We start from the raw sequence: 142,797 nt of genomic DNA, 5'->3' as shown, positions 1-142,797 counted from the left end.
GCTTGTGATTGATAAATGTGCAAAATGTGTTTGTTTACTCTAAGCTGTGTTTAAGACTGAGCTGGGCCGCTGCAGCAGTGCAGCAGCTGGACAGAGATCAAAGATCTCCCTTTTCAGATGCGTCAGATCTCACCCACCATCTGTTCAAAGGAGGCATTGTGAGTTGCTCCTCTGAGAAAACAGTGAGGTCGAGCACACGAGGCGAAAGAGAGAGATAATCTTTTGAGGAGACGTCAGAATTTAATCAATCTGTCATTCCAGTGTAGTTCAACAGCCCCTACGAAACCTTTCAGTCTGCCTCAGTTTGCACCTCTCTGTTCTGATATGTGTTAGTCGGACTGAGGAGTCAGCAAGGCCAATCATTTAATGATTCTGGGTCAAATTGGCTGCTTTTCATGCTCTTACATCATAGTAAATTGAATATTTTGGGTTTTGGACAAACAAGATATCACCTTGTGCTCAGGGTTAATGTGAGGGGCATTTCTCATTGCTTTCTGATGCTTTATAGACTAAACGATCAATAGAAATCAGCATGGCGAATTAATCATTAGATGCAGTCCTGGAGTCAACTTGTTAATCATTGCAATATTGGAATGGGAGTTTGGAGATGGAGTATATTCTGTTGTACTCATTGTTAAATCCCGGGAAGACAAGGGGGAAATGCTTGTGACCCCTCAAAACGAGGCAGCAGCTGGGTTTCCATCCAGATGTGTCGCACATTTTGAGAACTTCTGCAAAAGAAAATGCAAATGAATGCTTATTTTTGACCCCCCCATCAGAGGTTAAGGCCCTGGATTGAGAGCAGTTCAACCAAAAAGAGGTTTTGATTGTTTCACATGAGGCCTGAAGAGGTGAAAGTTGTCAAAAGGCAGAACAATTAAACAGTTTTGTGCAACGGAAATATGTCTTTGCCCCCGTAATCAGCTTGTGACCCCTCAGATTTATCTTGAGACCCCTTGAGGGATCTCGTCTCCCAGGTTGGGAACCTCCAGGTTAAGCCCTTCTGGTTTGAATAAGAGAACGTGGCCCTGGGAAGTACTGCATGATGTCACTCCACAACAGCTGCCCAGTAGTAATATGGGTGTATTCCCTCCTCCAGGCAACACATAGTTTCTCTATTGTATTTCTGTCAGTCGCTACATGAGAGCATTACAAAGTACACCACAGAGCTCTTAAAAGACTCGCTTTGGGAGACTGAGCTGTGACCTTACGCTTGCTTTATGAGTCTCCAAAGGGGGGAAAGCGTAAAGATCTGTGTGTTTTCTGTCTGCGCTTCATCTTGTAGAAATAGCAAAAAAAAGGCAGCAGACTGCCAGAACGCATTTGTTTTAATCACACAATCACTGACTTACTTAACATCGGCCACATGTGGGGACAGCATGTGGACAGATGTGATTTTAACATGATAACTCGTATCGAATTAAGCCGCGACTTCTCTTTTTTTCAGGCCGAAATATGGCAACCTAATTTGTTGACCTGCTCGGGGAAAGCAGGGTGGAGCCCAGAAGAGATTAACTCCCCGCGCTATGTGGCCTGATTTAACTCAAGTGAAAGCAAACATCTCCAGCTCTGCCTTAAAGTCTGTTTCAGTCCACTTTGTTTTATCCGAATGTATGACGGGGAAAAGCAAATATTAGCTTTTCAGAGGAAAGCGATAGGGCTGCCCACCGGCTGACAGCATGGTTTACATCGCTTTCTCTGACAGCCAGGAAGGAAGAGATTCTGCTGTTGTGGATTTCCTTGAAGGCTGTTTGTTTGAATCTGAGACGCAGTCTTTTTATATGCTCACAAGACCCCCCCCCGCACACTCCTCGATAGCTTGATGTTTTGATAATGTATAATATCTGTGGAGTTAAAAGATGATGCAAATAGGGTGAAACTGAGGCTGCACGTGGACATGAAACTACCAATGCTTCTTCATAAGCTTCCCATTTATTGTCATTCAACGCCCCTCTAAGAGACTCCTCTCAATCAGCGTTGAACTTCAGTGTTGTTGCTCAGATGCAAACACGTCAAGCAGCTCATAATTGACTCCAAAAGCAGCGGGCGTGTGGCTGCGCCTCACGTGGTGATGGTGCATATAGAAGCTGTGATTATCTCCCCTCATTCCTGCAGCTCTGGGAACTGAAGCCTGGCTGGAGATGCATCAAGGTCTCAGCCGGGCTTGTGACTTACGGTGTCAGTCTCTGCATGTAATGCCAGCGTTGATTTTATTTTTTTAATGCAATGCATCAGCACCTCTGGCGGTTTTTCTCCTGCACCTCATAAAGTGCCGCGACGATGAGCTGCAGCTCCGCTCTCTGCTGAAATGTGGGATCATGTTCTTTTAACATCAAACACGGCCGGATTATAAAGTGTTTTGTTGGATGTTTAAAGAGTTCACATGCTCTTAAGAACTTGGCCGCTGATCATGATGAGATGAAAGCTGAGTGTGACTGGATGAGAGAGGAGGAGTGAAGTAAAAAAGGTGAGAGAAAGAGAAAATAATGGCCTGGCTGTGTCACTACAAAGGTTGTTGACATGGAGGAGTACAGTGCTTAATGAATAATGGATGCTGACTAAAGCAGCCCATTTCCCATTCATTCTTTCAAGGCTGCAGCAGGGAGTTGTGTGTGTGATCATCATGTCAGCCCTTCAGTATTTTCATTGTGTTTCCAGTAATATGATGCACTGGAATAGCTCCAATAAACATTTTCACACAGATACAATAGGGTGATTCAGAAGGACGGCGCATTTTATTTGATCGCTGTGTCAAATAAATACAGAACACTCTGCGTACAGAAGGCAGTCAATTCTGTTTTATTCTTTCTTATCCACTCCGAGGTTCCTTTCAACATCAGTATTCCTGAGACTTGTAATTATGAAAAGTGTGCTGATCACATCACAAATGCCTGCAGTGACAGCGACAAGCATCAGTCCACCGTCACTTACAGGTTCAGCTGCAGGATGTGGTGCGGCAAGTGGGCTCAGATCTGTTTGGTTAAAACCACCTTTTAACATCTGACTCTTTGGGAAGCGTTTCAGTGTTGAGGCCTTTTTTTTGCGACTGAGATGAATCTGTCTAAACGAGTGCAGTTAGATGCGGCAGTGAGCCCACAATCAGGGGTTAGCTGACACGGCCTGCATGCTGATAGGCATGCGAGGCTCAGGCGAGCACCAGAAAGCGTGAATGTATGGGATGATAATCACAGCTGTCCTGGATGATATAAGTGGCCAAGGTTAAAGGCGGTCTGGATCATGCAGTATGTTGGAAATAAGATGAGGGCATGAACCTCGAACGTGCTTTATCTTATTGGATTCCTGTCAGTGCTTAAGGATGTAATTTCAGCTGCCGCTATGCGACGGTTCTGCACAACTATCTGTGTGAAAAAAGAGAGGATATAGTTTAGATAAAACAAAATCCAAACGCTTAGACTGGTAGGGATTGAAGGATAAGCAGGAAAATCACAGGTTTGTGGCTGTTAGTCCACAGCTTTATGTACAGTGTTCAGAGTCTCAGATGTCTGACAGGCTGCTGATTGGAAAGAACCAACAGTGATGAAGCACAACAGAAAAAAATACAGGATTAAGTAGAGAACAACAGGTCTGTAGATGATTTTGAGGTATTCCTGAGAAATCTGATCCCGAATCTCCAGCGCAACCATGAGGATTACATTTGGTATTTCATCTCCACAACTTTTGAAGGAATTGTCAAGAAATTTGGTACAAACAAATCCCTTTACTTTTAGTCTAGCGCCATCATTAGGTCAAATTTGAACTTGTCACTTCTCACTTTGATGTGGACTCTGAGCACCCAAATATCCCATCTTTATCTACGCAGACTTGTCTGTAATTGCCTGCCATTGCCCCCATCCATCCATATTTGTTTCAGAGGGCGTTTTTTTTATGGCAGCTGTAACGACGCCGCTTGATTAACGGGTCGTTCCATTTTCATCACGCTGCTCACCACTGAAATCCTCATATCTCATCACTCAAGTCCTGGACGTGTGATTAACATGATTATGCTCTTCAAACAAGTTATATGGCTGCTTCTGCCCCGTTTATAGTGTCATCACGTAAGAAATTTTCCATAAGAAAACAAATCAACCGTAGCCATCAATAATCATTTAGAGTAGATAATATAACAGGCCTGGTCCTGTTGGGTAGATTGGATTGATTCATCCATGTAAGAAAATATATGCTGACTTTCAGCTGATCTATAAGTACTGTGAAACATTTTGCAGCAGTGTGTGGTGTCTGAAATAACTGCTCAAAGGTCATTTTGCCTCTTTCTGTGTCTGTGTGTAAGGTTTTCATGCTGCTTAACAAAACTAAAGTGTGCTGCATGTTGCTAATCGTTGCAGCATTTGGTCACACAATATGGTTTCCCTCTGCGAAAGCACACTGTTGACAATAACAAGCTTCTAAACACTGCCAAAGCCTTTTTTGTGCTCAGCCAGAGACAAAGCCAGATCCTCACCATTCTTGCACATGATGGGATATTTGTTTAGCATAATTAAGAGTCTGCTTTGATGCCAGCAGAGATTCCTCCATGAAGAGCTGTTTGGTGTTTTTTACACAAGCGAGAAGTAAATGGAGAACAATGCCGTTTATGTGGAGCTCATTATTTTCAGTTTTCTTTGTGAATATTGGTAAAAATCTGCAACTAATATTAGTAATACCAAAAACCCATTGTGAAATTGCTGTGTGGTTTTTTAGAGGGTGCATAATCAGCAGCTCATTTGCATTTTCCTTCAGTTTTTCTCTTCATTGTCTTTCACTCAAAGGTTTTTGAGGACTTCTAACTAAGGAGCCACTGTTTACTGTAAATCATGGGGGTCAGTGTCTTTCTGCAGCAGAAAATACAGCAAATTTTGGCTGCGTAGGGGCATAAAGTTTTAGGAGAAAAATGGTTTAAACAGACGACTTTTTATTGTTTTCTGAATTTATGGCCTACTTGTCTATAGAAATTCAGAAATTAACTAAAAATGCCAAAGTGTGTAAGGAGGCGTCTTCTTGTTTTGTCCAACCGGCAGATATTCAGTTTACAGTGATATAAAACCGAGAAAAGCAGCAAATCTTCAAACTCAAGAAGCACGAACAAACAAATATTTGCCATTGTTGAAATAAGACTCAAAGGATTCATTGATTCTTTAATCGCTGATTAATTTTCTATCGTTTGACTTGAGCTCGAGTGTAAACCATTTCTCCATTTAAAAAATCCAGGTTTTTACAGTAGAAATCACCCAGTGGTCTTTGGAGGTCTGAAGCTACAAGTTTAAAAGAAACGCTTTCTGTTTGTTGCACATTTTACTCTATTCTGATGAAATTCTGTTGGCTTGGAGCATCACATCATTAGAAAGAGATATCCACTTCTAAATCCACAAACTTGGATGTAAAGGAAGTGGTTGTGATTTACTCTGGAGCTGTTAAAAAGCCCCTTTCATTAATGCACCGCAAGTCTTGGAGATATGGTGCTGGCTACATATGGTGATGGTAATTGAGCAACATGTGCTAACAGCCTAGTTCCTTGTACATCCGCCCACTCGTCCTCTGGGTCTGTTTCAGGGCACCTCGCACACTGAGACAGTTGTGCATCGGATAAGAAAGCAGCGATCGCAGGCCGCCATTGGGAAAAAAAGCCTGAGTGTTTTCTCTGCTGCTGCTAGAGAACCAAGACATGGAGGCAGATGAAGTTAGAGATCACGATAATCATAATAATGATGTGTCCCAGGGTTGAATATCACAGTGTTCGTCTTTGTGGGCCCAGCCTAGTCAGTGGGTGGCTCTTCACACAAACGTCTATTTCACTGCTGGTGAACTGCGAATTGTTTGAATCCTCTTCCTCCCAGCTTTCGCTCTCCCTGCATCTGGAGCTTAAACAGAAGACAAATACACATGATGGGGGATGTATTTTTAACGCTGGGAATCTGCGTCCCCTGTGGGGCTCGTCCATGTGGTGTGTCTTTGCACACTGGAAATTACACGAGCACGCACAGGATGGCCTCTCTTGTGAATCCATGTTGTTTTTATTTATAAGTCAAACCGCTTCCTGCTCTGCTGTCATGTCTTTCTGGTTTAAAGAATAGATTCAAAGAGGTGAAAGGCACCACTGCCTTTCGATTGGTTTTACTGCACAGAATTAGGTTTCCTAAAACGCGTGATTGGGATTTTACATATGGGATTTGTCAATAATTAGCTCCACATTTCCTTGTTTACCTTTTTTGCAATATCTCTCTCCGAGCTGCACATATGTGGGCTTTTTCTGAGAAGTGGTGGGCAGCAGACTGTGACACATGGCTGACATGAGAGACTGAAAAATACCCCCTCTGTTTGCTGCAGAGAGGGGCTCAACACGCAGACAGGAAAGGATCTGATCATCAGATCTGTCCTCCCTGGAGAGGGAAAACGCCTTGCTCTCTGAACATTCGAAGACACTCCCTCATTTGTAGTCTTTTATGACTGCCTGGGATGAACTAGTGTAAGATGAGGAGGCAGACAGTTAATGCAAGGACTGCTGGCTTTGTTAGAAACGCAACATGCTGGGATTTTGACTCCAAACTGGGGCCTTTATTTGCTGTGTTGCATTTGATTTGAAACAAATGTTGAGTCTGCTGTGTCCTAGGCAGCATTTTAAACCAAATCCGACACGTGGACACAGAGCGCTGAGCCAACGGTGATGCCTGTCCGACTTGGCTGGACTACAACAGGAAATAAATAGCTCTGGTAGTGCTCACAATTCATTACTGTGCTATCACATCCAGCAGCTGGGCCACAGCAGGGGACTAGTTAGCCGCTTAGTTAGCCAGAGAGATGCCTTCAGTCGCAAGGCAAAAACTCATTAGTGAGGACTAGTTGGAGTCCATTTTCATCATGTTCAGCTCGAGGTGCACGCTGTTTCTCCTGTGTGACTGCACCGGCGAGCAGTTGGTCCTTCAGCGCCGTGCACTTTTGTCCCGAAAACAGCCAGAACTCCCGCGGCTCTGCTTGATTGTTTTCATTAGTCTGCCGGCGGTAGCTTGATACCACTAGCCTCCACGATGGCTGTCATTTTCCACGAGTTCCAAAAATATGGAAAGGTGAAACAGAGGGTTGTTTTTATAGCATCCCCACCCATGTTGTTACTATCAAATCAGTGTGGAGTGTGATATAAAAACCTATATGCTCCAGGCCACACATTTCACTCCTGCATTCCTGTGCCTGTAATTGGTTATTGTGGAAATATGCAGCGGGGGTTGGGTGTAAGCTGTGGAGGGGAAATGAAGAGAAAGACGGAAGAGGGAGAGAAAATAGGGGGTGGGTGTGTGTTTCACTTCAAACTACAACCACAACTGGGAGAGATGAAGCACGGGGAGCTAACAGTGGCTGGTGCCAAAGTACTGTACAACCCCCTCACGACGAAGAGGGATTTTTAACACATCTTTCATTTGCATATGTTCAATTAGGTCTCCATCGGATCCTGTTGGGGTGATGGTGGCAGGCGTCTCCTCTCTCAAAGCACACAGCGGTTGGAGATTGCATGGGTGGGCCGGCATGGTTACATTTGGGTTCTGAATTAATTTGTTTGGGTTTATGTTGTGGGGAGTGACGTACGCTGTGACGTAAAGGAGGAGAAAACCTGCATAAGCTCTGTTCCAATCTCTTATTTGTAACATTTACCCTTCAGCTGATTAATCACACTGTGGTTGGAATAATTAGTTGGTTGTCTTGTATGTCATTTATCAACCAAAATGCTGCTTCTTGCTGCTCCAGTGTGAAGAATTACTGCTTTTAAATTGTGTCTGTCTCTGTATTAGTCAGACAAAACCAACAGTGTGGAGACACCATGTTGGCCTCTGGGACATTTATTGGAAAAATAAGCACCTAACAAGTATGACAGCAGTATGTTGGTTGTTAGCTGTGGTTGAGAAGAGGTCCATTCAGTAAAGTCGGCCTAAATATTTCAATCAAATGAACATTTGATTGAAGTGAATTTACCTGTGTTTTTCCTTTTAATGTAGTGCAGGATCAATAATATGTATTACCTTACACTAAAACTAAAGTCAGATGATGTATATTTAATTCTAGTGGAGGACTTTTGGTAATGAATCAGAGAAAAGCATCTATCAGCCTCCTTCAGTGCCTCAGCATTGGTTCAATATCTCTTAAGGCCCCTGCCTGTGCTTTATCATTAAAATCAGTATCTGCCTACTTTGAGACAAAGGAGCATTGCGTTAAACAAGGCGTTCAAATGGTCGTTCTGGAACAGTAGATGGGTTTATTAGCAGGAGCACACACTGCTTTTGACCTTTGGATGCTCACCAGGTTTGAAATGATTTTCTGTCAACACTCTGCAGTGTATGATTCCCTGAGATGAAGTGCCTCTCCTGCTTTTAGAGCCAAAACAAAACTTGTTTAGCCATCTGCAGTGTATTCACATACACATTATAACTTTCAGTACACACATTTGTGGGTTATTATGGTTAGATATATAACAAATTCACAGGTTTGAGATTTAATCGCGGCATTAAGTTATTCCATCTGCTGATTTCAGGCAGGAAGGCACAGAATGAATCTAAATGGACCGTTAGCCATTTGCTAAGTAAATGTTGGTATGTCTGTCCAGCTTTTTGTTCTTTTTATAATAATTCATTGCACATTTTTTAAAATCCTGGGTCCCAAGGTGAAAGTAAACCAAGAAGGCTTCTCATTTCTTCTTTATGACTTCTTTGTGTTATTTTGGTTGAAATGAGTCATCAATTATAGATTTTATTAGCTATAGCTAGCTAGCTAATTTAGCTAACGTTAGCTGAGTTGTAGTGAGTCTGGAAATCCTGTCTCCAGATGACTTTTTCATGTTTTAATGCTTTTTAATGTTTTAATGTTCTTGATTATGCAGTGTAAACTTAAAATCTGATTTAGTAGCACTTGTATGTTTGTAACTTCACAAAATGGCTTTGCTAGCTAAGGATGTGCTGAACTCTTGGCCTAGGAAGTAATGGCAGTAAGCTAGTTAGCTGGACATGCTAACATTTGCAGCTTACTTTATGTTAGAGCAGATTTAAAGGATTTTTAACTCACACTTGTGTGCCTAGAAAGCCTAAAAAATACAAAAATACATTTAAAAAAACACCCTCCAGATGTTTTATATATAAATCCATTACGGCTGCTAAACTATGATTGAACAATTGCTTTTAGGGTGATTAGCGAGCGGTCAACTGGAATCCAATTTCTCATTTCAATTTACACAAATGCAGCTTAGATTCACACGTTGTTTGCTCTGATGATAAGCAGCGATTCCACTCAATAAAGACATGATGAGATTGTTGGCTCTGAAGTGGCAGTCAGCGTTATCGCCTGTCGCACCGCCGTCGGTAATCGTTTATGCCTTGTCATCAAAGATGCATCTAATTAAGTTCATTAAAGCCAGCCGTATCAAGCGTAGTGATTGCCTTTAAATTTGTCCCTCTGAATTGATTCCCTCTAATATGTCTGGAATTGAATTAGACTGAGGTGTCTTGTAGGATCACTTTACATGAGGAGGCTTCATCAGCCGTCAGTGGAGGTTACAATGCAGGATGTGTCGTCTGTGTTAAAACACTGAGTGAGATTTCACTGATGCCTGGTGCGATTGCAGCCAGCAGTTCTTCTCCTTTTGATAGTGAGAAAAAAACGCTGGGCTGAATTCAAACAGCCTCTCTCGGAGTCACGTCAGCTGATTGGCAGTTACTCTGATGTCATTTGTTTTTGTGGGGCAAGGACAGGTCACGCTGGCTGATCTGTATTCCCTCTCTTTCTTTCTCCCTCTCTCGACCCGCCGCCCCCTCACTCTTCAGATTTTCCTGTCTTCACGTCTTGTTTATAGTAACTCCCACTGATCCTCTCTCTCTACTTTGTGTCTTTCTTTGGAGTTTCTGCTTCTTCTTCCTTTGAAATCACAATAAGATGTTTAATCGTGAATGAAGGAGTGCAGGAATGAAGAATATCTGTTTGTTTAATCTCATAAAATGAATGCCACTGCTTGAAATAATACTGTTCTCTGCTTTTAAGCTATCTGTTTGAAGGCTTAAGAAAGGAAAATTGGTATTGTTTGTGTCAGATTAACATAATAGTGCAAGTTTTTACAAGTCACTGCATTAGACTTCCCTAAGCACTTGCTCAGACAGCAGGAGATCATAGCACTTAGTACATTTCTGAGCTTTGGCTTTAAAATGTCACAAAATAAGCCTTGAATGAAGCATTTTTCTTAAAAAAGACAATGATACCAACTCTAATCTGCTTTATATGGTCTCTTTTCTGTGGTCTGTAAGACTCAGTGTAAAATCTTGGACTTTTTTTGTGGGATGCTGGTAAATAATGCATCAACAGCACAACAGCGCTCACAACAGCCATAATGGATAAGCAGCCATCACAAGTCATATGAAGATGTGTAGACAGTTAGGTGCCATTTGTTTAAAGTGCTTCCCATAACTCTTTGCATCCTGCAGAGATATATTCTGTTAATCCTCAGTTTGTTTCCTCCACAGCGCCATATCATAATTGAATATCTTCAAAAGTCGTAGCCCAGAGACTGTGTCGCCATTTTAACTTGTTTTACAACATTTAACCACACTAATAGGCTAATTGGAGCTGGTGAGGTCATAATCTGACAAATCCAGTGTGATTCTGGGGGATTCTGGGGGATCTTGGGCCTCTCAATGGGCTTGCAGGCCTGCCGCTTGTCTAATCACTCCTGACCCTATTAGAAATGAGTCCTTCTTTGTTACTGTGCGGTACTGTCAGTTCTGGGCCAACAAAAAGTGCCATTGTCTTCCTTTGGTGTGGCTGGGATAGAAGTAATCTGTAGCTGTAGAGCTGCCTCAGGATTGCTATAATCCAGATTCAGTATTAATGACAGTCTAATCCGCACATTTTTGACCCTCTGGAGAGGCTGACATGGCATCTCTGTTTGTGTAATGTCACTGATTCTAAAAATGAGGGGGTTGCTTACGGCTTATGTCACGAGGGATGCAATATCCTGTTCAGATTTTGTCTGCCGTGTATGCCAAGATGCTGCACTTGTCTGATACCAGCGCAGACAATGCAGGACTGTCATGTCGCTGGATTTGCCAGATATGGATTCACATTGAATTCAACCAGCTTTCCTGGCAAATTGTTTTTCTTTTAGCACATTTGTTTTCCCGAACATATTCATGCCTGAGACCAGCATGGCTGACAAACACCATAATTGCATGCCAGTGTCGAGCACGCGGAAGGACTGTGGGATGTGTTTGCTCACCCATGCGCGACATGCGGCGGGGGCAAATGACATGAATGGCAAAATGGTGATCCTCTGCTGCGCGCACTTGGAAAAGAGGCTCTTTTGCTCTTTGTTAGACACAAAAGGATGCAGAGGTAGACCAGTAGATGTGTGTGAAATCCATCACACAGCTGCTAGCTTGGCACAATGATCAGCAAACCCCCCTCCTCCTCCAGCAGAACCCCTCCTACATCCTCTTATCTCTTCTCCTCAGAGCTGTGCATGAGGGCCTTTTGTTTACAGCTCTTTCCAATGATCCGCACTGGTAATCACCATGACAGGTAGCACGACTCTCTGACAAGCCGCCCAACCTCTCACCCTTTTAGTGATGGCCAGGACTGATACTAGCTGGACTACAGTGACCACCAAGGCTACGTCTATGCTAAGCCAATTGGATGTGAAAACACCATGTCTACGGTGGCGCTTTAGCAAAGATATACATCTGCACGTAACCACCTAAATGACTGGAACATTACTAAATCTCTTCTTCTTCCTCTTTTACTCAACAGACAACATAACAGTTGATCAGTGCCAACATCTGTTATGGAGTGGAACAGCTCACTCTGTCGCTTGTTAGCTGCTTAAACCTATGTTCTCATGTTTATGTTTCTGTTGTCAGACAGCTGAATGAGAAGGAAGTACTGATATTATCCTGACATGTAAGTGGTTAAGATAGTCAAAGTGCACCAGTTGTTGCACGTCAGGCCAGGCTACAGCTACTTCTCACTTTTCTTGTGCACAATTTGCACAAAACAATTTTATTTTATTATTTAGCAGACGTACGCCGACGTTTTCTCCATCTGCACTAAAATGTTGGGCCGCACTCTTAAAAGAAATGAGCTTTTGTGAAAAGGTCGTGTTTGGGTGTGAAAATGCGGACAGTAAAGAGATAAAAGGTTACAGAATATCACATGACTTGAACATGGTGATATTTACTGTAGCTCCAGGCTGATTTACAGACCAGCGTAAGAAGAGCATTGATGCTTCGGATCAATGGAGGCTAACAACAAATCCCAAAGCGCCTCAGTTTGTACTGTGATACGGTAAATATTGCAAAATGTCATTAAATGACACTGTGGTTCACTGGATGTACAGTATTTGACAGTTATATGTTTATTACAACAAGAGCATCGTTTAGTTTCCCAAACAGGCAAACCAGCGTCGCACGACTTTTGCAGCCTTCTCGGTGCTGTATGTGTCTAAAAGCCCGATACTGCACCAGAAATGAAAGTACACATTTAACAATGAACTATAAATAATGTACATCATCCAGACGAATAAATCAATGCTGTGGGAATAAATCTCACCTGTCAATGTTGCCTGAGCTCATCTATCAGTTTAACAGGCTGAATTTATGACTGCGGTATCACAGCAAAGCCTTTTAAAAATGTAACATTATCTTGAATCAGCAGTCTTGGGTTGTATATGTAGAAAATCAATGGTGTCGCAGCTCGAGTGTGACTCGCCATCCATCAGTCTGTCAGCTGACTGGAGCAGCTACTGTAGATGATGTGCTGAATGGCCAATTTCCTGTTACCTGTTAAAGATAGAGTAGCATAGAGGGGCTTCTCTCCGGTCATGATTTCCCTCTGGGTCGCTGTTGGGAAATAGATTGAAGTAATACACCTCGGTATTTATTTACATTTGCAATCTGCCCCTGGATCGCGTGCATTCCGAGAAGACATCCTGGTTTGTGAAATGTACAGCGTGTCTGCAGCCAGAGATGTAATGGCATCTTTCTTTTTTAGAAATATCGAAATTTGTGGCCGCCAGCCCTGCTCATCTGACCCTTTTGCCCTCCAAAGCTGCAGCCAGTGGCCTCCAGCATGTTTCACGTTACATGTCAGATAATACAGCAGAGTATTTACGCCACTACTTCCTGGAAGGAGGTCAGGGTGGGGGATGCAAGTTCCCCTCTATCTGATGACTAGATTACAGTATTTACTCTCATGCACTCGCTGCCTGCAGATCAGATGAAGTAATGCCTTTTGAAGAGAAAGATGCAAAGAGGTTGGAGAACTTTACTTCAGGCGTGGCCGGGCACTGCTCCACGAGTGCAGTGGATGCTGCCCTGTAAATCATCCGTATCCTGTTGATTTAAGTTTACAGGGCGTTCTTCCTATGAGCTCTTGCTTCCTGTCGCAGGCAGACTTTCTTCAGAGCAGTATGGAGCGTGTCCGGCTGTAGAAGTGACATCAGTTCATTTTACTTTTGAGATGTGATGACTTCAAGATTAATTCAAATTATTACAGCTTTCAGTGTCTTATTTGTGTTAAACGTCTGTCAAGTACACAACGCAGGACAGAGCAAGCAGAGCAGGCCAGGCCAGAGCAATCAATCTCCAGTCTGAAAGAAGACATCATCAATATTTTAATATTGATAGTGGAACACATGACCGCTTGTAGCCTGCGCGATAAGGGTCACTCATATCAACACACTGATATTTCAGCATCTGGCAGTGAAGCTCCCCTCTATCGCTGGTGAACACAGTGCAGCATTTAGCAGCTAAAAAGCCAGATATTTCCCTCAGGAGCCAGTGGAGAGCAAAACAGAGCTAAAGGGAGGCTCAATATTCAGCTCACATTACATCAGCCGGACATCAACACAGCTCCAAATATTGCTATTGGTGCTCCATATCGGCTGTCTGCAAATGAATTCACGGTGTTAACTTATAAGGTGATGATATGTCAGTGTTACACTCACATTCATTTGCAAAGAAAGGAGAAATTCTTATCAGCCATAAGACTAACTTGTTCTGAAACTGATCTGCAGTCATTTATCAGCAGTCATCTGCAACACTAATACGCAGTGATATCCTCACAGCAGCCTGTGGGGTGATGCATTCTGGGCTCCTTTGGTTCAAAACAAGATTTTGGCTCATTTCTCAAATGGAAGTTATCAGGATGTGTTTTTTTTCTTCTTCGCTAAGCTTGCAGGACGGCTCAAGGGACGGCAGTGTCAGATGGTCCATCTGTCCGTCTGTCTGTCTGGCCAAGCGTTCGGTCCACGGTGGAATATCTCAGCAGCTCCTTGAGTTTATACTTCCAGAGCATGAATTAGAAAGATTTATGGCTCCAAATTTTCCACTCGCCCAACACTTCGTGGCACCTCCAAGACACAGCTGAATACTGGTCAGCTGTGAATTGAGATTAATGCTAACAAAGTTTGCCAACGTGCTAACGCAGGTGCCTCGCACAAGCCAAGTTTTACATTTACCCCTATTAGCCTTAAGGAGCTATGAAAAGCTGTCTACGTTTCATCCATCCAACAGTTTGCTGCTGTGTGATGGCTTAAAATCTTTTTTTTTTCCCCACTAAGCCACTGGTCTAAATCAACTGCGCTCTGTCTTTTTTCAATATTTATTGCAGAATGAGTCATTTTGGAAAACTAATACTTGGCTTATGGGTGTGAGACACACCCACGGTAAATGTTCTAGGTCATAGCTCACAAATATGCAGTTTTAGTGTGCCGTTTCCTTCTCTAATCTGGCTTAATATGCCACTCATCTGAGCCAGCGTTGAGCAAACCATGACATCTGTGTTTGTGCAGCCCGAACTGTCACTCATGACAGGAAGACGGTGCACCCAGAGCTCGTTCCACTTACAGCTCCAGCTCTTTCCCTCTCCTGAATCCTTTTTTGTCTTTCTTTTTTATGTGCGTGGGGGGGTTGAGTCTGTCCTTTCGCTGTCCCTCTCTGCACTCTCTCTAGTTCTCACAGTCTGGCTAATTTTATACCCCCCGTGTTTGGCTGTAAACCACTGCTCACACACAGGATGTGATCTAAACTGTTTCTCTTCCTGCTTCTGAGTCACTTTCATACAATCACAAAGACGTGAAAGAGTTCCTCTGACCAGCAGCCAAAGATGCTGCCTTCACGGACAAGAGGGACAGTTTTGTGTTTAATTATTCATACACCCTACAGCGAGAGTGTGTCTTCCACTGCTCCAAACTTCTGTCATCCATGTCTTTTTGTTGCTGTACGAGTTAATCGTCCAAAAGACAGCCTGACCTTTCTGCCTCAGTGGTCTGAAGCGGATAAATAAACTGTTCCTGAAAAAGAGCTTCGGCACATATTGCTTCACAGCTACATTTGTGTTTTGATTTCTCACTCCGGTTTCTACTTTTGGCAGCTCTCTGTGAAAGAAGCGGAGGCGTCCATGGCTCCGTCTCCAACGTGTGAAACGTCTCCGTTCCCAGACGAGGTTGTGCAGACAGACAAGACATGTAGCCTTGGGCTGTAGCCAGATATACACACAGATAGCTTGAGAAATCCACAGGGTGTTTTTTTTCCCCTTTGTGTGGGTGTACATGTTTCTTGCATGCCCATTAATGTCAGGCTATATGTGCATTTGTGTTGCCCATGTGTTGTATTTGTCGTGGAATCCCACTATTTCTCTGTAATGAATATTTAGCAGGTGTGGTTCATGGAGTTTAAGTGTTGCAGGGAGTCTTCGGCAGTGGATTGGTTTAATCCTAACCCCGTTCTGTCTGAGCTGATCCCAGGTGCCTGAGAGCATAAACTTTGGGAAAGGATGTGAGAGGAGGAAGGGAAGAGAGACACCACTGCCGAAGTGTATCGGATTTTGGGATGGAGGGCGGAATAATGTCTGCTTTTACATGCTGCGGTTATGATGAACGGAGCCTTAAGTCACGTCTGGGTCTTCCGAGCAAGGACTGGATTGACAGGCTGTCCAGACTGGTCCTCTCTTTCTGTTGTTGTGAAACCAAAATATTATATAACCTAATGCAAACCCATAAGGTACTGCAGGTGCGTAGGAGAGTGGAATATAATTAAAAAAGTGGGGCCTCCCACACACTGTCAGAGCATTATTATTGATCAAAGAAGCTGCATTTCACAGACCTTCATCAGATATTAAGCATATATATTAAACCACAGGTTTATAGTGCAGCCACAGGGGGTATAATCACTGCTGGACATTCAATAATCACTCAGATGCGGCAAGAAAACATTGATTTAATGCTAATGTCAGCATGCAAACGTGCTAACAATGATGATGTGCTATGCATGCTGCATTGGTAATTAGCATCAATTCCCTAATTTCGACCTGATCATATCACTAAAAGTCAGGGCATCACTGAAGTTACTACATTTCATGCTAAGAGGGACACGAATGTCTGTAGCATATTTCATGGCAATCTGTCTTTAAGGTATTTCAGTGTGGAGAAAAGTGGTGCACTGACCAGCTAGACAATAAGAAGAAATGTTAGAAGGAAAGGAGAGCGCTCATTCTGCGTCTTCTGCCATAATAATACACAAGTAAAAGGAGATGTTAACATTAACTAAGAAGCTCATGAAAGCTTATAAATATGTAGATTTTAAAAGCACCTGGGAGTCGTTGCACCTGACTCTTATTCTTGATGGACTTGATGCTTGTTCCATCACTCTTCCTGGTCTGAGAGAGCCACAGGTGGGTATTAAATCAGGGTTCTCATTTAGCTTCCCGCTAAATGAATAACACTATCGATGTAGCCGATCACATATGCGGTCTGTAAATGATCTAGTCCTGCCTGGGCCCTTTAGGAAATTTCTAGATATTTGATTATAGCAGCCATTGCCAAGTTTAGAAGAGCTGCTATATGATATTATCACACTCACATCCTGCTTGCTTTGGCTTAGAGCCACTCAGCGGTGCTCAGCAGACCTGGATGCCAAGATACAACCGGTGTGTTTGTGAGCGAGGCGGACAGGCGAGGGAGTCTCGGCTAACCAAATCACGCTCCTCGTTGCCGTCTGTCCTCTCGCTCTGGAACATTAAGCCTGCGATGTGCGGACAGCTCATCGGGGACACGGCTCTGATCGCGGAGGCATGACGTCCACACGTATGCATTTCTGTCCTGCGGCGCCATTTATTATCGTTTCCGCCGCCGCAGTTTTCATCTTGGGGCTGATTTTGTCCCTTTCAGGTTTGCCTGTAAACACCATAAATCACCACAGAGCCTCTCTCACTTTCACATCTCTCCAACACCGACGTGGTGACGCAGGTGCTGCACTGCTGCTCTATTCTAATTAAAGCCTTATCATTAAAAATTTAACACCACCTTATTGCGGCGCATCTTATTATTTTCCATGACGCAGCATTTAGAAAACAGTCTCATGTTTTCTCTGTTGCCTCAGAAAGAATCTGCCTCTATGAGGGCTTCCCAACTGTTTTTGTCTCGTTATCCCTTAAAACTGTTTGACTGCAGCGCCTCAACGCAGGTTGCATTGTAACCCTCCCATCTACTTATCCAGGAATTCAAAAGACAAAATACAAAGGTTGAGCAAAGTCGCCTTATTTCCTGCCCTGCTAATCATCCATAACCTCTATAAAAGAACTGAGAACTTCATGTAGAAGCTTTGTGTTTTTGGGGAATGACACTGACACACTGGCACATGCGGCCATTGGCAACTTCTGTAAACACAGTGTTGGACTGATGCTGGAGCCTGATAGCGACTCGGTTGCTCCGCAGCGGGTGAACTGACATCTCTCTGTCTTTTATCTCTGGCTCTGTGTGTGTGTGTGTGTGTGTGTGTGTGTGTGTGTGGCAGTGGGTTGCCCTCGAAGCTTATCTCTATAAATGGATTTGAGTCGGTGCACTCGGAGATCTCGGTGTGATGCCCTAATCTGATTGACCACAACCCTGGAGAGGTGGCTGAGTCAAAGAGGCCAAGTGTGTGTGTCTCTGTGTGCATGCATATTGGTGTACGAGGTGTGTCTTTGAGCTGGTATTTGTCACCTGGGGTCCATGTAGTTTCAGCTGAGCTTAGGCGCTTGTCATGGGAGATACCAGGCGTGTGAGATTTTTGGTGAAACTGTGTTTTTGAGTCTGCAGCTGTTAGTCTTACACCTGCAGACGTCCACATGTTGGACCGTCTTGTACACCTTCAGATGAAGTGCAGTGGTTATATACAGAAAACCAGGGCCTGGGGGGGGGGGCCTGCAACGGTGGAACGGTGGCTAGAAGGTCCCGGTTCGATTCCCGCTGTGGGTGCTGGTGGCGTGTCCTCCACCACGCCTTCGGTGCCTGCTGCTCGAGGAAAGGGGCCTTTCTGTGTGGAGTTTGCATGTCCCCCCCGTGCTCACCTGGGGTATCCTCCATAAAAAGACCCCCACTAAAAACATGCAAGAAGATCACCACCTGACCAATGGTGACAGAAAGGAACTGGTCCCCGGGTCACGGTCTGTCCTGTGACATGGAGGTGCGCAAATAGTTTTTAATTAGTTTCAATTCTGAAAAGCTTTGCTCGCCCGATGCCACCGTTACCGGAAAAGTCAATAGGATCCTGAACGCAACCTCACAGTTCGGAAAAGTTCCTTCAATCCCTTTGAGGTATCGAAGTGTTTTAAGTGCTGCAGTTGTTCCCTTTGGGATTATCTCTCCAAGTATCCTCATCTCCGCGAAGAGGTCCGGTGCATCCTGAGATTCGGACGTCCTGAGGCCTAATGACATAGCGACAATGAAAACCCGCTTAATTTGTTGGATTTGTTTTTTATTTATTTGTTTGTTTTAATGTGACCTTGACAGAGACAAACAAAATCATATATAACAAGTGTATTTATTTAAACAAAAAAAAAAAGGAAGCATGATTGCAGGCGCGAGGCCCCCTAGTGGCGCGAGGCCCTGTGCGGTTGCACAGTTCGTACAGTCATGCGACGGCTCTGCAGAAAACACATGACTTCCGTGAAGTTGGTATTTCCGCTCTGATATCAGTAGCTGTTATGGGCTTAATGCATCTTCTAAACTACCCTAATATTCTTTTATCTTCCTCCAGTTGACTGTACGGTCATGGAGTCAGCTAACTTTAAAATAAACACAATAAATGCAGTCCAAATGTAACATGAACCTTGTATGAGTAACACCCTTATTTACGTGGTGTTTATCACATGCGCTGTGGTAATCGGTGTGTGACTGAGGAAGTGATACACTGACTGATGTGGACACTCACCATGGCCTGAGTGACGCTCCTGCTTCCCTCAAATAAACTTCATAAGAATTGTGTTGCTGTAGCTTAAAAAAGATAAGGAAGTTAGTTGCTTTTTTTTAAAGAAAATAAAGCTAAGAAAGCATTTAAGAGAGGCTGTTGAGGTGCGTCTTGTTGTTGAATGAGTCAGTCCACCTTTAGGGTGCAACCTGGGGAAGCTAAAAACCAGATAAAACAGCTTTTTCGCACTTCTTCTTCGCTCTCAGCTGCTTTTTCTTATCTTTCTCAGCTGTCCGGCGCTCGCTGGCTGGGTGGGACTGTGGCTGCAGCCGCTCTGCCCAGCCGGTGCTGTTCGAGGGCACGAATGGTGACCCTTTTTAAGATGGACTGCAGCTTCTCCTTCCGCTCGCGAGGTTTCATTCTTGCTTTCTGCATTCAGCGGCTTTCATGGCTTTCTGTGTTTCCCTCTGATGTTGTCGAGCGTGATGCTCTGCATCTGATTGCGTTACAGGGAGGTTCTTCTATTATTCAACAGTTTGCTTGATCTGATTCCACACTGTCAGACCTTGTATTATTTATTTATGAGCTTTGAGCTGATATGTGATTTGAAACACTTCCTCACAGTGCTTTCCAGGAACTTAGGTGTGAATTCAAGACTTGATATATCCTCTATTCCACTCTATGCTGCCTTCTGAGCACCGACTCTTTAGCTCGCGCTATTATTTGGCTGTCATGGAAATCCTCAAGCATGACACCTCATTTTCCAGGATGTCATAGAGCAAATGTTGACTGCCTGTTTTCATTGAGCTCCAGAGGGAAGCGGGGTGGAGATGGGAGGGAGCTGTCTGAGATGTGTCCATTCATTTATCGTTACAGCCTGGAAAGAGAGAAACAGGAGAGAGAACCCCCCCTTTACGCCTCCCCTCTGCTCGGTGAGACGAGAGAGTCGCCATAGCAACCGCTCGGCATGCTCCCCGCCGCTGGCAGGAGAAAACCTCGTATCTCCAAAACGTCAAAGTTGCAAGAGCGGAGAAAAGAGGGCTTTTGACGGAGCGGTTTTGGGAAAGGTGCCATATTTTCACAGGTGTAATTGGCCCATTTAAGTTCTCACCCAGAATCCTTCAGTTGAGGGTAAAGACGGTACTTACAAGGTTTCCGCACAGAAACGCTGCCTCCAGATTCTTTGGCTGCTCAGCGTTCCCAGGTAGATAAATTGTGCTCCTTGTCCTCTTTTTTTCTCACACCCTCCTCCCTCCCCCCATAGCCTCCTTTCAGGCCTCCCAAAGGTAATAGCAGGAATTATATATTAGATGACACCAACCTGCAATCTCTACTACATCTTATGCGCAGTATGTACCAATATTTACTCATACAAATAGACTGAAGGAGGGAAAAAAAAAACATTCACCGACGTATCTGCACAAAGAGTGATCCAGATCTGGGCTGATATGTGCTTTCTTGCCATCAGTAGATTTAGAAACCTCATTTTTTTTTAGTTATAAATGAGGTTTGCTTGGATACAAAGTGATGTGCACTCGGAGTTGGCTGCTGGATTTGGAAGTAATTTGCATTGCAGGCGCTCTGCAAAATTTTACCCCAAAAAATGAACTCATTTAACTCTCATGACTAATTTATAAGACTTTCCTTCACCATGGTTACTTTTAGTGACCATCTGCATATCACCCTTGGGCTCCTTCTTAGACTTTGTGCCATCCTCACTGTTCCTTAGCTGATGAGGAAAATGTTCCTATTTTCTGCTTTTCCCTCAAGGCTAAACGTCATGGTTATGCGTGAAGGGTAACATATAGAGCGTATATATGCTGTTTCATGCTGCTCTTGGGTCTGATTATTACCTCACAGCCTCCTCCTTTGGGGAAGCTGTCCTCCACTCTTAACTGCGCTCTCTTCTTCTTGCTTCATACCGTTTCTGCTGAAGACAGGAACTGCATCACAGCTTCTCCTCCTCATGCGTGTCTCTGTCTCTGTTGTGTTAATAGTCTAACATGCTCTCTGTCCTCGCTGTCTGTTTAAATAAAGGTGGTGAGCAGCATCCCTTCGAGGCCTCCAGCCCAAAAACTCACGCTGGCTGCTGCTTGGTGAGCCCCCGCTGAGACCCACAGCTCGCCGCCGCCGCCTGGACCCAGGGATCGCCTCTCCTCGCTGGGCTGTGAGAGCAGACCGTCCCACCTCCAGCTTCTGTCCAACTTCACGCTGAAGACGACGGCAACGATGTGACTGCTGGACTCAGTCAGAACCATGTGACCTGCTATTATGGATCTGAGAATCAGCATACATTGAATCAACGCTCATCGAGGTAATTTAGCACCATGTGGCCTGGCATGAGTTCACACTTGAGGTTGGTGTCTGAGGATTTCACTTGGACACACAACTGCGTATATCAGGAGTTTTATAACAAGTTCCTGGCATACTTGTGGCCATTCAGTCACTTCCTCAATGTGGAGATTCAGGGCTATGTTGTGTTATTTGTGTCAGCTGGTAAAAAGGATCAAGAAACAGGAAGTGGAACACTACTGAGAGCAGAGGGCTGCGCACTACAGGAGCAAAAACGCCATTAGCTTGACCACGTATGCTGCAGCTTATTAAAATGCGCCATATTGTTTGGGGTGTAAAATGGCATGGTTTGTATTTATGCTGTGTGAAGTGCATTTGATTAGGGCTCTGTGAAATGGAGTTTGGCTGAATTTGTACTATGTGGAACCTGATTAAGAGCTTGTTCGGGCCGGTTGTCTTGCGCTCGCCGGCGTATGAAAAAGGCTTTTTACATTATGTCATTCGAGACAAGAGAAGCCTCAAGCTGAGACTTCAGTGCTATCGTGGACATTACAGAGGCAGCTTTTCCCAAGGTTTCTGCTCCTGAAAGCATATTGTGACATTTAAAGTGGCCATCATAATTAAGACTGAAGACTGAGAGGTATCTCTGTATTAGGCGTGATGGGAGAACTGAAGCAGGCGGAGGTGGAAGTGAATTTTTTTTAAATCATGGTGCTTGTTTTTCAATTTGCAGTCTCCGCCGTCAGCTGAGGTCGCTGGGGTTGTGCCAGATAGATGGTTTGTTTCTGTCGGATTACACACACGCACCCGCTGGGTCTGTGTATTTAACTGCAGATTCATTTTCCTGTTATTACAACCCATGCACGGTGGCTAATGGGAATTTCACTGACTGTTAGGATTAGACGCTATAACTGCCCCTCGACCCCCAAGCTTGTGACTTTTCCTGTATTTAACAATCCCCTTCATTGTTCTGCCGTTCAAATATTTTGTCCCCACCGAGCTGTTTAATGACTTGTGGAGGTGCTTGACCATGAAAAAGTGAGGACAAAAGGAACGTACAGTAGATGGAGGCGCGGAAAACAAAGCCTGAAGTCTAAGACGGAAGGAAAGAGAAAGGAGAGAAGACTGTTTGTGTTAAAGTGTGTGTCTAAGTCATTGTCTTTTCAACCTCTCCGTGTGTACGGATCTTATCCTGGGTTTTTTTGTCAGGAGTGTGTGGCCGTCTTGCTCCCGTTTCCCCTCTGGAGCAGAGCGGTACAGGAAGGCCGGCTGGTTGGCTGGCTGCACAGGAAAGGAAACGGCCTCTATCAAACAGCAGATGGAGGACAGCATGTGCTTACACTGCAGAAACACTCAGGCCGGCGCACAGACGCGCAGTCATGCAGTCCTGCATGCGAATACGGCGGCTTTGATTAAGAGCGTGATCGCAAACGTCACCTGTGGAGAATCTCAAGGTTTGAGAGAGTTCCAGCTGAATGAGGAAGAAAGACGACCCTGTAACGTTTCAAATGAACTTTTGAAATGTTTTCATAATAGCAAAGGCATTTCTTCTTCTCTGCAAGGTTGTTTTGCCCTCTCGACTTCAAGTCGCCCCACCACACACACACACGCACACACACTGTATTTATACTTTACGTAATGTGCAGTCCCCTGTTGCTCTTCAACCTTCAAAATTTCTATTCACCGCTCAAAAGCAGACCGTTGCACTGCGATCTGCACAGAGGCTTTTGTCTTCGGAGTGTCGGAGGAGTTTGATCTGATTACGTAAGGTATGACAATGAGTCAAATACAGCCGTCTGATTCCTGAGACAAAAACGGTCCAAAAAGTCGGTTTAGCTCCAGTCTTCTGCCTCGTCTCGTCTCGTCTCATGGGTGCAGAGCTTAGCAGAGCTCAGATTTTGACCCTTGTGTTACCTCTGTGGCCTGCAGGTCAACACTTCGTCTGTTCTCGAGGTTTCGCGATGCACAACATGTCATCGCCGCCTCCTCGCGCCTGGTGTTAACGTCCACGATTCTCTCCTGTCATGCCTCCGTGCTTCTGTCAAGACCTGTTAGCGGCGGGCCAGGCCTCCCCCTGCACGCCGGCCTGTCTCGCAGAGCTTTTGTCTGCGGCGCTGGATGTTGCGCTTCCTTTTTCCATGAGGGCAGCGAGTTCTCCGAGAGGCCTTCGACGCAGAACAGTCATTTGCTCTCAATATGGTGTGTGCGTGTCCTTTCTCATTCGCGTAACAAGCCTGCTTACGAGGGAGGACAATGAGGCTCACTATGGTGCCCAAGGCCCCGCTGAATGACTCATATTCCTATACAATTCAGGCAGAGACCAAACAACACGGTTATACAATCTTAATCAACAAAGTGCTGCTCATGATGTGCCCTGCAGGGGCTGCGATCCTGAAAAAGAGGATTGTTAAAAATGTGTCAGGTTGAGGTTTTGGGTAACATAATTACTGTGCTTCCACTTCCAGTTTGTCCTGGAAGGCAGGCCGTGAATTACTGCGCGTCCTCTGTGAGTCTGGACCACAGTTGTTTTTGTTTTTCCACTTGTTGTCAAACCTGTTGTCGCTGGGTTTGTGATAAGGGAGCGTGCAGGGGATGTTATTCTGGAAGATGAAGTGCGATACCGCGGTTTTGCTATGGCAACGGGAGGTGTTTGACAGCGAAACCTGGCTTTCCATGTAGACATGTCTGGGGACGTGTCATGAGCCAGACTCGGTTCTCATATCCCCTTTCGCTCACACATGGGAGGGTTTTATAGTCTGCGTCTGCACTGAGCAGGCAGGTCTGCTCTATCTCTGCAGAGCAGCAGAGGCAGCCTCCTCATCCTCGCAGCGTGGGCCTTCTGCTCCCACATCTCCTCTCCTCCTCCTTCTCTTTTCCTCAGAATCAAGTGGCTTTTTGTTCTCCCGCTGCGGTGCTTATCACTTGTTTCTCCACCGCTGCCCGCCCCCCCTCCTCCCAATCCTTCTCTCAAGGGAATGAAAGGATATTTTGGGGGACAGATCTGTTCGGTCCTGCGCAGATCCCAAAGGACTGTGGTTATCTCTTCGTCTGAAAGCAGAGATTCAACGCAAGATCCCCCCTTTCTTTCTGTGGGGGCTGGATCCAGACCTGCTTCGCTGCAGCCTCTGCATCAGCGCTGATGTTAAATACATCTCATGCCAGTAAAAGCTTTGTGGATTGTCTTCATTACAGGCACTGACACTGCAATTTATTTGAATTCATTTGGGTGAAGGAGGTTTCTTTGTCCCACAGGATTCCTCAATTGCTTGTTATTTCTGTGTTTGAATAACACGACATAAAAATGAGCCATGCAGTCTCAGGGGAGTCCGTCTGGTTGGTCGTAACGCGCTAAGATCAGCCTCCAAGACGCCATCTGAGTCAGCCGTTATGATTCTGCGTACAACTACATTTTAATCCGTTTAATCCTTTTTATTGGCCATTAAAACTTTCTGAAAAGGAGAAATTTATAGTGGGTTAAAGAGGTGATTTATGCACAATGCGACCACCAATCAGCATTCTGTTTATTGTTTCACATTTACCCAAATTTAGCGAATTCCAGAGGCTTATAATCAGAAAGGATGTGGTTCCTGAACACTTTCTGCATCGATTCCTGTGAGTAAATGCATGGGAACAGCTAGAAACTAACCACAGAGTCTGTAAAAGTCATACCCACTGAATGACAAATTACAAAGAGTAAGCAGAGAACTTTAGAAGGAAATTCTGCCAATCTGGGCCTCATTTTCATGTTGTTGTCCATTGTGAGTTCTGGTAGTGACAGCATTTCACTCCCCTACGTAGCGCTGATCGGGGCAGCGAGTGTGACGCTGGGCACACACAGGAGGCAGAAGCGCCGCGTCGCACTGCCCGCTTCCTTTCGGCAGCCATGTTAACTAATTAGGCTGTTCAGACAGGACGTGCTGCAGGGCCGAGCTCGGCGGCCTGCTCGCGTCTGCAGCAAAAGTTTCAGCGTCGGTTGTGTTTTCTCCACACACCGCGAGCAAATCTGGCAAGACAGCGCACGGATAATCTATTATAAATGATATAAATTATATATTACATATGATATAAAGTATCTGATTCTAATAAATAAAATATGCATTACATGCTTGCCAATACTTTTCCTGCCCATCTCCCTGCTGATGATGAAATATCAAAATCTACCCATCCACTATACTTGTGGTTTTGATTTTTAAATTTCGTATTTATTCCACATTGATTTGTCAGCAGTGTCTGAAAAGAGAGCGAGAGAGACGAGCAGACCGTCGTACCTGAGAAGTCCCTGCAGCTCCTGTAACAACCTGCATTGCACATCCACTTCCTGCTCTGTCTGCCTTGTGACTTACCTGCCGGTTTGTTTACGTCACTGCGAGGCTGCGTGTGTGCGCGTGCCTGCATGTGGTAGCGAACGTGAGACGATGTTTTGTGTCCACAAGTTTCCAAATTCCACACATAAAGTGTCAGTGCAGTTTATACTGTCTGCTCCTGTTTTACAAATCCAGGTGTGGCTCATTGCTCTACAGCTGCTATGTCACAACAGCTGGATTTCTCAGGGCCTGACGATGATGTTTTCTTAGGAGGAGGCTCTTGTCCTTCTCCGGATAAACTTAATTCTTGCCAGAGTTCCTGTTTTCCAAATCTCTATGATTATAACGAGTAGTCATAATGGACTTTTGAAGAATTCCCATCCAGTGCACACTTAGACCTCCAAAAAGGACCCTGAAGGCACTCGCTTCATGTTCAGTACCCTCAGAACTCATTTGTTTACCCCCGTATGTTACACTTATCCTCCTCTTAATGGCCCTACAAGCTAAGCAGTAAATTTCCCATACATCACCTCGCTGACAGGCCCCCAGCTTTACGCACAATCCCTCCTTCTTCTTCTTCTCTCTCACCTTCCCTCGACATGTCTCTCACACTAATACCTGTTCATAGCAGAGTGCCGGTAATCACAGAGTGCTGGGTGATAATGAGAAGTGTCACGCCGCCGCTTTCGTCATTTTCAGCCCAGCTGCCGCGCATTACGCCGGCTATCGATGGCTCTGATTCCTGGACGTAATTGCTCTGCTGCTGAATAATTGAAAAAGGGGTGGAGGTAAATCCCAGAGGTGTCAGGTTTGGAGAAAGATGGATGCCTCGGTGTTCAATGCTGTCAGCTCGGGAGGTGTAAGGAGCCTGGAGGACATGATGAGACCCTCGCGGTGAGATTGTCCCTCACGTACGCACACGTGTTGTGGATGATGGACCACAAGTAGAATGAATCCTGGCATGGTGGTTCCCGAACAGGCGCTGGCACATGTGTTTCCCATGGATCCCTCCCATGGAGCGTTTGTGGATTTGTGGGTGTGTGTGTGTGTGTGTGTATGCCAGGCCTGCACGCCAATTGTTAGCAGATTTGGTGCTGAAACGTATGCATGTTGTGTGTTTGCACAGGCGTGTAAATCTGTGGATCAGAAGTGACTGAAAGACCTACTGGCGCCTTGGAAGAATAAACTGTGACTGTGTGTGTGCGTGTGTGTGACACGCTGACACAAGACTGCGCGAACACACAGACTAAGTGACACTCAAACAAGCCGGCCGAGTGTAAGCTCAGATGTGGTGTTTGCTGGTGCAGACGACAGACTGGAGTAAATATTTACTGCCAATTACGCTCTTGGTTTCCCTCCCTCACCAGAACGCGACAGTAGCTTTTAAATGCTATAAACGCTGAAGACATTAAGTCATAGGCTAAACGGGAGCGACTCTCAAATGTTAGTTATGGCTGGAATGTTTTTAAGAAGATTAGCAATAATCTCTTCTCATCTAGCACCATGTTATTCTTAACTAATATGCAGCAGCTAAAAGCTCTCATTTCCAGTGAGGACTGCTCTAATGGTGGTGCTTTCAGGGTCAGACACAGTAGTCCTCATATCTCAGTCAACAGGATGTTGTGGCCTGAACCTGGCAACCAACCACAGCTTTTTTTTTGCTGCTGTTGGTTAAGGTGGTTTTCTCTGTTCTTTTATACAGTAAATGTTTCTCTCCTGCATGCAAACACCAACATGCATATGCATTCGCTCACATCTGAGCTGCGATCTCTGTGGGAGATGATACGTTCGTTCCCATACGTGTAGACGTGGAGGGCTGACACTGCAGAACGGAGCCAGCGGGTCTCCAAGGTCATTACCACTGCCACAGCGTCTGGGCGCTCTGGGAAGGAGGCAGGAATTGATTAATGACAATGCAAGCAGTACAGGAGGGGAGGCACCCAGACTGGCAAGAGAGCAGGGCTGCAGAGTTGTTACTGTACAATGGAGCTATAGATAGCTCATGTGTGAGATACTGCAGAGCATGACACAGTACTACAACCTATGTCGTATATAAGTTGGATGTAAAGTAAAAAGGATTTTTAAATTCCACAGAAATGCAGTATTAACTTCATGAACTTGACTGATTTTATGACTCTTTGTTTGCAGTTAATGACTCATTAGAAGTTACTTGCAGAAAAGGTAATTAGATTGTTGCAGACCATCAACAGCTAGCTTAACGTTAGCTCTTGTTGCAGCACACAGAAGCTGCAAGCAACCTCCAAAGCCCGGGTGATTAACGAATGCAGGCGTGCACGTGGCCAAAGTTAGCAACCAAGCTTGCCTTAGCTTGCTTTGACGAAAGCTTGCAACCTTCTGCTACCTCATGCTAATGCACTCCGGACGTTTATAGTTAGTTATACCTCAGTTCTGACTTCCGATGAAACGTTGAAATATGGTTTATTTGAAGTTCTGCGCATTGCAATGTCAGAACAGGAGCGTCTTTCTCCAGTTACATCTCAAATTGGATCAGTGCTAACTTGATTATTCTTCCGTTCGCGGGTTTCTCTTTTAATTATCACCTCATTCCTAGCTTTCTAGCACCAGGCCATACACACATCCGCAGCAGGTCGCCATGGTGAGCAGCCTCTGGCATCTCCAATCAAGGTGGCGTAAGGGAAGTTTTTTTTAGTCTCTGCTAACAATGAGGGGGTGGGATTTACGACCCGCGCTGCAGCCGGCCACACTCTCCTCCTCACCCTTTTTACTAAACATCAGTGTTCCTCTGGAGCTGTTAACTCAGACAAAAGGCTGGATTGACATCAGGTTTTCAGCGCGCTGGATTTTTTTTCCTTTTAATAAAGCCGACGTGTTCAGCATCCCACAGGTGCCACGTTGGTTACCATGGGAACACATTGTGAAGAACAGCGGCGCAGATGTTAAAACAAGACTACATTTTTTACACAGTGCACTTTTTCAAATCTTGGACTGGTTTCTGAATAGTGCGTCAGAGTGATGGACAGTGATGCAGCGTGAGTTCAGATGTGGTCTGCAGGTCTAGGTGGATCCGTTGATCACCTTATCCAACTAGGTTACATTGCATGGGAAGCATCTGTGCGAGCACGTGGATACCCCAGCTTCATTTCTTCTGTGAAGACTGTGAATGTAGCGCGCTCTCCTTTAAATAGCTAACCCGGCCCAGGTTTACACACTGCAGCTCCCCAAAGGCAGAGAGCACAGCGACAGAGAGACACGGGCGACGTTCTCAAATAGAAGCGCAAACTTACTGAACCTGCAGCGCTGTCGTCAAAACTGACTGATTTAGATCTTCACCCTGTGCTTATTGTGTGCTGTCAGAGGGTTTCTTGATATCTTTCAGAGACCCAAACATGAAATTCTGAAAGCACTGAGTGGTTTTCTATTGCATTTTGAAGTTGAAGGACTCATAATTTAAAAAATAATGATCTAAACTGATGCAGTAGAGGTTGAAGTATCCTGATTTTATGTCCATAAAACGGGTCATGCAGCAAAACCGTAGCATGCTACCCTTCACATAATGCAACATGAACAGGAAGACACATTATTACAAAACACACCCACACAAAACCTTCAAGATTACCCTCTGCCCCACACACCTCTCCCCTCCTCTGCACCGTTCAGCCATGGAGACCAAACATTACAACTCAGATTTTACACCTGTGACTGTAGTTACAGAGACAAACACCGTATAGCATCCAACCACAGCATGGCTCGATATCACACTGATAAGCTCTCGCAGCTCTGCTCTATAAATAAGACTTCTCTGTTTCGCACACAGGTCACTCTGTGGTAGCACCACATGAGCAAGCTGCTAACAAAGACTATCGAGGTCCTTATGAGAATGAGCATGCTGCACCTGAAATAATGGCCCACCCACGACCACATGTGCACAGGATTTAGTATGTTTGTACACAAATGCACTTGCGATTTAACAAGTTAGATGTAATGTATAGCATCCTCTTTAGACGCATGTGGCTTGGGGTCTGGCACCTGGTCGCTACCTTTTTTTTTTTTTTTTTTTAGAAAGTCCTGACCTCACCTGTGCTCTGTTATTGGCTGGGAGCTACACACCTACTGCCCAAAGGTCGCAGTCCAGAAACGTCCCGATCACAGCAGAAGAGAGCAGAGTCTCTGCACATAAATACACCGCCACACACTTCTAGTAGGCAATAATTGATGATTGAGAGTGATTATTTTTGTATTAGTAGATGCATTTGTTTTTCTAATAATAATAATAATAATAGCATTTACCCATAACATACAATTTTTTTATGAAGAGCCCATAAATGTACTTGTGACCAAGATATGTAATGAATGGGACATTTTACAGTTGAAAAATAAATTTTAAATCACTAAATAGCTGCAAACATACCTTTGGCATTATAAACTAACACTGGACAGCCACTTTATTCATCATATTTATGATATTACGTGTTCTTGTGCAACTTTTAGCAGGATTTCAGTTGATTTAAAGGATCTAATGTGAATATACAGCCAGGAGACAGTTAGCTTAGCTTAGCATTAAGACTGGAAGCATGGGGTAGCAGCTAGCCACAGCTTTTGGCTCGCTCTTGACACTTTTGGTGGATTAAATTAACAAAATACGTGTTTATTAGCTTTATTTTTTAACATTTGGACTGATCCAACCTAACTGTTTCGCCCAGCCCTGATGCTAAGATAAGCTAGCCGTCTCCTGGCTTTAGCTTCAGATTTACCATGCAGACACGAGAGCGGCATCTTATCTAGTCATCTGACTTGCAATGAGATTGCAAGAAGGTTGCGAACTCGTTTTGAACACAGCAGCGGGAAAATGCACAGAAGGCTTCAGGTTACTGGTTGTTTTTCCTCTAAGCCATCTTGCAGGTTTCAGTTATATAAAAAAAAAAACTCGTAGCCTGAAGGGTAAACACTCTGGCAGCTTTTTGCTCAGAGGACACAATGTACCTAGTGGCCGCTCACCCTGTCACATCGCCCCTACACCCACCACCCATTTTCCAAATTCCCCAGCTGATGTATTTGAAGAGACAGAGCGACTCTGTGCCCAGAGAAACCACATTCAGTGGAACTGACAGCGCTGTGTCTACGACAAGACTCCATGCCAGGGAACGCTGCGCTTCCTGTCAGAGGCAAAGACGGCCAATTTCTCCGTCTTATCTTCTGATTGTAACAAGCTTGTCCTTTCTGATGGTTGGGTTTCTGGAGCTAATTAGTGAGACAATAGCAGAGAGCTGCAGGGGTATCATTATGTCACTTCAGGGGTGTGTTTTTTTTAAACCCACACTGAAAGAATGACAGAGCAGGAAGCACTACAATGAAAACATAAGTCCACAGAGACGGATAGCTCATCCTCCAAAACAAAACGCTGTCAGGGAAAAACACTTATCAGCTTTTTTGTTTGGGACCATAAACAACACAAGATGCACCGTGAGTCACAGTTCCCACACGGCCTTTTCATGGTTGGCGCAGGCATAATGAAGCAGAGAGAGGCCTGGCAGCGCCCTGCTTGTACTCTCTGCTGCCTGTCTGTGTGGTGACGTGATGATATCTGTGCATCTGCGTTTTTGTTTACATGCTGTGAGGTACGCAGGTATTCAGAAGTGGCAGGCTGTAATCAGTGGAGACAGAGGTGTGAGTCACACGCTGCATACCAGATGCTGGAGGTCTCTATGAACAGTGGCTGAGGCGTTGTTGCATACAGTATGTAGGGAGAAACCAGGCTGGGGGATGTGGTTAAGATCAGGTTTATATTAATCTTCAAGCAGCTTCTTGTTTCGTGTGGACGGCTGCTGTCTGGCTCTCACTCTGTCGTGATACACTGATCATTTTGTTCAAATACTGTTCAATTAGCTGTATGAAAGCAAGCTCTTTATGTGTGTGGATGGATAACCGAGAGCTTGTTCTACTGTATGTCAGACCAGTGTCTCCACCCATCTTACGCTTATTTTATGTACCCACTTGAACTGGCCCAGCCAGATCACTGAGGCCTCATATTTGATCTCGCTTGAATCATATTAAGACAGGATGGCTTGAGGAGGAATGAATACACTGACTAATAACTAGATGTACCTATGGCATGACAGTATTGCATTAAGGCTGACTTGTAAAATATCCCATTATATATAAAGTCCGCAGTGGTTTAAATTCTGCAGCCCAGGACGACACTGACCCACCGTGGGACAGAGCGAACTCCACGCCAGGGTAACTCGAGGACACACATACCACCAAAATGTCCTCCAATCGGAAAAGGACGCCTCAGAACTTCCCCCCGAGCTGACATCTCCCATGACCTATTTTCATTATGGCTGATGGTTGGTGACTAGCTGCAGAGTGCTAAATGGAGAAAGGACAATACACAGATGAGCACACACAATGTGATGATAGCTGTTTGCCCAGAGTCTGACCCGAGCTAAATGACGACCACTGCTAACAGTCTAATTTGAGACTTGTGGCATAGGCTGGTTTCTGCTGAGTGAGGAGAAATAAAGGAAAATAGATTAGATACCCAGAGGAATAGGAAGCAGTGTTATTTATAGTGACGTGAGGGACATTTCTCCACAAAGACAGAGGAAAGGAAGTTGGTGATCTCCTCAGAGATGCTGAAGAGGTCAAGCGAGAGACCACTGCAGTGACAAGATGGGAGAAGCTGGAGAGCAGAGGGGGGGCGAAGAGCCTGCGGTCCCCCGGGAGCCGCTGAGCCACGCACGCAGGCGTTGGAGGCTAAAACGTGACGCCGTGACGTCTCCAGAGGTGATGGAGAGAGAGCCAGGAATGAGGGGATGCTCACAAGAAGCAGCAGCGCTTAACCACAAGACACAGCCTTCGGGCTAGCTGTGAGCACTCTGCTGGGCGTCCGCCGGCGAGCCGCCGCACACACAAACAAACAGACCCAGCATACATCAGATTCAATACAGCTTATGTAGAAGAAAGTCCCAAACAGTGCCCCGAGTGAACTTCCACACCACAAAACCTCACGTCTCATACAGCGTTCTTCCCTCAGGATTCACCCACTGTACTAACTCAGCTCAATATCCTCCCCCCCGTCCAAGCTTGTGACATTTGCCTTAAAGAGGGGGGATAAAGAGGGAGGAGAGTGGGAGAGAAGGGGGCAGCCCACTCCTCTCCTCTCATTAGAATTCTCTCATCAGTCTTCCCCACGGAGCGGGGGCTGACATGTCAGGGTTTATTAATCGCTCCAGGAAATATTATTGACCTGGACCTTGTGCTCCCTCTCCCCCTGCTGCAGTCAGTGTCTCTGCTCCGCTGCCTCCACATTCCTCCGGTGTCTTGCCTGGACACATTACAGGACACTGCGGCACAGCGTGGAGGCTTCAGCACACAGTGTCTTCATTGACTATGCACTTGGCCTGGCTTTCTTTCCACCGCAGCTGCAAAGCACCCCCCCACACGCACACCTGCAGTGGGGGGGGGGGGGGGAGCACACTCTGCTCTGCTTCATTATGGAGGTTTTAGCAGCTCTGTGCTGGCCTCCTCTGCTTAGATTCCAACTCTGACAGTGCTTTTTTGAAAATTAGATAAAAAAGGAACACCTTGTAAACTGCAGCCATCTCAAGGCTTATTGGTTCTCAGATCTTACCGACGGCTTTGAAAAGAAAGGAGGCGCTTTAATCAGTGTGCTGTGGAACTCACTCTGAATGCTCAAACGCAAGAATCGATCGCAGATACACCTTCGTCCTCCCTCCTGAGCATTCTTCTGCCTGGAGGAAATGAGGGGGAGATCACTCAGCTGAGACTCCTGGATGTCGCCGTGCGTGGGGGAGCCTGGACGGCGCTCACAGTGCTGTGGGCGTCGGCGTGCGTGTGTACGTCTTTGTGTGCGTGTGAACCGAGTGTTTGTGTTGGGGTGATGTTATCACGGGAGGGGGGGGAGGAGGCAAAGAGCGGAGCACGAGGGGCGTCCGTGTTAAGCCTCTTGCTTTCAGACTCTAGATTTCGCTCGCTGTGATTTGATACATGCAGTTTAGCTTGGCTTAAGCGCTCATTCATAGTCCAGGCCTTGTGTTTGCACGCGTGTTGCATCTGCTAGTGTTGTGATTTCTAACATGCAACACATGTTAGATCCTGGAAATGATGCATTTCAACATGGCATTGCCACGCAAACAGCTGAAGGAAAACAGCTGTTATCGACTCAGAGTGGCATGAACAACTACTCAATCAGATAATGCACTGATTAAAGCAGGAGCATATGTCTTATTAGAGCAGTAAGGAGCGTTGCGTTGAGTCAGGATGGTTGCAGTAATTGTGTTTGTGCACACACTTACGCATCACCTTAATCTGCGTATGTGACGTTTAATATGTGTTGCTTCCTGGTCTGGATGTAATATTTTTCTCAATGGGCTTGTGAGGAAGCTGTTATCCTGGCTAGCCTTGTTTCAAATAATGGAGTATTGTGCCACCATGTGGACATTTTGGGTAATGCGCTTTAGAGCTTTATGGCACTTTAATGAATGACCAGGATATGAGTGTGTTGTTCCATTGTGTCTGCGTGAACTTTGCACCGATGAGCACATTCCCGAAAGCAGCAGTCACAAATGAAGAAACATGCCTCAGATCTGTCAATAGCTTTTGTGCTCTCTAAATGGTGACGTTATCCAGCGGCCACGTCGTCCTGAATCTCGACTTTGCAGACATGTCTGGCACTAAATTTAATATCCGTCTTCATTTTGTTTTTCTGCAGTCACAATGGTCCCACTTCTGTTTTTGGTGGCAACCACGACAACATCCAATTCCACCGGCAATGGCAACCATACACAAGGTAAGAACAATACAGAGAGTAATGCACCTCGACATGTGAGGCTGAACAACGCGGAGCAATTTGAGATCGCAACAAAACCCCATCGCTATCCACTGCAGTCATCACTTTCCCCTCAGATATGATTATGATGCGTCTTCCTCAGCGCATGCATCTGCTTGATAATAGCCTTTTCAGCAGCCTCGTTATTACCGGATCACAATGAACTTCAGCAGGCCTGGACAGTAATTTACGGCTTATTGTGCGTCTTTATAAACACAGCTAATAGCAGGCTGTGTGGCTGTGACTCTTGGCTGAGTCTCCATTCTTAAAGCCTCTGATTTTCTGTTAGACGCACCGACAGGACGAAATGAGCTGATGCTTATCTCTGCAGACAAAATACTGCTGAAGCCAGTTATTAAATCAGGCCTGCAGCCAGAAGAGAACATGGGAGGTGTGTTGCTGTGCCAAGTTTTGATTTTGTTCTATCGGTTCATGCAACAGACGCACGGCTCAGACACACACAGCCGAGCATTTGCACACACCAACATATGCATGCGTATCGCCGTCCTTGCCCCCCTCTTCCTGCTTCTTTGTTGACAGTGCTCCCTGACCCCCAGCTCTGCCTCTCCTTCTTCCTCAGAAGATGTTCCGTCCCACAGCCGCCACATCCTCCCCACCGTGCTGGTCCTGTCCCTGCTGCTGCTCATCATCGCACTGCTAGCCTGGTACTTCCTCAGGTAAACTCTCCCACCCTGCAAGGAGTCACCTCACCTCACCTCACCCCCTCCTCGGTGCTCTCTGACTGGCTGTGAGCCAGGCTCAGGGGCAGAGCTCGGGGTGACAAACACTTCCTCCTTTAGTCATTGAGGCGGAGCCCAGTCAGGAAGTGCTGCTAGTTGACTCCCTCTCATGCTTAGTGAGAAAACAGGCAGCCAGGCAGTATCAGTGGACCCAGACAGGCAGCAGAAGACAGAAGAACGAATTCTGTACCAAATTCGGATTATAGTGCTGTCAGCTAATGAGAAAGAATAGCTTCTCAAGTTTCAGATGGTAGGATGGAAAGGCTTTTGTTCATTGCTACCTGCAACATTTGGGAGATCTCAAGGATTGCTTCGCCCTGATGTGGAAACTAAAGTTGAACTTGAATCTTGTGTTTTGCGCCATTGCTCGTCTCATTTTATTGTTTTTGTTTTTGTTTTTTTTCTTGGCAGGTTAAAAAACCAGAGAAAAGCGGTCGTCACAACAGTCGACAAGAAGATTCCAAATGGCATCCTGGAGGAACAAGGTAACGTTGATCTAAATTGGACCTTGTGAGAAGACAGATTGTAGACTGTGAGGGGGATAAGCTGGCTGTCAGGAGAAGCATAGTGACAATGCAAAGGAGGCGTCAGTTTTATATTTGTAACTGCATGCAGATTGTCCCACCACTGCATTGTGGTTGTGTTATACTTCCTGTGGTTAATGTGAAGAAGAAAACTCTTACCATCACCTTCTTTTCGAGTTAATACACAGCTCCACTGCTGCAGATATCAGAGCAGTTGTCACCGAGCTTCAAGCTGCATCGTTTTAATTCTAAGCTGTTTTGTGTGAAGTATGCTAACAGCTATTGGACTGTACAGGAAGCAACATGTCGCGAGCAGCCGTGAGGTTTCTTTAGGAAGTATTTTCTTATCTGACATTACAATGGCATCTACAGAACAGGTTGTATTGCTACGGATAAGGAGAAACACCCAAAAATAGCAATAACAAACATTGAGTAAATATCAGAGTAATAGCTGAGCTGCTAATTACTGTGATTGTAAACATGACACGTGGTCCACTTTTTCATATAACAGTGATATTTAATTTTCACTTGATAGTTTGCTGTGCTTGGAAATATTACAGCATATATTCATGTGTAATGTTAAATTTCTGTTAGTGGATGAAACAGAAAGCAGAAGTGTCATATCAGCCCATTGACTGCATTCTGTCTTATGAACATGATGGGTTTTTTACCTGTATGACTGTACATGTATGTGTATGTGTGTGTATGCTGTGTGTAATTTGACATGTGTTGTGTTTTAGAGTTTGGATACAGTACTGAGTCGTTATACACCACTGTACCACCAGGTCAGGTATACAGGGTGGCGGTATAAGGGATCTCATGTTACTAACACTCTCTCAGTACTTCTTCAACCTACTTTTTCAAAATTTTGTGAGCGCTAACCGAATGCCTCGTCTGGAGCTTCAGAGAGGTTTCCATTCAAAAACCTTCCTCTGGGGTGCTGTGAGCGGCCTCTCCGTGGGGTTCTGTGGTTCTCTAACACTTGTTGATGTTTGGTGATCACTGAATACTTAAACTCCTGTTTTGTTTTTTTAAATTATTGTCATAAGACTGTAAATCAGTTGGATAATCATTTTGGTTTTTGATAAACTGGTTTTAAAATCCTTGCAGAGGATCAACGTTTGGTGTCTAAGTCAGTACGCCGGGGGGGGGACTTCTGCTGTTACCCGGGCGTACCTGAAAATTAAACTGAACAAGTAGAAATTATGAGTTCATGTAAAATATATATACATATACTGAGTCATGTGTAATACCTGAATGCTGTGTTGCGAGTGTGTGAGCTAAAAGTAATGCATAAATGTTCAGTAGTTTGCTAAAAGTAACAAACAGTTGAAATAGCTAAAAGTAGTGGATAAACACTTGAAAGAGAAAGCTAAAAACAATGGATTAACTGGTGAAAAAGCTAAAAGTAATAGATAAACAGTGGAAATAGTAAGCTAAAAGGAGTGGAAACAATGGTTGGAATATCGTCGCTAAATGGGTAAATGGTTATAATAGTTAGCGTAACGCAGTGGATAAATTTGTTGAAATTATTCTTGACAGTAACCGTTAAACAGTTGAAATGGTTGGATAAAAGCAATAGATAAAACACCCTAAGTGTAGTATTAATGTGACTAAACCGATCTAAACACTGACAGTTGTTTGAAAACATGATCGTGTAACAGTATCCACTTTTACGTAAGTAAGAAATCAGCTCAAATTGTCGTGACGCGTGTCTTTGGTCTAATTAAACCCAATCCTGTTTTAGAATTCATTTCTCAGTCATCCATTTCATAATAATTTCATAATTTGCAAAGTTAAATCCGTTTTCTTTTAACACAACAACCATAGCATTCAGCTCTCTTAGTCCAGCAGGGATGATAAACCCACTGCCTGTTCTCCCCACAGAGCAACAGACGGTGGTCCTTCTGCCCAGATCCCCTTCGGCCTCTAAGACCTACTTCCCCATCCCGGTGGACCACCTCGAGGAGGAATACAGGCTCCGCTCAGCAGACGATGGCAAGCTCTTCAGGGAGGAGTACAATGTAAGCGACCCCTCTCGCTCTCAACTGTGGCAACAAAACCACCTGCAAAATATCTAAAATTTCAGTTTTCCTACCACAACTGTGACACGCTGGTTTGTTGGCGTGAAAGACGAATATTCAGACTTACAGTATGTGTGCGTTTTTTTCATTCTGGACCGACTGTAGATATGTGTCACGTTGTCCATGACACATACTGTACACACACACCCACATGCATGAAAAATACCCTATTGCCTATTTGTGACTACGATTGAGGATCTGAGTCAAAAAAATATGAGTCATGGTCCATGCAACACATACAAGTATGACTTTATTCAGACAGTTTACCAGCACAGACAGAGGAAGTCGAAGTGCTCTGCTTTTAATGGAGCGCTGTTCACTGTAGGTGGCAGAGGAAGTGACAAGGCCGTGCATACAGCAGAACACGATCCACATGAGCGGCTAAAAGTCAGCCTGACTGGTTTTCAGTGTGGGAGACGTACAATCTAACTGTCATTCTGTCCTGCAGTCCTTGCCGGGGGGTAATGTCCAGGGGACGTACGAGGAGGCCAACAAGGACGACAACAAGGAGAAGAACAGATACCCCAACATCCTTCCCTGTGAGTGTACTTTCTGTTCTGTAGAAACGAGGTTTCATTTGACTCACACCCAGAACTCACAGTTTCCTGCCTGTGTGTGCGCACGTGTCCTCCTTTTTCCCTTTTTCAACAGCTCAGATACAGCTGATCCTCCGGCTCGTGTTCATTCACAATGAAACGCCTCTACCTTTCTTCCGTTTTCCATTAGAAGTTCCTGTCACTCATCTCTGCCTCATTAATAATACAGTGTGTATTTTCATTTCCTTTAGCTACATGATAGCTTAGCTTAGCATAAAGACTGGAAATGGAGGGAAACGGCTAGCTTGGCTCTGTCCAAAGGTAAAATAAATGCAACCACCAACACCTTTAAAGCTCACAAATTAACACGTTATATAGTTTAATTTGCGCATAAAAGTACAACTTGCAGTTTGCTGCCAGGCTCTTTCTTTATTGGATGAGCTGTCAGGCAATCAGCAGACGCTCCAGGAAGTTACTGCTCCTGGATTTTGTTAGCTCTGAACAGGCTAGCTTGTATTTATGTGAAGCTAAGCTAATTGGCTGCTGGATGCAGCTTCATATTTACCATATAGAGAGGAAAGTGGTATCGATGTCCTTCTCTAAACATTTCGGTCAAACTGCTACCTGCACAGTGACAGACTGTGTGTATTGTTTTTCCGCTGTAACCCTCGAACCTTTCCGATGTTATTTTCACCACCAGATGATCATTCCAGAGTGGTGTTGACTCAGCTGGATGGAAATCCCTCTTCAGACTATGTGAACGCGTCTTACATCGATGTGAGTGAAGCTTTTTGTTTCTCCCTTCGTTCAGTTGAGCATGGTGAACACTAAATGTGCAGAAATAACAATTATTTCTTATAAAAACCTTTAAAACAGCATCTGAAAAGACAGTCTCACCCCAGGGTCTTTTGATTAATAATCTTAATTAACTTAATGATCTTTTCTAACAGGGATTCACAGAAAAAAACAAATTCATTGCAGCACAAGGTAAGATATAGTGCACATGGAAATTACCTACATAATTACTGATACCTTGGTTATTAATTTCCTGTCTTAATGAATCATACATTTCTATATTAATCATTGATTTCTTTTGTCTCCCAGGTCCAAAAGAAGACACTGCAGCAGACTTCTGGAGGATGATCTGGGAGCAGAAAATAGCGACTGTTGTCATGCTGACAAATCTGAAAGAAAGAAAAGAAGTGAGTGATTTCCCGCCGCGTTTCAATGCATCCGAGAAGCTGAAGTGTCCACGAACAAAATCACACATTCCTACGAGTTCCTTGGCTTCTTCTCCAGCCAAGTCTCTGCTCTGACACTCCGGAGGGATTAATGGAGCGTCGTGAAAATATTTGAGAAGAAATGGGCTTCAAACAGATTTCATTGGTTATGGTCAAAGGTGAAAGCAGGGAGTTTAATTTAAACCATTCATTTCACACCTGTAATCTCCCCTCTGACATCTCTTTTCTCTGAGGTAATGGCACAGTCTTTATTGTGAGCCAGTTGAACCAGAGCTCATTCAGTGATCAAGGAGAGGGGAGAGAGGCTACAAAGATCAATAAGAAGAGAATTGGTGAAGATTTAAATCAGCATGAGAGCAGGTTGAAATCAATGGCTACATAATGTGTTATTAAGTCCTCCAAGTCAGTATCATAATCACCCAGCAACGTCTTATATCGAGTGGTTTCACCTCTCTCACTTACCCTAATCTGGACTGACTGGCTGTGAAATTGGAACATGTGTGCTTCTGCATTTGAACCATTTTGTCTCTTGAAAGGAAAGTCCTTGAATACATTATAGAAGAACAACTCCCTTTTAGGCATTTAATTCAATGAATAATGGCCGTCATTATCTCCCCACAGGACAAGTGTTACCAGTACTGGCCAGATCAGGGCTGTTGGACCTATGGGAATGTGAGGGTGGCAGTGGAAGACTTCACTGTCCTCGTGGACTACACCATACGCAAGTTCTGCATACAATACGTAAGTCTTCAGAAGCGCTTGTGTGGTTTTTGTGTTCCATAGAAATGTGGGTGGTGTCTGTGAAGTATCACTGCATGTTGTATCGTGTAGTTCAGTTCCTTTTTCATAGAAAGGCAACGAGACCTTGGCTTTGAATTTCTGTGTAAAAAATCTTGCTCTACGGTTCAGAAAATGTACCATTCACGGAGTGAAAACTGTTGGTACTTTGATAGTGGGTCCTGTTGACTCTGAGATTCATCAAAAGACTTCTCTGGGGCCAGACCGGGTCTTCAAACTTGCTATGCAAGTGGTATAAAAACTGTTAACTGTGTTTCTTCCTGTGTTTGTGCCGCTATGTAGCAAGCCAGCGATGCTGCTAAGACTCCCAGGCTGGTCACCCAGCTGCACTTCACCAGCTGGCCCGACTTCGGAGTTCCTTTCTCCCCCATCGGCATGCTCAAATTCCTCAAAAAGGTCAAGGTGGTCAATCCACCCTTCTCTGGGCCTATTGTGGTCCACTGCAGGTAACAGAACGCTGAGCTAATGGCTCATTGTTTAGCATTTGCTGTTTACTGGCATGTTTGTGCTTTTGACTGAACATTACTTTGAATGGATTTAATTATCCAATTTGTTTCTGCGGAGATAAATATCTTTTCGGTGAAATATCCGCTTTGTGTGTGGACTGGAAAACAAACTGGCAGCTCACGCTGGAAACATTTCCAGTGACTATAGCAATACATGTGTTTACAAGCACAGATGCTCCTTTGTTTCACTGCTGTTGTCTATTGACATACAAGTGTCAGCTGAGGATTGTGGTTCGTTCAGACTGTGGTTTGTTTGGTGTCCCTGCAGCGCTGGTGTTGGGAGGACGGGAACCTTCATCGTAATAGATGCCATGATCGACATGATGCACGCCGAGCAGAAAGTTGATGTGTTTGGGTTTGTCTCTAAGATACGAGAGCAGCGCTCCCAGCTCATTCAGACAGATGTGAGTTGGAAATATGATACGTTCCAGCTCCCCACTCTGTAATGTCACCCACATGACACAGCACTAATACTTGAGTTAATGAGTGGATTATCTCACTCTCGGGCATTTGTAAATGTTAAAATGTGCTAATGCGTAGTGTGTATTCTCACCCCAGATGCAGTACTCATTCATCTACCAGGCCCTGCTTGAATACTACCTCTATGGAGACACGGAGCTGGACGTATCGTCTCTGGAAGGACATCTGCACAAACTGCACAACACCTTCGCAACCGGTGACCGGGTCGGCCTAGAGGAAGAGTTTAAGGTAAGATCTCTTATTTTGCATCACAGCCCATAAAAGATGACATTTAATATAAATCTAACATTACTGTGTTTGATTGCTTTCTGTCCAGAAACTGACAAACATGCGAATAATGAAGGAGAACATGAGAACGGGGAACCTTCCTGCCAACATGAAGAAGAACAGAGTTCTGCAAATTATTCCATGTAAGAAAGAAGGAAAACCATAGAACAAAAAAATAGTCTGGAGGTTTGTTCTGGTAACACTCTATATTAAGGTACACATTCACCATTAAGTAGTTGCTTATTAGCATGCATATTGGTAGAAAATGGACTCTTTATTAGTCATTATGAAGCACTTATTAATGTCTTTTTCTGTATGGCCATGGTCTACAACTACTATTAACCAAGACTTTTCCCTCAATAACCTCATTACTACTTATTGCTAGTATGGAAGGAAGTTATTGAGCCATTGTAGCAAAGCTCAGTTAACATGCAGTCCATCATTAATTGGGTCCACCTCTACAAAATCCTGTCTAACCAAGTCAAGTACAGTTGCTTACAGGTAGGAATGCTACTTGTTGCTGCCCTCTGGTGGTCAGGATTATGAATAACTCCTATAGCTACAATGTGTGTGCATTAACAAGAGCATTGAAGCACACATTTAAAAGTCACACGAAAGTTACTTTCCACAATAACTAATGACATTTATACGCAGTAATTTGTAAAGTAATTCAGTTACGTTTGAATTGGAACTAATTAATGACCTTTTTTCAGTAACCTTCACAACACTGCTGATAAGCTTCTAGTTAAAGGTGAATGTGTATCTTAATACAAAGTGTTACCCCTGTTCCATATAGCAACTCACAGTGGCGCGCTGATATTATCACAGTATTTTCCAATCCTGTATACCAGATATGACTGAACAGTTCATAACCTGCTCTATTCCCATTTCAGATGACTTCAACAGAGTCATTCTGTCCATGAGACGAGGTCAGGAGTTCACGGACTACGTCAATGCATCTTTCATAGATGTAAGCAGATTTAAGTATCCTTCCTTCTTGCATTTATACCTTCAATAGTTCACCAGTATTGCTACTGATGCACAATACTGGACCTATAAAGCAGATGATGTGTGTGTTTCGCTGTGACTCAGGGCTACAGGCAGAAGGACTACTTCATTGCCACCCAGGGCCCTCTTCCACACACAGTTGAGGATTTCTGGAGAATGGTGTGGGAATGGAAATGTCACTCCATTGTCATGCTCACTGAGCTCCAGGAGAGGGAGCAGGTAAGCTGTGATAGCAAGGTGATGATTAATGGCTTCAATAATCACTACAGCAGAGCTACCAGCCAGTTCATCTATGTACAGTATTGAACAGATTGGCCCAGAATATTTACATTTCATATATGAAGCTGCTGTTTCTGTTTAAATTATTTGTTAAGCTCTGTTTTTATCTGTTTCTGCAGGACAAATGTTGCCAGTACTGGCCCACAGAGGACTCAGTCACATATGGAGATTACACAGTGGAGTTGAAGGGAGACACTTTGTGTGACACCTTCAGTCTAAGAGACTTGGTACTCACCTTTGTTCCGGTAAGCAAATGAACCTAGCACTATCACAGCTGTTAATGAGGTGGTAGCACCACTTTACATTTGCCTGTCAGGATGAAACAGCATTTATTGCCTCTCTTGATGTAATTCTCTAGAGCATTTTAGTTCTTTTACAAAGGCATATGAAATAATGCTTTGGCACTGTGTAACTACAACTAAATATCATAAGATGGTTCCACTTTAAATCAAAATAGTGTCCCTTGAACAATTATCCATTTTTCTCACAATGAACTCCATTGGTAATAACTTTCAGTGGTGGAAGAAGTGTCCACATTGTTTACTCAAGTAAAAGCAGAGATACAGCAATGTAAAAATCCTCCATTACAAGTTAAACATCTGCATTTAAAATTGTACTTAAATAAAAGTACGAAAGTATCAATAAAAATTTCCTAAGAAGTATTAAAGGTAAAAATACTTGTTTTACAGGAAAGAGGTCCCTGTGAGTGATATATTATTGTGCATTACCTTATTAGATTTTCATTATTAGCTCTGTAGTGCTGCAGTGAGGCAATTTAGTCCAATTACAGAGTTTGGAGCCCTCCAAAGAGTCACAAGATAAATCTGTGGGATCATGAGATGATTGCTGTTTTCTGTAATCTTTGTGTTTTTATGATTGGATAATGTTCCCTCTTTAAGCCTTATTGACTGAACCTTATATAAAGAAAAGCATCTAAAGGGGAAATGTCTCTTTGGTGGAGCTTTGACAGTGAAGATAGGTGGTGCAGAGGCTATTGTTACATTCATGTGTTCATATTTGAAAATTAAACTTATTTCTTGGACATAGTAAAATGCAAAAAACATGTTTTAATTTTAACAGCGTTTTTCTATCTGACTCTGTAAAACTACACAGGAATCTAACAAAACTGTCTAATAGAGAACAGGAACCCAAGTGAGTACAGAACTCTTTAGGCTGCCAGAGGAAATGTGGTAGGCAGGATGTGTTAAAGATTATCAAGTGGGTTCCTCCCATCTCATATACTTCATTAAATTCGACCTCTCAGAGGATCAGGATTATATTCCTGCCCCCCTCAGTCCACCACTCATCGACTGCACACTTAACCTACCCTGACATTGCACCTGCCATTATGTGCTTTCATATACTGCTAATAAATCATATTTGAACGGTATTATGATCTCTCATCTGCCTGTGCATTTCCTCTCAAAGGAGAAGCAGACAAGGGTGATCAGGCACTTCCACTTCCACGGCTGGCCGGAGGTCGGCATCCCGGCCGAGGGGAAAGGCATGATCGACATCATCGCCTCGGTGCAGAGACAGCAGCAGCAGTCTGGGAACCATCCCATCGTCGTACACTGCAGGTTATTTCATATTGGCATACTTCTACTGCAGTGTTTTGCATCTTAAACTCAGTTTGTTTGCAAGCCAGTGTTCATGCTTGAAAAATATATTTTTTTAATGTGTGTGTTTGTGTGTGCTGCAGTGCTGGTGCAGGGCGAACAGGTACGTTCATTGCACTGAGCAATATCTTGGAGCGAGTCAAGGCAGAAGGCCTGCTGGACGTGTTCCAAACTGTGAAGAGTTTACGCATGCAGAGGCCTCATATGGTCCAGACTGTGGTAAGTATGAGCAGAAGTGGATCCTAAATCATCTGAGGTTTCTTGTTTTATCTGGACTCAAACTGATGCTGCCACCTAATCCATCTTTTCCATTTTACTTCATTCCACAGGAGCAGTATGACTTCTGCTACAGGGTGGTACAAGACTTTGTCGACATTTTCTCAGACTATGCCAATTTTAAATGACGAGATTTGCCTTAAACATGGTTTTTAATGTTGTTTTCTAAAGCTGGTTTGTCAGTTCTGTGTTTCTTTAACTTGGTCAAATGATCTATTTTGCTATGCACTTGTCCTACCATTAACTGAAACTCCATCCTCGCTGTAATATACTGTATGTCAGTGGATGAAAATTGTAAATGAAAACATTAGATTAATAATGTATATTTCACATCATGTATGATAATTATTTTGTCATGAAGTGTTGTTTCAAACCTCGTCTTTTATTTCAGTTTTGTTGTATAATACTGTACTTTAAATGTTTATCTAAGTGTTATTATGGATTGACCACGTAATATTTTTAAAAGTTGTAGTTATTGTAAATGTATTTATGTATTGATGATGACATTCCTTTCTTGAGTTTGGAGAACATGACAGGAAAGCTACGATTTTTTTTTTTTGTATGTGAGCATACAGTACATTGTTTCACTTATTGATGACTTCTGAGATTAGAGGCGATATTTGAATTATTTTTCATTGTCCCCAAGCTACATGCCCGTCACGAATGTGATACTCTTTCCAATGGAAATATTGTCAGAAAAAGAATGAATCACTTCAGCCATAACGCAGAGAACATGAAGTTATGCAACAGAGGCCGAGGTGACGGCAGCGGGGTTGATTTCCAAAACGGATTCACAGAAGTTTAACAGTTAGACAAAGTATCAAAGAGTCATGAAAGACCATTAAAATGGTTTTGTACCTCAAAAAAAAAAAAAAAAAAAAAGGTATGCAACAGCATTTAACATGGATGTAACATTACTACAGTCTGCCTTTTGTCTGTAGACAGCGAAAAGTATTTTGCTAAAATGACTGCACATTAAAAAGCACATATAACTAAGCCTTTTGCCAAGAACCTGCAATATTCAAGAGTATGTCTATTGCTTTATTTATAATATAGATTAGAGATTTTTAACAAATCGGTGCCATATGTACATTTTTAAGACAAGGAAAAGTAGAAAAACCCTGAGTTGAAGGCCGAGCATTGAAAGGTAAGTGTGGTTGCCAACCTGTGTCAGGTGCACAAATGACACAGGAAAGTACTCAAAGTGTTATATTAGACGAGTCCTGTAAGAGCAAAAACCACAATACACAAATGTGGTGCTTCAGTGCCTGCTTAATGCCAGAACAACAACAGAAACACCCCATACTATAACATTCAGTCACTCTGTATGTTTTAGAATACATGGGTTCGTTTTTATCTCGCGGTAGTTTCATTCACAAGAAAGTATCTGAATGTGGAAATGCTCTTGTGTGCATTTCTCTTGAGGCAGTAACACCCTCCCCCACACCCCCCACCCCCCAATCCATGCGGTACTCCGACATTAAACCAAACACTTGCAATGATCTGACCCAGCTCTGCTCTAAACCTCAAGGAGATGTGTAATTCTGTTGACGCTGTATGTAAATACTAGATGACAAAGTGCATACATTGTGAAAGTGGCTGAGCAGCGAGGAACTGTCAAGTGACTGGACATGTTTTGTGTGCTATCTGTGGGAGATGTGAGGTGCAGCAGAAGAAGAGACCTAACAAAACAAGCCGAGTATTTTCCCATGGCTTCTTTTCAGTCTATGCCATCCTTTTAAGAATATTGAGAAGGCTCTGTTTAGACTTCAGCTCTTTGCCTTTGCTCTCTTTCTCTCTCTGTGGGTGGTCTATCCCTCTTTGGATTCTCAATGTCTTTGAAATGCAAGTTGCAATATTAAATTCATCTAAAAATGCTTTGGGGGTCAGTGAAAGTTTTCTTCCGATGTCTTTCTGAGTGGAAAAAAAAAAGATTAGCACTACTGTGCAACAGCCTGCACAAAGGTTTGATTTCTGCTTTGAGGGAGACATATTGGCGATCTGTCAAGCCACTATGACTACGTATACAGTTCATGTGGATAATACACTACATACACTCAACATAACTCTTTAACACTCAATAACATCCTAAACCTGAACAGCAGGGTAATGGTTTTCTTGATCCGCAATAGTGAAAAATGCCCATCACAACTTTTTCATATGTCCTGTTTTATGTGAGCTACAGTCCAAAAAACTAAAGATATTCTGTTCACTATCACAGAGGACTCAGAAAACCAGCAAATACTCACATTGGAGAAACTAGAACCAGTGTCTTTCTGGCATCTTTGCTTATAAAAATGACGTTCATAAAACGACTAAGCTCTCAAATCTCCTGTAAATAAGACAGATTTGAATCTACAACCTCTTTGTTACCGAAGCTGCTCATTAACCATCTGATCTGCACGAGAATATTTAATTTAACTGACAAATGCAAAGCATGCACAGTGACCAAGAGATTCTAGAAGTCACCACTTAAGATACCTTCACAGCTAATGTGACATAGTTTGAGACATACTGGCAGATTTCTTGACCTGTGTAAGTACTAGATTGAGCCAACAGGTGGCAGTACACCTCAATCTATATAGATGAGAAAATCAATTAATTAAAGGGAAAATTCAACTGATAAAACAAAGTCAGCTTCTGAAATATGATACCACTCTGTCATTATGTGGTATTTCAGCCTATCCTCAAGCTGCCAAGACTGTGATGATAACGAAATCCAGAGACAAATGCTGAAGCTGTTTCACAGATGAACAATGCAACAACTCCTAAATATTGCCACAATGAAACGGTGATTAAGATAACAGATATAGAACCATAAAAGTCATATAACCTTCATATCAACAGCGTCACACCCACATAAATCCAAATGATCTCTTCTGTACAAAAGCTGCTTTGCAGTAAATATGAAGCAGATACTTCGTAATTACAATACAGGCAAGAAAGATGCACCAACAGAATAATACTAATAAAAAAGAAAGAATAATCTACTCCCAAATATAAATGTGTGGTTACACAAAACTTTCAGTCATGTGATTGCCACCAGTCAATAACAGGGAGGAGTAAATTTGAGCTATTTTTGCCAAACAATCACGTTTCCTATCTTGCAGAAAAACCCAAGTGACAAAAGGCCTCTTTGTTGGCAATTTCCATTTCCTCTGGGTCCTGGCGTCATGGTAACACTCCTCAGCAGGAGGGGCTGTAGCCCAAAAAAAGGTCAGCCTGAGTGGAGAGGTCATATGAATTATGTATTAACCCTAACTGACTCTCTCATATTGACTGACCCCTACCTAATTAAATTTAGTCTTTCACAAGGCTTCCACTTTTCTATCTAATATAATATGGAACATGAGCCTTTTATTGGCAGGGTGACCTCTGCTGCGACCCCTCTGCTGAAAGGCTTTCATGTGTGGCTTTGGAAACTAATTTCTGATTACACTGCGTATGTCAAGCAAAGTCATTTCACTTATTCTGTCACTTTTTCCCCAAACATGCTCACATTCTTGTCACCGTCTTTTAATTGGAATACAAATTCAAAACCACAAACGCATAAGAATGAAGTATCTGGGACTGCACACAAGTTGTATAATCGAACCAGCATTAAGCCAAACAATGTTTTCCACTTTCATTCCCATTAAATTAGGTGAATTAGAAGGTGAATCAATCTAAACATTTTCTCCATACAAAAACCCTCCTTCAGTAAGACGTGAGAACAAAGAATTCTTTCAAGGGAGTGTAATTTTGAACAACCTAACCTTTGAAGAGCGACTTCAAAGTGCAAGCAGATCGTTGGTGGTTCTTGCTCCACAAGACATAAGAAGATAAAGACAAAGAGTCTACAGTCATGCTAGCTCTGTGAGGCTGTACTTAGCCACAACAGTGGTTTGATCTCAGTGCTAACATCACCATGCTAATGCTCACCATGACAGTGCTAACATAGGTTCAATGTTAATCACCATCTTAGTTTTGCACGTGAGCGTGCTAACACATGCCAGATAGCACAAGCACAAGCAAAAGTCAGGATACCACCAAGTCAAAGCTGGATTCATCCTCTTGGAACCATGAATGTCTGTATCAAATTTCATGGCGATCCATCCAACAGCTGTTGATGTATTTCATTCTGGACCAATGTGGTGGACGAACTGACCGACAGATCATGGAGCTGTGCTGTTAGCATGGCTAAAAACCTAAAGACTCCATGTTTCTGTAAAAAGACGAGCTACAAGAGGCTGAATTTTTTTAATTTTATATGCTGCAAAAGTGTGGTTTCTAACATATCAGCTGGAGCATGTTAGATCACTCTTTTCTCCTGCCTTAGCGTGGTTGTGTCTGATGAAAAGAGACTGGCACGGGGTAGAACATGGACACTGTACCATTAATATCCTATGAATGAACCGGAGATCCTGTCTGTCTATCTGTTGTCGACTTCACATCTCTGAGTCACTGGCTTGATAATGACTTGTTGTTAAATTTATTCTCTCACCCTCGCTTCCCCTCTTTGTCTCCCTTTCACTGCTCACCGTCTTGCTGCACTGAAAAATTCTCAACAGGCGCTTTAAGACCTTCCATAATTTAATCAAACAGCTCTTACTGGGGTGTTAATATGACACAATGCCCCCAAAAATGCATTACAAGTGTTATTCTATTCCTCCCTTGTTCCATCAGGCTAATATACTTTTCAAGCGTCTTTTTCAGGAAGTACAGGGGAAGCTCACTGCTTGGTTCAGGCCGAAAATGCAGCACAACAAAACATAGAAGAAAAGGTGTTCGCTTTTCTTCTATGTTTTGTTTTTAAAAGCCAATATGATAAAATCATAGCATGCTATGCTTTGGACCAGCTTCTTGTGCATCAGGGCCAAGATCCCTTAACATAAAACAGATTTAGAGAAAGACATACATGTTAAACTGTAAAGGGCCCTAAAACTGACCCTTGTGGGAAACCACACTTATTTTCTAGATTAAAAGTTGCCAAGGGAGAAAGTCTTTGTCTTTCAAATTACAGATAAACTAAGTTGGCCACAATTAAAATTTTATCAACTATGTCATCTCCAGTAAACCACATCAGAAACCAGACTGGTATCTGATATGGTCTACATGAAAACCTGACTGGAAAACATCCAATTGTGACAGCTGAATAGTTGCTTGAAGACAGTATATTACCAACAAAAGGGAAAGTGGTTATAGGCCTATAATTATTAATTACAGAGTTTATTTCAATATTTTATTGTCTTGTTTATGTTGTTGATGAGAAATCGCTTTAATGAAGCCCATCAAAAGCATACAAAAAGACATAATAATGAAACACTGGGAAGACACGATCAAAAGATAAAAAATAATAATAGGGCCCCAAACTATATCACAAATTATTTCCCACGTCAGCAGGAGTGCAGCTGATCTGTCTGCTTAGATTCCACACAATAAAGTGGCAATGTCGACACTCCGGTTTGTTTTAGTGTGCATGCCATATTTTGATTGGTATTTTTGTCTATTGTTATTTTGTTCTATTCTTTCAATTGCTACTATTTGTTGTTAGCATAATAGCATGAATTTCCTTTGTTATATTCTGCCATGTTGTTTATATGTCAAGGACCACAATGGAAATGGAGCCTCAAACTTTATTGTGCTCTCTTTGGCAAACAAGCTGAGAAACCTGGCTTTTTATTGTCAGAAAAACTAAACCAAAATAAAGTAAACTGTGCTGAGCGAATATCCCCACAGGGCTACCTCAGGTGGTAAAACATGATGAGTGTGCTTACTGTCAGTCCTCGACAGTGCCCTGAGCATCTGGGTTCAACAGCTGAACAGCAACAGGATAAATACTGAGAGGCGGAGGTCTGACACTGCAGAGTCAGAGATCTCTGGCCAGAAAGGAGGCACACAAAAAATAAAAGAAAGAAAAAAAACTGCCAGCGTATGTGTTTTATGTGTGCGTCATAAAGTCACAGCCAAGATGCTTTATGAAAAATCTGATTGGGGCTCTCACCCGAGCAGCTGTCTTCCCTGACTGACTTGAGAAGCAGCGTCTACATAGAAGATATCAGTACTTCCTCAACCACAATGACTCTTTAAACCACCACAGAAAATGACCTTTGATGTGCTTTTTAAACACCCGTGTTCAGGTTCGCCTCTCATTTCTAAGCGGGAGAAATGGTGGTGTCAAGATGGCACATTCCCCACTAACTGGTCTCTAATAAACAACGGGGGTCCAGGAACTTCCAGTTTGTAAAAAAAACATTACCATTTAGTCATTTCTCTAATGAAATACAAACTGTTTGGTGTACGCCGTTTGACCAGCAGACAGCTTTACAATATATGCAGTTTTTTTCATTTTAACACATCAACAAAACCTCAGTCAGTCAATAAAATCAAGCAGGAAACATTCACAGACTACACATCTTGCTGACGTCTGTTATTACAGTGACAATATCTATGAATTGAATAATGTACAGGGTGGCTTTTTAAGAGGTCAGCATAGATTAACAAAAGACACTAAACGTGAAATATTGTTGTTGTGGTTGCATTTCATTAACCAACTGGTGTCTAACTAAAAGCCTTCTGGGCACCAGTCAGAGGGGGGGGTCGTAGAAATAAAATGCTGATTTATTGACTGTCATGTTTCAGCAACTGGGGACTGAATTTGTGGTCCAGCCAACGTCAAGGAGCCCTGTCTGTCTGGCGACGCTCTTAGTTCCTTTGTCCTCTTTAGTCTGTTTATCAGTTTGCCTTCTTAACACTGAGGAACTTACATGTTGCATCAGAAACCGATTTGTAAAATGCGGAAACATTGAGAATTGTGAAAGACCTACAAAAAGTTACACTCCTTAAACATTTTACTTGCAACAGCTCTAGAAGGTTGATCTTAATTCAGATAATGAACACTCTTCCTTGGCAAATAAGGACGAAAGGAGCTCCATACAAAAGCAATGGGCACCCCAAGAGATTTGAGCTCTCAGATAACTTTTACCGCAGTCCCTGACCTGAATTAGCTTGGTAGCTCTATGGCTTGTTCACAGCCATCATATGGAAAGGCCAGGTTATGCAATTTTCAAAGCTTCACAAATACCATGACTCATGCCCACAGAGGAAGGAGAAGTATTAAGAAGATAACAAACCGATAGACGTTTCCTCAGTTCATGATGTACAGTAATTGAGAAACGGCAGTTAACATTGACAGTGGAGGTCAAACAGAGGTCTGGAAGATCAAGAAAACTTTCTCAAAGAAGTGCTCTTGGGACTGCTCAAAACCCACGTTTGGCTGCAAAAGACTTTCAGGAAGACTTGGCAGACCCTGGTGTGGTGGTGCACTGTTCTACTGTGCAGTGCTGGCCATGCAGGGTCTGTCAAGGTCTGATGAAAAAGGCTAATTTCAAGCGTCATTACAGCTTAAAACATGCTAAACTGGATGTGTTGCAAGGACAAATGTGTATGGATAAAGCTAACACTCGACTGAGTTTGGATGCCAAACAAGCAGCTTATGCAGGACCACGTTCTGACAGAGACGGTGTTATGCAGGCAAGATTTCTGGTGAGCAAGCTAACAGCTAAGAAGCTGGAACCTCACTCAGAAGGAGAATTTGTGAAGGAGTGCCTTCTTGCAGAGCTGCTAGCACCGCACAAAGTAAAACTGATCCAGAGTGCCAGTTTGTCTGGAATAATTCATAGAGATGAAGGGAAAACCTGTCATGAAAACTCAGTCATAGCAAGTGTCTGTGTGATTAGGCCTTGATTAGGGTGGACATCACCAAGAACCTCTCAGCGTTGAACCTCGAGCGCCAGCCAGCTTCTCAGCTCTCTGCTTTCAAATTTGATGCAAAACTGAAGCTGTGGCAACTGGAAAGGGGTAACATTATGCATGTCCCTACTGTGCAAGAACAAAAGCCTGCCATGACATCTGAATACGCTGTGTGCAAAACCCCTTCAGGCATTTGGCAAGAGGATTCAGGACATGAAAATCAAAGGAAGTGAATGTATTTGCTATGGCCATTTAATGTGGAATCCACTGATGTGCTTAAACCTACAACATGAAATCACCGAGCTGCAAAGCACTCTTGCAAACACTCGGTTCAGCTCAAGACTGACTGACCCAAAACTGGAAAACCAGTCTCGAGTAGCATCACACCATCACTACAATCTGACATCAGACGCCTCATCCGAGTGAATCAGTTGCAGTCATTGCATAGGTTCGTGTAATTTAGGATTCAAAGGATGTTTTAAAAACTGAAATGGCGCTTGTTTGGGAAAAGGTTCCCCATCCCTGCTTTAAGTGATCAGATGGGTGCTTAGGAGCTACTTTAACAGACTAGAGATGCAATCATGCAGACCAGCAGGATCAGAGGGGTATTTGGACCAACCGCATCAGCACTTAGGAGACACTTGGACCGAGTACAGGGACTCTTGGACCAACTAGAGGAGTAAGTAGAGGTAACTAAGACTCTGGCACTCAGAACATAAGAAGCAGTAATCCCCCTCTGCCCTCTCACTGTGCACACCACTGGATAGATAGATATTTACCATGACTAATGATGATTTTCATATTTAGTGACAGACTGATGGAGCGTTTACAGATTCAAGCTGAATGATAGGACATCGCTGCCATCTTGAAAGAAATACTCTGCATGTCATTTACAATATCATTAAGTGATGATAATTGTTGCCATAACAATCGTGTTTTTCTTCTAGGGATGCACAAAATAAGCAAAATAATACCTCCCACCATAAAAAGAAAAAAACAGCATAGCATTCCCCGAACACCACTTGCACTGATCGTGCTATACACATTAGCATGCATACTGCTCACACCCATACATTTGCTGTTTTCTGCTGATGGTGGCAGATTTTTTTCATACAAGTATCAGCGCTGAGGAGTGGTGGTTTATTGTCATGGTTAAAATGTAGCCTCGCGTGTGAATCTGGATTGAACTACCCCTGGGACAGTGCCTTAAAAACAGACACAGCTTTGTTTTTCAGCCTTGGTGTTAAACAAGCGCACACACACATAAAAGCGCACACACACAGGTAACAGTGTCAGTGGCATGGCCCTGGACTCAGGGTTTCTTTATCAAACTGAACCAAAAAGCTTTTTTAGATGTAGAAATCTTACGTAATGACTTATAGGCTCGGTATTTGAGGATAAAGACATCACAAGAGCCATTAAGAGATAATTTTTTTTCCACAGAGTTAAGATTACATCTATTACAACAAGTTCACCCGCTGCCTTTTCTCTTACATCTTTCCAGCTTCAGCTCCAGCTCCCATCCAGATCTAACAGTGCTTTCGTGTTTGACCCACTTTTACAACACAGAGACAATGGGAAAGAGAAAGAGAGGCAGAAGGAAAATGATGAAAACGACACCAGTGGAAGAGAGCGGGAGAGTAAGGGCAGAGACACAGATTAAGACAGAGATGAGGAAAGTGGAGAGAGGCAGGAAGAACGAGTGAAAGAGTCACAGCGGTGAAGAGAATGATAAAGGTGTAGAGAGAGAGGAAGAGAAAGGGGTAAACAGAAGGCAAAGCTAAAGGCGCCTGGGAAGGAGGGGAGTGGGTTGAACGGGAGGGAGGAGGGAAGCTCTGCTTCTCCTAATAAAGGGAGTGTATGTGAAAGGAGGTGCTGAAAAACGTTAGACTGAGCAGAGAGCTGTTACCAGAGAGAGAGAGAGGGAGAGAGAGGACAAGAGAGAAAGAGTGAGAGAGAGAGGGGGAGACAGAGAGGAGAGAGAGGGGCAAAGAATAGAAAGAGCATTGTGTTGCTGCTGAGAGAGAGAACCCATGTCTGCACAAAGAGGTAGGTGTACTGCTATGACTGGCACACAAACACAAATACACACACATGCATGCACACACACAAGAGCAGGAAATCCTACTGCATACAGTAGAACGTAGCAGAAGTATGTACAGTAAACGTTGAGTATCAGGTGAGTGTGTGTTCTCTTCCAACTGTGTGACTTGCTCTCCTGCATGTAGCAGCTGTGTAGCAGTGTGGGGCAGGTGTGTGACTTTTCCATAGCATGAGTGGAGTGTGTGTAAGGCAGCATAAGCAGGTGCCTCTGTGTGTGCGTGTGTGTGTCTGTTTTGCATGAGGGATTCAGCGGGGGTTTAAGGACCGTGTGATTCTGTTGCTGAGGATAAACACAGTGGCACTTACACAGAGCCACTCTACGGATCATGTGATGTTCATGGCAGTTTCTGACTGAACGTGCATGTGACTGAGGGTAACTGCGCAACATTATACGATTAATTGAATGCATTTGACGTTTTGGTTAAAGTTTGATTATCAATATTTCTGACACATGGTTCAATATTTTTACTGACGCACAGATGATTCATCAGGGCAATTAGCTCATTACTGTTTCAACAATTGTGTTTCATGCTCAGCATGAACCAGAACGGGTACTGTACTTCTGACCAAAGAGTTTTCAGCTGAGCCAAATAATATCTGTATGCCCATGTATGATTTGTTTTAGGCGACTTAGTCATCAGTGTAATTCAAGAATGTTTAGACAATCTCACAATTGTGTACAAAAGTCACACTTGCTTATGTCTGGTGACTGATACTTTACCTACCATTTTCCAATGAGACACTTGGTTCTTCATGTGGATTAAAGGCAGCTCAGCCAAATTAAAAATTCATTTTATGCCATAGAGATTTTTATTTTATGTGCTGAAGTTATATACATAGAGAGAGTTATAAACTATGTCTCTTCCTTCACCCTGTTACATTTCAGTTGTGCCTTACTTTAAATTTTATAAGTCAAAAACAAAGTATCTTTCCAGAATCAATATCTGAGATAATCTGGATATTCATCTTACTCTGGAGGTAATTCTTAACTTTTAGTTTAATTACAAATTGTTTGTAATTTGGGTGTTCACCATTTAACATCAACTGAGCCCAGTATAGTTTGTACCTAAAGGAACTGTTATGCTTTTCAGTTATCAGTGAATTCAAAGATGTTTGGACAATCCCTAAATGTATACAAAAGTCAAATTCACTTATGTTAAGTGGCTGGGACTTTATCTAATCTGTCAAGATAAGGCACGTGGCACTCTGTGTAGGTAAAAGGGTAATCACCGAAATTACAAAATAAATAAATAAATCACTTGCCCTGCAGATGGTTTCGGTTTTAAATGTCGAGGTTTTAAGATATTCAGCATGTCTTGTTGTAATGAAGGTGAATGGAATTTAATTTGTGGTACTTGCTTGAAATAACATTAAAAAAGTCAACAACAATGTGTCCCCCCAGAAGCAATGTCTTGAGACAGTGGATGTACCTTTACTATGGGATTTTCAATGCTGCTTTCAATTAAATCAAATTGATGCTTTTTTAAATGTTATTAGTTTTTCTAAAATATGATACACTGATGTCAGTGAATTCAAAAATGATCGGACAACCTCAAAAATAGTTTACAGCTGAGTATGTTTGGTGACTGATTCCTTAGCTCAAGCTAAGTAGTTTAGTTGAACTGACCCTTTAATGTCAATTAAAGGGTCTGTTTAACTAAATTACAAAAAAATTAAAAGCCATTATTGTTTATGTACTGAGGCTTCCCATTTACCCTGGATTTCTTTTTAAAGTCATTTTCAATGCTGTGAGCGCCACATATGTATTAGAGTAAATTAAGGCTGAAATCTCAAAGATGTAATATCTCAAATCCTCAACAAATGAATCCAAAACTGATAACTTGGGTGATTTGACTCTTCAGTACCACAATATCATTATAGGTTTTGTTTCAGGCCATTTAGGTATCAAGAATGATTGGACAATCCCAAAAATGTATACAAACGCCAAATCTGCTTACAGTATGTTCTGTGACAGATACCTTATCTACAGGGTCAAACGGCTGTCCATGTAGACGAAGTAAACACCCGGTCACCACTGTAGGAATAATAGCTGACTCTAACATTGCTGAACGTTCCTGGGTGTTCAGCAAGATCCTTTAAAATGAAACCGCAATGGCTATTTTTTTCTCTGCAGAAGGTCAGGGTAGACCAGCCAGGCCAGAGTTACTGTCAGTCTGTCCTGTAGGCGAGGTCAGACTGAACAACAGCGAGGACGGACCACTTCCCCATGGTGGACAAAGGCGCTTCTCACATTTCTCATCATATGACGCTGCCAGAGGTTCCCTTTTCAAAAGGAAGTGGCAGACGAGGCAGTTTCACAATAGCTCCAATGATAGTATTAATAGAGCTGCTCAGTCAGTGTTGTGTCTTTCTACATTTAAGACAAACGTACGTCTGACTGATAAAGTGGAAAAACTCGAACCAAAGAAGTCTGGTGACAACTCAAGGGCACTGTGTTCAGAGGAACAATGGGGTGTGAGAGCGACGGATTTGTTGATTCATGAGAAAAACACGCACTGTGTTGATTTTTGTGGGTGTACACGGATTTGTGTTCATCTACGGATGAAAATAGCATGGTCTATTTACTCTGAAGTACATAATTAAGTACAAGAATTCAATGCATCAGATACAGTCTGCACTGCAAATCCATCATTAAGTGCTTTCTATTCAAATTGTTGTTCTGCCTTCTTCCGATCATCAGAAGAATTGCTCTTGTGCATAGGGCTGGGCATCGTTTAAAAAAAACTCTATACCAGTACAGATAACTTGACTTTGATGCTGGTTTCTGAACAGCACCTTTTTCAACACCAGTTTTATAAAACTCACTTCAGGTAAGCTCAACATGGATAAGAGGACTAAAATGAACAGAATACTTCACAGTATTGGACTTTATGCAAATAGAAATAACTGTCTGCTAAATGGGAAGAAGAAGAAAGGGAATGACTCTGTAGGTGATGTTTGTGGTATTGCAAAAAAAGTAGCAGAGTGAGACCTCTTACTTTCTCTATGCTTCAGAGCAGCTAGCCCGGATCTGGCAACCATCCACCGTTTCAACCTCAGGTGTATTTCTCTCCTTTTACCTGTTGGTCTCTAAGCATCATCAAGCCATTTTTCAATACCTTTTAGGAACAAAGCAAAGCAGTCGGTGCCATAAAAGTATCAAAGTTTGGTACCCAGCCCTAGGTCTAAGCACTCATTACACATTATCAAGTACAATGTTGGGTACTTGTTCTTTACTTAAATATTTCTGCATTGAGCCTTTTGATTTCATTGCACTCTTTGCTCCACCACAGTTATCCGACGGCTGTAATTTGTGATTACTTTGCTGTCTCAGGTATCGTGTTTTAAACAGTAGCTAATAAAATATCACCATCTGTAATGTTATTTCTTGATTTTTCTTTCATTTCCTTCTTAAACTGTCAGTACAATGAGTACTTTTAACTTTGGATTCTTGATCTAATTTTCCCACTGATACTTGTTTACATGTATTTACTAAAAGGTTAATGCAAGACTTTGTAAATGAGTATTTCTACACTGTGGTATTGCTAATTTTACTTATTTAAAGCATTTAAACACTTGTACAAACACATGTATTACCGCTACAATGTTCATGCACATGTGTCCACACACAGGCTTAAGACTTGTTAGAGCTTAACCACCAGGGCAGCACAACAAATTAAAGATATGCCTTCCAGGGACGTTGTTGTCTTGTCTTCCCGTTATTATGAAACCACAAAGTCGATCCCCAACTGTGTCACCCTTTGACTCACGGCCAAGCATAAAGTAACAACCCTGCCAGTATCTGCTGATTCAAAAAACCTTCCTCCTCCTTCCTCTTTCTCCTCCCCTCCTTCCTCCTTTGCTTTGTATCTCTTTATCTCACCACAGTTATAAACCCATAGTCTCAGATCAACAAGGGTGGAGACTCTTATGTCATATGTCGTAAAACACCAAACAAGGACCTGCCTGCGCTTCTACACACTGCCAGTAAAAACTCCATAGTTGTGTGCTTCTTTGTGTGAAGACACCACATTAGGCCACCCTATGTGTATCCCCTGTGCATCTTGGCCTTTATGTATGCGTGTGCAGCTCTATGTTTGTTTACATGAGTGCTTAGCCTATAAATGTTGTACTTATAAACTTGTAAAAACCAGTTTGAACTTTTTGTCCTCCTTAGCCTAGTTTAGAATCAGGACTTAAGTTTAACATCGCATTCGGGTTAGGTTTTTAAACACTACAATCAGTGAGGATTAATTTAAAGTTTAGGGATTAGGGAATAAATGCAGTCAATGGTCATCCTGACGCAAGAAGAATGTGTGTGTGTGTGTGTGTGTGTGTGTGTGTGTGTGTGTGTGTGTGTGTGTGTGTGTGTGTGTGAGGCAGTAAAAAATGGCTTTCAGCTGTGAATGTTATTTCATGTGTCAGTTGCTGAATATTGTTTGTTGTAGGTGAATGCTCTCATTGCTGCTCCTCTAAAAAACATTCATTGCAACTGCATGCAAAAGAAGCTGCTGTTAAATGTCCAGTCTCCTTCCGCGGTGGTCTTCTTAATTTTTTAATGACAAGTAAAAGTTAGTTCAAGCACGTATCAATGTTTTTTATTTACTTAGCTTGCAAAACATCTCTTCAAATTCTTCAAATATTGGCATTACACTCTATATACTCAATAAAAAAGGAGTCAGGGAGATGCAGGGAGTGATAACGGATATTGTTTTTTCCACTTGTATTTCCCTGTGCAATTGCTCTTTCATCACGTCGCAGACTGAACCATCGTGGCCTCACCTTTACACCACATCTGTGTTTACAGAGGGGTCAGAAATGGAAACAGTGCAGCGCGAGTGCGATTGTGTGGTGTTCATGACGACGCATTTGTGTATCTGCAAATCTGTGTGCCTGTGGATAACAGACTGCATGCGTGTGTGTGTGTGTGCATGCGTGGGCATATATGCGGGAAGACTGTTTTGGAAAGTGACGGCATTCTGGTTGATCCTCACTTCTTTACGTGGCTGCTAGAAGGTTAAGTTTAGGGTTTAGATGAGGTTAAGTTTGGGATGGTCCAGTGGGGTTAGGCATGATGTGATCAATAGAGAATGCATGATGTCAATAAGATTCCTCATAAGTACGAATGTAAAAATGTGTGTTTGTGTTGCCTAAAAGCCTGTTTCGGTCTGTGCTGATGCTCCAAGAAGAGTGCCCACTATGATCTCATGCACATAATTTGCTTCTCAGGTAAGCCCAGTTTTCTGTCTGAACATGTGTTTGTGACTGTAACTGTTTACTTGGCTGCCAACAACATTATAATCAGTAAGTGATTACACATAATGTGACAGTCTTTCCGTACTTTAATCTGAAAGCAAATTGAAGAAGGACTTTGATTTGAAGCTAAATGTTCCATCTCTTGCTAAACACTCAAACTTGCAGTGACCTGAAGGGAGGGTGAGGTTCAGGTCTGTCCAGGGCACGTTAACAGCTCCGCTCTAACCACTTCCCTCACTGACTTTGATTTGTCCTGTAATAATAAAGTTGGGGTTTTGTAATTGCAGCCAGCTGTCATTATTGGAGTGATTCATTAAGGCCAAGGCTGGTGGTTGACTTCACCCGCAGACGCATCACAGATGTTCTCATACATTTTAGATGTGCTAGACAAACAGTCATTATAAATGACATAAAGTATAAATGAAGGCATGTGAGGGTGTTGTAAAACAAGTAAACATATGTGGCAATCACATGTGGTTTCATCCTTTCTTCACTGCTGCTGGATGTCTTCGAGGAAAGGTTTGATGAAACCTGTAATCCCGGTGAGGCAACATGCTGGCCTTGATGAAGCTCAGACAGTAATGCAGACAGGATTAGTGGTTGGACCTCCACTAAGAATGGCACTGTATGAGCCTTTGATGGCCGACGTCAGTGCGTAGGGCTGTACCAAATAATCTGAAGCTTAATTCATAACATTTGAATTCTAAATCAAAATTTGCTGTGCAGCTCTTTGACTTTTTTTTTTTGTTTGCACATCTGTTGCAAGCTATTAGCTCTCCTGCTCGATGCATACAAAGGGAATAACGCTACTGTATTAACTCTCTATATCTATATAGTAAAGTACTTTAGTCATTAGAAAAAACATCACTTCATGGATTTGAACTCGCTCCACCATCACTTACATATCAATGACAAAAACAAATTTCTTCCCTGGATTTAGCTCAATGTTGAGGAAATTGAGCTCAGTTTTAAACTCACATGTTTTGAACAAACTAAATAAGGGTTGAGCCAACTTATAAGGTTTTGTTTTGATATTTTCCTTTTCATTTTTTTAAAGTACTTGAAAGTCTGAGTCACTCATGGAAAAATTCCATGTGCGACTCGAGGGTCCATTTCCTCGCTTTTACGGACCTTTGCCTGACAACCAACAACACAAAATCATTGATCTGCAAAGCAACAGGCTCAAGGCTAGATACAACAACCTCCCTCTGCGGACTTTCCCACTCTGACGAGGCAAGCACTGAAGTTTGCATCTCTGTTTGGGACAACTCGCCACTGTGAGCAGTTCCTTTCAAAACTGACTCTTTCTGACTCGGTTCTGCTCAGGACTGACTGAGCCAGACCTGGAAAACCAGCTGCAAGTAGCATCATTATCACCATCTGATATCAGACGCCTCAACAAAGACAAACAGTTCCAGCCATCGCACAAGCTGTTAGTGTGATATACATGTTCTATAATTTAGGATGGACCTCAAAGGAGGTTATATAAACTGAAATGGGCCTCGAACGGAAACAAAGTTCCCCACCCCTGATTTTAGACACAATGCATCCCACCTAGTGTAACCAAAACAAATCTTAAGACCATTTTTATTGAACGTTTGCATGTTTTATAGCTGATATTCTATCAAGTGGTAACAAAAGCAGGAGCCAAAGTGGACGTGCCCCTGCAAGACACTGAGACTTAAAAACAAGAATGTTTTAGGGCATGTTTGTTTGTCAGGTGTCTCAGCCTGACAGTAAGCCTTGGTTGTTGTCTGTGTCTTGTCTTAGCACAGCTCCACCCAGGCCTCCTCAGCTTTGCCCAGATTTACCCCCATTATTTTCCAAATTCCCACTTCAGCTGGGTGACAAAAATTATGCTCATTTACCGAATACATGGTGAATAAATGAAAAGCCAGATTACTGCCAGACTGTTCCTGGGTTAGAGAGGGCCTGGTTTGGTTTTAAAAGTAGAAAAATATCCATGAACTTTGGTTGTTTGCTTGGAGCTGTCATGGTCAAACAATTACAGGATACTTTGTTGTGGCTACGTGTGTGTGCATGCTTGAGTGTGTGTTTCCTTAATGTTTAGAGGCTTTGAGTCACACGGTTCTCTCCGCAGAGGCAGGTTGGGGAGTGACAAGTGGCATTAATAATAAGTTAACAGTAATTCTCTAGTTTGTTTTTAAATTGTATTTGTGTAGCTGCATGTGTTGTAGCAAGAGAGGCAAACAGCAGAATGGATCGTCAAATTTGCAGGCAAGTCGCGCTCTGAGACTGCGCGCGCGCGCGCGCACACACACACACACACACACACACACACACACACACACACACACACACACACACACACACACACACACACACACACACACACACACACACACACACACACAAGCAGTGCCTTTTCTTCTAATATACACACATATAGACACACACACCGCCTGAGAGAAAAGCAGGGGATTCCGATCCGTCACAGAGATGACATCACAGCCTGCCAGTAAAAAACAGCTAAACAAGGGAGTCCCCACTTCCCCTCCTTCCTACACATCCCACCGAATGAAAAGAGAGAAGAAGAAGAGAGCGGCAGGGGGAGGGAGGGAATAGTGCTGGGTGAGTAACTCTCAGAGAGAGAGAGAGAGAGAGAGAGAGAGAGAGAGAGAGAGAGAGAGAGAGAGAGAGAGAGAGAGAGAGAGAGAGAGAGAGAGAGAGAGAGAGAGAGAGACCCCACAAACGAGCTTTAACTGCGTCTCCATAGTGACTGGCTTTGCTGCCCCAGCTTGGGGAGGAAATGCCAAACTCAGTGCTTCAGAGAACTACGCAAACACACACGCACGCGCGCACTCACGCACACACATAGTTCTATTCTAATCCTCTGTGCAGCCACGACGGAAAAACCTCTCCTCATCTTATCACCCTGCTACCTCCCTCGGTCCATTCTCTCCTCTTCCTGTCCACCCCGTATTTTCCTCTCACTTCCACTCTTTCCCTCTCTCCCTCCTCCCTCTCTCTTTCTCTCTCCCTCTCTCTCTCTCTCTGTCTCTCTCTCCCACTCCTGTCAGTGGTAAGTTCATTGAAGTAGACCGCGGAGGTAAGTGCTCTCTTCCGCTCTCTGTTCGCCGTTGGTTCGCTCCATTAGTGTGCTGTAAGTTTCAGGTTTCGTGTGTTTTCCCACAGTAGACAAAGGTCAGGTTAACTATCACTGCTGCAGCTGCTGATGCAAAAGCTGTGTGTGTGTGTGTGTGTGTGTGTGTGTGTGTGTGTGTGTGTGTGTGTGTGTGTGTGTGTGTGTGTGTGTGTGTGTGCTTTTCTCTGTCCTCATGAAATGTGTACTGTACTCTACAATTGGGTCAGTTTCTACAATGTGTGTGTACTTTGCCAGCTGTTGTGTAGACCTAGATAGCATCTGCCAGGCCAGTTTACCTTCCTTGGTATTAATCAAACAACCGTGTGTGTGTGTGTGTGTGTGTGCGTGTGTGTGTGTGTGTGTGTGTGTGTGTGTTAAATAATTCAGGCTGGTATCTTGTTCATCACTCCTTTCTTTCACAATAGTCTTGTGAATACAGGCGTTCTGTTACACCCTTTTCTGTGCTTGTATAAACTATGAATATATAAACTCATATTATGTACAATGCCACCTGTGTGTGTGTGCGTGCGTGCATCAAATCCCACAAGTAAACACTGGAAACCCTATGACTAATAAGAAGGCGTATGGGGACTGAAACACCAAAAACAGGAGCAGACTATATATATTCAAGATCAGAATAACAACATAACAGGATGTTGAAATTAATTAATTACTGTCAGCTAACACTGACTCAATGCTGTAGCTTTAATCATAACATTCCCATAATATTAAAGTTATCTTCTTGATTGAAGCCAACTGCTCTATTTTTTTGTACGAAACACTTCAGCTATTTCCACAATAATGACCGTCAAACTGGTTTCCCTTTAATCACTTTCCAGAGGGGAAATCTTGCAGCGCTAGTTGAGCACTTTGGTGGGATACCCTTTGAAACGTGCTGTGGCTGACATAACAACGCTTTCAGAACTAATGAACAGGTTGGCGTGAGTTCAGACAAACTGAATCAGAAATCCATCTGTAGTCCTTGGTTACAAAACAACACTTAAACAACAATTAAACACCCTCCGCAAACCCCTGACAGCCTGTCTCTCATACATACAAACACACATGCTGTGACATCACGCACATCTGGATGCAAGACTGGCTAACACACCCCCTTCCTCTTTCCAATGTGTCCCCATCTTCCTCTTTCTGCCCTGGCTACCCTCTCGCCTCTCCTTCCTGTCTGTCTGTCTTTCCGCCCCCGCTCTCAGAGATGAAAGAGAAGAACCCCTGGCACACGCCTGTGACCATCATCATCACTGTGATTGCCGTCATAGCGATCGTTGCCCTGGTGACGGTGGCAGTTTTGCAGAACAGGCCCCTCCCCCAAAAGTACAAGGTATAGTAGAGGAAAATGCTAAAATGTTGTAGCCTGTTCACTGTGTGGGATCCCACCGTATTACAGTGCGACCTCTGTCCAAAGTCCACAAGCCAAATATGGTCTTTTGTCAGGATGACCTCAACCTGTACTACTGGTTCAAGAAATCCACGACCAAATAAGGCCAGTAGATGCTGATAAGAATATTAAATCATCACTGTCACAAATGCAGGCCTGTTGTAAGTGTCGCAGCTTTCACTGATTACAGTGTCAACTGTGAATGAAAATGTTTCAGCACTAAACCAACATTTTTTACATGCAAACAGTAAAAGTATTCCTGATACAGTTCTGGGAAGTCTGTGTGCAGTCATTGCGCTGACTGTTTAAACAGTATTCTGCGGCTGGAACTCATCCAGAGTTAATGTCACTGATCACTGAAGTGGAATTCCACCTCCTGTCTCCACTGTCTCCAGTATGGGATTGTGCTGGACGCTGGCTCCTCCCACACAGCTCTGTATATCTATGCGTGGCCGGCGGAGAAGGATAACAACACTGGAAAAGTCGAACAGAAGCATTCCTGCAAAGTCAAAGGTATATGCTGTACGATGCGTCTCACACACACTTCGCCCTCGGATTTGTGTGTCTGACCACTCATGCAAATATTTAAGGGAGCGCAATCATAATAGATGGGGAAGTTTACATACCTCAGTTAGTGCTTTAACTGCTATCAGACATGGTACTTTAGCAACATGAGAACAATTCCTCAATAACTTCACAAGGCACAAATCACGGCACCAAGTGAATCCCAGCAGTCTTTCCCTCTTTAATTGTAGTGTCCCCCCTGTTGTTCCATCTGACTATTTGCAGTGTGTTTCTTTCTGTATCTGTAGACAAAATGACTAAAAACTCATCAACATTTAGATCTCCACACCTGATGGATTATTGTATTAGAAAAACCTTTTATTAGTGATTTACTTACGTTTACAGCTGCAGATCTGATGGCTCGTGATAAAGTGAGAAACCCATGACACGCTCCTAAAGACTTAGCCACTTTGTGGTGAACCTAATGAAAAGCTGTTGGCTTGGCTTTCTCATATATCAAGTCTGTGTCAGGTTGTAAATGTTAATAAGGTCTGAAGAAATGATTTTGGTCCGGATGTTGTGATGCTTTTTTTTATAGAGGATAAGTGGTCAAACGAGTCATTGGGATGAATTGAAAACAGCTAGCTAAAGAGACACTGCAACTTACGCTAGAGGTGGACATATACCAACCAAACTGATTTTCACAACGTGGTAAATCAAAAGGTTTCCTACATATGAAGCTAGAACCAGCTGGACATTAGCCTTAGCTCTGCCTGAGAAAAAAGCCGATAAAAGTCCAGGTTAAAAAAATGACATAAGGTGTTAATAATTAAGCTTTAGAGCTCCCGGTTGGCTGCCTTTAATTACCTTTGGACAGAGTCGTAGCGAGTCTGTAAGCTAAGCTAATGACCTGCTGACTGTAGAATCATACAGAACAGACACAAGGGAGTATCTTCTCATCCATCTTCTGCATGACAGTGAATATTTGTATGTCCAAAAATAGAGAACTATGTGTTTAACAAATTATTAATGAGTCATTAATAAAGCCATTAGTTAATGAATCCATAGAAAGCGGTACCTACTGTGACTGCACTGTATGTACAGATAAGAAGTCAAGCTGTATTTTGAACTAGCATGAAAATGCAATTGTGTCTGTCCAAAGTGCGTCAGTCTCAGGACAACTTATGCAACCAGCTGTTCTTGTTGAAGTATCAAGGCACTTTTGAATACACAAACTGACTCCTAATCTTGTCTTCTTTTCTTCCAAGTTGATTTAATGGCTGCTTTTATCTATCAAAGCACGGTGAGGCGTGCTGGTCTCCCTCCTTATGTAATTTGGATTGGATATCACTGTTTAAAGAAGAGCAATAGGCACCAGGCAGCAGATTCCTTGAGACAATAGGAGCAACATACTTCTCTCAGTAGGGTTTGCTTAACATTACAGTGCCCAGCTGAGTCTTTTTTTAATGAAACTACATTACTGAGTTTTTAAAAATGTATGTCTTCAGTAGTGTAAGTCAGAAAATATTGTTGGATGAACTGAATCACTGCTGGTTTTGCTAGTCATCAGGAAGATGTGCAATAACGCTAGACATACCCTTTAACACAGCTACATTAAGAGAGTTGTTAACACCTGAACCTTCTCTCATGCCAAATATGTAATCAGGGATACTCACACTCGGAAACTTAAACAGAGCCACTTAAGAGCTGAATACTTGCTTAAAGGAGGTTACATCAGGCATGTTTACAGGAGACAGCTTCCTTTCTTATCCCATAGCAAATTTCCTTCCCAGGTCATGAATTGGTGAGGATGACCTTCAATTCTCAAGCATGCTAGCATCTCTGAACTCAAGGCTCTTATTATGGCTGCTAAATTTAGACTGAATGACCTCACCCTCCTCTTGACATTTTGCTCAACTTGCAGGTCCAGGTATCTCCAGTTATGCGTCTGTTCCAGTGATGGCAGGGCAATCTCTGGAAGCGTGCATGCATGAGGCTGAGCAGTGGGTCCCCAGGAAAAGACACCACGAGACCCCTCTTTATCTGGGGGCTACTGCAGGAATGAGACTGCTGAAGTACGACAAGCGTGTACTCACACACACGCATAATCAAATATATAACATACACTCACAAAAAAAAAAAAAAGTAAGACAGTGTGCCTTTTCATGGTATCCCGAGCCTGAACTCTGTAATTGTGTTCGCTCTGGTGCTATCTGTAGCCTTTTCCATCCGCCTACTTTGTGATTTATCTCCACTTGAACTTAACTGCCAGAGCAGCGAATATGTTACTGTCAAATCCATTATATACAACACAGTACATTCATTATTTATGGGGTGCCGTATTGATTTGAATTATGGATGTGAGTCACTCTAATGAATTTATGTTGTGTGTATGCAGTATAGGGAGCAGCTTGGCGTCCGACCAGGTCTTACGGGCTGTGGAGCTAGCCCTGCAAAAGTTCCCTTTTTCCTACCAGGGAGCGAGAATACTCAGTGGCCAGGAAGAGGGCGCCTTCGGTTGGGTAACGGTCAATTACTTGGACGAACGCCTCAAACAGGTCAGAACGCATGTGTCTGCTTTCATGTCCATGCAAAAGTTTGTCCACTTTAGATGTGGTTTGTGTGTCAGTCAGGAATGTGCGCCTGTCTGTGTCCTCCTGATGTACACCAATTTTGGTGCCTTTTTGTCTCTGCTGCAGGGCTTGCAAACCACAGGAGCCCTTGACCTTGGAGGAGCCTCTACTCAGATTAGCTTTATATCGAATAATTATGATGGGTCAGAGTCACCGAGCAACTCTGTTACCTTCCGACTCTATGGAAATGATTATCATCTGTACACTCACAGCTTCTTGTGTTACGGGAAAGACCAAGCACTGCGAATGACACTGGCACAGCAGACTCAGGTACATTTTCAGGTCTCAGGTAGATTTTTTATTTTTCATATTTTGATCTCTCTGTGTCTTACACCTCTCGATCTCACTCTCTCTCCCAGTCAGGTCCAGAAACAGTATTGGATCCTTGTTTCAACCCTGGCTTCAATGAGACAAAGAACTACACAGTCCTTTATGACAGCCCCTGCGTGTCAGATCGGAAACCCCAGAAAGCTCCTGCAACCTTCAGTCACATGGGGAACGGAGACTTCCTGAAATGCCAGGAAGTCATCAAAAAAGTCTTCAACTTTAGTCACTGCAAATATAGCCAATGCTCTTTCAACGGGGTCTTCCAGCCACTTCTGCAGGGGCAGTTTGGGGTAATGTAACAGTACTTATGCATCATCATACATCACTGGCCTGTGAAATACTGTGTTGTTTGGAGGATTGCACAAACAATGCACAGGGATTACACAACATACAGATCTATCAGTTGCAATCTGTAATCAACCTGTCTTTGATTTACAAGTAACATCTGAGTCAGTAAGGCCAGAAAAAGCCTTATGAGTCAAAAAAAGATCTTTAAGTATTTATAAAATGATCACAGCATTTGCTAAAGACACCAGGATAAGTTCATTTATCTCTGCCTCGTCTCATACGCTCTCTCTCTCACTGTAGGCTTTCTCCGCATACTACTTTGTGATGAACTTCCTCAATCTGACTGATACATCCCTCCCTCTGGACACTGTCAAGGAAAAGCTAACAAGCTACTGCTCTACCCCCTGGAATCAGGTCAGGGTGTATTTATACATCCATTACACATGCACATAAACACACACACAAAATCCTGCCTGTCTTACTTATGTCTTCAAGCCTGCCCATACTGTACATTGACGATATCACTGCTTGAACAGATAACGCAGCAGCATCCAGGCGTAAAAATGAAGTATCTGGCTGAGTACTGTTTCTCTGGCACGTACATCCTCACCCTGCTGACAGAAGGATACAACTTCACCGCAGAGAGCTACCCCAATATAAAATACATCAAAAAGGTCAGAGATCATGGTCCACTCCTTTCCTATCTCACACACCCCGGAGCCATATGCCTCCTCCTGGTTTAAGTCATATCCTGAAGTGCTGGCAGTCTCTCTCTCTCTCTCTCTCTCTTGAGAGGTACTGTTTGTTACATTTGATGAACACGCTACATATATTTACACACAGACAAACACACACGGTAAAACAAGCATCCTGCAGAAGGGGAGTCCAGTAACTGAACCACCAACCATGCAATTAAGTGGACGATCTGTTCTAATGCCTAGGCCACAGCAGTCCTTGATGACTTATCTTGAAAATAGTGATTATACATGGACAGCGACACATGTTGCTCTGAATGCAAGGCAAGCCCTTTCCCCTCCCTTAAAGGTGGCAGTGAACTGGAGAAATTGGCCTAGAAAAGTAAAGCTTTAACATAAACTGTGTCCCAATGTTTTCAGTAAGATATCCCCCTTATGCTTAGCTGAATAGCATATGGAGAGAAATTATGAATGTGACCAGTCATCCTTCAGCATTTCCATGAGCCAATATTAAAAAACATAATGCGAACAAGACAACAATATAACCACAGTATCACCCTATGCTAGAGACCTGAGCGGTGAGCCAGCAGGAAACCCTCCAAAAACCACCAAACCCAAGTCAGCCCATAACAACAGCAGTAACTTTCACTACTTGATCATCAAAGTAGGACAATAAAATAACAACAGGGAAGCAGCTCAACCGCTAGGTCACATTAACGGTTATGTTTCACTCCTATGCAACTACAAGTGATTTAGCAGCATAACAGCTGCAGGATAGCAAACTTAAAGCAGCACAACGTCACAAAATGAGCACGTGGACGCTGTAATTCCAAACAATTAATTCTAAATTCAAGCTACTTTAAGCTAAAACAGCAACAGCCACATAGCTAGCTTACAAAAACAGCCTGCTGTGCCAAAAACATCACTATCAATGATGGTACTTACCTGTGATTCTGGCATAATGGCGAGTAGAAATCAGGTTTCTCCTTATTAAGAGAGGTAGCAGTCCGACAACAAACTCTACTCTGAATCCTGGACTCTGAGACAACGTCAAAACGCGTAGAAAACGACTTTAGCGTTAGCATAATAGAGCGAAATGAATGTTTGTAATGGCCGCGCTGTACACCTGCACGAATGTGATTGGACGATACGAGTCAGCTGGTTGCTATGCAGCTGAGAATGAGCCAATGACGGTGATTCTCCAGTGTCATGTAGCTAATTGCAAAGGCTTCCATTCACCCACAGTAAAAACAGGATTAAAAGATTTATACATAATTTAATAATAATTCCAATAAATTTCTTAATACTGATACTTAAATGGACAATAATATCTATATGAATTAAAAGAATACTTAATAAAAGAGTCTACAGATTAATGCATTAGTTCTCCAGTAAAACAATCAAATCACCAAATTAAAAATGTGTCTCTAAAAAACAAGATAAAATAATTAACAATTAGGCATTTTGATGATGGTGGTGGAGAGCACTGTCTGATATGTAGGTACAAAGCCTCCTATGGGTTTTTATTTGAGTTGAAATCTAATGATGGCGATCGATGATTGACATGGACTCTTTATACTCTCCTTTTACTTTTTTCCTTTATGTCTGCATTCAAATACAGTATGAATACCTCTAAACTGCCCTGGCCTTTAGTACATCAGTGAATGATAGTTTCCCCTCTCTTCTTGTGTTTGTGTCCAGATAAAAGACAGTGATGCTGGCTGGACGCTGGGCTACATGTTGAATCTGACCAACATGATTCCAGCTGAGGCTCCTGACTCTCCCCCTCTGCCCCACGCCGGCTATGTCTCCATAATCACCACCATGGCAATACTACTCTTCATCCTCTTCATCCTCAGCCTTCGCCCTCTCTGGCTCCACTGCTCCAAACAGATCGTATAACCACACAGATACAACACAATAGTACAATATCTATGACGGTGAAGAAGGGAATGTATGTGAGTGTGTTGCTGTGGCTGTTCTACCAATATGTGAATACGATAGTCAATTTTCCAGCCTTTGTGAGGAGGTCAAAGGTCAGCATCAGCTGCACAGCAACAGTCCTGCAGCTCACTCAAGGGCATTTCAGAAGGAACAAAAACTTTCTCACTGAGGAGTGAGTTCTGCTACTGTGCTTGAAGGACAGTTCCTGTGTTTGTGCGTAAGTCTGAGAGTGAATCTGTGAATTTGAACGCGTGCTCGTGTGTGTGTGCACCCACATCAGTCTGCATGTATGCGTCTTGAATTATGATGTGAATATGATACTGTATAAATAAAATAACCCAAGTTTATATAAGATGCTTGATGCACTTGTCATTTGTAAATATATAATCAGTTATAAAATGTTTAATGTTGCATTATTCATTTATATGCACTTTGTCCAGAGAGTAAATTGGATTTTTAAAAAACTACCATTATGAAGTTCTGCCCTTGATTAAAACCCATAAACCAGCCAAACGAAAATGAAAACAGCAGCAAAAATGATCTATGGACGTTATATCCTTCTTATATCCTTCTGATTATTTTGATTTGAACCCATTTGTAAAGCTGTCTCACTTGCTGATGAGAAAAAAAAAAAGATCAGATATAAAACATCCTTCATATGCAGCACATTAGATTAGCAGCTTTGACCAAATATATGGATGGAAAAACTACAGCATGCATATTTCCTCACCTTCAGTTGTAACAAATACATATTCTTGCAGCATAATTACATTTTTAAGAAACACTCTATTAAGCAGCATGAAAGAGAAGTGCCCTCCAGGAACTAACTTTATCTATCTTCTGTATGTAAAATGAATGGGTTGCCCCCTAGTGGTAGAATGGCGCCATTCCAATAAGGGAAGGCTGTATTAACAGAAAATCACCTGAAAAAAAAAAGCGTTTGTTGCCATCACTTGAACGTCTTTGAGTCCTTGCACATAATGCACAATAGGACGAGTGATGGTATGCCTGATTGTCCTGGTAGTGTTTTACTACTTCCAAGAAGGCAAATTTCCAATGCAAATACCATCACAGACTAATGTGATAAGAGCAGGCTCCTCTAGTGAAAACGGTGCCACTTTGGAATTACGACATCCAGACTTTGGCAGGAAGTGAAACCTTGTGGGGTTTCCCTCCGTTTGGGGGGCCAGCCCTTCCTCTGTGTCATAGATCTAGCTCTTATCTGCAGGGAAAGGAGCAACAGGGGAGAACAAGAAAACAACGCCATCCTGAAAGTCTGCGGGTGGTTCCTGCTTTTGCAGTGTTGGTGTTGGCTGTGGCAGAAAGCAATCACTTTTTTAAGTGATTAAGTGCTTACATGTAGATATACTCATGTGTATGTGTGCTCAGGCTCCTTACATTGGCACACATACACATTTAGGCAGAGGTCAAAGCCGGTATGTCCTGGGCAGTCACGCAAGTTTACAGACCAGCACTTCAAAAACAATGTGTTCCAGATGTCTGTAACGATCCAGGTCAAGGTCATCCAAAGAGGGTTAAATCAAAGGCTACTGGCCTTTGCTGTCTAGAAAACATTCTGCCTCTCATTCTTGGGCGTCTTTAGGACTGACAGGCAGGGAGTCCCACATACTTAACCTCTGTGGGGTTGTTATCAAGGTCATTGATACCAATACAACCTAATGCAGTTGGCATTGATTGAACCTTCCTTGGATGTGTTCCTGACAATCTGTCATCTCGGTGTTCCATTAACGGCAGCCACTGACAGTGAGGTGTAAGGTGGTGACTCGCTGTCCTTCCGTAGGGACGCAGCCTGTTCTGACACAGAGGGGATGGCCGGAGGATGATGATCTGTCACTTGATCTGAGGGGTCGGTCAGGTGGTCGCTCATGTGATCCCGGCCGATGATGTTGGTGGTCTCAGAGTCCAGCTCGCGAACGTCTTCTTTGTAGAACCTCTGTCTGAGGCGTCTCATCTGAGGAAGCTCGCAACACGTCTCCAGCACCACCAAGACACACACCAAGCCCAGCATCAAGTAGACTGGGAGAGCAAACATACACACACACAATTGCAGCATGAGGAAACAAAGACCAGAACATTATGACTAATATCAAATCAGGGTTTGGTCAGTGCCTAAAGGGTGTGGTGGCTAACAGTAATGGCTTTGTTTAACCTTGTCAGACAGAACAGCTAAAATATTAAATGGTTAATGAAACTGTAATGAACATATTATCAACGCTCAATGAAAACCTGCATTTTAATTTTTAGGATTTTATGTTTCAATTTCAGCTGAAGGATTTCATGCTCCCCTGCAGCAGTGGTTCCCAGTGTGGGAGTCCATATGAACTAACTAACTAACTAACTAACTAACTAACTAACTAACTAACTAACTATGATTAAAGACATGAGAAAGCCAAGTATTCAGAGCGAAGTTGATGGGTTTTTTTATTTCGTAAAGGTCCAGTGTGTAAGATTTTCTGGGATTTATTGGAAAAATATGATGGAAATTGAATATAATATTCATAAATATGTTTCCACTAGGGTTATAATGGACTAAAACTAAGAATTGTTGTGTTTTCGATACCTTAGAATGAGCATTTCTTCATGTTTTTTGCAAGTAGGTTCTCCTATACGCACTGGGAAAGGGAGCAGTGAGGTGAAGGACATTCAGTTGGCTGCAGTCTGCAACCTCACCACTAGATGCCACTAAATGCTACATATTGGACCTTTAAACTGTTTGAGCATGCTAGTGGAATGGCTAGGCGTGGATTATAATAACTTTAGAGTTCCCCTGCCTTTTTTTCTGGCACCATGTCTGGCATTTCGTCAAAATTTCAACTAGTCCACCACTTCAGTTTCTAACCAACTACCTGCAACACTAATTAGTGCTAATGTTAGAGTGCTAACATGCTAAACTAAGATGGCATACACAATAAACTACTCCTGAGAAACATCAACATGTTACTGTAGCATTACTATTGTCAGCATGTTAGCATGCTAATGTTAGCATTTGGCTCCCTCCCTTTGGCTCCACTAGCATGGCACAGAATTAGCTCTTTCCCCTGTGAAATACTGCATATCGTTCACTTTTCCAGGCTTTTAAAATCACTCAGTTGACAATGACAAATGTATGAGCTGCTCACAACTTATAAACTTTTGCAAACTGAGACAATGGGACATAAATGTTAAGAACCACTGCTCTACAGGATGAGGAGATTCACTACTTGAGCTCTTTTGGAGATAAAACGCCTTCGCCTGGCAGCGTATTCAGCCGCCTACTCACTTGTAATGGCCAGCCTGTACAGCTGTGGATGAGGGTTTTTCTCTTTACTGTGGGTCTCTCCGGGGACATAATCCCCGAGGCCAATGGTTGTAAGAGAGATGAAACAGAAATACAGAGACTCCAGAAAGTCCCAGTCCTTCTCTGTGCTGGAGAAGATCCACGCAGGGATGAGGAGGAAGAGCAGGGCCACGGTGACGGCTAGGCAGGTAGCATGTATGGCGGCTAGCTTTGATTTAGACATGGCCCATCGACGGTGGAAGTAGGACACTGGACGTCGAGTCACCAGCACTATGATCTTCTGCACCACCAGTGAGAGGAAGAAGAGGGTGACAGGGATGCCAAAGATGGAGTAGAAGATACAGAAGGCTTTCCCTCCATCTGAGAGAGGAACAGTGTGGCCATAACCTGAAAATGCAACCAAACACGAGGCCTGCAGCCTTAATTACAGGGGTATAATTAGACATGAGGGTCTGCTCCAGGAGCCACTTAGCCCCTGTGAAGCTCGACACACATCACAGTAATTACACAGAAGGAAAGAAAGCAAGAAAGAAACACAGAGGCTACATGTCTTCTTGTGAAAGACAATCCAGGACGTACTAAATCTCAAATCTATACATCAATAATAGGCTTAACAAATACATGAATTATTCATTTAGTTTCACTTTCACCGCCTCATATGTTTACACTGAGGGCCAAAGTTTTGCAGGATTTTAATTTGCTCCTGTTAGCGTAACTAATGGTTTAACTATGTTATGGAGCTTCAGGGGCTTCAGTCCTCATTAAAACTCACAATAAATCCCCACCAAGACCCCTAACCCTGCCTCTGCTTACCAAATAACAAGTGGTGCAACACGTAAAACCTGCCACGACATTAGTATGGTCAATATAAATAAAAATCATAGACACTTTGCCCTTGTGATGGCTTCCAAATAACCTTGACTGCTTTTCATGATGAAACATATATGATAGTGCCACCCTCTAATAAGTCACTCTGTGTAGAGAGTTTGTAAGATAATGACTTTATTAATGGTTAAATCTGCAAAATCAGCTTATTAACATGTATAACTACAGACTTCATGGTTTCCCTGACAGTGCGAAACCCAGTAGTATTTATCAATTACTAGCATTTAAACCTGAATCTTTACCAAATGAGAGGATAAGCACCACCCCAAAATGCGCTTTGGTTAATGTACTTAACCTGTTTGACCTCCACTGTGCAGAATGATGTATGTGCAGTTTGACACTAGAAGGCTGCGTTCACATTTCTGTGCTCACCTCAAATCTTCTGACGTGTACCTATGAGCAGGATTTTGAGTGCGGTTTGGAAATATGAAACCTCCAGCACACATTGCACAAACTTTGACGGGGCCTTGGAGTAAAGGAGGAGACTTTTGTCCAGTAGTTAAACATTTTAAATGAAAAATAGTCATCGGAGTCACGGAGTAAATGCAATTTAAAGACTTAAATGGACCTTTTTTTTTGTCAGTATTTTGTTGAGTATGTTCATATAATATGCCTTTCAACTTGCCTGGAGGGGATCTTTAACCACAAGCCATTTGTTACAACGAATAAAACTCTTAATAAAGCGTGACTTGTCAGAAAGTGCTACCAAATGAAACGTACACCCAGAGGAATGACCACAGCTTCCTGCTCTCACTTTGCTAATTAGAGCAAATCATCACTGCGGGGCGGCAACACTTCGCCCCGTCGCAGTTTTAACACCCGCGGCCTCACCTGTTGTGGTCAGCACGGTGCTGGTGAAGAACAGCGAGGACACAAAGTCCCAGTTGTGGCTGCTGTGGTTGCCCAGCAAGGACACTCCGTAGTTGCTGGCCTCCAGCGCGCGGGCCAGCAGCTCCTCCAGGCGCGCGTCGGACACGCAGGTGTTGTTGCGCAGGAAGTCGCGCCGCGCCGCCTTCAGCTCCTGCCGCAGCGCCCGCTCGTACGGCTGCTCGATGGCGGAGAAGATCCCAGCGCCGAGGATCAGGTAAAGGATGTAACCGGCCACCAACAGCGCAAAATTCAGGCCTGACTGGTGCCGCTGCACAAACCGAGCGCACCAGCCGTCGGCACAGCCGCGCGCCATCGCTCCAAGTTTCCACAAGTTAATGACGCCTGGTTTAGCGACAGGCTCAGTTAATTCCACAGAGAAAACGCTTCTTCAGGGCAATGACTTCAATCCTGTCGTCTGAAACTCATCTTCCTCATTCTTCATGTTTCAGTGGGAGGAGGTGGTGGTGACGTCCTCATTCACCGCACCAGGTAGCTACAGTGTATGTGTGTGTGTGTGTGTGTGTGTGTGTGTGTGTGTGTGTGTGTGTGTGTGTGTGTGTGTGTGTGTGTGCGAGCACCTGAGTGCGAGTTTTTGTTCCTCCCTCTCTGCAACCGGTTTAACAGGTTTAATGTTTGGTCGTAACAAAGGATTTTTGTTTTTTCCTTGAAACCAAAGTTCGTGTTTCTTTGGAGACACTGATTTATTAGTGGGGAAAACGTTTGTATTTCGCTCTTTTTAAGCATTTACACAAAACAAAGGAAATGATGTACAGAGACATAAAATCTCAAGGTGACGTTGGATACATGTTTCCCTGAAATATGTAGTTTATATTTCTTCACTTCTTCCGGGATACTGAATTAGAAATGTACCGTTTTCTGCTGAGAGCAAGAAATTAAAGTCTTATTCGTCCAGTGGTAGAAGGTCTCTGTGCTTACGTAAAATTTTGACTTACTTGGACTTTATTTCCATTTTCTGCTATTTTCTGCTACATCAACGGAGAGTCATTGTACTTTTTACTGCACTACATTTATCTGACAGCTTCTATTAAGTCCCAAATACCCAGTTTTGATCATTAAAATAGTTGCTTTTGTACTTTCTCCCACAAGTATTAGTACTACTTCTTCCACCACTAACTTTACCAACCTCATATTGTCCCTGTCATCTAAGTTTCCTCTCCTCGTCATTTGTAATAATTACTTTCACCACTAGAAGGCGCTGGAGACCACGTTTCCACAATCTTAGTACATGTACTGCACTGGCGTCATCAGAAAAGAAAAAAAGAAAAAAAAGAACAAGTATTTTATTGATAAGTTACCAGCAGACATCTGCACAGTGCTCTGCTTATTCCATCACCAATTTATCTCCCGTCGCTCCCTCTCGTGTCTGGCATCTGGCAATAAATAATTATTTACAACCATTAGCAAAAAGCAAATGAAAAGCAACAAGAGGCTACTGTCACTAGAAATGCTGTCTGAGTCTTACAGTAATATACAGCGAATGAGACAGCCCGGAATCAATACTGTCGCATAAAAAGCTGATAGATAGATGATGGTCACTAATTGATAGTCTTGGCGGGACAAAGGTCTGGTGCGTCCTCTCTCTCTCTCTGTTGTATGAAGATTTTCTGAAATGAATGTGGACCTCTGGTGGCTTGTTCAGCTATCTAAGGAAGGAAACAAAGAAAAATGTCACAGATATGGTCAATAGAGACTCAAAGTTAACGCTGGACGACAGGGGCACAGTGATCAGTAGCAGCAATGGGGGGTAGCTAAGTACATTTACTCCAGTGTTGTACTGTTATACTGCTTCACCCTTCTATTCCACCACAGTTCAGAGATAAATATACTTTTTACAACACTACATCAATCTGAAAGGTGCAGTTGCTTCAGATGAATATTTTACATGAGAAATATAGGATAAGCTTCTAAAACACATTGTTGAGGATTGAACCAGTGGTTCTCAGCCTTTCTAGCTTGTGAATCCTTATGAAAAAAAAAACAGGTTTTCTGGCCGTTTTCATTTAAATAGCTGTTTGAGGTGCAAAGGGGTCAAATCCAAGAATCCAATATATCACAGAAAGGCAAAGACTAGAGAAAAGTCCAGATATTTAATATAAAATCTGTGTAGCAGTGTTTTTTCTGCTTCTTTTTTCTCCCATTAATCATAACACGACCCCTCAGATTTATCTCGTGACCCTTTGGAGGGTTGGAACCCTTGGTTGAGAACCGCTGGTCTTAAACACTTTACTGTATTTTAAGTAGTTAAAATAGCTGCACCTCGACAAGCTACAGCAGGAATATGCTGCTCACACACTCATGTATCAGTACAACAATCTAATGATGTCATATCCTGTATAATAGCGCAGAATATCAGTCACAGGGGCCATTTTTCTTGTTGATACTTAAAGGATATTTATGTTCTTTTACTTGGAACGCAGAACTTTTACTTGTAATTGACAATTTTTACATTCATGTATTAGTACTTTTACTCAGTTAAAGGATCTGAGTACGTCTTCCTTCGCTGATCAGTAGTCAGGACGAATGTTCTGACTGGATCTCTTACCTCTGCACTCGTATCTGAGGTCTGAGAAGAGCACCTGTTCCTGAGAGAAGACAAACAGTCCCAGCCTGCCTCCAGCCAGGGTGTGGTCGTACACCGCCCCCGAGTCGGACAAAATCTCCCTGCCCTCGTACACCACCACCCTGCAATGGCAACGCAGCTAACATCATCACACACAGCATTTATCATGAGTTTTACCACAGATGTAGACCTCCTGTGACTGAATTATTATTTTTTTGTCAAGATTATAAGTTATTATAATATATGTTAAAGTTAGTGGGAGAAAGTAATTAAGCACATTTAAACCATATTTATCTACATTGCACATTATTATAATGTAAATTCAACTATAAATGAGCTGGAATTAGCTCCAAGTCAGCCAACTACAACATTAAAATGCCCCTTACATGTTAATAAATCAATAATAGTAATGCAGTAGTTTAATATATAACAGTGTAACTCTGGCAGAGGCCAGTTTTGATCTTTTACATTAGTTCTTTAATTGAATTTACTAATAAGGGCTCATTTTTACTCAATTTTCAATGCAGCACTTTATATAGTATATTTAACCTATATGATTTCTGTACTTTTACTTGGGGTTAGTCACATTTGCTGCTTATTAATGGATTTTCCTCTTTGTTCCCTGTTTTACTATCACTAAATAAACACTGAGGACATGACGTCAATCAGAGTTATATTTGAAGCAGTTACAGTTTGGCTTCATAGCAACTATCCAAGATATCAATGTGCGTCTGTCCTTCACAATCAAAGAGCAGGAGCTTCTTTTCAGTCTCACATTCAATAAGCACACTGTCATCCTACAATCATTCAGCACCCCGGATTCAACACAGCCACCTCTTGCATCTTCACTGACAGCCTTCTTTAGCAGCGTTTGACTCATTTGAACAACTGGGCTTGGCACATTACAGTTTTGTTCTCTTTCGCCTCACTTTTTCTCAGCCTGAAAACCTCACCACAGTGCTGATGTTGTTCTCTCCATCTGCACATAAACAGCACAAAGCACAGAGAACTCACCGCCCGGGGGGTGTTTTTGAAAGTCCATTAGTGAGAAGTACAACTAAGCAGAAGTAGATGTGGCAGGTTGAGGAGAACCGGGTACAACAAAGAAAGTGAATTACACTGTTATAAAATAACTCTTGGAGATGGATGATATCCTCCGGTGCAAGAACATCTGAGGGTGAATTTCTTTTTCCGAGGTGGCACAGAATGTGATTTTCATGAATTTAAGAAGTTATCCAGCAGATTGTTGTTCCACTGCAACCTACAGGAACTGAACTGGTACTGACTGAGCTGTGAAAGTGTGATCTAAAGGGCCGCGCCAGCGTTTGCTTGAGCTTTGAATTTTCTTTTTTTTTTTTTTTTTTTTTAGATTGCTTTCAGTAATTTCTTTTCATTCACTTTGTTAACTCACTTTGGGGACACTAAAACCTCCAGTTTCACAAAAATAAACACACTCATGACGTTCGGAAATCTTAATTAAGTCTAAAGTTTCTGTAAGTTGATTGTCATACTACACGGAAATGAACAAAAAACGGTGGATGCTTGAAAATGAGAGGGAAAACATGTTCACACTACAGCTGAATGGGGTGAAAAATGTAATTAATTCTTTAGATATCACCGTGAAACTCCCCCAGTTGATTACTTACATTAAGAAAATTGTTTTTGGTATCACAAGTTTTCTGAAATTTTATGTTCAAATATGCAAATGTGCGTTATTTGAATAAATATCCAGTAATTTGCTGACATTTTCAGAACAGAAATCTGAAAATTAGATAAAGCCAGGGTCAAAATAGCATCAAAGGTTTTTACAGAAGGAAGTTCCCATATTCCTTTTTTACCCACAAATAAGAAAATACTGTCAACAGTGATAAATAAAATCAATTCATGGGATAATTTTATAATTAAAATGTTTGAATATATATATACTTATTTAAGGAAGAGAAATCTGAACCAAAACACACCTAAATGTGTGTTTTGGACATTTGATTTCCTGCAGTTTGAACTGAGCAGCGAGTGAAAAAACAGTGTTTTTGCCCGTAGTGTCTGGCCTGAAAACCACACGGGAAAATGACGTGTATGTGTAGTAAATGGGCTAAAACACTGGTACAGCTCCTTGAAAGCCAAGCCAGTAACAACAAATACTTTGGCAGTAAATTAAAATGTAAAGGTTACTGCTCATGTGGAAGCAGTTTCACTTGGGAGGAGCTGTTGTTTCTCTGAGTCCAAAAATTGTTTTTGTAACTTTAAAACCTGGATGATTTCCACGATCATAATCCAGCTGTGGTTTACGGACGATCAACATGAAAACATGAAGTGGCTCCAACTTCAGTGTATCTGCAGGTTCATATACCAGTTGTCCTGTTTGTGACTGGCCATGCATAAAGAAATAACAAAACACAAGGGAAAAGAGTAATTTCCTGACATATGCTAGACATTCTGGGGTCGGTCTCAGTCCAGAATCTCGCTTGGACAAATCTAACCACCGCTGGATCATGAACTCAGGTGGGAAACTGGCATTTCTAAGTGATAATGCCAGTCTTTGTACCTGATGAACCCAGTCTTGGGTCTGTGGATGAGGTGCATGCGGTATGCAGTGAAGTCCTTCCAGCCAATTTTATTGGGGTCATGCCACAATGTTCTGACCTAAAACAGACACACACACATAAACGTTAGGGTGGACAAGAAAATTGGACTTGTGTATCAGAGCTTTACTGTGCCAATCTAATAAAGGACAGTCTGTCCAAGGTTGTTTTAGGGAAGGTTTATCTGTTCAAATGAGAAATTTTGTGTGATTTATGACAAGCGGAATATAAAGAGACGAAGCGAGTCACTGATTCATGCCTGGTGTCTGGTGTTTCCGGTGTGCCACAGGGCATTGCGCAGATATTCCCCTGGTCCTGTGATGGAGTTGACCAGTTTGATCGAGACTCCCGCTGTGCCAAAAGCTTTGGACGGCTTTTTCTCCCAGTAGCCTTGAGACACCTGCTCTCACAGAAAGACAGAACGTGGAGGATAAAAGGGAGTGAAGGCTGAGTTGGTGTTGGTAGCGTAGTACACGGCTGAACACTGTCACCGCACACAACAACAAGTCTTTTCAATGGAAAAAAGTCTTTTATGCACTTTTCTATTTTTTGCTACTAAGCAAGGACATAAAGGAGAAATATAAAGGCGGTAAGAAGATATTTGACGGCGTACAAAGATAAATATAACTACTGTCATAACTACAGGCCAATATGAGCCATCGTCACCTGTTTCCACATGACAACATAGAAGCGTCGACTGGACTGGTAGGCGAACACGATGCCCGCGTAGTCGTCATCTCGGTTGGTATTCACGTAAAATGTCACGCTGAAGTCTACAGAGCTGAACTTGTCATATCCTGTTTAAACAAAGGGTTATTCATTTTGTAAATGAAGAATTTCCAGTATACTTGTGTGGGTTATTCTTTTTTTTCTAGTTAATCTGACCTAAAGCGATGCCAGGGTCCGAGTTGGCCGTCTGCAGCAGCTCAGTGCCTTGGCTGCGGATCACCCACAGAGGGTCAGACTGCGTGGTGCCTTTAGGGTCCAACAAAACAACCTGAAACTTCCTGAAGTCTGTAGACCCGATATCCTGGTTCATCGGACAGGGATCCAGCGCATCTGGAATGCTGTCGTTGTCAAAGTCGTCAAAGCACGCATCGCCGCTACCGTCACCTGCAGGACAGAGGAATGAGGACAGAGAAAGCAACCATGTGATTTCCTGGAATCCAAGAGGGGAAAAAAGAAAGAAAGAATGTGCAGATGTACTGAGAAAGACCTGTATGATGGTGGATAGATTAAAGAACCTTCTATGTTTGGTTAATCACCCCTTGGAGAGCCATAGACTGTTTATGTTGATGTCCAACATTAACATGACCTGGAGCACTGGAGACATACTGGACTGATGGTCACATGATTTACCCTGCAAAACCCATTTATCACGACTCGTACGTCTGCCATAGCAGCACTGACCATCAGAGTCCATCTGGTCCCTGTTGGGCACCAGTCTGCAGTTGTCCCGGTCGTCAGGGATACCGTCGTTGTCGTCATCATGGTCGCAGACGTCTCCCTTCCCGTCCTTGTCATGGTCGGCCTGGTTGCTGTTGGCGATGTAGGGACAGTTGTCCAGAGAGTTTTGGTGGCCGTCCTCGTCGATGTCGTTGTTGTCGTCACACATGTCCCCTACTAGGTCACTGTCGGAGTCAAGCTGTAAACGCACACACCAAGCACACACCAAAAACAATCATCCATCCATCCCTGATTGAACGCCACTAATAAATTGTTGCCCTGTACCAGATGTCCTGTGAGGCAGCACCACCAGCATCTATCTTGTTTCTTAATGCATTTTTCAGTACTTGTAAGCGTTTGTGTTTTCAAGCACCTGCCGTGGGTTGTGTAGAAGGGGACAGTTGTCACACTGGTCTCCAACACCATCCAGGTCTGTGTCCCTCTGGTCAGTGTTGTAGACAAGGGGACAGTTGTCGTAATCATTCAGGACCTCTGGAGAAAGACACAAACACAGATCAATTGTATTTCCTTTTTTACACATAAAACAACTCTCCAACCAATATTGATCAAGACTTTGTTTGGATAAATATAATATGATCTGAATCTAAAAAGTAACTGGGCAGTAAATCCACTTTTAATTTTTTTACTACACCACCAATTGATCCTGGTCCAGGTCTCTAGTGTTTATTACCACAGAATTTATTTTCCTTTTACATGAGAAACTCTAGTTTTTCTGTCCTCTAGACCCCCAAAATCTGACAATTCGAAGGCAGCATTATAGCAACAAGTAGCATTAAAGGCGATATGATGCCACTGACAGGCAAACAAACTAAACGCACCGTCACCTCAAATAAAATTTGAAATTCCTCTGGGTTTGAACGTTGTTTGAAGACTGAAAAAATGGGACAAGTAACTGAATGTTCCAGGCCTGCTTTACTGAGTAGCTCCTACCGTCTCCATCAATGTCGATGCTGCAGGCGTCTCCTTCTCCGTTGTCATCAGTGTCTGTCTGCAGCGGGTTGCTATCAAATGGACAGTTATCACAGCGGTCCCCGACCCCATCTCTGTCAGAGTCAAACTGCCGGGGGTTGTACACCAGCGGGCAGTTGTCCTATGCCAAGCGAACACATTCATGCACACACACACACACACAGCTGATGTGAATATTGGCCTATTTTCAGTCAAAGTTACTCCATGACTGAGCCACGGTCTCACCCTCTCATCTATGATGTCATCATTATCATCATCAGGATCGCAGGCGTCTCCCTGTCCATCCATGTCCAGGTCTTCTTGTCCAGAGTTTGGTAGCACGGGGCAATTATCCTGCAGCCAATCACAACCCAGTTTTGTGAAATCCAACCAGACCACAGCCAGCCAGTCAGATTAGATGTTTTACTCTTTTACCTTTTGACAGTGATATGTTGCGTTCTGCTTGCAGGGTAGCCTGTTGTTGGGCCAGCCATCCAGATCAGAGTCTTCGCCACACAGGAAGCCATCGCCGGCGAACCCAACGGCACACACACACTTGAACAAAACCTCAGACGCCAGGCCCAGGTACACACACTGAGCATACTTGTGGCAGGTGTGTGTGTTGTCTTTGCAAGGGTTGTATGGTTCACACACCTACATCAATGCAAGCATTTAAGAATATAACAGTATTTCTAGTTCAAATTGAGGAAAACAGTTCACAAAAATGAAAATTAATATTCAAAGATGCATGCCTGCTTGATTTTCAGGGCTTCCTGCAGTCCGAGGCCATATGGCTGGGTGCCTTTATAGCGAGGAGGACAGGGCAAACAGTAGAACCCAGGGTCTGTGTTTACACACTGTGTGACACACACATCCTCCACTTCACACTGCAGGGAGAGAGAGATTAACCCTGTTCAGCATATCAAACACTTACTGTAAATACAAAGGTTTGACCCGAGGGGCTCTCTGCCAGGATCAGACAATGTAACATTTATTGCTTTGGAGATGGTCATTATGTCAGAGCAGCCCAGTCGCCTGAATGAAGTGAAGGAATTGTGCATTTCTGCAAAGCACAGATACGATACATTTGTATGTTTCACTTGTATCATATCAGTGTTTCTACAACAGCCATCAAAGTGATGTAGTTCAGGGTATTTTAAGCCAAAATCTGATCTTTTCCTTTACCTAACCATGTGTTTTTTGTGCCCAAACCTAACCTGGTTTTCAGAACCACACAATGGCAACATTTATTCTGGCGGGTTTGGTGAAATTAGGTGATCAGGGTGCCTTGAGTTACAAACTAGAGGTTAAACTGACCAATCATAGCTTTCAAAACCTGCATGAAATGCAAAGGTGATCAGGCAGGATCAGAGAGAAACTTTCAGTTTCTGGAAATTGTACAACCTACCTTACTGTCACAATGTCAAACTAGGCTAGAGAAGGTAAAATCAACCTACTGGTGACATCAGAGGAAGTTATAAAGTCCTGCTGTTGATGCAGGATTAGTTGACATCAACTATAACATTATATGGGACAGTTTCATCAAACTGTTGTTTCCTATTCCCCACATCGGTGACATCGAGCCATTAACTGGCTGATGTCATGTCGCCTGCTTTTATTACCTCATTTTCATCTTCACAGTGAGTGCCGTTGCCATTTAAACCCAACGGACAGTGTCCGCATTCCCATGATCCATCGATATATGATATGCACTCCACCCCAGGGAAACATGGATTTGACAGCAAACATATATCTGAAACCATACAAATGTGCACAAAAAGGCATTTATACACAATCCATATAATCCAGCAGGTTAACAGCACCTACATTATTCTGACAAAGTTTATATTTGAAGCATTTGTCTGTTCTATCCTAAGCCTCAATAATTGAATAAAGGCAGAATAAACCCTGTAGGACATTCTTTTCTAATCCTCTAAAAAATATATTTTTCATCCAATAAAAAAGAAATAAGGTTTATCCATGGTTGCAAGGCTTAGCCCACTTTTAGAGTAATATCTGCTTACACAGTTGAAAACGCACCTGTAGCCTGAGGTTTGGGGACAGGGTTAAGGTTTACCTATAGGACATGGTTGTTTGTTACATGCTTCATAGTCCACAGCGTCTCCAGCACAAGATTTGCCACCGTTCTGAGGAGCAGGGTGGGAACACTCCCGCTGACGACTGATAAGACCTCCCCCACACGACTCTGAGCAAAGTGACCATTCACTCCAGCTTGTCCAGCCTCCGGCAACTGCACACAAAGACATTATTTACCTGTACACCAGTGAACTGCTACAGCGCAGCCTGGATGTGCATTTGGGCTCATATACTTACTGGGGCAGAGTGTATTGTTGCAAGGTTGTGTCTCCCTGGCACTGCCTATGCAACCTTTGCCCCCCTTCTGTGGTGATGGGTTGTTGCAGAGACGAACCCGTGTTATGGTGCCGTCGCCACATGTGGTTGTACAAGCAGACCAAGGAGACCAAAGGCCCCAGTTCCCGTCAGCACGCGCTAGACATGAGACAAGGACATAAAGATTGTAAACAGTCCACGTTTTTTGTACAGTAACCTTGAATTCTCGGTGTATATACTTTTACAGAACTGCAACATGCTTCCAATTATGATTGCAATCTCTAAAATCCATTTGTCTGAAGTTCCATACTTTTGATCTTTGTGGAATAGTCATTATTTCCCTCGAGCAGGCCGTGCTCAATCAATCACCAAAAATAAATTAAATCACAACGTGATAGATCAGACATGCAGAGTGATGCCCTACCCTTGCGCTCACACTTTGTCAGCATGCAACTGCGGGTTTGGACTGATGGGCCGGTGCAGGACGGCATGATGCCATTGCAGGATCGGCCCCTTTGATGCCCTCCTCGTCCACAGGTGACCGAACAGTCGGTCCACTCAGACCACGGGGACCAGCCATCTTCATTATCTTTATACACACATACACTGTTGGTATACCTTTATCAGATGTTGTGATCTTAGCACTCATTTTCCATGCTAAACAATATATGCCGACAAGCCAAACTCACTGAGACAGACAGGGCAGCACTTTCCATCGATAAAGGAGGGATTGATGCAGGACACAGGAGGGCACGACACCTGCTGGCACACCACCTTTCCATCCTGCGCAAGGTGAGGAAGACACAAACCAGTGTTCACATATTCATAATCCGTAACACTATTTTTAGTCAAGCCATACTAGTTTGAGCCAGATGTTTTTCTAAATGCCAGTCCTCGCAGAGGAATGATATGCTGTCATGACTCATAATACGTCTGGCTACTCCCTCAATCCATCCTTGACAAAACTAATGATGTCTTTTGAAGAGAAACAGACTCAGAGAAGAGGATGAAGCAATCATAAAATAGAGGAGACTAACAAAGGCAGCACTGGAAATAAATGAAACCACATTGGATAAAAGTGAAACTTAAGCATCTCTTTGGCTACAGCCAGGAGACCGTTAGCTTAGCACATAACCATCCGTAAAACCACAACTTGTCATTTCTACATTTCAGGTTTTTGTACAGATTAAACAAACCAGGCATGAGCTTTAGAAGTGCTGCTACACTGATTTTTTAACCTCTGAACAGAACCAGTTTTCATGCTTACCTAAGCTAATGGTCTCCTGGCTGTAGCTTCATATTTAACAGATAAGAATTATGTGCTATCAATCTTATCATCTAAGCCTGTTTCCCAAAATGTCAAACTATTCCTTTCAGTTTATGCTTCTTCAGAGCCATTCTAGAGGATTCTTGTACTTTTCTGGTTCCAGGATTTTAGCAGGTCAAAGCTTGAGAGAATATTATAGCTTTCAAGTCCAGTTTCAGTCATGTCTTTAGAGTCAAGTTGCAAGTAATTCATGTTGTATACATAAATCAAACAAAATAACACAAAGAGACTTGGATTTGAGTCAGACGTAAGTCACAATGAGGACTTGAGACTTGACAAATCTAGATAGAAAATTACAGATAAAGATGGGAGAGATTGCATCGTAGAAGATTGACCATTTAATGAAGCTGATGCAGTCTAATCTATGACAGATCTTCCTTTAATTCAGAGGTTTGCATGGCATTCTCCCAGGAAAGACTTCACTGCTGATATTCTAGATTGTAGTTACGTAAGGCAATGCTGACCTGGCAAGTGCAGGAGGTGCAGCTGTCAACCTCCCAGTCGTCGCCCTGCTCGTACACTCGCCCATCCTGCACACACCAGATCTCTCCGTCTCGGTCTCTGTCAAGATCGTCAAGATCAATGTCGCCAAAATGTCCATTGCCATGGCTGTCACCGTGGCCATTGCCATGGCCGCCACCATGGCCATCTCCTTGACCATAGTCATCACTACGGCCATTGCCAAAGCTGCTACCACGGCCACCTCCATGACCATAGCCATTGCCGCGGCCTCCCCCATGATCATATCCATCGCCCCGGCCACCTCCATGACCATAGCCATCGCCACGGCTTCCTCCATGACCATAGCCATCGCCACGGCTTCCTCCATGACCATAGCCATCGCCGTGGCCATCTCCATGACCATAGCTATTGCCACGACCATTGCCATGGCTGCCACCACGGCCATCTCCATGACCATAGCCGTCGCCATGGCCATCTCCATGACCATGGCTGCCACCATGGCCATCTCCATGACCATAGCCGTCGCCGTGGCCATCTCCATGACCATAGCCATCGCCGTGGCCATCTCCATGACCATAGCCGTTGCCGTGGCCATCTCCATGACCATAGCCATTGCCACGGCCATTGCCATGGCTGCCACCACGGCTATCTCCATGACCATAGCCATCGCCGTGGCCATCTCCATGACCATAGCTGTCGCCGTGGCCATCTCCATGACCATAGCCATCGCCGTGGCCATCTCCATGACCATAGCTGTCGCCACGGCCATCTCCATGACCATAGCCATCTCCATGACCATTGCCATGGCTCCCACCATGGACATTGCCAAGGCTGCCATCACGGATGTTGCCAAGGCTGCCACCACGGCCATGGCTGCTGCCATTGCTGCTGTTGCTCAGTTCAGCCAAAGATATGCGCATCACCTCATTTTCTTTTGACTGAGAATAGAAATAAATAAAGGATGCATTTCATTTTCAAAACATTAAATCAGCAGATTTTTTTCTCTAATTAAATCCATTATTTTGCATTAGTACACACAGAAACAAATGAATTAGGATGGAATGATGGTTGAATTGCAGACATTTTGAAACAGTGGGAGGAATAACCATGGTGGTTATGGTGCTTTTACTGAGTTTTATTTTGTTTCTGTCAAGTTTCAATGAAACTTCTTCTGTCATCAGAAAGGTAAAATTGCTCTTTTTGTAAATGGGGTCTGGTTTTGAGAGAGATGTAGTTTCTGGTTAAACAAAAGAAAAAGTTTTATCTCTGCAGGGATTCTTTCCATAATGTTTTCAGGCACTTATAATAACAATCGGAGCCTGTCTGTGGCAAAAACAGAAACTTTTAGTGCACATTGACAGTGCACAATTGCTCTAAAAGATTGGATTGAAGCCCATTTTGCAGCTGCTGGCTGCAGTACTCTCTCAATACTGGACCATTTTCAAAAATTGCTGCCCCCATTAGTCTCTTAAATAGAAAAACATGGGAAAATAGAGTCAAGATTGAAAAATCCAAAAGTTTCTGTTTAAAAGTGGGGTGAGTCAGGACGCTTTTTGTCAAATTCATCAAAAATCTCCTCACCGTCAGCTTACCTGTCTAGTCTGTGTATATAATAAAAAAAAATAGTGTCTGGGAAAATGGGAAATGGGAAACAAAGTGGCTCAGACCAAGCCAAGCCAGAGGGTGTTTGTGCTTGTGCACAGGACATGTTAACAACATGCAAACATCAGGGAGGTTTTCCACAGATGGAGAGACCTCTGATAGTTGACAGGCATGAAGAAGAATGCACAGGTCGTGGGTAACATCAGCATTGCTGTTTTTGTTTGTGTTGGTGGTGATTTGCGTGTCAGTTGACGTACTTTCCCACAATCAGCTTGCTTTCTAGTTTGCCAAGCAATGCTGTTGTTTAGACGTTAGCTGTAATTGCAGGAGAGTTGCGAGTATTGGTCTGGAAGTGGTGTGCCGGCTCTGGGAAACCGCACCGTCCTCTCTGCATGTCCATGAATTTGAGGGACGTGGCTTCTGAGGGAGCCCTGAAGGGAGGGGTGTATTTGTTTGGGTGTTGAGCTCAAATATCAACAATCTCTCTCCAGAATGACTCACCCCACCTTTAACACTGATGGTATTCTTTCGGCTTGTTTTTTTCCCCCCAAATTACCAGGACATTTACTGCAAACCACAGTGATTCCTGCCAGAAAAAAGGATGTCGCTACTTGTTCCATTTGCACTGAAAAAAGAGCTACTCTCTGTTGGTTTTGTCCCACAAATTCCCCCAAAGCTCTCCCCCATCAAATACAAAGTAAAGTGCGCTGCAGAGGCTGGTAGACTTAGACAGCACACACTGTAATCATCTCCATTTGTTTGTTACAATCCCACAACTAGTCAAATTAATTTTTTACTCATGTTAAATGCCTCTAACTGGGCATTTTCATAACTTAAAAATAATTTTTCATAGGAGAGCAAATGTACAAATATTTTCTAAAATCTTCTCCTTTTTTCCCCTTCTAAAAGCTAAGTTCTTATGAAAATAAATGCTGCATCAGAGAGCTAAACACAACAAACGCCGACATGCAGGTGACACATGCGCATGTATCTGTGTATCATACAACTCTCTCTAGATCTTCAAGCAGGCTGCTGGTGACAATACGCAGGCCATGGATCTCAGTGAGCAAGGCCACCAGCTCCTCACATGGATGACGACAGATTTCTGACGACGCGTTGTCGACCTTTGTACCACTGACCCCTGTGGAGGAGGCACAAGTGTGTGTGGTCTGTGCTAGATTTTATATCATATACAAAGAGGTAAAGAAACTCTCTTTGTGAATATATTTGAATGCAGGTATTCTATTTTTGCCTGTGAGCAAATGCATGCATGAAAGTGTGTGTGGTACCTGCACACATAGCTGCTGCATAGAGGAATATCAGAAGCCAAGGGAAACCTCTCAGCGGACTCATTCCTGTTCACACATAAATCACATATCCAGTCACCGTGAATTACAGCAACTATACTGCTACACCGCCGCACAATGCAAGCAGGTCTGCTGCAGAGGAGATAAAAGAAGAAGAAGAAGAAGAGGAAGATGAAAACCTGCATACCTGTGTACTCCTCGCTGGTCTGCTTTTCTCCACAATAAGAAATCAAGGCTGGTAGACTCGTCCCTGCTGCAGCTCCACAGGAGCTGTGATGGAATGTCTGTCTCCTTTTCCTTATTTCCTTGTCTCCTTGTTTCCTTCTCACCTTGGCATCTGGACCGGCATGATTTCCTCAGTAATTTGTTGTTGGAGCATGCAAAAAGAAAGAGAGGCTGGTGCGAGTGAAATCTGAGTGAAGAACATGCAGACGGCTCTGTTAGTTCTGTAGAAAGTTCTAATGTGGTTATGTATTTGTTTGAGAATGTGTGTGTGTGTGTGTGTGTGTGTGTGTGTGTGTGTGTGTGTGTGTGTGTGTGTGTGTGTGTGTGTGTGTGTGTGTGTGTGAGGCAGGAGCGGGGGCCATATATTACCCGTCTGTCTGGCGATGGACTGTGCTGCATATCTCCCAGCGAGAAGCCCAGCTGGAAGGAAGGAACACTGTGTGTGTGTGTCTGTGCGTGTGTGTGTGTTGACATCTCGATGCAGGTTTCCCAGACACATCATTTACACTCTTCACTCTCCAAACTGAGACACACACAAAAACATGCACTCACACATTGAAATGCACGCACGCACACACACACACACACACACACACACACACACACACACACGCACGCTTATTGGCCAACTTGAGTTTTCCAATATTTTAGCAGCAAGAAAACTGGCATCACCATAAATCCCTGGTGAAAATGAGGGACTTGATGTGTGTGTGTGTGTTTGTGTGTGTGTGTGTGTGTGTGTGTGTGTGTGTGTGTGTATATGTGTGTGTATGTGTGCGTGCGTGCGTGCATGCATGCATGTGTATGTTTGTCATTTGTTTGATTTTTCTTGATGTCTGCACAAGATCGTGAGGTAAAGATGAGAAAGCTGGTGGAATACAAAAACATCTACTTCCACTGGGACCATCATCTCTCCTTCCTTTCTCTCTCTCTCTGTCTCTCTCTCTCTTCCTCCCCCTCTCACTCCCTCTCTGCCTCTCTCTCTCTCTGTTTGGTCTTCTCCCTGCTGAGTCAAAGAGGCATCATCATCCTGAATCACATTTTCCATCTGTAGACTCCACTTGTGGAATAATGAATCTCACAGATGTGTGAACACATGCATGCACACACATGCAAGCGCCTGTGCCCATACAAAAACACTTAGACACAAAAACGCACAGCTCCCACAGAAGTCTCCTCTCGGAGATACCTGGAAACATCACAACAGGAGAGCAAATGGGGACGGACGCAGTGTTTCTTCCTGGAACTGGTTCAGCAGTGGAGACAGTGAAAGCAGGTGCCGTCACTGCTCTAGAGGCAAAGAAAAGCACCAAAGTAATAAGATCTGAGGGGATATAAAAGGTAAAGACTTGGGTGAGATTACTTGGCAAAGTCCAGCGTGACAGTCATGGACTGATATGCCATGTGGAAGGCACATTCTGTCCTCGCTCATAGTCTGTGACTGTCTTCGCCTGTGTTTATAGAAAGAAAATAGTGTTAAAGAGGGCACTATGCTCACTGCCTCAGAAAGGTGAAAGTGACTGAAGGTCACGAGGCCATCATGAGCTGTAAGCAGGCCTGCGAAAGCGACAGCAAGACTGCCGGTGAGATGCTGAGAAACAGGGCACTTTATGCAATCAGGCAGCTTGAGAAAGGGCTGAGGTGGAGCGGCAGCAATTGCCCCATTTCTCTAAAGGTAACCAGACCAGAGAACTCAAAGGGCTTTTGCACTCTGCTCTAAGCCCTCGCTGTGAGAAGCAGCCTTACCGCCAGGCAGGCCAGACAGTATCCTGCAATTGCCAGCACCGCTCTAAGCATGCAGCGGTCAGAGAATTACATGGGCTTAATGTAAAAGGATTTACAAGGAGGGACGAACACCAGTGCAAGATCAGAGAAGGTCAGGGACAGGACAGCATGGGAAGACATGGAGTACACGAGTTGTCGTGGACTGTAATTTATTTATTTGTTTATTGGCACAGTTCAGTGGCCAGATAAATAAACGCCCTGTGCTGCGCAGGCAAAACACACATGTATGAATTTGCTTTCTTATAATAAAGCTGGTGGATAGCCTGGATGCTGATTCACTAAATGCACTAGACATGCCCCCCCCCCCCCCCCCCCCAATAACAGCCACTGTGGGTCAGTAGAACAGGAGAGGGGCATTAATCCAGTTATCAGATGATCCTATTATTCTGCAGATTAGTTCGCACGGATACAGCGCCGCCTCTGGGACTTGTAGTCCAGAATGATCCCGGTTTCCTCCTGCTCCGCCACCCTCTGCCCACACATGAAAGCGTTCATATATCAAAGCCTTCCCTGAGGCTCAGTGCTGCTGAAGTCAAAGCTTGACCGTACAGTAATGCGCCCTCTCTGCAGCAACCTGCGGCCAAGCCATTTTGTGCGACCTCCTATCGTGCGTCACGGCGAGTGCACGAACTCTGTCGCCCCCCCGGCGCGCAGGCCGCCGCTGGACATCTGAGGTGTGAAGTGAGAGGTGACGCAGCGCCTGACATTGCAGGTCAGAGCGGAACCGGCCCTCCGCGCTCAAGGCTTTGCACAGCTCAATTAGCGTGACACACTTTCCCCCTGTGATCGCCTGCCTTCCGCCCGGCTGCTGGACACAGCGGATTATGCCCACCGACTTCTGCGGCGCAGTTCTCAGAAGGCACAACATCCATTAAGTAAAGAGGAACCGTTTTCCTTTACCTCTCTCATACAGCAGGAAAGTGACCTGGAATATGACCGTGGACGGGGATATGGCCGGGTTCATCCCTCAGAAGGAGATCGTGTATAACAAGCTGCTGCCTTACGCGGATCGGTTGGACCGGGAGGCCACGGAACTGTTGGCGGAGATCAAAGCGAACCTGTCCAGAGCTGTCCTCGTCAGAGAGCTGTGGCCCGGGGTCGCTTTCTGGTGCAGGAAACTCTTCTCGTAAGTGCTGGAGTAAGGCTGTAGACCCATAATTAGTCATTTAGGATTCACTGTAGTGGTCTCTATAGCAGATCATTTAGGTTCTGAGGTTATTATGAGGCTAGGGGTTGGATTGGATTGGATTGGCTGTGCGTATTTTGTGCCACAGAGCAGTCAGTCCAACATGATCACAATCCTCAGATCATTCCAACAAAAACTGCATTAATACGTATACCTATATAATATTGCATTGCATTGTGCAACATGTCAGTATTTCTTTACAAGAGGCCACAGCTACATTAAGTGTTCACTTTAAAACCCAAATATTCAGTAAGAAGTCTTCAAGAGTCTTTTTGCGCTTAAAAATAAGGATAAAAATCTTTAAAGGAGACCATGCAGTGTGTGCCCGGCCTCCACAGAGCATCAGGGCATCGTGTTCTGCTCTTTAAATAAAACCTGGACTCTTAATTCACTTTGTCCATTTGGCTTCGACTCAGATTCAATGAGGTTAAGTTCCATGTTGACAAAGTGGGCAAGTGAAGCCGTGTATTTACTCCGTGTGTGAGGATGTGGGTCAGCTGCAGGAAGCGGCGAGCGATCAGCCGCTCACTGATGGTCACCTTTCACCTGCCCCACCCCCTGCTAACCCTCCACCCTCAGGTTTCTGAAGCTGTACGGCCGGAGGTTCAGCAAAGAGGACCACATTCTCTTCATCAAGCTGCTGTATGAGTTGGTCACGCTGCCAAACCTGGAGCCTCACATGATGCAGGGCTACGCCAGGCTGCTCATCCAGCTTCTCAAGTGGGTGTGACACAAACACACAGGTGTATACACACAACATGCATAAAGGACATCTGAGCGCCTCACCCTGTCCTCTGAGGGTGAGACATCTGGATGGAGCTCGGAGAACTCCTTCATATTAATAAAAAGAAGCCGGTTCCAGCATCTGATCTGGGTGCCTCTCTGTGAGACCCAGAACACGAGGGCTTACATATCCCATCTGGCCTGGGAGTACCAGGGGATCCCCCAGGAGGAGCTGGGGGACTTAGCTGGGGAGAAACGTGTCAGGGTAGCCTGCTGCTGGATAGATGCAGCACAGCACAGTAAAATAACTGTATGATTTCTAAAACATGGCAGAAATACGAGGACATCGAGGAAGTTTTATCAGTGGATGCTCTTCGCCTCTGTAACCCAGACTCGCCAGCGTCAGCCTCTCTGCCTTTATCCTTAAGTATAATGAGATCGGTGAGCGGCCTGGCTGGCAAACATTGCCGTGCCGCAGGTGGTACACTGTCATGACGTGTGCTTGTTAAGGTGGATTTTTCACTTACCTCTCTGCCGTTTGGAACGCTGCCATGTCAGAGCTTTAAAGTACCTGCAGACTCGAGAAAGGCACTTAGAAAGCATCACAGAGCAGATCCCTCCACGAAGGCTGCACAATCCTCCAGAACTGATGTTCATTATAGAAAATCTGGTCCAGTGGTTCCAAACTGAGGGGTTGGGCCCCTCGAGAGTGCCACAAAATGAGTCTTGGGGGTCATGCATTAGATGATTAATGTGGTATGGGAAAGAAGAAAAACTGGACTTGAGTTGTTGCTTTGAACAATAATATTTAACTGAAACCATCTTTGAAGTTTTGAAGGGAATTTTCTCTTTTTGGTGGAACTCACAGACTTCTGAAGTGTGAAATGCTGATGAATGGAATTAAACTTGTAACACACCAGCTGTCAAATACATGTATTGGAGTGAAAAGTACTATATTTCCCTCTGAAATGTAGGAGAGTAACAAGCAGGCACACTCTTAGTCAGTTAAAAGGACAGCGAAGTACATTGTCCTCCGCGCATTTGTTGCTTTTTCAGCCCTGACCTACAGTACATCGTAACTTCCTGCTTTTGTCTCTCAAATCAGATCTGCAGCATATTCTCAAGAGCGGTCACATTCATCACTTTTCATTTGTCTCCACTTGTTTCCATGATTTTCACATCCATCACAAAACAACAGTGTAATGTAGATGTCATTTGTCTGAGTGTTTTCCATCAGATGAAAAGAGAAAGATCTAGGCTAAGCGTATATTAAGTGCCAGGTCTCACAGTTGAGAGATAGATTTGATACTCAACATCACGCGTCGGGTCTCAATAGGCCTTTTTTTTCTTCTTCTTCCCTCGCTTTTCACCGTCATTTGCACGATTGTCTCTTCTTCCCTTCATTTTTCAAATGTCCCCAATGAGACTCCGCTCCGTACCTGTTAGATGAATGAGAGAGGAGGAGACAAGAGGAATCTGCGCCGGTGGAAATTGTGCATATTCTTCACTTTCAACTTCTCTGCGGGGTTTATTCCTCTAAATTGTGATTTCTACAAAGAACGGTGGAGTACAAAGAAAGCGATGGGAAAGTTTCTCAGGAGGATTAGAAAAACCTGCTGCACTTTAAAGCTTATAAAGCACTCATCAGTGGCACGCCGCTCACCGAGCAATTTAAAAGCCTAACAGGGTGTTTGAAAAATCAAGAATCACAGGAAAAGGTAACCTCACAGCTTGCAGATAGCCGGTTGTGTCTCCTTTCAGAGCTCGCACCCTCTTCAGCTCTCTCTGTGGAGCCCCTTATAGGGACGTTGTATTGTGAATATTTCATACCAGCTGAGTTTACACCTCCAAATTACTAATGTCTGCAGCTGTCAGTCCAGTTGTGCTTTACGGAATACAAAGAATCTCAGTGTTGTGTTTGCAGACATGTCTGGAGGTTGTCATCACTGCGTTGAGTTCAGCCTGTGAGGTAGTGACTCATTTTCCCACAATTACAGACTCTTTCAGACACCCTGTGGTTTCCCATGTCAGTGAAACATTATTACGCTCAGTTTGTCTTGACTAGGGTTTTTCTTTTTTGCAGGTTTGAATATTAAAGAACCTGCCTGAAGTCCTGCAAAATCTCTGTGAATTGGACGGTCGATAATTTACTTCCTTTTTCTCGCAGGAAGAAGGAACTGCTGTCGCGGGATGACCTGCAGTTGCCATGGCGACCGCTCTACGACCTGTACGAGAGGGTCGTTTACTCCAAAACCGAGCACCTTGGACTCATCTGGTTCCCCAAGTATGAGGTTTTACCTTTAAGTGGATGTGTTGTGATGAGAACGGCGTACTGGCGTACTGTGTGTGCGCTTCCTACCTGCGTTTAAGGAAAAGTTTGGCATTTTTGGGAAACAGATGAAAAGATTGGTATCACTCTCGTGTGTCTATCCTAAGTGTGAAGCTACTTCCAGCTGGCTAACTTAGCTTAGCATAAAGATGGGAAACAGCTTTCCTGGCTGTGGAACAAGGGAACAAAACTCACTGACCAGCACCCCAATAAATCACCAAATTACCGTTTTATGGGGGGTTAAATTCTGGACTATTTCTTAGTCTGGATCAGGAGTTTCCTGGAGTCTCCTGAAGACTCTGACACAACACCGAGCAACTGGTCCTGACCAAGACCCAGTCTGCGATATAACAAAGGAAAGAGATATAATGGGAGCTTTAGGAGTGACGAACTCTTTCTTCCAGGAACAAATTTTCAAGGAACTGAATGCTTCCTTCAGGCTGTCTGCGTTTCCAGTCTAAAGACCTGCAAAGATTAGGCAAATGAGTCGGCTGACGTGTTTTACACGTCATTTCTGCTCACAATTATACGACAATGACTCCAGCAAAGCATAACTCATAACTCGTAAGCATGTCTCCGCGTTGATTTGTCGAAGCACAGTGAACAATAAACAAACTGGTGTCTGGCTGCAGATTTGTAAAGTAAAATGCTGCGAGCACTCGACCAATCAGGAGTGCCCCTCGAGCAGGCACTTTAAGGAGGGTAAAGTAATGTCCCCAGACGTTAACTTGCTGAAAATGCGGCTTTTGTTACCTTTGGACTGATTCAGGCTAGCCGTTAGCCAGCTACTGGCTGCAGTTTCATAATTACTTTATTTTTTCACATCTAACTCATTTTAGTGCATCAGTAAAGCTCGATTACTATTCTGTTCCCAACTGTGAGGCCAAAAGCTAACCTCTTTTCTAAAGAATTTATTGAGTGAAATGAATAATTAATGTTAAAGAGTTATCATTCATTAAGCAAAGATTCCAAACAGTATCTGGTTTCTGAAATATTTTTATAATGCTCGAAAGCTTTTATCTTTGGCTTTTGGACTGTTGGTCAGACAAAAGAAGTAATTTTATGATGACAGCTCGGACTGTGGAAATTTTTATGGGAGCATTTTTAAGCTTTATTGAAAAAATAACCGACGGATTTATTGATGGCTGAGCGCTGAGGGTTTTTTTTAACCTTGCTGAGGACGCGTGGACCTCAGTGAGGCACTGAAAGCTGAATCCCTCCACAGACCCCCTCACACCCCTCCTCTCTCTGCTTGTTTGCAGCTCAGTGGACCACATTTTGAAGGCTTTGATCAAAAGCTGCAGACTGTAAGTCTCATCCGCTGTGATCACGTAATTTGTTCTCCAGATAATGTTTTGCTTTGATCCTCACTTGGGCTGCGTACTGTAGATCAGTGTGTGTATTTGTATCTCCATTTGCATATGTGTGTGTTCTTGTGGATATTTCCAGGTATTTCCCCGCGTCGTCCACCAAGGAGATGCTGGATGAGTGGCGCCCCCTGCTGTGCGTGTTTGACGTGGTCATGCAGAAGGCCATCAGCAACATGGAGCTGTTCCTGCCCACCATCATGCCCCCGGAGGAGCACGGTCAGGGCTTCCAGTAAGTGGGCCAGCTTGAACGGATCTGTCTGGAAACCGGATTACACGCCAAGTGCAACTAGTCTCAGGCCAGAGCTAACACAAAGGGCTCATAAAGTTTTAGCAAAGGCGCCCTTTGTTTGTTTATAGAACAACCTGCCAGCAGAAAAAGGTAGAATGTGTTGCATTTTTTGACGTTTTTGGTGCTGTGATGGAAATCATTAAGTAATTTGTTTGGAGTGTGTGTCATTTATAACCACATTTTCAGGCCCTTTCAGTAAATAAAGATCTTTTTTTTTTTACGTTAGCAGTGCTCCCCCTGCCCTCCTTTTTTTTCTTTTTTTTTGCTATGATTTTTCTTCTTCGGAAAACCTTTGTAGCTCTCTCTCCTCACCCTTCATGGTTGCGTTCCAGCTACCAAGCCCCTTCACAGCGTTCACTGCATTCTCCAGTATATTCACTCTTTCGCAAGCTATTTGTCTGGATTTCGTCTTGGATTCATCAGCAGTTTCCCCGCAGTTTCCACAATACATCATCTTTAATACTCTATTTTTCCGATTTAGTTTTTCTCTCTCCTCCAGAATCTACCAGGGAGGGACTGGAGTTCATATGTTGGGGAATTGGAGATAGATGAGGGGAATTCAGCTTCAGGTGTGTCTGTGTGTGTGTGCGAATATGATGTTGGTCTTTGTGTGTTTTCAGGTTGTGGTTTGATGAGATGATGAATCTTTGGATGTCAGTGCAAAATCAGCCAAGCTGGGAAGGGGTGAGGGACGCACACACACACACACACACACACGCACACACACACACTTGGATGTTCAAATCTGAAATTAATGAAAATTCCACCTCTCAAGTTTCCATATAAATCTGCAGCACCAAGTGGTGGATTTTTAAAAATCCTTTTAAATGACAATAAGCAATGAATCACGCAGCTTTCCTAAAAATGGATGGAGTCATTTGGACTGACACACTGTCCTACATTTCCTGATGACTATGATCGAAATGTTGAAATGTTGTTAAAGCACCGGGGCTTTCCACTCGGCACGCAGATAAGATTTTCCATTTGTGCCTCGGCGCAGTCATCCAGCCTCCTGGCCACACAGCGGCCTGGCTGCGCGCTCGTCCTCTCCTCTCGAGCGACTCCATTTTTTTTCGAAGGGGCTATATTTAATTCCTGGAATGACAGCCTTCACTTCTGGGAATGTCCTTTGCACTCGCAGTGATTGTTTGTCCGATGTTGTCTCGCAGCATCTAGTCAACCTGTTTGCTCGCCTCGCCAACGATAACATCGGCTACGTGGACTGGACCCCTTATATTCCCACAGTGAGTCATTAGCAGAATTATGTGGATATACAAGTGTAATGTATTTTACTGCAGGCTGCTGAAACTCTTCTCTGTATGCTGTGTGTGTGTGTGTGTGTGTGTGTGTGTGTGTGTGTGTGTGTGTGTGTGTGTGTGTGTGTGTGTGTGTGTGTGTGTGTGTAGATCTTCACCAGGATCCTGCGCAGTCTGAACCTTCCAGTCGGGGTCAGCCAGATGGTGGCACCGCGGTATCTCACCAACTCGTATGACATTGGACACTTGGTGCTCTGGATCACGGCGCTGCTGGTACACACTCTGCAGACTTTTTCCTCATAAAAATACATTAAAGAAAACACATAAATTTTTATTGCGGCTGCATAATGACCTTGGTGATTTACATTCCTGCAGGGGGGACCAGGAAACCCTGCACAGAAGGAGCTGACCTGCCTCTTCAACAGCATCGCTTCCTTCTACCACCCCTCCAATCATGGCCGCTGGCAGGTAAATCTCTCTCTCACTCACACACACACACACACACACACACACACACACACACACACACACACACACACACACACTCCGAGCGAGTTGTGAACACATCTTCAGCTGCTTCCTGTCAGAGTCCTTTGATTTATAACCTGTCATTCAGAACTTGGCTGGCTCTTCGCACTAACAACGCAATAATGAAATGCACAAGTGCCGGAGAAGAGAGCGATATCACAGATCTGTTTACTGCAGACTGTGCGAATGTGTCTCTGGATGATAACGTTAATGTTGAATGTGTGTGTGTCTGCACGTGTATTACTCACGTTATGAGGACATAAATCTACACACTCACATTTGTGCTGTGGGGACTCACCTTCCTTATGGGGACAAAACGCACATCCCCATAACTTAAATCATTAAATTTTAGGATGAAGACTTGGGTTAAGCTTAGTTTTAGGCAGATGATGGAAAATTGTGTGTGATTGTGTGTGTGTGTGTGCACCTGCAGTCCCGACTGATGCGGCTGCTGCAGCGTCTCCCGGCGAGCGTTGTGCGCCGCGTTCACCGCGAGCGGTACGCCGACCCCAGCTGGATCACGCTGGTTCCTGAGTGTCAGAAGCTGACTGATGCAGACTTACAGGATTTCACCCGCAGCCTCATCGGAGCCGCCCTGCTGGCCATGTTCAGGTACTGCACGTTGGTAGTTTAATTAGCTGTGATAATAGCTACAGCCGGTATTTCTGCGTGTGGTCTTGCACAGTTACACCCAACATCAGAGATCTGGAGAAATTTCAACATCCTAGGAAAACTACTCATATACTCACTCATATAAACACGTATTCCTACATATATACACATTTGCATATATATAAATCTGATTATCTTTACACATACACATGCATAACATAGTTTGAAATGACATGATGAACTTGCTTCTGGCAGCTGAATTACTACAAATGCAACAAAATGACTCAGCATTACTCAGAGAGTGATTTATTTATAGAAACTAAGCAACAATTGTTCAAGGATTGCTGGAAAAAGTAAAATTACAATAATAGAATCAAACAAGAGATTAAGAGACGCCCCAAAATACATAAATAGTGTAATATTAGCTTGTAAGAGAGGCCAGTCTGTTAAAATAGGCTGTAAGTTGACTTTTGAAAACAAAGGCAGTGTGTGGGAAGGCCGATAGAAACTGTTTCTACTCAGGCAGAAATAGAAGCCACATAGGTGTTATTGTGGGAGGAGGTGTGAGCATTCAGTTGCACAGTCAGAACCAATCAGTGGCCTTGTTAACCCACGTTTAATGACCACAGTTCCCACAGACCTCCAGCTTTTGAGCCAGGACGCTGGTTCACAAATAGATTCCAACTGCATATTTGGCTTCACACCTCCCAGTTGTTTTATCTCACCCAGTTTTATCTCAACGATATCGTTCTTTTTCTGCTAAATATCGCAGTCCTGTATTTGGTCATCTGCAGGGCTAAATTTGGCTGAAAAGTGAACTCTCTGGAGACATTTAGCTTACATTAAACGATTATTTCAGCAGCATTTCAGCAGCTCTGTTTTTGTGTAATTAAGAGGTGCTTCATACTGTATGAAAATATGAACTTTGAAATACCTTCATTTTTCAGATTGATTTAGCCCAGTTTTTAGCAGCTTTGACCTACATGTCACCATATCAGTGTTTGCAGGATTGTCACCATGCAAACATGCCATCTTAATGAGTACCAGTCTGTTATCTAACAAGTCCAAACCCTGCTGTGTGTCTCCAGCGAGCGCAGTCACGGGCCTCAGCAACGCCAAGCCTAATCTGGATAAAGACGGGTCATCTGTGATTATCTGTCTGCGTGCGTTGTTGTTGTTGACGCTGTACTGTGTGTTGTTTTATGTCTGCCCTCTTCTGGTGATGTGCAGCAAAATCGGCAGTACCGACGCAGCCTACGCTCTTCAGAACCTGGCTCTCCTCACGCCAGAGCTCGCCATACCACCTGTACTTGAGAAGTAAGCGTTTGAGTGAGATATCTGCCATGAATGAGGTCGATGTACTGTCAAAAACGGTTAATTTCAATGTGTTTTGTGGCTCATATTATTACTCTTTAACTGACCTTGATCAGAGGATAATGATGTTCTCAGCTTTGGAACTTCAGTTTCTGTAATTTGAGAACATTGGGAATGTAAACAGGAAGTGAGTGAGTGAGGAGAAGTTAGCTGTGATTGTCATCATTAAATGCATGCTGAATTAGCATATAGCATATCCATGGATGAGTAGCATCATTTTCGGATTTATGGATGTTTATTTAGAGCGAATGATGTTGCGTAAGTGTAAATCACACCAAAGCTAAAAATACGTGTGTCACACATGCATGTTCAGATTTGACTGAGCTATTGCTCCGAGAACTGGTACGAATTTTGACGCAAATTGCAGCAATCAGCCGCGAAGGGTTTTAAAATATCTTAATTGCTTCCTGTAGTTGTTTGTCGCACAGCTGCTGCAACTGGTGACAATGTGCCAAATCAGTGACCAGTCTGCAATAATTACCTTCAAACTGTTCCCAGAACACCGACCTGAACCTTTCACCTCACACGGTGCTCTGCCCTCTAACTCTGCCTTCATCTCACCTCCTCGTTTCTCGTGTATGACAGGACCTACGCGGCGATGGAGACCCTGACGGAGCCGCACACCCTCACCGCCACTCTCAGCTGCATGATCGGCATGGCTCGCAGCCTGGTTTCCACTAACAACCGTTACCCAGAGGGCCGAGCGCACGTGCTCCCACTGCTCATAGGCTCTCTGCCAGGGGTGGACCCCAACGACTTCAGCAAGTGCATGGTGAGTAATGAATGTGTTGATTAGAAATGAATAAGAATTGTTTGACAAGTAGACAATACAGCTCTTGCTGATTAAATTCCCTTCTAGCGTGCTCTGGCCTATCCTATTAATAATTCCTGAAAGTGGAATGAATATCTCAGTTTGAAGAACTCGCAATTACTGAGTCTCAGGCCTCAGTTTCTGCCTGGATTGTAAAATGGATTGGTTTTCTTTCTTGCTTTGCTCATTGTCTCCAGACTGCATTAATCCATCACACCAGAATGAATTAATGCCTTTGAAAGAGTTATTCCACCCACATCTGGCAGGTTATTTCACTTAGGCCTTGATCACAGATCAGATGGTATAAATTGATCTTTCTCCCGTTGTGTCGCTCTGTCCAGGTGACGTTCCAGTTCATCGGTACCTTCACCACTCTGGTGCCTTTAGTGGATTGTTCCTCTGCTCCCTCTCAACACAGTGATCTCACAGAGGTACACACACATTAACTTAGTCAGGAAAGAGATTAAATAAACATAATATCTGCAGCATGTTATGCAAAACTCTTGATGTACTTTGTGTTAATCATTTAAAGAGCTTTTATCTTGCGGGAATAGCTGATGTTTCTGCAGAGGTACATCAAAAGATTGATGTCTTTATGCTAAATATGGAGCCAGTTAGCTTAGCTTAGTACAAAGACTGGAAACAGCGTGACCCCTAAATTCCACCGGGCGTGCTGCCATTCAAGACGATGAATGCAGCTCCACGGGGTGCGTTCCATCTCTGTTTCAGAAGCTTCCCAGAAGCGTATCTCCGCTCTGTCCATGGAGAATATACACTGAGACTGATTTTGATGGATGCTGTGTCAAACCGCACAGAGCAGATCGAGCCAAGTCAGACGCAGCAACTGTGTAGAGAATCCGGTAAACTTTCAAAATAAAACACCCTGCGCAGAATCCTGATCGTACATCAACAATAAATGCAAGTAAGAAAAGAAACTGTTATGAAACTATGAAGCCTACATACCCATGGTAGAGGCACAAATATCAAGAGAAAATGACCAAAAGCTGAGCAAATTAACAGAAGTAGGCAAACACTCTGCTTCTGAACGCGCCTGGTGGGGTTTGCGGCCACGTTTATGCTAAGCTAAGCTAACATCTCCTGACCCCTGCTTCACATTTAGCGTAGAAACGTGGGAGTGGTATACCTAACTCTCAGCAAGAGAGCGAATGAGCGTATTTCCTAAACTGTTGGACTATTCATTTAATTATTTGGACTAAAATCAGCTCACACACAGCAACCTTGCGTTGTACAAATACACTAACCGAGCATTTCTATTTCTCCCTCTCAGATTGAGAAAGATCTGTGCCTTGCTTCAGCTGAGTTTGAAGACTTCGTTCTCCAGTTTTTGGACAGGTACAGACAAATTAACAAGTCAAACTGTCACTTTGTAAAACCTCGTTGTCAGCGATCGGGTGTGAGTGTATCTCTTTCTGCCTGAAACACTGCGGTCTGCATCGCTGGCTCCGCTGGCCACGCAGTGCAGCCTTATTCGCCATAACGCTGCTGGCGTTTTCACTGCTGACAGGCGTGTGCATGCGTGTGTGTCTGCGCTCGTGCAGGTGTTTTGCTCTGATAGACAGCAGCACCCTGGAACAGACGCGAGATGAGATGGAGACGGATACCCAGACTCATCTGGAGAGCCTGGTGGAGCTGGGCCTGTCCTCTACTGTTAGCACCATCCTGACACAATGCTCCACAGAAATATACAAGGTAGAGCACACGCGCGCACGCACACACACACACACACACACACACACACACACACAGACCACTCAGCTTTTTTGCCTGCCTTTCTCTGGTTTTGATGATGTCACTTGCGCTGTGCACCAATCAGGATTCAGCATATGCATCAGAATGTGACGACAGCTGGTGTAGCTGAGATTTAAGTGTTAAAACTCTTAATAATCAAGACCTAAAGATGGTGTTTTTCTTTTTTGTTCAAACGTAAACTTTGCTAGTTCCTTATTTAATCATGAATATTTAATATTACAGAGGAATACTTAAAGTTTCAGGGCCTTTAAAGGTACTTATCCATTAATAACACAAATGTAAACAAAAGGGTAACCACCACCAAGAATCGAAACACAAGACTCGCTGATTACAACTGGAACACAAATAAATCTATTAATGATTTATGATGCAATTAAGGCTTTGTTTGCATCAGGACAGTAGCTAACCATTAATTGCTTACAGCGATACTCCATAAAGCCGGGGAACTCACAAGAGGCAGATTCCTCCTAAATGCCTCATTAATGCCCATTTCTTTCAAACTCCACCGCCTCAGTTTGTGCTGCAGGCTGTCCTCCAGAGCCACAGAAGCCATTGTACATCACGTCAGGGGTGGAACGTAACTAAATACTTCTACTCAAGTACTGTAGTTAAGTGCAGACTTCTACTATAATATAACATTATATAATACTACAACTGCGAAAGGAGCCACTCTACTTAATGGGTGTATTTACTTTATTCACTTTTACTTGTATTTGCAGTGGAGTACTTTTACTCTTTTGCGTTCTTTTACTCTAATCCGTGTGACTTTAATCGTGGCCTGATATTACACAGTGTAGTAAAACTGTTTTTATTTTGGAAATGTGGTACGAAAAAAGTCATTACCATGTGAATAAGATGTAATGGCAAGTTGTAATTACATAATGATGACAGGACATGCTTATTTTATATCCACTGATGTAATTAGTGTGGTGATTACTCTGTAAATTAACTGGCTTATGATCCAAATATTTACAAGGCAAAGACAGGAAGGCCACTAATTGTGTTTAAACTGTAGACACTCGATTAGCTGGATGTAATAGCTGGTTGTTACAGAATAATATAAATTTATAGCAGTGATAGCATTAGAAAGATTCTCTATCAATGCAATAAGACTTAGCTGCCATAGTTTCCAAGATAAAGCTGAGTACTTTGAATATAATCAATACTGATATCTTGTATAATGTCCACAGTATTACCCTCATACCAGCCCTGACGTAGGGCGGCTGCTGTTTCTGTGCACCTGTTGAGTTGATCTCTCCAAATTTTGCCTGTGTGTCAGGTGGCGCTGCAGAAGGTGTACAATTTTGCCACCTCCAACATCTTTGAGACGTGTGTGTCAGGCAGGATGGTGGCTGACATGTGCAGAGCTGCAGCCAAGGTATGCATGTGTGTGTGTTTTAATCAGCTAGTGCTTTTTATCTTCATCTCTCTGCCTCACAAAGAAAGAGTCGTCTCATGTCATATGTTGATGTGTTGAAGATGTTGATTTAGCTGCAGGGAAACACAATCTTAGAAGGTCATTTATGACGCAAAGTCGTGTTTTCATCTGTTTTTTCATTCGACTCCTCCACCGACATGTCACGCCATACTCACATCCCTGCTTACCGTGTGCTGTCTTCATTTCCAGTGTTAATGCTCATTTTACTTTGCTTCATTTTTGGAAAAATCTGTCCACACTGGTGTCATTTTCTGCATGCTTGTGTTTCTGCTTGGGCATCTAAATATGTGTGTGTGTGTGTGTGTGTGCGTGTGTGTGCGTGTGTGTGTGCGTGTGTGTGTGTGTGTGTGTGTGTGCATGTGTGTGTGTTTGCAGTGTCACCCCGCTGAGTCTCTCCGTCTGTTCGTTCCTCACTGCTGCAGCGTCATTTTCCACATTACTGACAGTCAGTACCACACTGTTTGTGTGTGAGTGTGTGTGTGTGTGTGTGCGCGCGCGTGTGTGTAGAACAGTCTCGAGCGTGTGTAGAGTACAAACAGTTGTAGTGTGTGCATGCAGACTGTACAAGGCCTCTAGAATCTAATGAGCTTTTATTCACACGTCTGTTCACAGTTAAATGAAACCTGCAGTTCGCACAGCAAAGATACATTTTTAACACATTGTCAAATGTCTTATTAAACACAGTCTTATTGTATTATTATATTGTATTATTATTGCAGTTATTGGAGTATTCAAATCAAACGTATTTGTTAATTAAATGTTTTTCTGCCTAAGGAAAGCAGCCTTTTAGCAGTTGCTTAATAAAGCGCTGGTTTAATGGAGAAAATGTTTAATTTTAACAATAAAGTGGTGACTTATCCTGCAAGAAATATCATTTATGTGGCCATGTATTCTGAATGTTTGATACATATAATAAAAATAATTCTGTAAATGTGCAGCACTTGAGGAGAGCTGTGTTTTGAGCTAAATGCTAACATACTCACAATTACAATGCTAGTACGCTGATGTTGTGCTTTCTTAGCAGGTGTAATGTTTATAGTCCTCACCCTCTTAGTCTAGCGTGCTTACATTTGCTAATTAGCCTAATTAGCACCTACAGCTGAGGCTGATGGGAATGTAATTATGCAGGTATTTGGTCATAAACATGATGATGGCTCTAAATGTAAAGTCAATAATCACCAAAGTTAGGACTGAATATGAGTTAACCAAATTTCATCCATTTCATCAGTCTTAGCCACAAATGTAAACCACATGGTGGCGCTGGAGGAAAAGTCAGGGGCTCACCAAAGTAATTAGGCCCCATCCTCTGGGGACCACGAATGCCTGCAGAAAATTTCATTTCAATCCATTCAACAGATGTTGACATATTTCAGTCCAGTGACCGACATTGCTGTTCATAGCGTGACTGAAAACTGAAATGACCCCAAAAAGATTCAGCTAAATGAGCTCATTCTGTCAGGGGAGCCATACAGTACATTATTCAGCTTATTTATGCATGTGTGTGTGTGTGTGTGTGCGTGCGTGCGTGCGTGCGTGCGTGCGTGCGTGCGTGCGTGCGTGCGTGCGTGCGTGCGTGTGTGTGCAGATCAGGAGTTGCAGGGCGAAGACGAGCTGGATAAGGAGCTGTTGTGGAATCTCCAGCTGCTCTCTGAGGTGAGGCGAGGATCCATCATGTCCCAATGTCTTCAACACTATAAAAGATGTTTTTAAAATACTAAATATAAGCTAAATATTCGTCTCCTTTGTGACTTAAATTATTGTTTCCTTCACAGGCTGCTACTGAAGTGATTTGTCTCTTCCACTTTGAATCGTGTGTCTGAACAAAACTTCAGAATCGAATAAAACACGTCAATTGTGCGGAACAGGGAGACGTTTGCTCTCCTTTTAAAACAAATAAGAATAGCGTTGTGACACTGCATGAGAAAAATGATGACCAAATGACATTTTTTGCAGCGTGCAGCGTGCAGCCTGCGCGCTCGTAAATATCAAAGAGCTTTGTCGTTAACCAGAACATATTGATACCCTTTCTGTATTGTTTTATTACTCCTGGGAGCTTAATGCGAACGGGAACGAGCCAGATGCTGTGATTTAATGGAGAACCTCAATATTTAAGACACAACTCTGCGCTGAATTGCCTGCATGTGTGTGTGCGTGCATGCATGTGTGTGTTGTTTTTAGGTAACCCGTGTGGATGGCGAACAGCTGTTAAAATACCAAGGGGACCTGGAGCGGATCCTGTGTGTGTGTGTGCGTCTGCGCTGTAAACGGGCCTACACACTGGCCTGCAATCTGCTGGAGCACACACTCCGGTCGCTGTCCCTCATCTATCCCACCGAGTACCGCAGCACCTCTGGAGGCTTTGATACGGACCTCCCTATACGGGTAAACACGCCCCGCTGTACGCCACAGGAGGAGGATTAATTTAAAAGACAAAACAATGTTTAATATTTAATCTGACAAACTAAATTTAAATCCAGTCCCTTGAGTCTGACTGCGCAGCTTCAGCTACGCTTATTTGCTAACCTCCTCCAGTGCAAATTGGCTGTTATCGCAGCTATTACAGTATCTGGTCTAAAACAATGAGGCTTTCTCGGAATTGCAAAATGCCACAAGTGCAACCGTTAAAACTGCACTTTCTCGCAGTTTAATTAAATGGGGCGCTACAGGTTCAGTCATTGCAATGCAATTTCCATTTCCATTAAGAGAATTAGGAAACATTTATCAAATTGAAAATAACGGCTGGACTGTAGGCTGTTAATGCTGCTCTCTCTCCCTCTGTGTGTCACTATCTCTCTTTACCTCTCAGTTTTGATTTCAGGTTGCTTTCTTTGCATTACAATAAACTCATGGAAATTAATTCGCTGAGTATGCAGAAAAAGGAAAAGAAAGAAAATGGAGACAAAACAAAAATCTGCTCGCTCTTTGCACAGATTGCAAACTTCAACTGTAAAAATGCCTTCATTCATCTTCAACAGCGTTTCCAAGCTGGGGGTCGGGACCCCTAAAAGGGTCAGGAGATAAATCTGAGGGGGTCACAAGATAAGATAAAACTTTATTAATCCCACGCCTTGGAAATTAAAACGTTACAGCCAGCAAAGTAGAAGAGAGGCGTAGAAGATCCAGATTAAAAAGGATACAGAAAAAATAATATAAATCAACTAAATATATGTACATTAAAGATACTGTTGCCTAATGTTGGCTTTTTTCTTGAGAAATGCTCAAAGGAAACAGGATGAGCTGCTTTCAACTCCACATGTGCATCCAAGCCTGCGATGAGACGAGAAAATTAGTTATCACTTTATTTTAATGGGTCAAAAGCTTGAAAACGTTGGGAACCGCTGACAGACATGATTCAGTGATATCAGTAACAGTTTGCTAACAGTTAAGCATTGTTGTCATTGTCACTATTTTTCTTGAATGTAACACGGTGGCTAGTAACATACTGTGTGCAGGAAGATGGCTCCCTCTTTCTTTATCACTCCTACTGAGCTCTGATTGGTCGACAGGATAAGGATCAATGCTAAAACGCAGTGTAAAAGCAGCAGAAAAGTCACAAAGTCAGCAAAGTGCTAACCCTAGCTAACATGAGCCACCTCGTCAAGTGAGGCTGCATTTGTTTTTCATTTTTTATACAACCAATGTGCTTCATTCTTCCTTTTCAAAGTTGCATAATCTCGCTTTAACGCTTCTGAATTGCACGTTCAAAGGTGATTTCGGTTCTGTTGTCCTCTGTGGCAGCAGGAGACACATCGCCCGGCAGTATTTCTGTCCTCCCCCTCTGGTATAGCTCATTTCCAAAACATTGATGGTATTCTGTCCTGTTTTTGTGCATGAGTGCACAAAAACGCGTGTTTCTGTTTTAATGTCTAGGTGGCAGCAATTACACCTACGTTCCTCTGCTGCTTTCCACAATGTCAAGCACTGACCTCTTTTCATCTGCAGTTCACGATCACTGATTCTTTATTTTGTTTAGACGTGATTTTCTTTGAATCTTTCATTTTGAGGTATTTTGTCAGGCTTATTCATCTGCTTGTAGATCTGATAGTAGATCAGCTTGTTGCATAACTTGTTTTCTTCTGTCCTTTGATTAGCGTCCTTACTCTTTATGTGTGATTCAGATACAGTATTTAAATATGAGCAGATGACACATGACTGTGGTTTTAAGGTGGACTGGTTATGCTGGTTTGCTTGCCAGTTGTTCAAGATAAAAACTCTGTGTAACCTTCAGGACTGGGGCAGAGCGGGAGATGTGGCCGCCTTGGGTGTGTGTTGGCACGTGCCTGGTCAGGAGGAGGAGAACTTCGTTTTCCAGCTCTTGTCCCGCCTCCTGCGACCTGAGCTGCAGCGAATCAAGGGCCACGTCTCTGGAGAGCAGCCAATGAGCAGGTGTGCCGTCGTTCTCCTTAGCTTTCCTTTCCTAGACGTAATCAGGCCCACGCGCAAGCAAAACAAAGAAACCCGTGACCTCCCGTTACTGATAGATTAGATTTGCCTGCGTCCAAAAAAAAAAAAAAAATGAAAGCTGAAGTTCAACATCTGTTTTTCATATCTGTCTTAACGCTCTTGATGAAGACTAATCAAAAGCACAGATGGGGAAAAGTTGAAATTAGCTGATCGAGAGTGTTGAAACGCCGTTATAGGCTTGCCAAGTGGATTCATAACACACACAGACCCTCTGCTGTGACAGGCCTGTAACGCGTGCTCTGATTCACAGGGAGGAGCTGTTGCAGAGTCTTGCTATCGTGCAGCACTGCCTTCTTGGAGCTGGAAGCTTGCTGCCCCCTCTGGATGGACCACACGTATCTGACCTGTGAGTCGTGCAGCTACACACACACACACACACACACGTATATACAAAGAACACACATTTTCGTGCAGGCTTGTCACGTTTTTTTGCTGCTTCCATTTTGTTTTCTTCTCAGCGTGCCGTCCATGGTGAATCTGTGGGAGATTAAGCTGCATATAGGTGTCGACCACGGTAAGAAAAGACAAACAAGCAGCCACGTGAACGCACATGCACAAGCAGTCGCTGTGTAGACAGTCTCAGCGGGTGATAAGGCCGCTCATCCTGCATTCTGTGCCCATACGGGCCGTCTGTGTGTCTCCTCCCCTCCAGATGATTCACGGGAGAACTACAGAGAGTCCATCTGCCAAACCATGAGACTGCTGCTACGTGAGTGAAGACTTTAACTCCACCACACACCAGCCTCAAACTCCTCACTTTGTTTGGAGTGTGATTGTGATGCACAATTAATCCGTTTGCACTTTCCTCCAATCCAGATCACATCCTGGAGCACTCGGAGGATGACACAAAGTCACTCTTCGTCATCATTAAGGTGTCCAGCCTTTGATTTTTCTATTATTCATGTGTGGGATGTCATTATTCTGTCCTGCGGCAGGCCCGCAGAGGTCTCACAGCGCCCTTTGCCCGTCTGTGTGACTGCAGATCATCAGTGACCTCATGTTTTTCCGAGGCACCCACAAGAAGGAGTTTGACTCACGCTGGAAGAGCTTCACTCTTGTCAAGAAGTCCATGGAAAACAGGGTGAGTTGGAGAAGCGCGACACGGCTGCTGATTGTTGTCAGTGTCAGTGAGTCAGATGCGGGATGATTTAAGCATGTATCCCTCTGCAGCTTCACGGGAAGAAGCAGCACATCAGAGCGCTGCTCATCGACCGGGTCCTGCTCCAGCATGAGGTAAGCGTAACGCTTTGCAGGGGGGGTCACAGATGCAGCTCTGTTAACATGCACGTCGCATAAAATCTACTCTGTTCTTCTCGTCGCAAAGTTAAATATTATTTGAAAATTGTGTTTCTCTGCGAGAAGATGAGGAAGCTGGTGGTGGAGGGCAGTGAATATAAAGTGGTTCATCAGGAGCTGCTCTGTAATCTGCTGCTGCTTTCGACCAGCACTTACAGCCAGGTAACACTGACACCACACACAAGACAAATTAACAAGCAAAACTCAATCAGAACATCTGTTGCTTCCCATTTACCTCATGGTATTAACATCAACATCTCCGGTGGAATAGAAATTAATTGAGAGTGTATGCATGTACATCTGTTTATGTGTGTGTGTGTGTGTGTGTGTGCGTGTCCCTGCAGGTGCGTAGCAGGGCTCAGAGTGTGCTAATGGCCGCGTTGGGAACCTACAGCTTCTCCTACAGAGACCTGATTCCCCGAATCCTGCAACTGCTCTCGCCGCAGCACGCCACTACACAACAGCAGTTTAAGGTACCACACACACCCACACATGCTGTAGCACATGGTGACACACACATGTGCTGCTCTGGGCTCACAGTCACTGTCCATGGTGCTGAAACTTTAAGCCATGGTCCAAAACTGTGTCTTCAGCGCGTGTTTGATGGCCACGCTGGCGTCTCTGCGTTGGCTGCTGGAGGCCTTCAGCACCGATTTTAAAGATTTACTGCTCATTTTCAAGGCAGCTCGGCCGTGGCCCGTCTTACACTGTTGCCCTATCCTCTCCGTACGCTCCTGACCTCCGCCTGAAGTCTGTTTACCAGTTTTTGTTCGCTGTACCCCGGGCTCGACTGGAGACTTAGGCTGTCAGGGCATCAAAACTCTGGAAAAGTCTTCTGTTGGAAATCAGGCGAGAAACATCAGCGCTCTTCCAAAGACTCGTTTCTATAAACTGGCTTTAACCAGGCTAAAACATAGATATGAGATTAATGGCTTGATCTGCTTTCACTGGAGAAACGTTTTCATGAGGACAAAGTGATGATTGATTTTGTCCAACTTGCCTAAATCCAACAGAGCGGGACACATTTGACAGACCTGCTTTGTCTAGTTGGGGTTGCTAAGCTACGACCGGACAATCACTGCTCAGCAGAAGGTTTGGCAAAGGGCCAATCAGGGGCTTGCAGCTCAAGAACTGAAATATTTTACTAACTTGGCAAAATTGGAGAGCATGGTTTGACGAGTCCCTTCAACGCTCTGTGTAACGGACAACAGTGCGTAAGATTAATGGTGAACATCTGTAACTCCCTGTAATTACATTAACTTGACGTCTCCTCTGTTAACAAAAACAATGGAGTTTATGCCTCTTATTTACGTCCTGCTGTGGCATTTTAACAGACTATTAGAGCTGCAGAGGCGCACAGGTTGTGTCCTTCAAATTGGGACTAAAGGCCGCATGTCTGATGGAGAGAGTGAAGGATCCGGCTCTGTGTTATCGGTGTTTAAACCAGCACATACAGTGTAAGCTGTCATGTTTCTTTACCCTGTGTGTGTCTCTGTCGCTCAGGGTGCTCTGTACTGCCTGCTGGGTTTGCACAGCACTGCTTCTCTGGCCAGCGTGAGGGACTGGGACTGCCTGGGGGAGGTGTGGCCCGCTCTGGTCCGTTGTGGCCTGTCGACAACCATGACCCTGGAGGAGCCCTCCATCGGTCGACTGCTCGACGACGTCACAGACAGGATCCACCGCCAGCACGACACCATCGGGATCTACTTCACAGTGAGCAACATGTTCATTACCAGCCAACGCGCAGCCCTCGTCTGATCCTTTTTGACTGTCCCTTCCCTTCGCCACGTCCACTTCTAGGTGACTGAAGGCTGCATCGAGGTAGCCAATCGCATCGCGCAGTCTGAAAATCCCTCGCCCTGTTTCGAGGCACCGTCCGTAGAGGAGCTGAAAGAGGGGCTTCAGCGTCAGCGAATTAGAAATGTGGTCGCTGCGAGGTAGGAATATAAACTGCAGCTGGGATTATTTGTTCATTCATGTAGTTTTAATGGCGTCTTTTCTCAAGGTTACAGAAGAGCTGGAGCAGCAGCCTGTATTATTTACTAATATTACCATCAGTGCATGGAGTGGTGGGAGTAGTACTGCTGACTAACACCTCATTTTCTTTTGTGCAGGAAATATGAGAAGCTGGTCAATGATCTCTTGGACTGCCTTGAAGACAGAGACCTGTAAGTTTTCTCTCTATGTGCAATATGCAGAAGCACTTGCTATGTAAATGTTAGAAAAACCAAACTATGGAAGTGATGTTATATATTCTGGAGTTAAAAAGCAAATGTGCAGCCTCTAGGCAGAGATGCAGGCCTCTAAATCCAAAAAGCCATGCTTGAGAGTGGGAAAAATAAACAGCAAAGACTCAACGATACGATTTTTTTCTTTTACTTCCAACAAGACTTGTGAGTCTCTGCTTGTGTTTCAGGCCCTGGAAGTTTGAGCACATGGCCACAGACTTGCTGTACCTTCAGCTGAGAGACGACCACCCGTTGCCCCCCGACGCCGTCCTCTACTTCACACAGGGCCTCATACATGACTCCATCAGCATACGAAAGGTCTGCAGCTGCTTGTCTGCCTGAGTTCGTGTTTGTACGGGTTGTTTATAGTGTCCAATATCCCACTGGGTTACAGAGACTTAGGCGGATTGGCTGTTTTGGTGGTGGATCACACGTGGCATGCAGTTCACACTGAGCCTCGTCCTGTGGACTCGCCAAAGCGGAAATCTTTCAATTCTGGGATTATGGGATGATTCAGACGTGGAGTTACGTGTCTCCGTAAACACAGATGCTGTGTCCCAGTTTCATCCAGAGTACATACCACACATGAATCTTTCTGCCCTTTTTGCAGTTAGCGTACAAGAACTTGACACACCTTTCCGTTTCCAAGGTGTGCGAAGTCTTCCTGAAGGTTTCATTTGTGAGCTGTCACCACCGCCTGCATTTTCGTTAATGTTTTTTCCAGCTGCACTTCTTTCGTGCATTGCATTTTGGGACAACATTTCCAAATTTTTCTGTTTGCACGCTGTATTTTTGAGTACAGTATGCTTCACTTTCTAGTGCAAACAAACTCTTAAGAGCTCAGGTTTGCGGTCGTTCATCCGTGCACAGATAAAAAGCTGATGCCAGGATGCAAAATAAAAGCATAACATGCACATTACAAAACAGACAAAATAACTGACAGTAACAAATCGGCAAGTCCCAAACACACCTGTGGAAAAAGTGCAGATGTGAGTAGCTGAAAAACTAAGAACTGTTGACAGCAGCAGCAGCAACAACGCCACAGCGCACCATCAGCCTGAGCATTGCCCTCTGTGGTGTTGTGTGTGTTAATACTGTACAATTTCTCTCTCCTGCAGGTGGCGATCTCAGCAATGGCTGCGATCTTGAAACAGCTAAAACGCCCAAGAAAGAAAGTGGCCATGAAGCCATCAGATATCAGTGAGCACGAGCACACAAACGCACATTAACAGTCATATACAGCATACAACTCTCGCCTTCTCTCAGTCCAGCGTCTGCTACAGCATCAGCTGCGATCTCAGCATCTGATTTTGATTAAATAATACATCATGGCGTACAGACTAATTGTGTGGTAATTTCCGATTGATTAAGCAATAAGACTGCAATATAAATCTACATTTGCTTTCTATTAAAAGATAAATTGCTTGAAATTAGAAAGTCTTTCCTCTTGATTTTTTTGGGGGCCTAGAAACAGGCGTCTTTCCAGCTGTGGGCGTCACACACTCACCTGCAAATGCCACCCAAAGCATGCTTGTATTGCGTGTGTGTTTGCACGTGTGTCCAGGTGGCACGGAGGATCCAGAGGGTGTGTGTGTCGGGGATCGGGAGGGGAATCGCTGGCTGCAGTACGACAGCAACAACCTGCCTGTGAGTCAGGAACAGTGGGACTCTCAGCAGTATGTGGAGAAAACACACTGGGGCTACTACTCATGGCCGAGGTAAAGGGAATGACTGAGTGTTTAGGTGGTGGATTTAGGAACTGGAGGGCTGATTAACTGCTTGTTTGGTTGGAGCTAAATAGCTGATTGACTTAACTGCCTGGTTGATTTGACGCTCGGCTTTGTGGCTGACTTTACGTCCGACTCGCTGTTGGATGACTGATCTGGGTGGCTGGACAAGTAGCCGGGTGTTGAACTGACTTCCTGTCATGGTCTGGCCTAGATAAGGCTGAGTGAACGACTTCCTGCCTGGCCTAGATAGAAGAATTGATGTATAGGTGGAGGGCTGGCTGGCTGTCTTGGTATGCGGACAGCTTGCTGACTAACTGACTTTTTAATCATTCATTTATCCTCGCTGCTTATTTGAGGACAGTATGTGTCTATCCATATTTTCTCTGTTTGTTGTTATCTATAAATCACCGCTGCCTCTCCTTTGTCTCCCCTGCTCCTCGCAGAGAAATGATGATCCATGCAGCTTCAGAAAAGCCAAAAGATGACCTGCCGTATGAAGAGATGAGCGAGGTGCGTGCTCGCACTGTACCGCATGCAAAATCCCCCACTGATGCCTCGGTATTTCTGGTTACTGCATGCGGTGTTTGTTTGTGTGTCACTCAGGGTGAAAAGATCATCTTTGAATATTTCTCGGACCCGGAGTTTATTGACCAGCTTATAGGGTTTCTCTCGCTGGAGGATCGGAAAGGAAAAGACAGCTTCAACCCCCGACGCTTCTGTCTCTTCAAGGTGCAATTTAAACCCTCAGCCTCAATCGATCTGGCAAACCTTTTACAAAGACGTGACACAGCATACCACCGCGAGCCAAGGCTAAATTGAACTACGTACAGCTGGAATTTGTGCCATCAACCGCTGTGATTCATTGTTCTCCATCAGACAGCTGACAGCTTACTTGCGTCAAACGAATGACTGTAATCTGTCTTTGGTTTAAAAAAAAACCTCCTGGTTCTCCCACAGCGAGCAAACCTTCATGCTCACGTTTGATTGACAGGGGCTGTTTCGTAACTATGGTGACATGTTCCTGCCGTTACTGTGGCCGCACCTCGAGCAGCTTGCCAGCGACCCCCATGAGAGCTCCCAGCGCTGTGTGTGCGAGATTACTGCAGGACTAATCAGAGGCAGCAAACTCTGGAGTTTCAGCAAGGTGCTGGAAACACACACACACATACACACACACACACACACACACACAGCAACAAATGTACACACTGCACTACTTTTTGATAAGAAAAGTCAATATTAATAAAAACTTTCATTATTGTGTGTGTGTGCGCTCAGGTGGACAGGCTGTGGAAGGTTTTGTGCCCTTTGATCAGGACGGCATTAACCAACATCACAGTGGAAACCTACACAGACTGGGGCACCTGCATCGCTACTGCCTGCGTGAGTTGCTGGCATGCATACAGATGCACCACATGCAACTTAGCTCAGGGCTCAATAAAGAGAGTTGGGACTTTGTATATTTGCCATGTAAAAAAATGTTAAAGAGCAGATTAAAAAAATATATACATTCAGGTAAAAATTGGGTTTTGAAAACACTATTCGCAGCACAAGCGCACTCGAGAATTGAATTGAATTTTGTTGTTTTTATGTCGCTAACATGGCTCTAGGGTTGGCAAAGTCAGTCAGTCTGTCGGCCTGTCTGTCCCTTGGTTTGGTCCAGACTGAAATATCTGTTCTGTTCCAGTGGTTACTATGAAATGATGTAAATATTCATAGTCCGCAGATGATGAATCCTAATGGCTTTGGTGAACATGTTCCCCTGCTAACATGCTAAGCTAACATTTCACCTTCTGCATCTCTGCATGTCAGTACCGTCATTACCAGCCAGCTCGTGCTAGCGTTGCCTGAGTGCAGCCTCGCAGAGCGGCTAGCGTGGCTGGAGTCTCCAAATCTTGTTAATCAGGAACAAATGCATTTATCCTCCATCTGTCTCTTCAGTTCTAGCGGAGGATTTTCTAAAACCGTGAACTGTGTAAATGTGTTGTCTGCAGGAAACATAACTTTTAGATTGAGGAGGACAGAAAATGTGTTTGAGATGAGTGTAGAGTGATTTGCTCCTGTGTTAAATAAACCACACAAACCTATGTCATTCTCGTTTGGTTCAACTGCAGATTTGCAGTCATCTGCTTGGAAATCAATGTGCAGGAGATCAGTAAAATGTGCACAAAATAATGATCTTATATTTCAAAAAACACCTTCAGTTTTGAACCCAGGACTGCTGGCTCTGCTTCCATTGGAGGTAAAAGTATGGGGACATGTGCACACAGTGCCTCAGTGGACGTGTGTGTCTTTCCACCTAAAATAATAGTTCCAAAAATAAGCCTCTTTTGTACTGGCTGCTGTCCAATAGGAGGGCCGGGACCCCAGGAAACTCCACTGGCTGCTTGAGCTGCTGATGGAGAGCCCGCTCAGCGGAGAGGGCGGCTCGTTCAGGGATGCCAGGTAAGTGCATGTGTGTGCGTGCATGTGCATGAATGACTGTATGCACAGAGTATGTGTATGTCATCTACAGTGTTTCAGATTTCAGGCTGCAGCGGGAACCTGAGCTGAGGCTCCGCAATAACACAACGACCTCCCATCCCTCAATCCCCCTCTGCTTTGTCTCTGTCAGCTTGCTGTATGTGCTTCAGGGAGGTCTGGCCCAGCAGCAGTGGAGAGTTTCTGAACTGCTGCACAGACTGCTGGCTTACCTGGAGCCCAAACTCACCCAGGTGTACAAGAATGTCAGGGAGCGCATTGGAAGGTACAGAATTAACTTGGTGTTATCGCCTCTGGATTTCATAATCATGGTTAAATAGGTTAATCTAATTAGCTTGTGTGCACTGCTCGGGCTGTTCGATTCTAAGCCTCATGTCTGTCTCAGCTGCTTTGTGACTGTTTTCCTTTCTGTTTCTTCTCCTTCCTCCTCCGCCTCTCCTCCGCCTCTCCTCCGTCACCCCCGCTGCCCCCCTCTCTCTCCAGTGTCCTGACCTATATCTTCATGATAGACGTGGCCCTGCCCAACACCCGGCCCACCTCTTCCCCCCATGTGGCAGAATTCGTCACCCGGGTCTTAGAGCGGCTCAAGCCCCTCACGTCGGAGCCGGAGATCCACAACCACGTCCACGAGGAGAACACCCAGGAGACGGACGAGCGCACCCAGGCTGTCAAGCTGCTCAAGACAGGTCAGAATGTGGATGCAAGCATATAAACTGTGTCGTGGATGGACATAGTGCAGGCAGGGATAGGCAGTGGCTGTGGGTGAAATAAATATATATATGTACACCAGGACAGCTTATTCTCTTGATGAAATAGACTGACACACCAAAGCCAGATGAAACAAGCTAAAAGCTGCGATCCCTTATTGATTTCACCTCTTAAATCCACTTTAAAAGACAGCGAAGTGGAGATGAAGGGGAATTTCAAGGGTGTGTGTTCGAGCCTTTCAAATAAAAGTTATGGAAAGGAGTCTAACTCAATATTTGGGAGGGCTCGTCTTTTTTTAAACATTTGTGCAGCGGTAATTTGTACTAGACTTTATTATCGATTTTGTTTTCCTCTCAGTTACAGACTAGTCTCCGAGTTAAATAACAGAAGTTCACTTTCTTTTTTTTATATTCAATTAAAGGGCCAGTGCACCCAAATCACAAGGACAGCTTCCCCTTTGAGGTATTTATCTCTGCAGATAGTTTTGGTTTTACTGGTCCAGCCTTCTGCCGTCCAAATACAACTGAGGCTGAAATTATATCTCCAAAATTCAACAGCAACATCTCTTTCCAATAGGAGGTGGCAACAGAAATCCCACACATGGATATTTTAAAACCACGGCACATAAAATCTAAAAACTATCCGCATGGCTGAATACCTCTAGAGATATTGTGCAAGCCTGTAGCTCCCACTGAGGACGCAATTTGGTAGTTTTAGTAACGTGCTAAAAAACAAAGTATTGCGTATCTTCCCACCAGATATGTATTCTTGGCAGTGGGGAGAAGGCTTTGAAACCGTGTTTACACTTTCATGATGGAAAATAAAATTTTATTTTGCTGCGCTTCAAAAAAAAAAAAAAAAATCTTTACAGTTTTGGAGCAGATACTTCATTTTAGATCAGCTTTTCTCATTTGGTGTCTGCTCGCACCTGCTTCAGTGTTTAATGTCGGTCTAACCTGTTTACCCATGACTGAATTTAGATCTCATTTCTTAACTTTTGGGTATTGTTGCTCTTTCAGTGGCTGCTAGCGCTCTGATCTCCATTATTCAGATAAATATCTGGTTATGAAATTATCTGAATCATTAGTTACTAAATCATGATAGATTGTGTTTTATTAGCAGAGCAATGCAGTAAGGTCACAGCACCAAGTCTGTTGTTTTTATTATTTGGCAGCAGCCCAAAATCCTCCCTGTGCGTGTGTGTGTGTATGTGTGTGTGTGTGCGTGATATTTGCAGTGTTGAAATGGTTGATGGCGAGCGCCGGGCGAACTTTCACCACTCCTGTTCAGCAGCAGCTCCAGCTCCTGCCTCTACTCTTCAAGGTAACGACACACGCGCGCACACACACGCACGCACAGGTCCCAGTGCAGCATTATTACCCACTCAATCTTATTTGCCCATTAAACTCAATTTCTCTCTTCATTTACTCAAAATGGTGCGTAGCTCTGTGTCTTCCTACCTCTCTCCATCTCTCTCCCTGTTTTCTCTCTCCCTGCAGATTGCCCCGGTGGAGATTGATGAGAACTATGATGAGATGAAGCAGGATGCGCGCACGTGTCTCTCTCTCATGTCCCAGGGCCTGCTGTACCCCGAGCACATCCCTCTGGTTTTGGCTGCGCTGGAAGAGGTAAGATGCACACACTCGAACACACACACCCCGCCCGCCCCACCTGCCTTGCTGTCAGTGTTCCGAGCCTAATGCTGCCCAAGGTGTTGTTGGACTAAAAACAACCTGTGCTATTTTAATTTGCTTCCTTTGTGATGCTTACAGTATTTCTGCTGTGGGTTGCGTATGTGAGCGGTACCCCGTCGAGAGATATCTCCAGCGCACTCAGAATATCTAACCATCGTGTCTACAGTTTCATATTTGATGGTAGAAGGGATGAGAAAGTTTTCTAACAACATTTTTTGGTTGCACCTTGACACCCAAACCTAAATTTTTTATCTTGTGGGAGCAATATCTTATGCTGTGTGCAAAAGTTGTTTTGGAATAGGTTGACATTTTGGGAAATAGTGGCTTTCTTAGCAAGAGTTAGATGAGAGAATCAATAGCACGCTCACACTGTATCTGTATGTGTGCAGCGAAAGCCTGCAGATAATAATAATAACAATAAAAAAGATTATAATGATAGTTCAGCTTATTTTTACAGTGCTTTACATGACTGAGCCAGGATAAAAACATGTCAGCACTGAAATGAGGCAAATAATATAATCAAATACCCAACAATAAGATAAAAACGATAATGATAATATAGATGACGTATTGGAAATGAAACAGTGTGCCGGCATTAATGCAAAGCATTCATAAAAGATACAAATTTGAGAAATTATTTAAAAGATGTCGCTGATTCTACAAGTTGATGGTTAGCTTAGCTTAGCATAAAGACCGGAAGCAGCGGGTAACAGCTAGCCTTTTTTTGTTTATGCAGTGTTTTGCTTTACAAACAAATATCTGCAAAACTAATGACAATCCCATCAGACTCAGCTGCACTTGTGATTGCTAATTAGCAAATGTTAGCATGCTAATAAGCTAAACTAAGAAGGTGAACACAGTAAGCATTACACCTGTTTAGCATTAGCATGTCACTGCGCACGTGTTAGCGTACTGTCGTTAGCATGTAGCTCAAAGCACCTATCTACAGCTTCACAGAGTCAAGTTTTTTATTGCAGAACAGGTGAAAATCAAACTTGATAGAACTAGTAACTGGTAGAAGCTGAGGAACTGATACAGAATTAATTATTAAGAGCTTGTGCACACAAACATATGAGTGTGCACAACATGTTAGCTCGCTCCCTAACATAATATTTTAGTTTGCACAAGATATATAAAAGCCTGACCTTCTGGGTCTTCAGGGCCTCTGCACAAACCCCCACCCACCTCTGTCTGTCTCCCACCTCTCTCTCTAGATGGCAGGCAGCAGGTCGTGGCATGCGCGCTTCTCAGTGCTGACCTACCTCCAGATCATGGTCTTCTACAACTTGTTTACCCTGCTCAGTTTGCCTGCCGAGGTGCTCCGCATCCAAACGCTGGTGATGCAGCTGCTGCTTGATGAACAGCTGGAGGTAACATAACGCACAAACAGGCAGCGCACACTGGTTTAATACAGCCGTCGCCCCTCTGTACGGTGTAATTGTCACAGGGTTATAAATGGCCACTTATTGTCCCCTCATCTCTCCTCACTAAATCTTAATCCCTCTTTTCTGTTCACAGTTATTGCTTAAAAATAACCCTCACTGCTTGGCTCTTAATTCATTTTCAGTTTTGGTGCCTTCTCTTCTTCTGTGGTCACAGGGATGTTGATGGAGCACTTTGGCCCTCTTTCACTCCTTTGTAGCAGGTTGTAGTTTAAATGACCTGAAAATAACATCACAAGTCAATCTAATTCCCAAAATATAATTTGGCAAAGCATACAGTATTTGTTCTGTCTGTTAATATTGACGAACTGCTGACGTCTTATTTAATTATTCATGTCTTTTTATCGAATGCGATAAAATCAGCTTTACTACTGGTGCTCTTCCAATATTGAGTTGCGTCATCTTTTGTACAATTCGTGTCTCGCTCGTCTCCGTGCTTTTAAAGCCTTCTTCAGCCTGTCTCTTTCTATTGATCTGGATGTGCAGGTGAAAATCGATAAGCGCTGGGATTCACCCGGGTTGTCTTAACTCACAAAAACACGTTACTTCTCTTAATATTTTGTAAAACGCTGCGAGTGCACGGCCCGTGAGCGCGTTGCCTTTGTCATTGTCTATTTGAATGCATCAGCCGTCACTCAGTGCTTATTCATAATTTATGCAAAGTGATTCAGGAAGGCAGTGATGTTCTGCAAGTGAATTTTACCTCAGCTCAACTCAGCATCTATCCCTCCTCCCTCTTCTTCTCCTCCTCCTCCTCCTCCTGTGCTCATCTCTGTCCTGTGCCTCGTTTCTCCCCGGTCCCCTTGCACTCGCCTCTTTTAATAAATTGTGTATGCGTTTCTCGCCCTAAAACTGCCTCGTGCTCCCCACCGCATCCTTTATTTGTCGGTTCTGATCTTCACGGGTTTCTTTTTTTCTTTTTCTAACGCTTTCTCTCTCCTTGCTGTCCCTCCCTCCCTGCACCCCTCCCTCCTTCTCCTCCTCCCTGTAGGTGAGGGACATGGCAGGCACCACCCTCAGTGGTTTACTGCAGTGCCAGTTCTTCCCTCTGGACTCTAGTCTGCAGACACAGCTCCAGACGCTGAGTCAGACTCGCCTCCCCAAGGCCAGAGGAGAGCTGGCCTCCACAGGTACACACACACACACATACACACACACACGTCACAATCACACAGTGAGGCAATCACAGTAATACTTGCCCTATTACCCTTTCTTATCTCAGGGGAATTGTGAACCTTGAAATCAATGGCCCATTTTAACTCTCCATTTGCGTGTGTGTGTGTGTGTGTGTGTGTGTGTGTGTGTGTGTGTGTGTGTGTGTGTGTGTGTGTGTGAAGACTTGGTGCGGCGCCATGCTGGGGTGCTCGGCCTCAGTGCGTGCATCCTGTCGAGCCCCTACGACGTCCCAGGCTGGATGCCTCAGATACTGATGGACCTGAGTGACCATCTCAACGACCCACAGCCCATAGAGGTACACACACGCGCGCACACACACACACACACACACACACACCAGTACAAACACACCCGCATACAAACATCTAGCTCAACACATCTTGAGCTGAAAGAATACAATTTCATTGTCCAATTGAGGGGAAAATTGTGTCTTTGGCCTTACTTGAGGCATGAAGAAGACATGCAATGTAATCCATAGTGCAGAGTTTGAATAATACATTAAAGTGATGGGCAGCCAATGATGATGATAATTTAGTGCTTCTCATGTTGCAAATTGAAAGAGATGAGAAAGAAAATACAATGGAATACAGTTTAAATATATATTTGCAAGCAGATGAATTACCCAGTGTGCTCTCCTGCAAAGAGCAGTTGTGCAGGTTTTGTGTGGAATAATAAGGAATACAATATCTTGGTTTCTTCAGGCAAAATGATCTGTAGTGAAAAAATCAGTTCTGGCTGTCAGGCTCGAGGCGCCTCTTTCCTCCCTTAAAATCTAATCTAATCGTTTTGTTTGAAGGCCAAAATGTAAAATGGATGTTCTCGATGTTTAAGTCATGAATGCATCCTTGGTTATAGTGATCATCAGTTTAATTTCCCGTTTGTGTGTCCTTGTTGAACCACGCCAACTTTTCACTCCAAACTTGTTTCGCTTTAATAATTTCTACGTTGCGTATTTAAATTGTTATATGTGGCATTTTAACATCAATAACTTATTATTGCCTCGTTAGTTTTTAATACGTGTAAACAAATGAGATCATTGGTGGGAGGATTGTCAGATGCTGTTGGATCCAGATCAGCGAGTGGCAGCGGCTTTGTTTCGCTTTTCAGCCTCGTCCTGGTTCCACTGTTAAACGTCAGGGTGGATCTCGCTATAAGAACGGATAGTGGCTGTTATCAAAAAGGCTGCTCTCAGCGCTTAACTTTCTTTCTTTCTCTCCTCAAAACAAATGAAGCAACAGAAAGAACTATCAACATCCTCTTTATTGCAGGAGTTTACTGCAGAGTTTAATGGAAATGTCCTGATTTCAGGGCTAAAAAACACACTTTAAAACGTACATGTTTCACTCCAGTGATGGGACGTTATAGTTCCCCACGAGCAAAACAGCTCTACTCAGCCTTAGAGGAGGCCGGTGTGACAAACTGTTCAAGTTCTGAATGAAAATAAGATGTAAATATCTTATAAGAACCAAAATGAAGCATGCATAGATATGTACATATAATAAATATTACTAAACGAAAGCACGACCCTGATTCATGCGTTACATCTCGCTTATCTGGAAGTCAAAGATCTTTATTTGCATCAGTCCAACACTGTGATTTACTTTTCTAATTTAAAAGAACTCAAGGTTGATTCATGACTGAAGGAAACCCTGAAACATTCTGGTGTGCAGCTGATTGAAGATGTGAATGGCTGTTATATGTTGATGCATTTAAATTTGCTAACTTTGTCTCCAAAGCCTGGAAAAGACGGACAGATGGGGCTGTTTAATTAGTTTGCTCTGATTTCTCCAGTATCATGATGTGCAGTAAATGGATTTCTCAGTGATTTATGAATTCTGTCGTAAACAACAGAGGTCTGAAAATCTGGACTTCTTTTGCAGCTTTCTGACTTTTTTGGTTGGAAGAAATAATCCGATCTTTTACTTTAGTAAAGGTAGAAATACCACAGTGTGCAAAATACTCCTGCATTATAAGCCCTGCATTCAAATCTCCTTGATTAAAAGCACAGAAGTATTAGTAGCTGTAGTCAAGATGGAGCTCATTTTAACTGATTTACATACTGTTTGCTACTTCAATCAATAACAATGCAACACGTGTTGTTTATCTTAAACTGCAAAGTAACTACGGTTTCAAATAAATGCAGTAGAGTAAAAACTGCAGTATTAACCTCTGAAATGCAGTAAAGATAAGTATAAAGTAGCATATATGTGTAATACTCAAGTATGCAAAGATTACACTTGAGCACAGACTGAATGTGCCTTGTGCATGTTTGATGATTACCCTTTTTTGTCCCAAGATGACGGTGAAGAAGACCCTGTCGGAGTTCAGGCGCACTCACCACGATAACTGGCAGGAGCATCGTCAGTGCTTCACTGACGACCAGCTGCTCGTGCTCACGGACCTGCTGGTGTCGCCCTGTTACTACGCCTAGACGGCCGGCCGCCTCGCCAGGTCCTCTGCAGACCGACAGACCTGTACCATAGAAAACAACGAGTTACTCCTTCCAAACCTGCTGGGAACTCAACTCCTCCGTGCAGCCTGTTAAAATACTGTCTGATGTTGTTGCAGTGGCTGAGAGCCCTGCGTCTAGAACCTCATGTGCCAATGTTGGCCTTCAGTAAACCAGTAGAAAAGCAGTCCTGGGAAAACAGATTCTAAGATTTAACTCACTTGGTGTGTTTGTTTTGTCTCGCCAAGCAGCTCAACAGCCCCAAAGGAGGCCACTTTACTTTCGAGATAACAACCCTTTTGGTGCTTTTTTTTCTTTGTTGTTGTTGTTGTTGTAGAATATACTGTATTCAACCACTGATTTTACCCACATCTGCCAGAAACCTATTTGTCTTTCCAGATCTCTGTTTCTCACTGCATTGTTTCCATCTACCTACTTGCAAAAGATTTAAATATGTGACAAGTTGTCCGTTCGTTTACTAAAAACAAAAAAATCTTATATGATGATATAAATATGTAGAATAAATATGGAAAATGACATCAATAGTATTAAAACGACAAACTGTATTTCTACAGTTATGATGTAATCCAACACTTATCATTAATGTGTGTGTGATAAATAACACTTAATATTGATATAAATCATGTAATGATATAAATGTTATAAGACATACATACCTATAATAAGTAATAAAACGTGTAACATGCTGTAATATCATTATACTCCTATACAACCCTGTGTTGTATTACACAGTAGCTCAACACTGAGAATTTACTGTTGTTCCCTGTTAAATAAATTCACTGCATCATTTGTAAAGAGGGATGTATTTCATTTCAGCGAGGAGGTGTGAGTGGTGCATGCTGTGTGTTTGCCAGGGGTGACTGATCATGTTAAATACCTGCCTACATCCGTATCACATAGCTGTCCGCAGCAGATTATGTTCTGCACCGAGCTCAAATATAGATCAGATGTTGCTTTCCGCATGGGTAGTTTCCAGTTTTGTACCGAACACTGTGCTGTATAGATGCTGCAGCAGACTGCAGCCGGTAAACACTGGATGCAACCGTGTGTGTGTGTGTGTGTGTGTTTAAGAAGGACAGAATCACAATGGAGGTGTCACTATTTTTATTCTGCATTGTTTTTCCTGATGCAGTGCTGCTGACTTTGATGTGTTCACCGTGTTGAGATACATGCAGAATGAGAAGAAGCATAGCCGGTGAGTGCGGTGTAATAAAGTGTACTTTATTAGTGGCTGTACGCTGTGTGATTACAGTTGTATGATGATGATGATGCCGGCCCTGAAATTTGATTTTCACATCGGGAGGAGAGATGGAGGGCATTTACCTAAGCAGCATTATCTGGTTAGACAATCAATTTTGGAAAGAGTTATAATAATGTCTTCTTAAAAAGGTGTTTGGGCATGACTGATGATGCCCTTAAACCTAATGTTCAAATTGAGTTTTAGAGATGAAAAACTGTATCATAAGTTCTCTGGCAAACCTTGTTCTCCTTTTTAAAATAATTTGAATCATCTAAATCTAAATTAGCCAATGAAATAAAAAAAGTGGTGTATGGAGACAGTTATTTAAATTAAATGGTACTTTTATATTTAAAAATGTTTTACTACAGTACATAGAAAGGTAGGACTAACCATAGTGCTGTGAGACAGGAACAAGAGTCTACAGCAACGCTCGCTGTTCTGTTAGGCCGCACTTAAAGCGCAGTGGTGCCTTGAGCTAAATGCTAACATCAGTGTGCTAACATACGCACAGTGACAATGTTAGCATGCTGATATTAAGCAGGTATAATGCTTACCATGTTCATAATAAACAAATAAACAAATGACTCAAAGATGGCAGTCACAACAACCAGCCGGACCAACAACAGGAAGTGTTTTTGTTTTACAATTTTCATGTTATTTCATCGCTAAATTCACTGCTGACAATGTGTGGGGTGGGAAATCAACAGTGCAGATTCTGAATATTGGCAGTCTTTTGAAAACTGATGACGAATTGAAAAAGCGCTCCAACATTTGGAGTTGAGAAGCTCCACAAGCACCTGCGGGGTTAGCTAGCAAGCCAGTCGGCCAGTCACACCACAGACCCCGAAGTCACTAGCAGGGGTGGGGCTTGCGGGGCCTCGGCCACTTATTTACAACAACGGTTATTGCTAGGCCTGGGATTTCAGGGACCTCTGTTGGTCCCTGGACCTCACTTTGAGAACCACTAATCTATTTTTTCAGTATTCATCTCAAATGTCCCGGAAACTGTGCATTTACGTGTGCCAAAACCAAATTTTTGTGGTGTGCACGGGTGGGGTGGGGGCCCCTGGGATTTCTTGCTTGGAGCCCCGAGAGACCCTAGCAACGCCACTGGTCACTAGGTTACACTAGGCTATGAGTAGAAGAAGAAGACTGTTGAGAACTGGAAACAAGAGGTTCGTTTAGACAAGGTGTAATTGTTCTTTCATCTTAGCTGCTATTGCCCATATTTGATGCTGTTGTTCATGCTACCAGCCATGTTTTCGGGCTTCATGGGAGACAACAGCAGAAGCAGCTTCTTCTTTGGGTTTTGTAGCAGAAACAGCTGATTAGTCATTTTCAGCTTATTCGGCAAAGGTGTTTCCAACTCCCTACACTTTTTCAAAGAAGACAAAAACCACAAGAGGCCAGTGTAAAAACTTTTTGTTGAAATTTAGGACATTTTTTTGGACTTTTGCTGTTTCCATCTGGCGTTTTGAATGCAATATTTCAAAAATGCTCATAAAAACACCTTAATGGAAACACGGCTGATAAGCTAGCGGCTAGATTTGATATCCAAGAAGAAAGAATGGAAGAACTCGTGATGTGAGAAGAAGTGACCGATCACCATAATAAAACGGTGGAATTAACAGAAAGTCTGCAAACTTGACAAGGAAAAGAGATGGAAGACAAAGATGTCACAGCAACAAGAGGTGAACTCCCTTCTCTCTAAAACGGCACCAGGAGTGTCGTGGAATGTGGATGACGAGGTGGACACAGTTCATCGTGTCAGTAAGAAAGAGTCACTCGAGGTAAAGCATCATTCACTTTGTTAGATGAAACAGAAACGAAATCTGGAAGCTCTCCAAAGACTGTGATGAATGCAAACAAGCTGGCAGTCAGTTTGCAGAAGATTTAACAAAGGAAGACAAAGCGGCGTGGGAGCTGCTGTGGCCAAGGATAAAAGAGGCAGGAGATCAGAAGAAGACAGCGTATTTTCGAGGGCCTTTTGGTTTCACAGAAAATGTGCAAACATTCCCGGAGAGGGTAAAAACATACGCTGTCACTCTTCAAAGTGGTCAGATGAGACGCAAAAGGTTTGGCTTGGAGGGACGAACACTTTCTTTATTCTAGATTAAAAACCTTCAGTGGGGCGAGTTACTGTTCGCACGAGGAGTGTGACCCAATATTACGATTACATTATGTTCAAAGTTTTCTTTTGTTTTTCAAAGGGAAACTGGCTCGATGTGTTCCTCATCTGCTGCACTAAGTTTCCTTGGCCGACCACGACCACACTACGATCCTCAGTGTGGCCCGTTTGTGAACAGCACATCTTGAAGCCCCAGTCTGCTTTGAAATCTTTGTCTGGGTGAGACCTTGCTGATGCAGCAAAACTACCTTGTGTCTCGTTGCTGTGCTCAGTCAACCTCACCTTGGTAGCAGAGTTTGGCTGCTCCTCACCCAGTTTTAAGCCTCCTGCACAGCTGATTCTGTTTCAGTTACTGACTGTGTTTCACCCTACATGTGAAGTTGATGATCACTAGCGCCTGTTTGGTATAACTGGTTGGTTGATCATAGGCCTGACTATAATCCTACAAATCCCTGACTTTGTGCAAGTGTACCTATAAGAACTGATGCTGGTTTGAGGGAAAAGGGTAGTAACACCAAATATTTATTTGATTTAGATTTTTGTTTTGTTTGCATTTTGTAAATTGATATAAAAAAAAAAAACAATTAGTATTTTATATTTTTGAAAGCATTCTTAGTTTACAGCATTTTTTCACACCTGCGTCGAAGTACTATACACACACACACGAATGGAGAGGGTTTTTTTTAAGTTTTGTGACTTGAAATCTTTTTTAAAAACATTGAAAAAACTTAAAAAGAGGAGTGCCTCAAATTTCTGAATTCCTTCAATATATTGATTAACCACACCTAAACTTAATTCTATATATATAATCTTTTATATATACATGTATGTGGTTTAGTTGTAAATACATTAGTTTTTTTGTATTGCTATGCGTGTTTAACAGTAATACCTGTTTGTTATTTGAACAGGTTGAATGTATTTTTTTTTTATCTAACGTCCACGTGCTGCGCGGAAAACGCAAACAGGGTTGTTTTTGAGAGTTTTTCAAAAGTACATGATTGGAAAACAGGCACCAAAAAAAAGGGCATTCCCGATAAATGGAAAGTCGTCGAGCCGAAGACGACGAATGTGAGGATGAAATATCTGAAGAAGACAGCGAGCTGGTGACTATTGACTGAGAGGAAGAGGCGCTATATGAAGAGGGCAGAGACACTTCTCTCCAGTGGGTTTTCATTTACTCGAAATAAATAAATAAATATATTATTAAGCGTTTATTTTATCATTTCACTAATATATCACAGAATATTTCAACGTAAATTTCACCAACTCTGCTTTCCAGATTCAGAACACCAGTCACATTGGGTCACCCTCCAACCCATGGGTGGATCTGACATTGCGGGACATGTTTTCATTCCTGTCCTCTTTTGTCTGCACGGGTGTAATTAAATGCACAGCATTTACTGACTACTGCCACGAGGATAAACTGTTCCCGAGACAGGTAATGACTTGGAAGAGGTTCCTCAAGATGTGCCACTCCCTTCACCTCAGTTGCTCTGTGGTGGATGCTGCTAACGAGCAAAAGGCAGGCCAGCCTTCAATCGGCTCTGCAAGATAAAGCCACTCTACAAGGAGATAAGGGAAGCCTGCAAAAGGATGAGCGAATGGTTGCCTCCAAAGCCTCATGAGGCTCATACAAGACATGAAAAATAAACCTGGTCACTGGGGATATGTAGTATTTGTTCTGGAAGACTCCATGAATGACGTCCCAGTCCCACCAGCGGGGAAGGAGTACAAGTATGTACTATATATTCCACTATGTTTTACGCCATTTGATATGTAGTTATTTGTGTTTGACATGCTGATGTTTTGGCATATTTTTCTCAAAGTTTTCTGTCCATCCAGGCACATGGGTGGAGTGGACCTCTCTGATAGGGTACTACAAAGTCCTCCACAAACCCGTATGTGGTGAAGGACAGTCTTTTACCATTTCATGGACATTGCATTTGTGAACGCCTTCATCCTCCACAAAGAACTTGCAAAAGGTAAAGGAGAGTCACCTCTCTCCCAGACAGCGTTCAGAGAGACCCAGGAGTGGGGTCTTCCTCCACAGCCAGACCCTCCCCATCTCCTGCTCCACACACATCCCATCACAGGCCAGTGCATTTCAGTGGGAGCAGCACCACTGGCCGGCTGAAGTGCAGGCTTTGCCATGTGAAGACACCAGCTTGTGCTTTGTCCCCACTCGTGACTGCTACAATAGCTGACATGTGGCTAAAAATTTGTAAATGGCTGGCAACAACCCAAAAGTATGTAAATAGTTTGCTGTTTCATTTTTGATATGAACTCCTTTTCTACCATAACACTAGTTTTGACTCTTTATATGCACAAAGCTCAGTTTTTTATGCTTGAGTTACTCTGTCAGTAGAACCAAGTGTGACTCTGGATGTGGGATATGATGCCTCTAAATGTCACCTTTCTTGAAAGCCCAAAATGATGAATGTATGTTGAAGCCTTGCAGAGTGGTAGCCGTTTTATTACAGATATGTGGCAATGGTAACCAAGAGTCTCCAAATGGCCATTTTTTGAGAGCACCTTGACATACCCTTAAAAAAACATGTAACACATTAATTTTCCATGGTATTATCAAATTTGAACTCCCGCTGTGGTCCCACTGTGTTTTCCAGCTAACACGTCCCAGCTGCAGGTTAGCAAAAATATATATTCAGGCAGAAGAAAAATCTTCAAATTCAGTGATTCTGACTGTTGGGGGGGAAAACATCAGTGTTACATTTCAAAAGAGACCAAAACCATGCATGCATGTTCAAGAGCATGTTCAATTTACTTTGAGTGCACCTATGATTGGCATGTCAGGCTAATTGTACAAGAATGGTAAGATCTTAAACCCTGAGATTATCCATCGTTGTCATTATTAAGTGTTAGTACCTTATTACAAACAACCTGTTTGAGTGTGTGCGTGTAGTCTTTCCCTCACTAGATTTTCTAGAGAAAACAGGTGAGCGTCCGAGTCCTCAGGCAGAATGGTCCTCACAGCATCAGCCAGCTGGAACAGGTACTCCGTATTTTTCCCGCTTGGACCGGTAGAGCTGACGATCTGGTTGGCTATCTCCTCCAGAGGGGCGGGACCGAGGTAGTTTGGATTGTCCTGAGAGCCGATGTACAGGAGCGTCTGGTTGGGCGGGGGAGTGAGCGGTGGACGGGGGTGAAAGGTCACCGTGATGACCTGATAACCACCTTTTTCTCGGTAGTCGAGGTAGCTCTTCACTTCCTCCTCCCGGCCCGTCGGCAGCTTGTAGGCGACGCCCCAAACGCACCCCTGAAGGGAGAGCATGAGGGCAGGAAAACAGGTTTGACATTCGTAGGGGAAGAAATGGAGTGACAGACTGTATACAGACATGACACGACACTCCTTTGATTTAACTCCCAGCAGAGCCGAAATAAGACAAGCTATCTGAGATCACAACCTGTAGAAACACGCAGAACGCTTTAAAACCTTTTCGGGAACATTTTGACGATAGCTATCAAGTCACCTCTAAGCACATGTTTTCTAGATGCTTACCATGTTATCACTGCATCACGGGACACGCTCTGTATCTCTATCTGTTTCCCATCGACCGCGACAAATTATCTCTCATCCAAGGTCACAACACAATACACTGTCCTTCCCTTTGTTTCAGCTGTATGAGATGCCTTTCCTGATGAGCACACACTCGTTCAGCTTGCTCAGCATGCATCATTGTCTCATCGTGCCCTGACATGTAGCAATTAATAAAATATCCATAACACTATGACAAGCCAGATGAGCGTTCTTCAGCGCTGGCACTGTTTGTGCTCTACACACAGTTTTGGAAAAACAGACTGGAAGTGAATATCACTTGAAAACCCTTAATTATACCTAATAATACAGTTTAATACATAACAAGGGAGGTGAATTATGACCCTCAGGTGGTGATAATCTACTGTTGCCGTGTAAATAAAATGGGATTTTGTTTGCTTTTCCACTGAAGACCAATCTGCTTCTAATAAAGAAGTTCACATTCACAGCCACTATCACCTTTAATTAATATCCTGAAGATTTATGTCACTTTTGATAGCGCACCCACCTGTTAATAACAGCAAATCTTTACGAGTTAGGCATCCAATTAAATGGTAAATAAAGCGTCTGCACCTTATTTTCTCCTTTTCTGCATACAGGATGTATATATAGTGTACATGCATGTGACATATTACAAATGAGAGTGGCAAAAACTAGTTGATTGAGCAACATAAAATTAATCTGGAGCTAATTTGATGGTCATTTAGTCATTAAATAAAAACAACCTCCGACTATTCTGCTGAAATGAAGTTAATTTATTGATTAGTTGGCAGACAATTAATCTATAACATTATTTATTTAATCTTTGAGGCCATTTATCAAGCTAAAATGCCAGATATTTTCAGCTCCCAGTTTTTCCAATTGAGTACTCTCTGCTTCATGTTATTCCAAACTGAGTAAATTGGCTTTTGGTCGGATAAAACAAGACATCAGAAGACATCACGTTGAGCTGTGGGACAGTGAGAGAGGAATTTTTCACTATTTTCCAACATTTTATGTAAACAAGTCACTGAGGAAGTAACTGGCAAAGTAACAAACAATGTGTAACACTCCAACAAACTATCCTCTACACTTCAAATGAGAAAAATGTCATGTGTGGCACCACTGAGCTGAGGACGGGGACGGTCTTACCTCAGGATCCTCCACCAGAGTCACGACCCGGCCGGGCTGTAAAGGACACAAACGGAGAAAGAAACACTTTAAAAGCAGCAAAAGCCCCAACAGTAAAATATAAGTATCCTAAAACAGACTGGTATTACACTGGACAAGAACTACTTTATGGAAATATTACGGGAATAACAGCAGCATAATACAGTAATGACTAACCTGTAATGTACAGTATTAATTCCCATGATTAGTAAGACATAAATAAATGATGCCAGCTGAGAAATAACACCATGATGAGCTGCTGCTTCTTAAAAGGTGGAAAATTACTTTTGCTAAACTTCTTTTCGTACAGTAACTTTACTTTTGTACTAACCTCTATAAGGAAGCAGTAGTAGTAGTAGTAGTAGTAGTGTATAACCAGATACTATTTTTTTGATGGGCACAGCCCAAATGTGATGCTTTGTTACATTAAATTAACAATTTCTTCCTTTGTTTACACAATTATTACTAAGAACTTTTCTGTAACTTACAGCATTAAATCGGAGCTTTTTAAGGGCAGAACAGCTCTTTCATACTTTACTTTATGCCGGTTTTTGATCGTTCTGTCCGGAAACACTTAATGTGACAGTCATCGTGAATCGGCTATATTTAGGTTCACAAAGCCGTTACCGCTTAACGTTACTCACCTTCCCCGGTACTCCCCGGTGGTCGGTGCTGCCCTGCCAAAACCGACGGCTGAAGCCTTTAATGTAACCAATTCTTTTCTCCTCGTAAGGGAAGTCCACTTTCCATATCAGGGACCCGTAACCGAACACCCACATGATGAGACGTTAAGCTAACGACACCGAGTCGACAACAAGGACGGTTAGCGGTGGACCGGCTGGCGACGTTTTAGCTAAGCGGTTAGCTTCATTGACGACAGTGACATTATAACGACTGACATGTACACCTGTAACCGAGTGGGTCACGACGGTGACACGCGATAGTTATAGCTCTGCCATGGTGTCTGCCCCAAGTGCTGTAATGTCAAGTCGATGGCTGATGTACACACCGCTACTTCCGCTCTACAACTTTCAGAATAAAACGCGACATACGAAGTAAACTAAAGTCTTACTTTTGTACATTATTTCGTTTTAGTAGCTTATGCCTTTTAGATGTCTTTGCTTTTATTTTGAAAGCAAGCCACCGTTCCGGGGGTTTTGGGCTCTTTCTGTAACCTAGCAGCTGTCCAGACACCACTGTTTAACCTTTTTTACTCCACCCACGTTGGAAATAGGTTTTTATGTGTTTTTTTGTTTTTTGTTTTAGCTAATCGCCCTGACATCCTGAGGGAGGGCTGTACATATTTTTTATGTTAACTATGTTTCATTTCTGTTACAATAACATATAGTTAACATGGTTAAAACCTGTTACAACCAGAAATATTCTTGCCAGCTACTCAAGGTTTCACACATTGAACCACCTGCATTTCTGCAACTCACATATGAAAGACTAACAACACATTAATTAAAATGTAAGAAAGTGGCTTGTTATTGTATTTTAAATTCATTCATTTTTTCATCTCTTTTATGTTTTTATCTGTTTTATATCCATTCTGTCTTTTTCATGTGAAGCATTCACTCGGTGCATGTGATTTCTTTCTTGTAAAGCACTTTGAGCTGCAGTTCCTGCATGAAAGGTGCTATACAGATGAAGGTTATTATAGAAAGAAGGAAACATTAATAAATGATAAAAGCATTGATGTGCCCTTGTATTCTTAAGGAAAAAAGGCTGTATTAAGTCTCAGAAACAATGCTCTTGTTTGTTAGATTCTGAATTACCTCTTGAATAACGTGTCCTAAGCCACTAGATCTTAGGCTACTTTTAATATGCACAAAGTAATTTCTTTTCAGTCAATGCCTACTTGTGCCTTTGCCTGAAACATAGGACAAATAACACAGGCAATATGGGTTTTCATCCCGACACCAGGGGGTGCTGAGTTTCTATTTCCCTCTGTGCATCGTTGTGTGTTCTCCCAAATAACATGCACTTCATGTATGCCGTGTGAGCACTGATTCAGAACCAAATAAAGTGGACAGCAACAGTCTGGCCTGCAATGTCAGCTCCATGAGCAGCAGCCGTGCTCATTCTTCTGCCAAGCTAGTCAGCAAACCTTTTATGTAACTTACCAGCCTCGAGTTCGGAGATGCAGATCTGTGGTTGTAATCCACAGCTGGGCTGAAAAAATGCTGCTGACAGAGGAAACGTTTGCCAGAAAGATACCCTTATTTGAAGCCAAAGCAGGTGCGGTGGAGCTGGTCACTGGCCGACAACAGCGGCCTAAAGGTCAGCTCTCAGGTGGGAATGTGTGTAAATGTGTAAGTGTTAAGAATACGGGAAATTGAGCCTGTGGTTTCCAGCACATTATTCTTGTTTTTCCACCCTCTTATGTTTTGCCTAAATTACTGTCATAACACTTCCTGCCATTTAAAGCAGGTTGCTGTGTAAATGCAGCAGTTTCCAGTCATTCATGTCCCACACTGTGAAAATAATAAGCTATTTATGTTTAAGTATAAACCTCTGCAGAGGCACACAGAAGTGTGCTTACAGGCTAATTCCAGCCCCAAATATCTTAAATCAAATGTAGACATTATTGTCATCTCATTCATACGTGAATCAGCACAAAATGCTTACAAACGCTCCTGTGGGCTCACCTTTTCTGCAGGCGCTGACAGGGACACATCTCTTGGGAAAACATTTTCTGCTGTTTCTGGCATATCTATTTTATTAGGGCGACAAATAATATTAAGATTTAGGAAAATACAAAGAGTCCCCTGCACAGCCTGTTAGGCAGTTTTTATGATGTTTTATTTGCTCTGCAGTTATTCCCTTCTCTAGGTGAATTTGGCAAATTTGTTATCTCTTGTTTGGAAGATGGAAAATAAAGATGTTGGCGTAAATATGAAGATAACTCAAGAGGAATGAATGTGAATACAATCTTCTGTCTGCCTCTATGAATAAGAGCATTTTCTTTTTTCACACCAGTCTGTAGATTTCAACTCTAATACAGACCATAAGCAATTAAGTGACTTCAAAAATCAAATTTAAATCTAATTTAAATTAATTAATTTAAACACGGTAATCAAATAAAATCAATCAAGTCATTATTCAAAAACAATTAATCAGTGGTGGTATGTAGGTGGCTTTGCCCTCATGTCAAGTGGTTTTCTTCCACTCGCCATACGTTACATTAACTTCCCTTTATTCTCACAGGCTTTCTTCTTCTGTGGCAAGCACATCCTCTCAGTTTTACTCTATTTTCCATGTTCTCCACCTCTCGTCGTTCCTTCTCAAACTCCAGAGCTTCAGTTTGTTCCCAGAGGAGGTGACTGAGGTATTTACTCCACCATTTTCTTCTTCATTTTCCTCATTTGTCCAGCTTCCTTTTATACAGGAAGGTCTGCATTTCACTTAAAAACACCTCATTTGAGCCACAAAGATCCACCTAGCGGGACGCAATTGTTGCCATGTGCACAGAACAGACCAACAAAATGACAATGTATACAGATTACAATGACAAAGGCTCTGATACATGTAGATTAGAAATTAAAATGTGTTGAACAGAAAGCCTTTGTCACAAACTGAGAGTGTGGAGTTGAAATATGTGAGCATTTACCATGCACGGAAATAAAAAAAAATCAGGATATTACAGCTTCTGCTACGTCGATTTTGACCATGCTTTCTTTCAATCTACTGCTTGTAAGTCCTCCAAATTTATGAAAGTACAATAAATCGCACTCCTCCATGTCTGTTGTCTTGTACTGTCTGCCCCTGCCCTGAGTAGCTTTTCTTGTTGAGACCCAAAAAATCCAGGAGAACGTCTTTTCTCCTCTTAGTGCTTTGTATTTTCTGCCGCGCCTTTATTCTCTTTAACCCAGTTACGTTGTGCATCGCTGAATGGAGCTGTCAACCTCCAGAGCTTCTTTTGAGCTTGTTTGTTTGTCCCAGCAAAGGTTGACGACCATACAAGAGGTTCTGTTCCACGCCGGCCAGCTTAATCAATTCCCTCCATGTTATTGCTCACGCTGGACTGAGCAAACATGTGCTGCCACTGTTGCTTCTTTTCTGCTCAGCCTTTGTAAAAAGGTGGTCTTTTTTCTTCCTTAACCTGCTCTTTCCTCTCTGGTTGAGCTTCGAAAAGAGATTTCTTCAGCTGGCAGAATTTCTTTTTCCCAACCATCCACCTGCAACATGGTATAACTAACCTCCGATGTTTAGCTGTTCTCCTGCAGCAATTGAGGTCTACAAAACTCATCCAAAGGTCTCCTCCATATTGACTCACTCTAGCAGTGGTGGTTGCACACAAAAAAGCTCTTGAACCCCTGACTCCATCTCTGCAGCCATGGTGAGAAATCGTCCAGCTGAGCCTTAAAAGTCCACTATATGTAGAGAGCAGACTTGAGTGGGCCACTTTGGGCTCTGGGGCCCTCAAACTGTTTGATCCTGAACTGCTCATATGACTCCTGAGATTTCTCTCGCGGGCTCACATACAGGCTCGGTGAAAGCAGCAACATCTATCAGCACTGTTGTACTTGCCTGAGAATGTGATTCTATTCTGAGTATAACAACTAATAATGATGATGTGAAAGACTGTAAGATAAGAAAGTCATTATTAGCAAGTCAATATTATCTGTTTTGGCTCAGCTTTTACACTGAAACTGCAAAAGCCTCATTTGTAAAAAATGTTGGACCAGCGCAAGCATTGGCTTAGAATAATAGAGGAGAATCATGTTCTCACTGGCATGACTGATATGCTTCCTGTCTCCCAACACTGCATATGTGTAATTGAAATGAAGATAAAATGGAAAGTTTTATAGATGATAAATGCTGTGTCCTCCTTTGTCTCAGCAGCAACGAAACCCAACATCTGGAGTCCATGTGACGATAGCGGCTTCAGTTTGGCATCACTAAGAGGAGAGCAACAACGATGTTATTCATTGTCTTTGAAAAAAGACACCTAAATTATATTACTCCTGGCCTTAATTTGTTTTATAATAATGAACCACGGGCTACTTTTTCTCATTGGCTGATATCTAATATTAAAACCTCTGTCTGCAGTGCAATTAAACATTGCTCTTTTTCCTCATTTAATTTCTAAGTTAGATAAATCAAATGTCTAAATTGGGGTCATTGTAACCTAAGAGAAAAAATTTATGAAGCGTCCAATCATCCAACTTGTATTTTCATTCTTCCTGCATGTGGTGAGTAACTACAGAGATGTACAGTCCTCGCTCGGAACTGACATCGCTGAAGGGATTTGAGATATTTTCCCCCAAAATTGGTATAAATAAGGCTTAAGTCCAGCCGCTGCAATGGGAACTAATACTCCAAAGCTTCCTCAAGCTTAACCAAAGTCTATAACTTTATTGAGAATGTCTGAGTGAGAGGCATGAAGTGTTATACGAGACTGATCAGAAAGCAGCCCCTTTGGTTCTTCTGGCTGCAGGATGGGCCAGTTTAAAATGATCTGTCTTGGGGATAGCAGAATCTCTGGCAGACTTCACAGCACACTTTGCAGTGACCCACAGGATGTGTGGGATGTAAAAATGTAAATCCTTAAAAAACAATAATATTGCAGAGAAGAAACATGATACAGATCTGGGTTGGTACAACAAAACCCAGCAAAAACCCTGCATGCTTTTCCCCTCTTTTAGAGGATGCTCATTTAAAGGTGTGAATGGCTCAGATGTTCTTTTTAAAGAGAAAAGATGCAACCTTTCACGATGGGTTCTTTTGATGCTCGGAGCTGAGACCAAGTACCTGCGTCTGCTTTTTTGTCCAAGCCCTTAACATTCAATTAACATTATGGCAGCTCCAGCTGGTGGCACAGTATCTGGAGTGATGGCAGTCCTCAAGCAGGAGTGACAATTATTCCACATCTGAGTGGTATTCTGATCGAGACCCTGGTGAAGATAAAGTGACCCTGAAATAGGCTGTTGACTATTCAGGAAAACGCTTGAGAGGAGCAGCAATGCTATTGGCTCAGTGATGCTGTACTCAGCACGCTAATGTGATCACAATGACAACGCTATCAGGCTGATGTTTAGCACTTACAGTTTGGACCTGTTGGTGGTGCTAGGCGAAACTCAGGTGGTCGCCCAAAGTTTCCTGTGGAATGTGAATGTCCGCACCAAATTTCATGGCATTGCTCCAACGTTTCACTCAAAACCACAAATGTGAACCTCATGGTAGGGTTAGAGGATCACCGGTCAGCACACCGATCCCTGTGGCAGGTGTCCAGATATTTCACACTCTAACCCTAACAGCACCGATGTAGCATCGCAAGGTCGTTTGTAATCCTGAAAACAAATTTTCACTCCTCATGCTTCAGCATCACCAACCTAACCAGGCATGAAGGCAACGAGTACTAGCCAATCAGAGGCACAGCAGGGTAGGTCATGCCTTCTCCATCCTAGGAAAAAACTGTACTGAATGATAAGCATCAGAGGGGATTTAGAAGAGGGTATAGGCAAAGCTGACTGAAAAATATGTAGCCAGTGGATCACCAAAGTCATTAGGACTCATCTACTGGGCACCATGGACACTCAATTTGCATGCCCATCCAATAGTTGTCGAGACTTTTCAGTACAGTACAGGAAAGGTCAGGGGTCACCAGCGTCATTCAGATTTCTTCTGGAACTCATCAATGTCTGTACAAAATTTCATGGCCACCTATTGTGGTTGTTGTTGAGATATTTCAGTCTGGAACAAAGCAGTGGATCAACTGAGTGACAGACCGGCGTTCAGATCTGTCCATCAGTCAGTCACGCGATTACAGCTCGCTGCACGCTGCCCGCATGGCTAAAAATTGACACTGAAGCAGGCTGCATAAGTGTTGACTGTTCAGGCAGAACTTTGGATAGAAAATAAAGTCTTAGCAATGTGCTGGCATGGCTTTTGGATGGGACAGACAACAGGCTTGAGTCTGAGCTTTAAGAACAGAGATGAGTCCAAGCCAGAGCTGGTGGACAGCTGGCTTGGAATCAAAATGGAGTCAGGGCCAACATGGAGTCATAGCCATATCAGAGCAGAGCCGGCGTTGGCGCCAATCTGGTCAAAGAGCCACGGAGGAGATGGAGCTGAGATTGAGCTGGTGCCAGGGAAAAAATTTGAGCAAAGCTGGAGCTGATGCCCATGCTGGAGATGAGTAGGAGTTGATGTCAGAGAGGGAGACTCGCTTTTACTGAGGAAGCAGGAGCTGATGACGAAGACGACGATGAGTGGAGTCTGAGTTGCGTCAGAGTGGAACCAACCAGATAATTGCTGGAGAGGAGCCAGCATAAAGCTGCTGGAGTCTCCACTGAAGTCAGAGACAGAACTGGAGTGGGGGAGGAGAAGTGGGATGAAGAAGTGAAAGAGACCAGGGATTTGTGAAAGTTTTTTCTCTCTCTTTCTCCATTTTGCTACTTTTCTGATCTTAATGACGTGTTGAATTCAGAAGCGGAGAACAGTGTGACGCTGACGATGAAAAAATTGCGCTGTCAATGAATATGTTCGGCTTGGCAGGTGAAGAGGACTGATTTGATATTATGAAAGGGAGTCTGTCACTCTGGCTGGAGAGGGAACATTTCGCTCTGGACACTTGACAGACTCGCTGCTGGTCGCCACAGAAAAGAACATTCTCTCTGCTTTTTTTCTGCTGTAAATATTGTCATGTGCAGCTCTCATTCTGGCCTGCAACTATTTCAGAGCTCCAAATCAAATCATTCATGAATCTAATTTCAATCGAAAGCATGTACTCCACTCGATGCCCTATAGAGACATCTGGAAAGACAGTTTTGTCCTTTTGTCTTCCTCCATCAAAGTCTATCCTCTTGTTCTTCCCCCAGTGCTCAATTAGCCATATTTTCTTTACTCTATCCGAAACAAAGAGCCTCCCTTGCTCTCTCTTGGTTGATATTTCCCCCCGTTACTTATTAATGAAGGGACCAGAATATCCTTTTCTGCAATACATTCCCGCCCTCAGAAGACGATCAGTGTTTGCATGTTTTGTGAATGGACTGCCATGAAATTCTGTACAGAAATCATTGGTCCCCAGATGAATTTGGTAATCCTCTGACTTTCCTCTTAATGCCACCAGCAGGTCAAAGCTTCCACTGATCCCACAAAACAAGTCTAAAAGGATCGGCACAAAACTTTGTACAGACATCCATGTCCCCCCTCAGGATGAGTTGCAATTACTTTTATCCCCCCTTCTCTTCATCTAGCGCCATCATTAGGTCAAAATCAGTTGTCCATGAAGTCAATTTCACCATTAGATCATGCTTTTAGTCTTTTTAGTAATGCACCTCAATGTCTTTATCTCAATGACCCGATCTGCTCTCTCTCTGCCTCAGCCTTGTAAAGCGCCTCATTTTATTACTTTACTTACTTTTTCTTAACTCGGTGTAGGAGAGAAAAGATTATGCAAAAAGCGATTTCTGAAATAGTAGACCAGAAAATGGTGCACCTAGTAAGTGTACTGCTCATAACACTATAACCCAGAGCATATCATGAACACGATGAAGCACTGGAAGGAAATCACAACTGATGTGCATGGCAGGTTCTTTAGACATCATCTTCATAGAAAAAAATCACACATTAATGAGCTTTTGTTGTAATTTCCACATGTTTTTTCTTTAATTATACTAGTTTTTGGGATTGTGTGTCTTCTTTCTGAATGAGGGCTTTTGATTTATTAGTAATTAGTGACTTTAATGATGAAAAAACAGATGCA

At 43.4% G+C, this 142,797-nt stretch overlaps 6 protein-coding genes across 8 annotated transcripts in view; 3 read left to right on the top strand and 3 right to left on the bottom strand.

The window, feature by feature from the left end:
- LOC139349391 (receptor-type tyrosine-protein phosphatase epsilon-like) overlaps positions 1-46,843 on the top strand; it is a 50,117-nt gene extending 3,274 nt beyond the window's left edge. The window contains exons 2-21 of one of the 3 annotated variants that reach the window (XM_070990151.1): positions 21,219-21,495; positions 34,491-34,568; positions 35,188-35,284; positions 35,759-35,832; positions 37,759-37,895; positions 38,404-38,494; positions 39,192-39,268; positions 39,442-39,478; positions 39,596-39,693; positions 40,354-40,473; positions 40,813-40,976; positions 41,305-41,440; positions 41,595-41,744; positions 41,833-41,926; positions 42,677-42,753; positions 42,876-43,010; positions 43,190-43,315; positions 44,499-44,650; positions 44,773-44,908; positions 45,019-46,843. In XM_070990151.1, the coding sequence (XP_070846252.1) occupies positions 34,496-34,568; positions 35,188-35,284; positions 35,759-35,832; positions 37,759-37,895; positions 38,404-38,494; positions 39,192-39,268; positions 39,442-39,478; positions 39,596-39,693; positions 40,354-40,473; positions 40,813-40,976; positions 41,305-41,440; positions 41,595-41,744; positions 41,833-41,926; positions 42,677-42,753; positions 42,876-43,010; positions 43,190-43,315; positions 44,499-44,650; positions 44,773-44,908; positions 45,019-45,093 (2,049 nt within the window). In that variant the 5' untranslated portion in view covers positions 21,219-21,495; positions 34,491-34,495 and the 3' untranslated portion in view covers positions 45,094-46,843. Of the gene's footprint in view, positions 1-21,218; positions 21,496-34,490; positions 34,569-35,187; positions 35,285-35,498; positions 35,598-35,758; positions 35,833-37,758; positions 37,896-38,403; positions 38,495-39,191; positions 39,269-39,441; positions 39,479-39,595; positions 39,694-40,353; positions 40,474-40,812; positions 40,977-41,304; positions 41,441-41,594; positions 41,745-41,832; positions 41,927-42,676; positions 42,754-42,875; positions 43,011-43,189; positions 43,316-44,498; positions 44,651-44,772; positions 44,909-45,018 lie in introns of those variants that run through there. The other 2 variants (XM_070990152.1, XM_070990153.1) reach the window with 2 other exon arrangements.
- A 7,647-nt stretch (positions 46,844-54,490) lies between these two features.
- Positions 54,491-71,405, top strand: entpd1 (ectonucleoside triphosphate diphosphohydrolase 1). The gene is made up of 10 exons (XM_070990965.1): positions 54,491-54,745; positions 64,373-64,500; positions 64,953-65,070; positions 66,986-67,136; positions 67,460-67,619; positions 67,761-67,964; positions 68,054-68,311; positions 68,610-68,723; positions 68,846-68,983; positions 70,706-71,405. The coding sequence occupies exons 1-10, from the start codon at positions 54,730-54,732 to the stop codon at positions 70,904-70,906; spliced, it is 1,488 nt and encodes a 495-aa protein (XP_070847066.1). The 5' UTR covers positions 54,491-54,729; the 3' UTR covers positions 70,907-71,405.
- A 1,196-nt stretch (positions 71,406-72,601) lies between these two features.
- On the bottom strand, positions 72,602-76,399 carry LOC139349911 (potassium channel subfamily K member 1-like). Its single transcript, XM_070990966.1, has 3 exons — positions 75,963-76,399; positions 74,229-74,633; positions 72,602-72,985 (listed from the first exon to the last, which is right to left on the bottom strand). Exons 1-3 carry the CDS (start codon positions 76,312-76,314, stop codon positions 72,678-72,680), a joined length of 1,065 nt encoding a protein of 354 aa, XP_070847067.1. The 5' UTR covers positions 76,315-76,399; the 3' UTR covers positions 72,602-72,677.
- A 2,127-nt stretch (positions 76,400-78,526) lies between these two features.
- LOC139349419 (thrombospondin-2-like) lies at positions 78,527-91,061 on the bottom strand. The gene is made up of 22 exons (XM_070990199.1): positions 90,817-91,061; positions 90,612-90,677; positions 90,327-90,463; positions 88,484-88,658; positions 88,109-88,399; positions 87,723-88,021; positions 86,621-86,714; positions 86,356-86,520; positions 85,914-86,090; positions 85,657-85,830; positions 85,202-85,332; positions 84,332-84,466; positions 84,015-84,233; positions 83,826-83,933; positions 83,562-83,721; positions 82,984-83,102; positions 82,575-82,809; positions 82,050-82,277; positions 81,831-81,961; positions 81,424-81,564; positions 81,128-81,225; positions 78,527-78,704 (listed from the first exon to the last, which is right to left on the bottom strand). The coding sequence occupies exons 2-22, from the start codon at positions 90,673-90,675 to the stop codon at positions 78,527-78,529; spliced, it is 3,459 nt and encodes a 1,152-aa protein (XP_070846300.1). The 5' UTR covers positions 90,676-90,677; positions 90,817-91,061.
- Positions 91,062-93,398: 2,337 nt separating this feature from the next.
- Positions 93,399-126,803, top strand: psme4b (proteasome activator subunit 4b). Its single transcript, XM_070990490.1, has 47 exons — positions 93,399-93,765; positions 94,405-94,545; positions 96,716-96,832; positions 98,140-98,184; positions 98,327-98,476; positions 99,157-99,220; positions 99,706-99,780; positions 99,943-100,065; positions 100,168-100,260; positions 100,754-100,932; positions 102,163-102,249; positions 102,892-103,078; positions 103,459-103,548; positions 104,406-104,470; positions 104,677-104,827; positions 106,167-106,265; positions 106,701-106,770; positions 107,911-107,978; positions 108,504-108,707; positions 110,554-110,711; positions 111,040-111,135; positions 111,248-111,303; positions 111,442-111,498; positions 111,606-111,661; positions 111,772-111,870; positions 111,960-112,022; positions 112,152-112,247; positions 112,430-112,558; positions 113,589-113,798; positions 113,886-114,022; positions 114,200-114,253; positions 114,502-114,631; positions 115,432-115,513; positions 115,878-116,031; positions 116,487-116,553; positions 116,647-116,772; positions 117,035-117,187; positions 117,322-117,426; positions 118,397-118,488; positions 118,658-118,789; positions 119,008-119,210; positions 120,470-120,555; positions 120,732-120,860; positions 122,141-122,296; positions 123,360-123,498; positions 123,706-123,839; positions 125,841-126,803. The coding sequence occupies exons 1-47, from the start codon at positions 93,572-93,574 to the stop codon at positions 125,973-125,975; spliced, it is 5,436 nt and encodes a 1,811-aa protein (XP_070846591.1). The 5' UTR covers positions 93,399-93,571; the 3' UTR covers positions 125,976-126,803.
- A 5,034-nt stretch (positions 126,804-131,837) lies between these two features.
- chac2 (ChaC, cation transport regulator homolog 2 (E. coli)) lies at positions 131,838-135,082 on the bottom strand. Its single transcript, XM_070990489.1, has 3 exons — positions 134,729-135,082; positions 134,067-134,102; positions 131,838-132,656 (listed from the first exon to the last, which is right to left on the bottom strand). Exons 1-3 carry the CDS (start codon positions 134,861-134,863, stop codon positions 132,270-132,272), a joined length of 558 nt encoding a protein of 185 aa, XP_070846590.1. The 5' UTR covers positions 134,864-135,082; the 3' UTR covers positions 131,838-132,269.
- Positions 135,083-142,797: the final 7,715 nt, after the last annotated feature.

Source organism: Chaetodon trifascialis, chromosome 21 (genome assembly GCF_039877785.1).
Source record: "Chaetodon trifascialis isolate fChaTrf1 chromosome 21, fChaTrf1.hap1, whole genome shotgun sequence".
NCBI classification, from domain to species: domain Eukaryota; kingdom Metazoa; phylum Chordata; class Actinopteri; order Chaetodontiformes; family Chaetodontidae; genus Chaetodon; species Chaetodon trifascialis.
The sequence above is the reverse complement of the archived record's forward strand: the minus strand, read 5'-3'. Positions and strand labels throughout refer to the sequence as shown.

What these genes read in the sequence shown, in the direction of transcription:
- psme4b (XM_070990490.1), top strand. Translation starts at nt 93,572, where the DNA reads ATGACCGTGGACGGGGATATGGCCGGGTTCATCCCTCAGAAGGAGATC. An exon ending in GCATATAGGTGTCGACCACG is followed by an intron (nt 111,304 to 111,441) that starts GTAAGAAAAGAC and finishes CCTCCCCTCCAG; the next exon opens with ATGATTCACGGGAGAACTAC. An exon ending in CGACCAGCACTTACAGCCAG is followed by an intron (nt 112,248 to 112,429) that starts GTAACACTGACA and finishes GTGTCCCTGCAG; the next exon opens with GTGCGTAGCAGGGCTCAGAG.
- LOC139349911 (XM_070990966.1), bottom strand. Translation starts at nt 76,314, where the DNA reads ATGGCGCGCGGCTGTGCCGACGGCTGGTGCGCTCGGTTTGTGCAGCGG. An exon ending in CACCGTGCTGACCACAACAG is followed by an intron (nt 74,634 to 75,962) that starts GTGAGGCCGCGG and finishes TTGCATTTTCAG; the next exon opens with GTTATGGCCACACTGTTCCT. An exon ending in GTACAGGCTGGCCATTACAA is followed by an intron (nt 72,986 to 74,228) that starts GTGAGTAGGCGG and finishes TTGCTCTCCCAG; the next exon opens with TCTACTTGATGCTGGGCTTG.
- chac2 (XM_070990489.1), bottom strand. Translation starts at nt 134,863, where the DNA reads ATGTGGGTGTTCGGTTACGGGTCCCTGATATGGAAAGTGGACTTCCCT. An exon ending in ACCGGGGAGTACCGGGGAAG is followed by an intron (nt 134,103 to 134,728) that starts GTGAGTAACGTT and finishes TGTCCTTTACAG; the next exon opens with CCCGGCCGGGTCGTGACTCT. An exon ending in CTCTGGTGGAGGATCCTGAG is followed by an intron (nt 132,657 to 134,066) that starts GTAAGACCGTCC and finishes CTCTCCCTTCAG; the next exon opens with GGGTGCGTTTGGGGCGTCGC.
- LOC139349419 (XM_070990199.1), bottom strand. Translation starts at nt 90,675, where the DNA reads ATGAGTCCGCTGAGAGGTTTCCCTTGGCTTCTGATATTCCTCTATGCA. An exon ending in AAGCCCTGAAAATCAAGCAG is followed by an intron (nt 84,234 to 84,331) that starts GCATGCATCTTT and finishes GCATTGATGTAG; the next exon opens with GTGTGTGAACCATACAACCC. An exon ending in ATGACATCATAGATGAGAGG is followed by an intron (nt 83,722 to 83,825) that starts GTGAGACCGTGG and finishes CGCTTGGCATAG; the next exon opens with GACAACTGCCCGCTGGTGTA.
- entpd1 (XM_070990965.1), top strand. An exon ending in CCCTCCCCCAAAAGTACAAG is followed by an intron (nt 64,501 to 64,952) that starts GTATAGTAGAGG and finishes CACTGTCTCCAG; the next exon opens with TATGGGATTGTGCTGGACGC. An exon ending in TTCTGCAGGGGCAGTTTGGG is followed by an intron (nt 68,312 to 68,609) that starts GTAATGTAACAG and finishes CTCTCACTGTAG; the next exon opens with GCTTTCTCCGCATACTACTT.